Source organism: Aedes aegypti, chromosome 2, assembly GCF_002204515.2.
Source record: "Aedes aegypti strain LVP_AGWG chromosome 2, AaegL5.0 Primary Assembly, whole genome shotgun sequence".
NCBI lineage: Eukaryota > Metazoa > Arthropoda > Insecta > Diptera > Culicidae > Aedes > Aedes aegypti.
In genome coordinates, this window is record NC_035108.1 from 63493197 (window position 1) to 63628580 (window position 135384).

Consider the following 135384-nt stretch of genomic DNA (forward strand, 5'->3'; position numbering starts at 1 on the left):
AACTTCTCCACATCGCCAGCGTGTTGCAATGATACAACTTGTTCAACAGTTAGTGATTTCAGTATGCCGCCTGTCAGTGGTTTAGCAAAGTATTCTTCGTGCTCCATTTTTTCGACGAATTCTTTGATGCATTCGAAGACCGTTGTTTCCGATGCAACTATCTGCTCATGCTCGTCCGTTCTTACTATTACGGATAAAGGCTTGAGCATTTCCTCCGGTACATTGCCAGTAACTAGGAAAGGTTGCACTTGTTCAATGGATAGACACTTGAAAACATCAGCAGGAACCAGTTTGGCTGTGTGCCAATCGAGCTTGATCTTGCCTTCGTATTCTTTGAATCCTTCAAATGTAGTTATTTCTGTAACTGACGACGCAGACAACTCATCAGTTCTTACCATTGCTTTTGATGGTTTGGAATCATCATGTGTAACCTCAGCTGCATCTAGCAATGGTTGCACTTGTTCTACTGTTAGAGATCTCAGAATATCGGTTGGAACTAGTTTTGCCTTTTGTTGATCCGTTTCCGAGATTTGAACACTTTCCTTTGCTGTCTGCTCCGTTATAACTTCTGTAACTGTAACGCCTGACATAGACTCCACACTAGGCTCAGCTTTCTTCTGTTCCGGAAGCGAAACTTGTTCTTGTTGAGCGATGTTCTCATATGCCAATGTTTCAGTGACAATTGTCTGATTGAATGAATCTTTGCTTGCTATGGCTGAATGTTCTACATGCTCAAGCTGTGCAATCTTGGAGACATCTTCTGTAACTTCAATCTGTTCTACTATAACAGATTTAAGTGTCTTGGCTGGCGCTTCTTGAGCTACGTAATCTTTTGCAATTTCTTTGATGTCGAAGCCTTCTTTCTCACGTTGTTCGCTTACAACTTCCGTGACAATAATCTCAGCGTTAGGTTGAAGTAAAACGTCCGCCGTTTTAGAGTCCGGTTTGACAGTATCCTTAATACCACTGACAGCTTCATAGATCATAGTTTCCGTTTCAGTTGTCTCTTCAAACTTATCCTTCCTTATGGTAGCTGATTGCTCTTCTGTAACTTGTTCTATCTCCCCCAAACGATCAGTGGTCTGAACTTCTTCAACTATTAACGATCGCATCAACCCTTCGGTTACAGGTTTAGCAGCGTAGTCTTTGGCGATCTCATGTATGCTGAACCCTTCTTTTTCCTTCTGCTCAGTAACAACTTCAGTTACTATAAGCTCCGTATTTGGCTGCAAAGTCGTGTCAGCTGTTCTTTGTTCTGGTGTTATTTTCTCCAAATGTCTTCCCAACTCTTCATAGATCATAGTTTCCGATACTGTCGTCTCCTCAAACTCGTTCTTTCTAACTGTGGCTGTCGAAGAAAGGGTTTCCGGCTGCTGAATGATTCCAGTTGCATCGGCAAGTTGTACTTCTTCCACAGTAACTGACTTTAGCGTATCAGATGGAATCGGTTTAGCTGAATAGTTTCTAGAGATCTCTTCAATGCTGTATCCTTCAGTTTCTCTTTGTTCAGAAACTATTTCAGTAACTATTAGCTCCTCGTTAGGTTGTAATGATGGTACAGCAGACTTTTGTTCTGGTTGAACAGACTTTTCGATTTGTTCAAAGTTTTCCAGAATAACCTGTTGGGTGACTGTAGTTTGCTCATGTGCGTCTTCGCGTATCTGTGCAGTAGAGAAGCTTTTATCATCCGTTTGCACATCTCCGGTTGCGCTAGAAGTGATCACCTCTTCAACAACTATTGACTTCAAGGAATGTGCAGGAACTGGTTTTGCCACGTACTGGCTAGCAATATCTTCTACACTAAATCCTTCTTTTTCTTTCTGCTCGGTAACAATTTCGGTAACGATCAGCTCAGTATTTGGCTGGAAGCTGGCTTCAGCCGATTTCTGTTCTGGTTGTAACTGTTCAGAAATAGTATCAACGTTCTCTAAAACTACATTCTCGGTTATTATCTTCTGTTCGATTTCACTTTCGATTGGCTTAGCATGAGTAGTACGAGCATCTTCGTCTGGAATGTGACCAACGTCATCCGATGGCAGAACTTGTTCAACTTGTACCGATCGCAGTGTGTGTGATGGCATTTCTTTAGCCACGTATTTGCTTGCGATGTCTTGTACATCGTATCCTTCTTTCTCTTTTTGTTCTGCAATTACTTCAGTAATGACCAACTCATTCATGGCATCTACATTAGGTTCCGCTACTTTTTCAGAAGGTTTATGTTCGCTGTATTGCTGGAGTCCTTCGTAGATGTATGTTTCGGACGTGGTAGTTTGCTCAAGTTCCTCCTTTTTGATTGTGGCAGTTTTCGAATCTACCGAAATATCGAGTATTCTGTCAAGAACTTCTGCTGGTTGAACCTCCTGAACTGTTACCGACTTGAGTGCTTCCGATGGAACTACCTTTGCGGTGTGATCTTTAGCAATATCTGAAACGCTGTAACCCTCCTTTTCCTTTTGTTCTGCAATTATTTCGGTCACCACCAGTTCGTTGATTGGTGTAACGATAGCATCGGCAGTCTTGTGATCGGGTTTGGCTTGATCATCATACTTTGCAATGGATTCCAGCACGAGGGTTTCTCGAACACTTGTTTCTTCGAATGTATCTTCTTTGAACATTGCAGACGAGGTTGCGGTAAGTTCCTTTGCAAATGCATCGACGTTCTCAGATGACAAGGTTTCTTGCACCTGAACAGATTTCAGTGTGTGTGATGGTACTGTTTTTGCAACGTGATCCCTAGCAATCTCTTCGACATTGAATCCTTCTCGTTCTTTTTGTTCGGGAACGACCTCTGTAACAACGACTTCTGTATTCGGTTGATAAGCGGGTGATGCTGTCTTCATCGAAGGATGTTCATCTTCCGGAAGAAGCTGGGACCCTTCGTAGACCATAGTTTCCGAAATAGTCTTTTGTTCCAGTTCATCACTCTTTATAGCAGCCGTTGATGCAACAGTTTGAGGTTTCATCAGTTGATCTTCCTTTTCGGTAAGCAGTACCTCTTCAACGGTAACAGACTTAAGCGTATGGGATGGAACGGCTTTGGCGATGTTATCCTTTGCTAGTTCAACGACATCATATCCTTCTCTTTCCTTTTGCTCTGGGTGGACTTCGGTTACAACCAGTTCCGAAATGGGCATTATAACAGTTTCTGCAGATTTTTCTAATGGTTTAGAGCTCTCTATGTACCGATCAGTACCTTCGTAGATCATGGTCTCCTGTACGGTGGTTTGTTCATGCTGATCACTTCTCATAGACGCTGTAGTCGTAGCTGTCTCAACCTTTTCGAATCGTTCTGAATCTTCTGAGGTTAGAGTCTCCTCTATAGTGATTGATTTCAACGTATCGATTGGAACAGTTTTAGCAACGTGATCTTTCGCCAATTCCACGGCTGAAAATCCTTCGCGCTCTTTTTCCTCTGGTGAGATTTCTGTTACCAGAAGTTCATTGACCAGCTGGACAACCGTATCGGCCTGTCTCTGAGATGGCTTCTGTTCTTCGGGCACTTGTTCTACTCCTTCGTAAGCAACGATTTCTGATATGGTTTTTTGTTCTTGTTGGTCGCTTCTTACTGTGGCAAGGCTGCTTTGAGGGGTTTCTGAAATTACTTGATCTATGGTGTCCGAAGTGAGGACTTCTTGCACAAGAACTGTTTTTAATGCATGGCTGGGAACTATCGATGCTGTATAATCCTTAGAAATCTCTCGCACGTCATATCCTTCCTTTTCACGCTGCTCTGGAACAACCTCTGTGATGATCAATTCTGAGATTGGAAGCAGTGATGGCTCTGCTTGTCTGGTGTTAAACTCTTCTTCTTCGTGTCGTTTTGTTTCTTCGAATATCATTGTTTCACTGATGATTTTTCCTTCAAATTGATCGGTTTTCACTGTAGCGGATGATTTTTCCATTTGAAGCTTAGAAACATCGCCAACCGAATCGGTAGCCTCGGTTGTCTCCACAATAACTGACTTGAGCGTGTGTGCAGGAGTTTGCTTTGCCACGTAATCCTTTGCGATTTCTTGCACGTCAAAGCCTTCCCGTTCTTTCTGCTCAGCGATGACCTCGGTGATTGTCAACTCCCGTTTCGGGCTTAGAAGAGCTTCAGCTGTTTTCAACTCTGGAGTAGTATCATCGGGTAGTTTATCGAGTCCTTCTAGTATAAGAGCTTGCATAACTGTAGTTTGCTCGAGCTCATCTCTATTGATCGTGGCAGCTGAAGTTGGTACATCAGGCTTTGACAATTTACCGGTGATGTTTGAAACTTGCACTTCTTCAATCACAACGGATTTAAGTGCTTCAGTTGCTGATGTTTTTGCTACATAATCTTTTGCAACATCAGCTGCCTTAATGCCTTCTTGCTCTCTTACTTCGGTAACAACCTCGGTTACGAGTAAACCTTCTAACGGTTCTGTTTTGGTATCGACCGATTTCAAAGTTGGGGCCTCCGGGACAGCGTAATGTTCGGTGCCTTCGAGTATCATCGTTTCGGATACGATTGTTTCTTCTAACCGATCTTCTTTGACTGCTGCTGAAGAAGTTACGCATGGTGTCTCCTGAACGTGGTCTAAGCTATCGGATAGAAGTGTTTCTTCTACCAGCACAGTTTTCAGCGAATGTGTAGGAACCGATTTGGCTTGATAATCTTTAGCCAGTTCTTGGGCATCAAAGCCCTCGCGTTCTCTCTGTTCAGTGACAACTTCGGTCACCACAAGTTCGGTGTTTGGCTGAAGGATAGTTCCGGCAGTCTTGTGTTCCGGCAGTGAAGGCTTTTCGTAATCCTGGGTGCCCTCATAGATAGTGGTTTCTGCAATTATTTTCTCTTCCAGTTCGTCGGTACGAACTTGGGCAGCAGAAGTTTCGTGTGTAGGATGAGGCAAATCGGAGGTAGATAAGTTGGTAGTAGTTTCTTGTACCAATATAGATTTGAGCATATCAGTTGGGACGGATTTAGCGAGCTGATCGACTGGCATCCGTGGAGCACTAAATATTGATTCTCGTTCGTTGGTTTCGTGTGTGATAACTTCCAACTGATGTTGGACATCTAACTGCGTAGCTGCATATGCTGGCTTCTGGTCAATTTTGCCAATAAACTCAGATTCTTTTTCATTTGTTAGAACAGTAGATACGGCGTGTGACTGCTGGAGGTTAAATGCTGTGGTTGCCATCTCGGTTCTTTCCACAGCCTCCGGGGAGAAGCGTCCTGCCGTGTCACCAGTTTCGATTACCGTGACGGAGATGTTTTCTATTGGTTCTAGGATTGATTCGGCGATGGCTTCATAAGGACGCGGAGCTCCATGATGTAAAGTTTCCTTTTCATGCACGAATGGTTCGACGGATTCACCTATAGAGAGCGTTGAGAGAGATGTTGATGCTTTGGCAGATGGTGCTAATGTAAATGGTGCCAATTCTGACTCAGCTTCGTTGCTGACTACTTTGGAGATAGAGACTGTTGTCTGCTCGCGGAAGTCTATCGTAGCGGTTCGGCTTTCGAAGGCTTCCGCTTCGAAAGGTCTCGTTGAGAATGCTTCATTGACTGTTTCCGTGGTGAGACCTTCAAGGGTAGTAACAGAATCGACGGCCTGGTAGCTGGCTGGTTTAGGTTCGGCTGCAAGTTCTGATTCTTGCTCCTGGGCAGGTTGTTCGGCGATTTGAAGGGATTCAGTAGTTGACAAAAGAACATCGGCTTTCTGCTGAGGAGGCAGACGACCTGGGACGTAAATATCTTCTTTTTCTGGAGCATTGAGGACATGAGTTGTGTAGGATTTTTGCTCGATGTAAACTTTCCGAGCAGACTCAGTAGGGACGGCAAGCTCTGGATAGAACTTGCTTGGACTGTCTTCAGCGATCGTTTCACTAGTTTGAATGGATTCAGACGGTAGGAATTGATATTTGGGGGTGACTGTTGGCAATTTAATCTGAGAATCTAACTCTAGTTCTTTTTCGATTTTGTTAACTTCGGTCACTTCGATAGACTCTCTGGATAGAACGGTCGGATGAGCTTTGCTAGATATTGGGGTTTGAGGTAGTATAAGACTTTCCTCTGAGACATTACTGATAGTCTCTTGAACAATCTTGGCATCATGAGTGAAAAGTTCAACTTTGGCGCTTGACGGCTGTTCGGTGTGAGTATAGAGATCAGTAGTGGAGTCGTGAGTCATTGATTCGCTAATCTGAAGGGATTGAGTGGGTATCAGTTCAGTTTTGGCAGAATGTGTTGTGGGTTTGGTGTGACTAGTTTCTTCGGGAAGTTCTTCCGTGAGAACTTCGGAAACCTGCACAGATTCGTTAAGACCAATGAGATTGTATTTGGGCACGCTGGATAGTTTATGACTGTCTAGAACGATTGAATCAGATTCACGTTCCGAAACCAGAATTTCTTCAGTGATCATCGACCGTTGGGGAACGATGTCGATACTGGCACTGCTACTGGTTGTCTCACTCGGCTCCAGATTAGTGGTTTGAGCAAGAATGGATGGTAGGCTTGAAATAGATGCGATTCCTAACGGAAGCTCCCGAGTTTCGCGCGTAGGCGACTTTAGGAACTCGACGGCCATTTCGTCTAGCATTTCTTCCTCGTTTGGTAAGAGTGGCTTCAACGGGAGGATAAGTGTTTTCTGTCTCAATGTCGCAATGCTTTCATCTTCTTCGGTTTGTATCGTTTCGGTGATGATTTCTTTGTGTTTCTTTTCTGATTTGGTCTTTTTGTGTTTTTTCTTGCCAACGGTGGCTGTAGTGACTGTAGTGGTGGTGGTGATAGCGGTGTCTTCACGGATGTCGGGTGTTTCTGTGAAATTTATATTGCAATTGGTAACAAGGGTAATGTAAGAATCAGTGATTATCTGTAGGATAATGAAAAGGGGACTGTGGTTGGGTGTTTTCATATGAATGCGAATAGAATCGTTGTGGGATTGTGGAAGAAATTCGAAGGTACGAAGCCAACGATGTTTGCATAGTTGCCGTGCAGTGAAATTCCAAGACTTTATTTTGTCGTGCAAATTTTAGAACTAATATTTTCATTCATCCGACATACGCCAGGCTTTTGCAGCGGGCTCTCTAAGTGTGATAGAAACAGAATACTCGGGGATGCAACGTACTTTACAGTACATGACAGGAAAGGATAGTCGCATTTAGATGCGCTTAGGACAACTTTGACACTTACCATACCCTATGACATTCCGGTTGCAGCGGTCCAGACAGATTCACAAAAGCAGCATCCTTACAAAGCGCGAAGCTGTGGCACACGGAAAAAGCTGAAAGCTACTGCATTCATCATATAATAATGACAATCAAGCCTTGCGTAAATTACTAAAGCGATTTATTCAGATTTGGCTTAACCTAGCGATTCGATTATGCGTTCAACATATTTCATAGCATTTACAATTTTAAGCAAATAAGCGCTGAAAACAACTCGACTCAAGAACTCAACGGTTTCTAGCTCGTCAGTGGTGGTCAGTAAAAGTAGTAGGAACACAATCGATGAAGAAATATGTTCGATCAAAAAGAAAAGATACAACAGTGAGAGCGGTTTTGTTTAGGGAGTAGTAGTAGTATAGTAGGATATAAATAGAGAAGCAGGAAGCTCATACAAACGCGTTGCGGTAGGATAGTTAGGATTTCAAACCTTTGATGTCCAGCTCCGTCTTGGTCATCACGGTGGTTTCTGCCAGGCGTTTAGGAAAAGCGGCAAATGCACAGGATCAGAGGGATAAAGAAACGAGTAGAATACAGTTAAACGTTGTTCAAAGCTGGACGTTGCCAGCCAGTGAATATGCGAATATTTACCAGTTGTGTGGACTTCAGTCGACGAGACTAGTCGGGTTTCCTCGAATTTCTAAAAAGTGTACCAAAAGCGAGAGACACGTATTGCAAATGTGAAGAGAGAAAATTTTAGATTAGTAAAGCCCGCCATGAGCAGTTGTTAGTTGTTAGAAGCAATCAGTAGATTCAAACCTCGTCAGCTTGTTCCAGCTTCCATTCGTGCATGAAGAAGTCCTCCGGCGAGAAGTGGGTGATGATCTCCTCGACGCTGGCGTGGTTCAGCTCGATCATACGCATAAATGCACGGAATCCGGCAGTGGCGGCCAGCTGCGTTTCATCCATGTCGGTTTCGGTGAGAATTTCGGTTACGATACTGGCATAACCTTCGCGTTCCAGAAGCAGAACCAGAGCTGATTGCGATTCTGGTGTTTTCAAAGCTGGGAAGTGATCCGATTGGTAGAAGCTATTGATCTCATTAACAGCGACACCATGCTTAACCATGTAGGCAATTGTTGCCAGTTCTCGTAGAGGAGCTTCTCCTGGGCCAAAGTCCGCGGCCTTCAAATTTGTTAATATTTCGTTCACTTGTACCGAGTGCTTCACACTTTCCACATCGGAAACATCCAACTTCTCGGTAATCACCATTCGCTCAAACTCCTTAACAGTTTCGGTTGTTACAACTTCCTCAATCAGTGTCTCCCGATGTTCTTTGAATTTGACGGTAGCCTTATCCTTGGCAATCTTAACATCCTGTGTTAGCTCCGAGGTGGTACTCGTTGTCAACGTGGAAGACGACTCTTGTGAGAACTTGATCTTCTCCTGCAGTGAACTCTGTTGCATTTCCTTCTTCACAAGCTCTTCCACTATCTGTGTTTCCTTCTCTTTCCTCTTTGATTCGCGTAGACTCTTTCGCTCTGCCTTTTTGCGCAGCAGTTCTTCCGATTCTTCAATCACGACCTCGACCTTCTTTTCTATCTTTGAGCGTCCGTTTCCATTTCTGGCACGCTTCGATTCGAACAGAGCTTCTAGTTCTGTTTTTTCTTCTTCAGTTAGTGTCTCTGTCGTTGACTCGATCAGCTTGGCGTAAGATTCGCATGAACCAGCATCGCTCATAGCGCGACACTTGTAGAATCCAAAATCTTCGAACTCAACCGGGTAGATTATCAGCGTAGCCGAGTGCTCCTCGATGCAAATCTTGACTCGCTCATTGGCGATTATAATCTTACCGTTACGATACCACAGAATATCTAGAAGAAACAGTTAACCATCGATTATAAACTACTCTCTACTCCGCATTTTCAAACATGTCATCTCGTGAAGTCTGTGGATGTAGTTTTGATTGTGGGCCGTGCACGGTGTAACGTTGCATGATTTGGATTGTAGATCGTGTGTATCCTACTGAGTGATGGGAAAGACGATCGTATAGCTACCTGGCTTGGGGTTGCCTGCAAAGTGGCACTCGAAGAATCCTTTCTCGCCCAACATAGCACGGGAATCCTTGATCTCCATCGAGAACGACGGCGGTGCGTAAGCAGCTGTAAGGTTTCAAATTTTGTTTGACAAATTTAGTCGCACTCAAGCTATAGTCAGAGGAAATTAATTTGGCGTGACAGATTTGTGTAGGTTCGAAGATGAACAACACACACACGAAGATGATTCTTACCTTGGGTAGCTCGGGTCGCGTACTTTCAGTTCGCCATTTTCCCCGACTGGCATTGATCAAGTTTTCAATTTAGTGATGACAATAACACACGCACACTCACACGATATAAACAACTAGGATAAGGGGTTAAAGGCTTTTGCAGGTTACCTTTCCTGGTTGCATGCATAACCGCTACAGTATGCTTCCCATCGAACGAATTCAGCCAACTCTTCTTCACTGCTTTCTAAAACGGAATGTTGCACATGAAAGTTAAGTCAATCAAAATCACACCACACAGTAAAAGCAATATTAGCGCGCTATGCACATATTCTAGCAAACATTGCTCCGTCATACGGACATTCATCAACGAAGAGATAAAACATCGAACACTACAGTAAACAGTAAAGGCAGATGGCTTCATGGGTAAATACAAGGATGGAGGGATTTTTGGAGATCGACTGATCCATTACGATAGTCCGATGATCGGTGTGGGATGTGAAAACTCGTAGTTCTTCGAAACGTTGAAATTTACCTTGTAGTGCTTCTTTCATATCCTCCATGTATTGTACCCATTCCGGTTTCCTGTAGGCCTTGGTTCCGACGTGTTCTGCGTAGGGATGAGAAAACGCGCATTAGAGTCTGCACCGGAAACAAAAGTCTATCGTTGCTATGTTCTATGCCGTGTAGTTCGGTATTTCTTGCGTCTTAAGGTTGAGAGTATGCTTAGAGATAGAGTTTTCTTTTTTAAAAAGTGGTGAGTGTTGAAATGGTGTTACGAGTTTTGAATTTATATTCGGGAGGTTTGGGATAAAAGGGGAAGACGAAACAAACGGGATCTTAGCTGCAATCGCAAACAAAATCAGAATTATTAAAATATCAGTGTTGCCAAAACCTGCTAAAAGAAGAAAACCGTTCTACCGAAGCGGAAAAAAAGAAGATTAGTATAGCGATTCGAGTGCGCAATCAAAACCATTGCATTGTTGAACAAGCTAATCGATGCCAAACGAGTGGCGCCACTTTGTTACCTTCCACTACCAGCTCGGTGGTGGTCGTGGCAACTCCCAGGGCGTTGTGCGCTTCGAATGTGATCGTACCGGAGTCATCCGGATAGATGTCGTTGATAACTAAAATCGAAGTGCCGTCTTCGAAATTCTCGATTTGGAACTCTTCAGACGGGATGATTTCTTCGTTGGCCTTGAGCCAGCGAATCTGAGCCTTCGGTTGAGCTAATACTTTCACCTCGAGTTTCGTCAGTTGACGCTCTTCCGACATGATCACCTCAGGAAGCTGCTTCACAATCTGCGGAGCATACTCTATCGGTTCGGCGTATTCCTCCAATGTTGAGATAGACTGCAAAAATGATAGTACATATTTAAATTTTGACGCACTTCACGTCCACCTACTCTTACCTTGTCGGTCAACAAATCTTCCTCGGAGCTGCGGAATTGTTCCGAATCGGGAACATACTCGAAGGGTTCGACGTTTACTGTAGTTTTGCAAATCGCTTCGCCGAGCTTGTTGCTTGCAATGCACGCATACTCACCCGTGTCTTCTGGAAATACCTCTGAAACAGTCAATACGCAACGACCACTGCTGTCCTGTTGGAACTGCTTGTCTTTCGTTTCGACAATCAGCTGCTCGTTGTGATACCACTGGACCTTTGGCAGAGGCGCTGCATGAACCTGACACGCCAGTATCAACTTCTCTCCATCCATAACACGCGTTGGTTTTATCGGTTCGATAAAACGTGGTGATATATATTCGGTAACTTCTTCGGTTTCGATCGTTTCCAGCACCTGAACGGTTGCTGTCGATGTTACTGATCCAGCTACATTCTCTGCTCGGCACGTATACGCACCCACATCCCTCTTATTGAACGACTCAATAATCAAGATGGATTTGTTTTCATCGGTGACTATGCGTTGCTCGTTGGATGATTTTATGGCAGCACCTTCACGGAACCATTGGAACGTGGATGTGGGGTATGAATCAACCACCGCCTCCAGAATACAAACTTCGGCCTCTGCAACCAATTTGGGCGTCAATGGTTCTACAAACCTCGGTGCCTTGGCTTCGTCCATTTCTGAAGTGTCTGAAATGGTGACCGAAGCAGAAGACTTTGCATCGCCAGCTTCATTGTGGACGATGATCTCATACTTTCCTGAACGTTTCTTAGTCATTTTCGTGATGACAATCTTGCTGTAGTATTCCTCTGTCACTATGGTGACCTCTTCCTCCTCTACAACTTCTTTGCTATTTCTGAACCACTTCACAGTCGGCTTTGGTACCCCTGTGAACCTACATTCAAACACCAATGTTGAACCACTCTTGACCACCTGAGCTTGCAGCGGTTCCACAATCTTGGGAGCTATCATTTCAGGTTTCGGCTTTTCGATCGTTATCGACTGAATGAACAAGTTTGCCTTACCTACCGCTTTGCCAAACTTATTTTCAGCTTGAATAGTGTACAAGATTGGAACGTTTTGCTTAGGTTTCTTTACCGTGAGCTTAATGTGTCCGGTCTCTTCAATGTAAACCGTCTCGATTTCCTCAATTTCAATGATCTCTTCCTCATCTCGGAACCATCGAACCTTTGGCATAGGAATACCATGCACCTGACAAGTTACGGTTGCTACCGTCTTGTCTTCATTTACCGATATCTTCAAAGGAGTGATGAATGTTGGGGCTTCTCCAACTTCTGGCTTCGCCTGAACTACAATATTCGCCTTACTTAGGGCCACTCCAGCAACGTTCTTTGCCTCACATGTATACACTCCTACATGGTATGGCATCACTGTCGCAATCTCCAGTGTTGCAACGTCCTCGACAATATTCATTACATACTCAGGGTTAGCGAATAGCACTGTATCATTGAAGAACCACCGAACTTCCGGGAAAGGTATTCCTTCGATCTTGCACTGTAGCAGAACCGGTTGATTAGGTTCGCAAATTTGTGACTGCAGTTTTTCAATGAAACTCGGAGGTTGAACTTTCTGTTTTTTGACTTTGATCTTCTGCTCTTGAATCTTAGTCTCAGCGACAGTTTGCTGGGTGCTTTCCAAAATGTGCTGCTCTTCGCGGACACTTTCTTCTGCTACCTTGTCGGTAACCTCTTGGACTCGTTTTTGTGTAATTATCTCCAGTTCCGGTAGTGGCTGACTGTCGTCAACGAATACTCTTCGTTTCTCCTTTTTGACTATATTGGACTGTATCTTGACTGCCATTTCCTTACGGAATTCGGATTGTTCCTCCATTATTTCCTCAATTGGAATTGACTCAATTGGCAACGGCTTCACTTCAGTCACCTCCGTTGGTTTCAACTGGATAGTCTTCTGAGAAACTTCCTGTTGAACCTCTTCTTCCTCTTCCTCCTCCTCTTCTTCATCTTTCACAACCTCCGGCTGGATTTCGTACGTGCTCAGCTCCTCCTTAAACACAACGTGCTTATTTGTTCTTGATTTCCGTTTCTTCGGCTTCTCCAATGGAACCTCTTCCGGAATCAACTCCAATACTTCCTCTGGCACGATATCGGCAATCGTCTCGACCACATGCGGCAATTCTTCATTTTCGTCAAATGATTCAACTTCTTCCATAGGAGCAACGTGTTCGGTAGCGTATTGTTCCTCAGGGGTTTTTGGTCTCTTCACTCGCCTCTTGGTTTTTGTTACAATTGTTTCTTCTTCCTCCACGCGTACCTCCTTTTGAACTTTTCGATCCTCGACTGGTTTCAGCTCCATTGCCTTTGGTACATCCTCTACGATTGCTTCTTGCGCGGGAACCGGTTTCAAAACTACTTCCTCCCTTGCTTCTTCTTCGGCTTCAACACGCTTCGGGATCGGCTTCAACTTAACCTCTTCTAGAGGTTCCGGTTCCTGAGGCTTCGGCTTTGGCTTACCCCGACGCCACGGAGTGGGTTCTGGTTTTTCGAGAGGCTTCAAAGGTTCAGGTTCCTTGGGCTCTTCTTCTATCACTGGCTTGGGAATAGGCTTTAAGGTTATTTCTTCCTTTGGTTGCTCTTCAATCGGACGGCGTTTGCCCTTAGGCCATTCCTTAACCTCTTCGGGCTCTTCTACAGGTTTTTCCTTTTTACCCCGACGCCAACCCGTTGATTCCTCCTTTATTTCAGCCTGCTTTGGAAGCTCTTCTACTACTGGAGTTTTCTGCTCAGGAAGCTCCAGTTCTTGAGGTGTTTCCCATTTGGGAGTTGGTTTCAATGTAACCTTTTCCGTCGGCTGTGGTTCTACCTCTTTCTTTGGCTTGGGAATCGGTTTGAGAACAACTTCTTCCTTGGGCGCTTCATCCAGTGGACGGCGTTTGCCTTTAGGCCACTCTTTGGGCTCCTCCGGTTCTTCTACCGGTTTTTCCTTTTTGCCTCGTCGCCATGGTGTAGGCTCGGGCTTTTCTGGCTCCTCCGGAGTTGGAACTGGTTTGGGCTTAATTTTGGGTTCCTCTACTGGTTTTTGTTCTTCCTCTTTCTGTGGCTTGGGGATCGGTTTCAAGACAACTTCTTCTTTTGGTTCTTCTGGCAATGGACGACGCTTACCGGTTGGCCACTTTTTCTCTTCCGGTTCATCCACCACAGGCTTTGGTTTCTTTTCTCTTCGCCAAGATGGTTGCTCTGGTGCCGGTTCTTCCGGTTTTTCAACCACCTCCAGCACCTTCTCGATCTCTTCAAGTACAACTGGCTCTGGTTCTGGTATTTCTGGGAAAACTGGCTTTTCCAGTGGTTCAATTTCGCGCTTCGGTTTAGGTTCCTTTGGTTTCGTGATCTTAATTTCTTTAACCTCGGAAACTTCAGGCTCCAGAACTACTGCCTCGGCTACCTCCGGTTGCTTTGGAACTGGTTTTAAAGAAACTTCTTCGAGTGCTTCTTTCGGTATCTCTTTCTTGACCTTGGGAGTGGGTTTCAATTTGATCTGTTCCATGGCTTCTGGTTCGGCTGGTTTCGGGATTTCCCGTTTTTGGGCTGGCTTTTTGCCACGTCTCCACGGTGGCAAATGTGATTCATCTTCCTGCGCTGGTGGCTGAATGGTTATTTCTTCTTCCTTCGGTTCGTCTGGGATTTCCGGAAGAGGAGTAGGTTTGATTGTTGGTTCCTTGGTAGGTTTTGGCTCTTCTGCTTTTTCCTTTTTGGGTATGGGTTTCAAAGTAACTTCTTCTTTAGGTTCCTCCGGTAGAGGCCTTCGTTTGCCGGTGGGCCATTTCTTCTCTTCGGTTTCTTCTTCTACAGGCTTTGGTTTCTTAGTACGCCTCCAGGTAGGTTGTTCAACTTCAACTATAGGTTCAGCAGGCTTCTCTTCGATCAGAGCAGGTGGTTGAACTGGTTCTTGTACCTCTGGACGTTCAACTGGTTCCACACGAAGTGGTTCCATTTGTTCAAGCTCCTCTTTGGGGCTGATATCGCGGGGCTTTTTAACTTTGGTTCGTTTAAGGTCTTCCGCTTGCTCTTCTTCTGGAGTAATTTCCTTGACTTCTGCTTTCTTAGGTACAGGTTTGAGAGAAACTTCTTCTAGGGATTCTTTGGGAATCTCCTTTTTCTGACGGCTAGTGGGCTTCAAAGTAACCTTCTCGATCCCTTCTGGTTCAGGAGGTTTGGGAATTTCTCGTTTCGGCACAGGTTTCTTACCGCGTCTCCATGGAGGAAGATGGGACTCATCTTCCTCGATTGGCTGCGTAGCTGGTGCTTCTTCTGGAATAATTTCACTTGGTCGCTCCTCAAGGGGCTGAAAAGAGATATCAGTTTCTTTTTCTGGCTTGTCTGGCAGTTCGGGAAGAGGTTTTGGTTTGATAGTTAGCTCTTTTTCAGGAAGTGGTTCCACTTCCTTTTGTGGTTTTGGAATTGGCTTGAGCACTACTTCTTCCTTAGGTTCTGTAGGAAGCGGTCGTCTTTTGCCTGTTGGCCATTGTTTCTCTTCGGAAGTTTCTTCCTGTGGTTTTTCTTTCCGAGCACGACGCCAACTTGGTTGTTCTGGTTCCGGTTCTGGTTCTTTTGGCTTCGTTTCGGGAGTTTTTATCGGTTCTTCTGGTTTTGGTTCAACTGGTTTAACCTTGTCTTCAAATTGAATTTGTTCCATTTGTTCAAGCTCTTCACGTGGTGTTAATTCTTTCAGTTTCTTTGGCTTCATAGGCTTTATTTCCACAGGTTCAACATCTTCGGGTTTTATTTCTTCTACTACAGGCTTTTTGGGAATTGGTTTCAAGGATACTTCTTCCAAGGTTTCCTTTGGTATTTCTTTCTTTTGTCTAGAAGTAGGTTTTAGGGAAATTTGTTCAACCTTTTCCGGCTCTGGTGGTTTGGGAATTTCCCTTTTTGGTCCAGGTTTTCTTCCACGCATCCAAGGTGGCAGTTGTGGTTCCTCTGCTTTAGGCTCCTCTGGTACTGGCTCTTCGACTTTGGGTTCTTGTGGTTTCTTCGGTCCTCGTCTCCATGCGACCGGTTGCTCTTCAACTGGTTGAATGACTTCTTGCTGCTCCGTTTCAGCTAATTTCAGGTGAGTTACATCCTCAGTATCAACGACCTTTTCCGTAAGAGGCTTTTTGGATCCCCGTTTCCATGGTACGGGCTGCTCTTCCGGTTTGAGTTGTTCTTGCTGTTCTTCAATTTGATCCACTTTCAGTCGAGCTGAATCTTCAGTTTCCACAAATGGTTCTGCTTTCTTGCCCCGTCGCCAGGCCACACCTGCTTGTTGATCGACAGATAATTCAAGTTTCTGTTTTTCGATGGTTTCATCTTCGACGGATCTATCTACTTTTAGCAGTGTAGTTTCATCAGTTTCTACGAATTGCTGTTTACCCAATTGCTCTTGTTCGGTCTTTTTACCACGTTTCCATGGAACAGCTTTTTCCGTCTCTTTACGCATGAGCTCGTCTACTTGTTTGGTGATTTCCAGAATCGATATGTCCTCGTCGTGTCTTAGCTTTTGAACTCCATAGTCAACTGTTTCGTCTTCTTTGATGATAGCTTCAACCATCTCTTCCATCTTTTGCTCGGATATTTCCGCCGTCTGTACGTCCTTCTTGAATGCACGAAGCTCTACCTTCTCTAGTTGCTCCTTTTGTATCTGAGCCTTTTGGATCTGCGTTGGTTTGAGTTGAACAGTTTCTAGCTTTTCCTTCACTTCCTTCTTGGCTTCTTTGGTTGTTTTCTTGAGCTTGACAACCTGTTCTGTCCAGGGTTTGATTTCCTCGCGCTTGTCAATGGACAACGATCGATCACGGGAAGTGCGGCGATCCTGAGAAGCTCGACGATCTTGCGATACTCGTCGCCAGGGCGTGACTGGAGTCCGTGACTTGCTGCGGGATTGCCTCCAGGGTAAACTCTCGTCACCTTGCGGAACGAACTCGGTGTCATATTCTTCCTGGCTTCCACTATCGTATTGACCATTTTGGTAGAGTTGTGTTTGCTGCTGTTGTTGAGTAAGTTGTTGGAACTGCTGGCTCGCGTCCTGTTGGACCAGTGTTCCATCCAAAGCGTAGACCTGTTTGAGCTGCTTGCGACGTCCTGCGAGAGGAAGTAAGGGTCGTGAAAATAGAAGAAAACATAGATTGATTAGCTTCCAATGGCCGGTCAGAGGGGTGCGAGATGGAAAACAACATTGAGCTACTCGATCGATGTTCAATTTCCTCTGTTATGGTTAGTAGGGATAACTCGTAGAGAGATTGAGGAAAGCGAGTAGCGGTGAAGATGCGGAAAGGTGAGCAGTTTTGCTCCCGGATCGACACCAAAGCTGAAGCTGGCATAGGCAGAAGCGTGCGAAGGTGCGATTTATGGAATGGCAAATCGCACAGCTCGAAAATGCGCTTAAGCGTTTTAGACGGTGGTTCGCTGAGGAGACTGAACGGTGAGGCGCGAGGTGATGAAAACATACAAGATGTTGACCAGTTTTCAATCGTTTGCACCTGAGCAAACGGAAAGCGGGAACACATTTTGGCAAGGTAATAAATTAAAGTGTGGTCGTAGTTTTGTTGGCTACCATGCTGTAGAAGCACGGCGATGGTCTATTTTTAGGATCCTGTCATAATGTGCGCTAGTCGAATCATATAAGAATAATTGGGGAAACGTGTCTCTGGTGAATGTGAGTCAGCGTGTCTAATGATGAGATTTATCAGATGCCGTAGGAGGTGCAACATGACTTGATTGTTGAAAAGTGAATATCTTTATATTTACAATGTCGGAGAGCGTTTTGGTCGTCGTCCAAAGCAATCAAAATGACGAAGCTTCTAGAAAATGCCATTATTGCAAATGTGTTGACTTATTTAACAACAATAAATGTCTAGTTGCCGTTTAATAGGTTTACTGTTTGGAAAAGCAGACCACCAAAGATACAAATTATCATCGTTCCAGTCCCACTTTTCAGCCATGGCTGAAGCTGATGCGTTTCGCGCTACATTTCTAGTTACGCAAGGAAATCCAAGTTTGAGGATATTTAGATTCTCAATCTACAGCCATAACTCGCACGCTGAGAGCTGACGCACACTTGAGTACAAATCACACTGAAAACCAAAGCTAGACTAAAAGGAGGAGCAAACCAAACAAAAGAGAAGCAGCAAGCTACAGGAGTGTTCGAGTCGTCACGTTCACCGTCGACGTTCAGAGTCCAGGTCGGTCTCTCTAAGACATAGAACATTTAGATACTGAAGTGGCGCACCCAATGCACGTAGATCGGTCTTCAGGGACGTCAGCAAAGCACGCTTCTCTAACTGAACACCGACCGGATGTGCTTCAGGACGCACACACGGATGACCACGGAGATCTTGGTCCAATACCTGATTGCGTTAGTTCTTCCTCTTCAAACTCATAATCTTCATCTTCATCGTCAAAGGACAGCTCTTGCAGTAGCATCAGCTGGTGTTGCTCGTGCAACTGTTGCTGTTGCAGCTGCCACCACTGCAGCTGTTGCACCGGGATGCCTTGGTAGAAGGTCTTGGCCGGGCGCCGGATTTTCATGGCCGTCAGAAGCCTCTGCGTTTCTTTGGCCACCGTTTTGTGCTTCGGTGCCGGTTTGACTACATAACGCTTTTTCGGGAGCGATGGTGCCACGGGGGCAACGCAGCAGCGCAACACTGACAGAGATTGAACGCAACTTTTGAAGATACCGGGAGAACGTACGCGGACATGTTGCGCTGTTGGAAGTAAAACAGAGAGAACAGATAACACAGAGAGAACACACAGAACATCAAGACAAAACAGAAATAGTGAGAGATAGAGACAGGTAGAGATCAGCAGACAGATCCGGACGAAGCATCCGGGCCAAATATCTATTGCGAAGCAGATCTCTTGTGACGAATCAGACAACATCGGTCATTTACGAGCATGCATGGTAGTTCTTTTTGGTGCTACTAATTCTGATGTGTAGTGATGTGGTATGCATGGATTGGCTTGTTGAGGTATCTATGTGTGAGTAATGGGAAGTTTGGGGACAATTTATGTGGGGAATTTTGAAACGGTTTTGGTAGCCATGAGATGTTATAGAACTTTACTGTTTTACCGTTTGGTTTTTAGGTCTGAAAAAGTTTTTCTTATTTTGCTTCCAATATTATTTGTTTTACTTCTGTGGATATGGAAACGATACGGATAGGGAACTAATTTTCAACTACTTTTTGATAAATTGATTTAGATTTTAATTAATGCTTTGGATTAAGGCCTGGAATTGATACCTTTAAAATTGTTCTTCATCTGATTGATGAATAATTTTCTAGATTACGTCTTATCGTTTCTAACTGATAATATGAAAACTGATAGGTTTGGTTTATGTTTTTCTCTTTTCAGATGGATCGCACAGTGTGACACCATGAAAGTACGAAGAGTGTTTCGGATCAATAGCCAAATATAGTTTTCATTTTAGGTGTTTTAAATCCTACTTCTCGCTTCGTATGTCAAAGAGTTTATACAATGATCGAGTGGTTAGAGTCCGCGGATACAAAGCAAAGCCATGTTGAAGGTGTCTGGGTTCGATTCCCAATCGGTCCAGGATCTTTTTGTAATGGAAATTTTCTTGACTTTCCTGGCCGTAGAGTATCATCGTACCTGTTACCAGTGCTAGAAAGCGTCAATGTCATTAGAAAGTATCGTGCGACATTTACATCGTTTCATAGATGCTTTCCACTCTGTCATCGGATGGCGGGCAATGAAAGAGATTTTCTTCAAATTCTCTTTCATTTTTTCTGTTGCTGAAGCCTGTGACAGAATTCTAAACTTGACAATTTTCAGTTCATTACTTGCTATGGTTAATTAATACTTAGCTTTTTTAACACATTTATCTTCCGAAACTCCTCAAAATAGGATCACAATTTTAATAGCAAAACAATATTTAGTTGCTCTCGTGAGAGCTCCGTCATTGCTACATGACGAAGTGAATTTGTGAAATGTAGCTTCGTCCAGTGTGTTAGGGGGCCTTCCTTAGCCGAGTGGTTAGAGTCCGCGGCTACAAAGCAAAGCCATGCTGAAGGTGTCTGGGTTCGATTCTTGATCGGTCCAGGATCTTTTCGTAAAGGAAATTTCCTTGACTTCCCTGGGCATAGAGTATAATCGTACCTGCCACACGATATACACAGTTAATAACTGTGGAAGTGCTCATAAGAACACTAAACTGAGAAGCAGGCTCTGTCCCAGTGAGGACGTAATGCCAAGAAGAAGAAAAGGAAGAAGAAGCTTCGTCCAGTGACAGTTAAAAGACTTATTTTGTCAATGTCGCAAGCCGGTCATAATACTTAACTTAACATGATTCTGCCTGCCACACGATATACGAATACGAAAATGGCAATTTTGACAAAGAAAGCTCCTAGGTCTTAAATATGGAAGTGTTCCTTGAACACTAAGCTGAGAAGCAGGCTCTGTCTCAGTGAGGACGCAATGCAAAGAAGACGGAGAAGAAGATAATTTATTTTACTTATTGGAAGAAGTAGTCACCCTGTTCAGAAGATGTATTTAAATTTACACATTCTAACAAGCACTAGTTCAAACATTTTTTGAGCTAAAGTTTTCTTTGGCTTTTTATTTCTAGAATTATTTTGTCAACCAACTCGGATTACTAATGTTTTAAAAAAACTACACACTCAGGAAATTATTTGCCTTCAGATTATTTTAAAATACAACTATTTAGATGCTCATTTCTGTCGAGCTTGTTTACGACCGACGATAATCCTTTTCGGTCGCATCCAATCTTCGAGTCAATTAGTTTAAATTGAGACATGCAAATGCAACCGCACAGCAGCTGTCGCGTTGATTTTTTGGCCTGAGATTATCGCATGACAACCCGAACGGATCGGCGAACTAATACTGTGTGTCACGGTGGGTGCATGACCTGACTTTCCGATATAAGTGGGACCAAGGGCGTAGCCAGGATCTCAATTAAGGAGTCGGGGGCGTCTAGTGACCTCAAAAGTTCAGAAATGCTGATTACATCTGCACTTCATTTTTACATGAAAGATAAAGGACATCCACTATTTTTTTTTCACAGTAAGCAAAGTCGAGTCCGATTGGTTCAAATGGTTGGCTGGATAACGGTTCCATTAAGGTGATTATAGAACGAAGCCACACCTCAAATTTTCAAGAGCACAAGACTCGAGAACCAAACAGCGCTTCGCGTTGAAAATTTATCCCATTGGTCACCACCACCAAGCTAGTAATTTGATTGATTTTCAACGCGAACAGTTGTCAGATTCTCCAGTCTTGTGCACTTGATAATTTTAAGTTTGGCTTCGTTTATAATCACCTTAACGCTTGTGAAATACTTACAGAAAAATTCCAAAAATAGCTACTAAATTAGTCATTATGAGTTTAATGTTATCATTTGTTTCAGAGATGTCTCCGTGAACTTTTCCAAAGTTTTATATTAAATTATCATGAATACATGAATTTCTCCATAGATTGCTTTCGAAAATAGTAACATTATTTTTCGCAAGTGCGCTTCTTGGAATTCCTTTAACTATAACTTGAAACAATTCGTCCAAAATTACAACCAGAGATTCCAACACAGAATACTCCAAAAATACTTCGAAATTTCATCCAAGCGTTCCTTTTTTACAGAAATTCACTCAGGAATTTCTCCAAGGATTTGTTCAGGAACTTTTGAAATATCCGTTGTAGAAACTTGTTGAATCCATGTAGCATTTGTTGAGAAATTTCAATTGAATTCTGTAAATCATTTTCTTATGTTTCAGAGATATTCATAGTTAAAATTTTAATAAAACTAGAAGTAAACATTAGATGAAGTCCTGATATTATTCTTTGAAACAGGAATCTTGAGACAATTCCTGGAAAAATCAATGCTATATGTTTAAGATGTAACTCCTGTATGAATTCAAAATTTACCACTTGAGGTACTTCTGTCAAAATTCGTCAAATTTAGTCCAATGCTATATGTTTAAGATGTAACTCCTGTATGAATTCAAAATTTACCACTTGAGGTACTTCTGTCAAAATTCGTCAAATATTTTTCCGAGCCAATGCTTGAAGGTTTCCGAATTCTCTATTGAAAAAGGAACACTTTTCGAGAAGGCTAGACAGCACTTCAAAAAGAATTTCTAAATTAAATTCTTGGAATAAATTCCCTTGAAATTCTACGAAATTGCCTGAAGAAATTTTGGCAGGAATCGCCAAAGAATCTTTTTGTGTAACACTTAGAGTAATTTCTAGAATAATCAGGAAAGTAGTGCTCGATAATATATACAAAGAGAATTGTGAAATAAATTTCAATCATCATGGGTTTACTTAAAATTTCCTTGAAAAGGATTAAAAATTATCTCTTGGGACATTCCTAAGATAATTTCAAAAACTATCAAGGACAAATTACTTTGAAGAATCCCCGTTTCGCCGAGAACCTAACAGCTAAGAATTCGGTAATTTTCAATGCCGAATCTTGGTACTTATTATTTCGGCAATTCAATTTTTTTGCCGAGATCTCGGCGAACGTTACCGAGATTCGGTAATCTCTCGGTATCTCTCAAATCTGATAATTTTCGCATATGTTTTCTTCGGGAAGCTGTTCTACTCCCAAAGTTATGAAGAACATCAAACAAAGCCATTACGAAAACTATTCACTATCAGGAATAAAAAAGGGTCAAAAAACAGGGCTGAGGACCACTGGTGTAGGCAATGCTTGGATATGTTTCTTGTGAAATTCCAGATCAAACTCTTCATAAAATATCCAAATAATTCCTGTAAAATCCTTTGATAATCTTTTCTGTAAAACCGATGGGTTTGTTGTAAAATCTTCAAAAAATAGTGAAATTTCTGTGAGAATGTCTATGTCTGTGAGAATTCTTGGAGGAATTGTCAAAGATATCCCCAAAAATAGTTTATTAGTCTCCAGTTACATTTATCCAACACTGAGGAAACGGAACGTATGAGGTACACAAGATTTTCTTATGGAATAACGACATAAGAAGTATTTTGTTTTTCAATTCGATAATCTTATGAAATTCCACAACAGACTTTTGAATTATGATTTCATAAGAAATTCGTTTGGCAATCATACACATTGATCATTAGACATAAGATTACGGTTTTCGTAACAATTTCATACGAAAATCTATGAATTACGAAGAGCGATGTTAAACTTGTGAAAAAGAGTCGCCTTTCCATTATAAAACTGCCAAAAATTACAGGAAATTAAAAGAAAAAAATCCTAAAGTGGTTTCCAAAAATACATAACTCATAACGCGAAGTTACAGTGGTAGCTCCATGCAAAGTTCGAGAGAGAACGCATGAAAAAAAAACTTGAAAAATGGGTAGACTAAATCCCGAAATGGGGCTATTGGCTAGACTAATATTTGGAGGAAATTCTTTGAACTTCCCAGAAGGTCCTTTGGTTGAACTATTGACACAATTCCTTGTGTTTTTAAGAAATTTCTGGTGGGATGCGTTCTTAAAATAACTTGGAAACTCGTTGGGGAAATTCAAGGTACATTCCAACCTGTTTTTACGATCACTTTTTTTACTACCGAAATACAGGTCAACGTCCGTTTTCTATAAATGATCAATATCTTAAAAAGTAATCTAAATAGAGGGCCAAGATGTTCAGCAAAATTGCTCAGTAGACTAAGGGCTAACAAGCGGTGGTCATTAACATGCGGAATTCTGGCACCAAGTGGCGCTAGTGGGTATCGAAATTTTGTTTTACTGATATCTCGGGATCCTGTCTACTTAGAAAGATGGCTTTTTCAGTAAAGTTGTCGCTATCATTATAAATAACATGAGACTCAAAATTTAGCCACCAGGCGGCACTGGTGGGCATGAAATTTTTGGTTTGTGGTTATCTCAGGATCATGATTACTTGAAACATGGCGTCTTCGCAAAATTGATCAGTAGTTCAAGGACTGTCATTTTCTGAACAACTCTTCCCAAGACGCCAACCGTTCAACTCATCAGGATCTAGAGATATAATTTGTTCCAAAGGTTACATTCTAATCCATCAAGGTTCATATAGTGCAAGTTCGGAAAAGCGCTCCTTCCGGCCAAGTTCTCAACTAAAAGGATTATTCTCAACTCCTTAAAGTAGATCGTACTGAGTGAGTACTGAAACTTCTCCGAAAACAGTACTGTGATATTTATCTATGATGCATAGAAGATATTCAACAACACCCTAAAATTAATGGAATTCCATAAGCCCTGGGTCTCTTATAATGCTCCCTATTAGGGGATCTGACTATATTTAGATTATTCGAACCTTTTTAACAGTGTTGCTAGCGTAAAAAATGATTGTGTTTCGTTTTCCCGAACGCAATGTGTAATGCTCAAGATTCAACTTAAATAACGTGCAGAAATTTGATACATTGAGTTTCATCGATTTCATTTGAGCAGTGTTGCCAGATACGACAAAATTTTGAACCCTTCGTGAAAAACTAGATTACAGTTGACTACAAGACTATTCCTATGTTTTTCTATTCCGCTCTAGTTTTTTGAGTTTGATTTTATATAAACATTTGAACTTTGACCGACTGTATGGGTTGTAACACTTCCTTTAATTTTGGTGAACGTTCAGTATCGTTATATTTAAAATTAGTGGTCCCGGCAAACTTAGTCTTGCCATCAAGTCATCAGGTAGGCTGTTAAAAAATGTCATGGTATCTCCTATACAAAATGACATATTAGTACTCCCCCGTTTTATAAAAGTTTCCGATAACTTCCCTTAACTTTTTCGTCACACGAACACATCGGAGCCCTTCAAGAAGACAACAGTTAAAGAATTGTACAAATCGGATGTCCTGTTCTCAATTTATTTCGTGACATACAAACACCACTCCATTTTTATTTATATAGATTTATTGGTAACTGCATAAATCTATGACAAAAGCTCGAAAGACAAAAGGTCGAATGGACAGAAGGTCGAATGACAAAAGGTCGAAGAACAATAAATAAGGGACAAAAAGTCGAAAACCTAATTTCAAGAAAGGAAAAATTTCCCACCGAACAAATCATTTTCGACCTTTTGTCCTTTCGACCTTTTGTCTTTCAACCTTTTGTCCATAAACCTAGCTGCATATAACATCCCCATATCATTGGCTCTTTTGATAACAATCGAGCAGTGTTGCTATCTATGATCAGAATATGACATTTTGAATCGCTATTTTTGAAAGTTTTCAATCCATGCTTCAACTTTTCCGAATATCTCGGATCAGTATTTCCACATCTATGACGATAACAATTATAACTCTGATTTTTTACGACCGATTCTTTATGCGACCCTTTATTACGGACTAAAAATAGGTTGGAGTGTATTTCGAGGCAAAATTTCTGGAAATAAACCTTGGAGTCATTTTTAAAGAAATCCAAGACTAGACCAATTGTTTTCTAATGGTTTCGAGAAAAAGTATTCCAGACATTCGAAACTCCACTATTTTTACAGCAAACCAATACCATAATAATGAAAATGTGGCAAGCTCCAAGAATACGTTATGAATGGCTCTTAGATAGTTTGATTAATTTTCTGACATTTATGCTAGCCATAAGATACAGCGAAATAGGCGGTCAAAGTCACCTTTTAGGCAAAATGTCAGGCCCAATATATCAAAATATTCAGATTATTTCCTAGAATATATGAAACTTAGCTATTTGATGTACATCTGCATCAACATAGCTTCGATAAAATCAGAATTGAGGGAGTCCTTAAAGTATCTTTAGAAATCCAATATATCAAGAGTATTTCAAAATCAAACGGTGTTTTCGTTATTTTGACTTATTCCTCAGATATATACTTGAAGAAATTTTTAGATCGGTAGGATATGTGGACAATTTGGTGCACTTATTTTGGTGCCTGCTTTTTTCATAAAATTCACATTATTCTGATTATAAACCATTCTTTGATATCGTGACCGTATTAGCATTGTACCATTCAACGATTGGGAAAATCTATTTTAAAGACACTTTGATTTGTAAACTTGTCCATTTATACACGGCACCCTGTACATTATTCGAACAACAAAACATGGGTAAGATTATCTCTGATTGAAAACAATAAAAAATTGATGTCCATATACCCATTTTAATACGTATTTACCGTAACAAAAAAGTTCAATAGTTTTAAAATGAATGCTCCATACTGAGGTAAGCACATTATATTTATTCGGGGTCGTAATTCCCGAGGGTCGCTTACCATCATTGAGATATTTTCTGCATAAATTCTTAAAGAGATGAAACCAAATGTTTTGTTAGTATATGAGGTGATCTACAGAAGCCTGTTTTCAAGATAGTCGGGAAGCACATTTCGTTTCCGTTATAAAGCTCTACAAATAGCATTCAATAAGACCGCTCAATACAAATACAATACAATTTGGAATCAAAATGTGTAAAATTCACTAGTAAATAGGTTGAAACATCTAATAATTGGTTAATTTGTTCAACTTGGCTACATAAAGGCATTCCTGTGAAGTGTTCGGATAATATTCGGACACCCTGTAGTTACTCTAGGGATAATGATAATAATGTTTTTCTTCGATAATACAAGCTTGTCATATTGCCATCCACTTTCGAGTGAATTTATCTGCAAAAACCTATTTGAAATCATCCAGTACATCTATCTTACGTTTTATAAGGTTAAATTATTGATTCAAAATTTGAATTATTAGTACCGTAAAATGGGGTGTTAAGGTATGAAAAAAAAATTCCACTTAAAATTCGAGCAACTTCTAGTATGCCAATAATTGAACAAAATACAGTCCTACCATTCTCCCGGCGTGTATATCAAAAGCCTATTACAATGAAGTCGATCCTATGACAGATTTCTGAGATAATCATAAAAATGTGTGATTTTGCAAAAATGGGGTGTTAAGAAATTTGAGCTTTGTATATAAAACTATATTTTGCCAACAGCAAAAAAAAAAAAACATTTTGGTCAACATCGTTGATGTGTCCCTTCAACTCTAAAGGTCTTGTTCAATGTAAAGATGATATTACTTCAATATAATTCAAGTTGGAACTCCTGAAAACGCTATTCCTAACTGCTAAATCTCTCATACCTATTGATTCTATTTTCAAGCAAGCTATCAGTACATCGCACAATAGCCTTGAAAAAAATTTATACTTATATGCAGTATTCGTATCCTAGAACAGTGCAGAGCAATCTTGTCATGACTTGTCAAAAGATGGATAATTTCAACAAGCTTTAAGTGTGAATAGGGTAAGTGTCCAATTTGCCTTTTAAATAAAGCACCACACCAAATTCAGAGTTCCTTAATATAAAAAGTATCAGCTGATGGCTGATGCTCTAAAACTATCAATATCACTTGCGAGCTATCAATATCACTTTGATTTGACATCCAACAGCATTGATGCGACATAACAATCTAGATCATAATCACTGCAGAATGAGTGATCACGTGGTAATTATCCATGCTTTTAAGATTTTTCAGTGACCAACACGTAATTTCAATCTGTTTGCAGCACTGTCAAAAAAAAAAATCATACCAATAAATTGCCATTTTATTTGCCTAATTTTAGGCTAAACTCAACCCATCAGTGATATCCATAGTCTATCGCCATCAATGCACTGGAGATGGAGTAGACAGCATGATGTTGATGTGATATAGAATGATCCGAATTGTATCGCAGTCGGCCTGTACAAATCAGCAAAATTTAAGCGTTGATAGTGACAGCGAGCAGCTCTGTACCCAATAACGAAAATTTTCCAATATAGAGCGGAAATTGCTCACACTATACCGCACACTATATATTTTCCAAAAAGAGCTCTGAAACAACCTTATATTATAATTGTTTATCTAGGTAACCTAGGTAATGCTTAAAAGAAATAATAGCTCCAAACCCATCTCAAAAAAGATAATCATTCTTATATGCAAACTTTTCACTAATGTGAACAACTTTTGAAAATATCATCATGAAAAACCCATATTCACATTAATCAGTTTTTATCTATATTTTCCTACCAATTTTACCAAGTTTTGAAATAAGTCATTTTTGGTGATATTTAGTGACTTACTAAATAGATCCCTTAACTTTACGTTGCAGTTCAACTTCACGGAACAACTCAAAACTATATTGAAATATATATGATCTCAATCAAATTTCCTTATCTTTTATCATACTCGCAAATTTTTTCTCAAATATATTTCATGGTTTTGTAGATAATAGACCATAAAATTTGAACAAAAATGTTTTGAAAGGTTTTCAATTTCTAGAAACCACAATACTTCTCATTAATAGACAGCTCCTATTACATAATTCAGTTCACAATCCTCTGAACAAATCGAGCATTTCAGATGACATACACATCGACTTTCTAGGTTTCTGTGATTTGTCGAACTTGATTGAGAAGTTCAATCCCTTAAAACCCCACGAGTCCTTAACACCCCATTTTACGGTATGTTTGTGATCATTTCCGTCGAATACTTTGGGTTTTCAACGTAATTGTGCTGAATTCTTTCAGGTCTATGGATTCCAATCCTCGATAAATTTTGAACATGAGAATCTTAATGAAATTTTTACCACCGGAGAAACAATTCTGCGGATTCAAAAGGCTTTAATAAGGCGCTAAAATAATTAATAAGAAACGGTGAAATACTAAATGGAACAGACTTTATTGATACAACCTTCGAATGATTCCTGGTACGAGATTTAGCATAACATTAGACTTCGGTGAAATAAAAAAACTTTAGGAAACCCACCAGGATGCAATCACGCTGTAAGTATTTTGAATCTGAAGACAATTTTTGATAAATTCAAACACAAGATTGCTTAAAAATAATCAATAAAGTAAATTTGAGTAGTTTACCTCTTAATTGCGCCTTAATTTCTTATCGTTAGGCTATGAGCAAGTTTCAAAGAAATTCATTTGAAGACGATTAAAATTCACGGATTGAATCCTGAGAAAATTGAGAGAATCTTTCACGTATCGCTCTCTGTTACTATCATAATATGCAGCACATTATGAGAGGCTATTTTCCGTATACTGCTTCAACTTTGATCAGATCGGGGGGATAGCAGTGCATACACCCCTCTAAAAAAGCTCCAAACCTGGGGGACACTATTGCTGTCAGAAGTGCGGAGATTGTTTATCATGACAGTAAAGTAAAACACCTACCCCCAACGGTAAACAAGCGAGAAAAAAAAGGATTTTATCATCGCTCTTTCTTTGGGGCTCTCGTCAATGCTCCTATTCATCAGTCTTGTTACAACTTGCGATACATTGCCGATCATGGGCTGCTACAGATGGGATGTTTTTCTTCACTTGTTTTGATCGTGCTTCATAATCAAAAGAGATTGAATTCTGCAATGCCTGTCAAAATCCATACATTTTGCCTTATGGAAGATGGAACGATTATTGCAATACGAATGTAATGCAATTTATTGTTTAAGCATGGTTCTTGGTTCGATTCCAGGTTGCCGTGAAGGCTTTTTTGTTCTCAAATATTGGTTCCATTAGGCAAATGTATGAATTTTCAACCGAATTTTTGTAGCGAATTTTTATAAGGGGTTTTCACAGGTCCGTCTCACTCGGGCTCAGATTGGGTACCACTTCTAGTACTACGGTAGTGCAAAAGGTACCCAAGTTTGACAGATCGCAGTACACTTTTCACGGCATTCTAGATTACCTTATGAGCCATAAAATTGTGGGCAACTGCAAGGGACATGAAGGTCTTTAATTTGTCTTGTGTTTCCATGTATTTCGATAGTCCATTCGCCTGAGTGTACATCCTGTTTGTCTGTGTATCAACCATCGTAACAAACTAGTTGTTTTTGGTCAGCCATATGAGGGGGATGAGTTCAATGGCTCCCTGGTTACGCCCTGGGAGGAAGGCATAGATACTACACACGAAATATGATACAAAGTTTTTCTAAACTGCAAGATAACTCCGGTTTGTCAACGACAATCAAGGCAGACTTGATGAAAATCGCTAATTTTCTTTTCTTGTGTACCTTCGATCTGTCAGGACAAACATGGAAAAAGGGGCCACAGTTTTCTGTGCAGTTGGAAGATGCGCATTTGAATATTTTATATTCAATCGGAATAAAAGGTGTTCTCGTGGCATTACTTTTGAGTAGGCATTAAGCGATTCTTATTCGATTTTTTATCACCTTCGATGAAATGCAAATATATGTTTTGATCAATTACGCGCTTTTATCATGTTTGTCCATTGTTTAAGAGCCCGGCTCTTAGTGACAATTCGTGACAGCAGAATCTCGGCTCACCTTGACGTCCATTGGTTTTTCCATCCCAGGTTACACCCATGGATATAAGTCCATCCTCTTTTGCAGTTCCGCCCCAATCGACATCGTCGTCCTGAACGAGCGGTCAAAATCTGAGCGGGGATGAATTTCGTGATAGGAAGAACAAAGCCCCGCGCAAGTATTTGCGTAATGGCGCTCAAATGGCGGACGTAATTTATCTTTTTAACGCTTCGCTATCAGCGCAAGGGGCATCGCGATGTCGGATGATTGGCACTGCTGATGAGTGTAAATGTAAACTGTGGTTTCGGTCGTAAAATCTTTTCGGTGACAAGCTGTCATCGCCGGTGGGGGACCTTATTGTGAAAGCTGAAGCTGCGAAGTGGGTCTTCTTGCTCTTAGAGTGTATTTTTTTTTGTTTGGGAAGTGAAAAACAAACGGAGAGGATTCTGGCTGCCATTGACGGAATGGGGTCGTAAATTTGAAAAGAACGGCTGTATTCTTGTTTCTATTTTTCTGTCGGAAGCTAAGTAGTTGATGAGGGTGGTAACGATAAGAGCGCCTTGTGTGCGACAATGGCGCTCATGTAACCCAATGTAGGTCGATGGCGCACAGTTGTTTCATTTTATTTAAGAAAAGGTCATAAATAATCTTATACAACAAATGATGGATAAACTGATTTCCAATTGAATTATTCAGTCCTACATTGAAACTGTGCGTCAAAATTTTTGTTTCCTAATTGAGTAAAATGTGTTTAATTTCTTTTTGCAGATGCTGCCAAATAATTTACATAGCAGAATCGCGACTGCATTGAAATAACCTCTTCCTCACGTTTTTAAGACGGATCAAGAGTTCAAGATCATCGTCTATAACTACGGATTTGAGTTTTATTTCACAAGAAAAACAAGTAGGGCTATCAGGGTATTGAATTGCTTTGCGCATTTTTCCATGAGTGATGTTTTACATTAAAGTCGTAAATGACAACAAAATTTGACTCATTGCGAGTTGATTTTCACTAGTCAATTTGAAGCAAATTATTTCGCTGCTCAGTACATTGAAAAGACATATAAGTAGCTATGAAATTGGGGGTTGCGACTGGAAGTTGAAAACGTAAATTCTTGGTTGTCGGCTATCTCAGTCTTAATCAGCGAACGTTTTAATTTATTTTGCCCGACGTTTCGGCCATTTGTTGTGGCCTTTTTCAAGGGAAAAATGGTCTATCGTTTTGTCCTTATTGATTTAGCTGTTCTGCGTTCATAATATTGCATATTTGTACTAATTTTGGAAAAAGGTAATATTGGTCACTTGGTCACAGTTATAATTACAATCACAAACGGTTGGTTGAACCAACCGTTTGAGAAAGAAAAAGAAGCATATTTATTTATGTTTTGTTTTTTGACTTCTGGGCGGTACCACTGTGCGGCGTCGTTGTGCGACGTGGGGTATCGGGTTACCGGGATTAGCCCCGGCGCGTAAGGCCCTTGTCGTCACGGTTGACATGGGGAAAATTTCTCTGGCACGGGGACAAGTTTTCTTCACGCCATCCACTGCCGACGATGACGATTTCCTCGTTCGAGAAGAGGTCACTTTGTGCGACGGACACAGTAGTTCAGTCGGTCGGTTGGAACCGTTTCGGACGATTTTCCTGCAATGCGGCGCTGGGAGTTTAAAAATAGTTGCGTCACTGCCAACGGGCACTGCCTGTGGACATTAGGGCGGTTTAAATTTCAAAACAGTCTGAATGTAGAATTTCCTATATCAGTTCTACAATAAATTCTTATGGTATAGGGTTTCAACGTGCGATAATTCATAGTTCATCAACATGTACATGATAGTTAAAAGTAAACTTTAACTTCTTTGGTTCACCATTATACCCTCACTAAAATGACAGAAAATTCAATTTCATCATAAAGATGGTAGAGAGATATGAGAAAAATATTTTTCAATTTTTTTTGATATTTGAACCATTCTAGTGGACGCGAGAGGGAAATGCGTATGTGATCTTGCGCTTGCGAGGCTGCCTGCCTGATGCTCGATCGCGTTATGGGTGTGTGACACGGACTTTAGTGCAATCAGTCGGCCAGCCAACGTTGCGTTGGGTTAGGGTGGATAGATGATATGTTTATAATTAATGATTTTCGGTATTCTAAAATTATGCGCTTGTAGCTGAAATCCGTTTACGCTTTGGCACACATACACACGGGTAGGTGTGATGCTTTGAATGGTTTTGACTCTGTTTTTGAGTTTTTCACACTGGCGGTTGGAAGACTTGAGCTTTGCATCTAATTCAAGCGGTGGTTTTACGATTATGGCCCGTTTAATGAGATTTTAGGTGCAATTTTTATTATGGGAATCCAACAATGAAAACAAGTCGTAAAATTAATGTTCCTGGCATTCGATTTACGGTTATTCAGGTAATACTTGAGGCACACAATACAACATGTTTACAAAGAGTAATCAACAAATTTGCCCGTCTTTACGTAACTTGATAATTTTACCAATACCAAAGGTAATGAACTGTGTTACGTCACTCAAACTCTCTGATACACAGAAATGTAACATTTTGTACCTCTCTATGAAAAAAAATTTTGCACGAAATATTTCAAAAACTGCTGTTGAAGTATTGCTATTTTGAAGGCTTGTATCAATAAGCATTTTCCATAGACATCCTGCTCTTCTATGTTCTGGCGTTACGTCTCAACTGGGACAGAACCTGCTTCTCAGCTTAGTGTTCTTGTGAGCACTTCCACAGTTATTAACTGAGAGCTTTATTTGTCAATTGATCAAATACAATGATATTCTATGAATTCAATTAATAATTTGATTTTTCTAACAAATGAGGAATTTTCATCACCATAGGATGAAAAACGCCAAAAGAATTGAACGAAAATATAAACCCGGGCAGACAGAAAAATCAAAATCACATCTCGAAACGAACAAAATCTGATCGCATATCTCAATTTGATATTGAAAAGATGTTCGAAAATTTCATAAACCTCAGCGCCATAGCTCAAGATCTGAAAATATGTAAACAAGATCAAAATTAGTTCTAAGACATGAAACAAAACACATTCAACATCAAAATGGCGAGACTGACGTCAGAGCAACCTCTGAGAGCAAAAAGTAATCTCAGAAAGCGAAGAAAGTGATGTTCTTATTACTTTGATCTTTCATCTGATTGGCATAGCCGGTTGGTTAGCATCTCTGTTCATAGATTTGAAGGTCGAGGGTTCGATTCTGGTTGCTGACTTTTTATATGTTGGTCATTCAAGAGTTTGCCAGATATAGTTTTTATCTTATAATATCTTAATGAGATTTTGTTTAATACTTCTCCATATTAATTTTTGATATTATTTGTGATCTTTTATCTCTTATCTCCAACAAACCAATAGCTGATTATGATCGTCAGTAATTATTTTAGAACAACAGAATATGATCTTGGTCCGTTTTATCCACCTGCTTGGGAATACTCTGGATATTTCATTTTTTTTGCATTTTATTCCAAGTTTTCCTTTTGATTAATTCATTTATTTACCTCTTGTACCAGCTGCTTGGCCTCGTATGCGAAAGCCAAAGACAAAATAAAGACATAGTAGTCGGGTTCAGAATTTCTAGTACAGTTGACTCTCCACATCTCGATGTTCTACATCTCGATATCTCTCCCTATGTCGATGATTTTGTCGGTCCCTTCAATCTGCATACTTTCACTCTCCATATCTTCATATACATTTTCACTCGTAAACTCGATATCTCCCTACCTCGATGTATTTTTCATTCCTGATTTTCTCTTCATGTGTCGATATCCCCATTATCAAAAGTTACCGGACTAGATTTTAGGGATTCAATTCGCGAAGACGAAAAGACGTCTGTTTATTTTTGATTTTCCAGGGAACGGAGTGAATTTCAAACTAGTATTCATTAAAAAAAATATTCTATGTCTCGATGGTCCCTTCGATATCAAGATGTGGAGAGTCGACTAGGGAAAGTGTACCACTTATGGCCATAGTGGTTCCCTATTTGGCCATACTTGAAATTTTGATAGCTTTTACATTTTAAATCCTTTTGAATGTTTTAACATCAAGATATATCTTAAATATAACTACTACAAAGCACAATTTTTTTCAAAATTTGAAGACATTAAAGTTATGGCGAAATAGGGAACCACTATGTCCATAACTGGTACACCTACCCTATACTTTATTTTGTCCCTTGGTGCTGCAAAAGGTACCCAACTTTGACAGATCGCAATAGGCCTTTTCATGTGACAGGTCCGTGTATACATCTGTTCACATCGCCGGATGACCGATGCACAGAGGCGAGGTTTCATACAAAGGTCGGACAAAACCTCAAATATGTCCTGATTAAGTTTTTTCATCAAATTTAATAAAAAAAATTATTACATAAAAATTGTCCCACTGAAATTTGTACATAAACCTTTACTTGAGATACAAATTCAACTTCCTTTTAGTTATTTAAGCTAAATTTCAAACGAGTTGTGAAACAGGATGCAGATTTGAATGACTAAATAAATGAACTAATATGAAAAATGAATATGACAGTTTCACCTATTGAGGCAAAAAGGGGCAAGAAAAACTATTCTACGTCTGAAGATATAGAAGATTTGATGCTCGAAACAGTCCACATAAAACGAACGAAGTTTAGAAAATTAACCAAAATGTTGAGGAAAGATTATTTTTTCTGTTACGAATAACAGCTTAATACGTCAAAAATTATGTAATTTAAACCAAATTGAAGGTTTAAGTTCAGACAAACAGACGTAACACTCTGATTATTTTCATCGCACAGCAGAATTTAAGACTCTTATGTTCTCAAATGAAGACTATTGAGCCCTAATCGGTTATGATTTCGTTGAGATACAGCTGTTTGAAGTTTGTAAGGTGAACTGTAGTTGGTGATAGGATAGGATATAGGAGTCTAATTTTGCTGACTTTTACATATTTTCGATGCTGCCAAAATCGACAACAAAACAATCTCAAATTTTGGGGAATTATTACTCAATGGCGTAGAAGTCTGTACAAAATATTAACAAGTGATTTCAAGGTTTTGTCCAGCCCACTGTGCGGTGCATGTACGGGGCTGTCATTTCCATTGTCAAAGTGCTTCCAAATTAGCTGATTTGAAAAGTTTCATGAAAAGACTTACATACTTTTCACGACATCCTAGATCTTGCTCTATTATCTTATGTGCCATAAAATTTTGGACAACTGCAAGGAACATGGCGTCTTTATGACAGCTCTCCGGCTGCGAACGCGAAATCATAAAAAATTTGCCCGAAAATCGGACGAAAATAACTGACGTTTTTCACATAGTCTAATATTGGCATTACACTGCGGAACACGTTTTTGTCTCCAGCACCAAAATACCGCTATTCACTTAATTAAGGGTTGCTGAATCCATTAACGTTTTCAGAAATATCATAGCACGTCTAGTTTTCGACTGTTGAAAATGCAAAAAATGACTATTTCAGCCAACTTGCATGCAAGTTTGCCAGCTTGTAAGGTAATATATTGGCTTAATTTGCCACAGAATTCAATCTTTATGTGTATAACTTTACTTATCATCAAAGTTTGTATTACTTTCGATACGGAAAAGTTATTTTTTGATGGTTTAGAGAATTGTTGTATTTTGTCATATAGAAGAAACGAAGAATTTTGTATGGAGACTGCAAGCATGTTGAAAAAATCGGTTTAATCGAAATTTAATCGCGCAATATCAATCAAATTATGTCTGAAATGAAAGTTCAAGTTCTATTTTGCATGTTTGGTGGATTTGATTACAAAAAAGTATGATAAATTGTACTTTAAATTTCATGTAAACATTAATAAAACCAGTGTTTTATATTACTTTGGCGACCTGTAGCTAAAAATTGTGACGTGCTGGAACATTTCTGAGAATGGCCTTAGATTCAGCAACCCCAAATCTACTAGAGACACATAATTTGATCCTTGAGACACGCAAAAATGTCATTTTTGTTACGCTGTGTTAGTGGTGCAGAAAAGCACGGTTAAACCTAGGCATTCATAATGGCCCACTATTTCGCCTTTTCTAGCATTTTCTAGCATTGTAGGAGTCACGGTATACACAACAAGGTAGGCTATTCCCACGTGTAAACAACGCTTTCCCATCATAACATGTGTCGTCATTCCTATCATCAGGCATGAGGCCTTGAGGAAAGTAAAGGAGAGCAGGCCTTGCTTTCTTTTGCACTCCTTCGAGTTTGTGTTCGCTGCCAAATGTCATTTTTCGGAGTATAATACCTTGTGTCTTTTTAACGTGGTAGGAGTCATAGATTGGTATAGAAATCAGAGTAGGTCATTTAAGGTATAATGAAAACTGATATTTTTTTTTTCTAGCTGTCAACGATAATGGAAGCCTTTCCACAGGCTGCTACAATGGCTACGAAGTGAAGCCGGATTTGAAGAATAGTTCAAATAATAACGCGCATCCTAGTTCGCATACAAGAACAAGTATTAAAACAACTCAAAGCTCTAAGCTAAAAATTAAGAGAAATTATTGATAACATAGCTGGAAGCTTAAATCTGGATTGGCATTTGAAGTTTTGATACGATGTTCGGATGTTTATGGTAATTAATGATCCCAGTCCATTTATTTGACTGAACAATATAGAATGGGAATGCGAAAGCGAAATACAAATTTTTGCTCTTTATATAAATCAGTTATAATAATTGATGATGAATAAGAGAAAGGAAAATAATGGCCCCTTGTACGATACCGAAAAATGTTATCGAAGATGAATAAAGCAATAAAGCAATGTGTCCAAAATACGACTCAAAACGGTACTTAGTGTTTTTATGAATTTGTGTTACATTTAGTTTAGTTTTGAGTGTTTTTTTTATCTAAGTCTGCTATAAATTTGTATATTCTATGGCAAGTACAACCTCGATCAGCATTAAGGATAAGTGTTAAGGAACTTATTTCGCCTACAAATTCGCATATACAAATGATGAATTGTGGAAAATACATAATGAGATGCCTGTAGTTAAAAAATCATCCATCTACGATGATACTTTGTTACTTAAATCAATCATTCTTCTGATCGATCTTCAGCACATTGGAAACATTGGTTCAAAATCCATATCTATGAAGACAAAAATGTTTGTGCCTAAACCATCAGTTTTAGATATATGGTGTCTTCGGCAAAGTTTCTTCATATTTTTCAGATATATTTTTTTTCAGGAAATTTTTTTACGAAAAAATATTACATAATAAGTTATTGAGAAAAAACTGATTATCTGTTAAAAATCATTCATCACTTGCGAACGATAAGAGATATTAGTTTGGGTTTTTAGGTTTAGGCACAAACATTTTTGTCTTCTTAGATATAGCTTTGGGAGCAATATGCATTGTGAGCAGTGAGGGAGGAGAAACTGCAAATGAAGGGAGATGTGAGGTGTCATGATTGAGATGTTTTCTTTTTGAAAACGTTGGAATAAATTGTTTCATTCGAAGGTGAATTGTAATGAGTTATAGAGGTTTTTTTGACATTTCATTCTAATGATCAAAGTTTCTCTTTTAGACTTTTACTTTAAAAATTATAGAAATCGATTGTGATTTGGAAATATTATGATATTTATTTTTTTTTATTTATAACTATTTCTTGAACTTGATCACATGAACGTATTGGCCTACACGATTTAAGTAGGCGAAATTGAAACTAACGTAAAAATGGTTGTGAAGTGAAGTTTGGCAAACGTAGCTGACATATGAATAGGTATTTATTTTCCATTTCTTTAACGTTTTGTTAACGAAAACATAGAGATTACAAAAATGGTCTTAATTTGTAAACATGTTTATTGATCTGAGATTTGAGACAATCTCGGTTCTCAATAATTTAAAACTAAAAGTAACGAATCTTGTAAATATAATCAAATATCTAGTTATTGTTGAATTGTTTTTTTAACAGTTTTTTTGGCCTTGTTTGCAATGAAAGTGGCTCTGACATAGACTATGATCAAGCTGGTTTCCTATAAATACCAACAAAAAATAGCATTAGCACTTTTGAAAACAGTTACACGTAGAATGCTTATATATAATCGAGTGGGTGTCCAAATTTTCATCGCTAGAAAGTTGGGAATTTTTTTTATGATTTAAGCTTTGAATAATGACCATAATAGGTAGCACCGATGACATTTTTGATAGAATACTCATTGCATGGCTGATAGCAACAAATTTATTTCTTCTTTTTATTCTTTTGATTTTGTTATACCAATCATTTTGTTAAATATCCTACTTGATACAAACTATGTGAACAATAGTAATTGTGCTCAAAAATTTAACTCACTGGTATTTTGAATTAAAAAAAAACTATGTTTTTTGCGGGGCATATTAGGAGGGTTTTTTTTATAAACTGAATTTTCAAGACCAATAATCTTGAGAATCAGACATTCGTTTGTGCTGAAATTTTGATCCATCGGACACTCGTTGGTGGCGCCAATCGATCATGTTTTCAGCATTCTGCGTTAATTAATTAATTATCTAGATCTAGAAAATATGTTTTGTAGCTTTGTTTTATATTCACCTTCAATAATCAAAACTTAATATCAAACGTATTGCTAGTGTAATTCGGAACCTATAAAAAATGAGAAAATTTCTTGAGGACATCAAAATGTTATTAAGTATTTAAACATTTACCGAGAGCAGAAACCCACTTGGATTTAAGAGCCCATTATCCCAATTCCCCGAAATGAATGAAAAAAAAAATATTTCTAGGTTTTTGGTTGAGAAAAGAAACATGGGATTGTGCCAAAAGTTTCCAAGACTTCAACGAAATATCACGGTTTTGGTGAAATCTAGCTGACATTACTAAAACTCTGATAGACACTCTAAAATTGTGAATGGGCCCTTATATAGGATTCAGAATAGACGCTAGATCAAGAAATGAACTTGAAATAATCTGTCGATGGCATAACTTTCAGTTTGCGGCTTCAGAATTGTAAGTCACTGAAGGTTTGCTCTGAAATTAGAATAACATCTATCTGTCAAACATGTCTGAGTCACTTAACATTCATTTGTGACATCTACTTCAAAGAATAATCCCTTATTTACAAAACAATATGACAAACACCTGTCCAAACATTTGCTCCCACCATTACTCATTATTGTTTTCCAAATTGAAGGTTTCCCAAAAATAGATTTGACCATAAAAATAAATGATTCACGGCTGCCCATCTACATCTCGACCTTTCCCATTCGTCACCACAGTCACTTTTGCACGATTGCAAAAAGCCAGTGCAGTGCCGAATCTTCCACCCGGCACTGTACACAGGGGAACCGCGCCGATCTGTGAATCGTCACGCACGCACACGACGGCCAATGAAACGGCCGCCGCTGCCGCCGTCTTTCTGGTCGTGCGCAGAGCGAGATGGCACCTCCGGATGATCCCCACCCATCTCTTTTGGTGGCCCGCTCCACGAGAAGCGTAGGAGCGAGAACTCTGCAGCGCCGCTTTCAGTCGTGTACCTGTGTTTCGAGTGTTCGGACTCGTGCGCGCATCATCGCCTTCGTTCTCCACCCCGACCGATCGATGGGGAGGCAGAGACCGAGCCCCCCTCCCGGGCAGTGGATTTTCTCCGATGTGAATTGCGGATCAGTTTTTTTGCCGTTTGAGTTGTGATAAATCAAAAAGTGATGGAAAGTGTTTGTCGGCTGTCGTGTCATCGGCTTAGAACAATAGTTGGAGCGACACGCACAGGCGTGTGATGGTGTGCGTGGGAACACCGCTGCGCTCAGGTGACAACAAGATGGCGGCACGCTCAGGCTTTCAAGCCTACTTTGTTTTGTGATATTGGTGTTTTTATTTAGCGTTAAGAAAACCGGAGGATTAGGAACCGATTGGAGAAGATTTTTGTTTGTTGGACCAAAAGCGCGGGAATGGTTTCCGATTAGTTAGTAAACAATAAGGTTGTGATATAAAAGCGGGATGATTTGGGATGCAGAAAACTAAGAAAAACAGTTTGCAATGTTTTTGTTCGTTATTTTTCGTCAAGTTTTTTGGTTGATTTCTGTATCACTTTTTAATAAGTTCGTTTTCGGTTTGCTTAAATGTTAAACAAAATATACAAAAGTATTCGTAAGTCATGTTGTGTTCCGTATGTGTTCTTTTTTTGTATAAGTTTGTAAATATAAATTCGGTTCACACAAACTATGAAAACAAACATAATCGATTGCTAGTTTACTACAAGCTAAATCACTTAAACAATAATCAATAAGTTAAAGAGTCTCACTGGGACAAGTGTAAACACATTAACACTAAGTTTAAATAAGCGGAAATCAGCTATTTGCTTTTGCTCTGAGCAATATCTGGAAGCGGCAAGCAGTTATTTCGATAATGATAGTAACAAGCAGTTGCAGTTAGTGCACGACGACGGCGGAAGGCGTTCCGAGCAACCTCGAGGACACTTCAAAGTGACCTAAGCAGATTGGACGTGTTTGCGTCCGAGTTGAAAGCCATTAAAAGATAAGTATTATTCGGTTTGCGAATGCTTGCAGCCCGAAATCGGCTGACGTTTGTTTGCTCTTGATGGTGCGAAAGTTGATAATTTATCGATGGTTTCCATCTGTGCATTTGCATCCAATGTTGTTTGAGTGTACCGATACAGTTTGCAAACAAACGTAGATTTCGAGGTGCAAGCAATTTGTTAGCGCATTTTATGATATCTGACGCTGTTCTTTATTTTCTTGGTTTTATTTGAACAGGACACACTTGGCGCCGTTCCGGGAACAACCGGCCAGGAGGAAGCTTCAAGCATTTGGGTTTCAAAAATCGGCTCCGGTGCGAGAGTGCATATAGATTAGCTTACATAGTAATCCCTATCTAGCATTCTAAACTGAGTAGGCTTGGATGCAGACGAGAGGAGGCTGATGAAGGTTGCGCATCGTTTAAAAATGGAAGAGCTACTCATCCGTAGCCTACTGGGTGGCAGTGACGTGGACAACAAAAGAGATCAACAAGGTGTATATAACATGAAGGTGTGACGCATTTGATTTTGTTGTTTGGCCCGACGACAGGTGAGTCAAACAAATGGTAGACGCGTGGGCCTCGCGTGACATTACTCAAAGTGCCGCTGCAGTGACCGTGAGATCATCACCTTGAGGTAAGAATCAGGCCAGGAGAGGGGTCATCGAAAGATCTAGAAAATTTTCGCTGGTGCAAAAAGGTTTCCAAACGTTGCACAACATTGTAGAATTGTTCGTGCTCACCTAAGCAGTTTGGATAACGATCAGCCGAAACCAGATGGCTAGAAGCGTATGTATTTATCCGAGGGCGCCACTAGCATCTGCTGTAACTCGTTTGTTGCTAAGATCAAGGTTTAGCCGGTTTATGCAGTAAATCTATGCCAAGATCCAAGAAGACAGATTTCTGATCGATTGCAGCCTCTACATCATCCACCTCTCGTCTCCACGTCATCTGAACTCACCGACAAGTCGAGCGAAAAGTAAAAAGATCCTAATTTTATGCTATTTTCAGAAACTTTATTACCGTTATTCTGTGCTTTATTACGGGTTTTTCCTCTCTTAAGTTACAAAATCTTCATCTTTGCCTCAAGCGCCAATTACCTGGCTACCTCTTTTTCTACTATTCTACATATAATGGGTGTATTTTTTGCTGTTTTAATTTTCGCTCTCATAACGCAGCACTTTTCCGTCACCAGCCGTTTGCGTTTTTTAATTCTCGAGAGTGTCGCTAGCCAAGGGGTCGACCCATAGCCAAGGGGTAAGTAACCGCCTCATTAAAATAAACCACAATTTTCAACGAAAATTGTTTTTGCGATTCGCATGAAGAGAAAAAATCAAAATAAATAAAGACAAAACACAAAGAAAAGTCTGTTATTTTTTCGATATCCGAAATCTCACGAATGGTTTTTCCCCTAGCTGGAAGTGCTAAAACTCTCGAAGTGGAAAACTGTTGTAACCTGTCATAGATCTCCGCAATTTACAGCTCATTTTCAGAATGAGGAAACTTGAAAACTAGTTCATTCCCGCGGGAAGGGAGAAAGTTCCCTCGGAAAAGCGACCAGCAGGAAAAGAAGACCGTTTGAAGATCGTTATTTAAACCGAGGGAGCAGGCACTAGAAGAAATATGAAAACACGCTTCACGCGAAAATCGAGGTAGGCGAGCGCTAAAAATAAGTTCTTGCCCGAAAATGTGGAAAGCATTATGCTGGTACGCGGATGCGCATAGATTTAACGGCATGAAAACGGGAAATTGGGGAGCAGAGGCAGCCTCTCTCCATTTTTCACACGTTCGATTACGATCGGTTTCCTCCGGAGTGCGACTGTGACTCATGTTTGGAATATTTTCCACACATCGCAATGTGCGATCTACCTTGCGAGGCACACGTTTGCGGTTTTGCACACGGTACACGGCTTAGAAAAATAACTGCTCGAATTTGAGTGAATTTTGCACGCCACACCTTTGGTTGTTTTTATGGCAACCACCAATACAGAAAAAAAGTGCATTCAATTAATTTTAAAGCGAACGTTTCATGACATGTTTCTGCTCTGATTTTCATTTGGGACGACGCTCTGGCTGGCGAGACAAGGAGAAAAGAACTGCTCGAAAGAGCGTAGTATCGGTTGGTCGGTCTCGTGTACGAAGTGGCAATCACTGATGCGATTTCGGTCAACGGGGGACTAGAACAGCACGAAGGGAAATATTTTAAGAAATGCATTTTGAAAATCACAAAGACAAATCGATCAAAGTGAGCGAAGAAGGAAATCTGCCCCCTTGCCATTCCACTTGAAATCAGTTGTTTTTATTCAATTTGAAAATCCAAATTCGCAACCTGACATTTCGAAGCCCTGCCGACGAGGGGTGTGCCAAATGTCGTAGCGCACACTGCCCGGGTGGAGAGCAGAATTGTTTACGTTGATTTTGTATCAAATTTATATATTAAAAGTGTATGTTTTGGGACCGTCGTTCGGGATAACCGCTTTCGCACGACGGGAAAGCAGTCGAAGACAAGCCAATTCGTGTTCTGACGTTTTCGATTTTGTTATTTTTTTTGGTATTCTTTGACGTATTCAGTTTCGGTGGATGGAGGACCGAAACCGATCAATGATTGCCATTTTATTTTCGAAATTATTGAACATACGTAAAAATCAGATGTTTTGTTTGGTAAAAAATTGCTTGCAAATTTATTTCTTAAGCTGCAGGGATTTATCACTAGCGTTTTTTGTTTGTTTTTCTTTAAATTGCTATAAAGTTTGTGTTAAATAAGCTAAAATATATAATAGTTGTATAAACTTCATTGTATGAATAGTTAAAGTAGTTTAATAAATAAGGGGCGCAATAAATAAATAATTAACGTTCTTCTTCTTCGTGAAACGATTGGTGTTCAAGGGTATTTGACGACTAGTAAGGAAGTGGCCTGTTACGATGTAGTTTTTTTTCCATATCTATATGCACTCACGCTGGTAGCTTTGCAATCTTACAGACTACTTTGATTAATGGTGTTGGTTTCCAGAAAAGACAATTGTAAACATACAACAGAAATGTGACAGTCGTTGGAAGAAAACACGGAAACAAAATAACTGCTCAGTTTTTGGATCGCGCGTTTGTTCGGCACGGTTTTGCACTAACTGCAACAACTCGCTTGACTTTGTTTTTGAATTGTTAAGACAAACAACACTCATGGGACAATTATTGTATCTTTTGCTTTTTGGAAACGCGCTTGCTTTCACACAATTTAGACTATTAAAGCTGATGCCGCGGGGAACAAACTTATCTAGAACTATATCTTCATCTATTGTCGTTGTTTCGAGAAATCTGCCGTTTCTGGGTTTGAAATCATTTTCATGTTTTTGTTTTCTGCTGTTGTATGTTTCCATCCATTCCGTTTGACATATTCGGTTATTCTACCAATCACACGCAAGATTCGGTTTCGCAACATTACGTGATGTGTTAGCTTTGTTTTTGGTTTTCATTTCTTTTTGTCAGTTACTCAAACAATAGCAAAAACAAGAACCAAAAACTGTAGAAAATGACATTGCTTTGCTTGTTGTAACGAAGAAAGTACACGAGTAATAAAAAAAGAGGAAACGAAAAACCAACAACTCAAATAGAGACAGAGAGCTTCCAAGAGAGCGATTGGTTACGGGTTGTGGTGTTATTTACTGGGCATTCTTACTTTTGACTATCAGTTTGGCGGACGTTTCGACCTGGCCGGCCGATGTCGTTATTCGGCAGGTGAACAGGCCCGAGTCCTCCTCGTACGTCGTTCCGATCAGCAGCACAGCGTTGGAGCCCTCGGTGATCATCTGGAATTGGTAGATAAGGGGGTTAGAACTATGCTTGTTGCATGAACTGAGGTAATACTGGAGGGATGTTCGAAAGGGTTCTGAAGTCCTATCATGATTTTTGCATCAAACGCTAAAGCTTGCTCTAGAAATTCATATTTACTCAATTTCGGAATGTTTGGCACCCCATTTTCTCTATTTTTTTCGAATTTGTATGACACCCCTAGATTTAAACTCAAATTTAGGAGATAATTATGTTTTCCGTGTACATTATTAAAATGTCAGATTGAAACATTTTGTGTAAAAGCTAAAGCCTTTGAAAAGTGCCAGTAGGTTGAAATTTTGGTCCAATTTTCAAAATCAAAATGTAATTGTGATCTACAGTCAACTTTCCATTACTCGATATTAGAGGGGACTCATGTTATAGAACATAACATAGCCTGTAGTTTTGATTAGAGCGAACAGATTTTCTCGAGTAGTAGCAAGCACACGCTCTGTTCTGTTTTTTTTTTGTTTGAAACAAGATTTTCAAATTTGTTTGGATCCTATAGGGCAGTGACAAATCTCGAAAAGATCCTCTTTTTTGCGTATCGTACCCTATGAGCAGAATCTCAATAGAGAGAATCTAGAAGTCGATTGAGTATTATCCTTCGACAGATACGCGTATTTCAACTGCTACTTGTAGTCTTTTTCAGTGTCAGTTGTTCGCATTGTTGACAATATAAAAAACGAAATAATTGTTTGAAAAAAATGATCAACAGTACTATTTTGGTATAAAGTGCTTGCAGAATTGAAGTGTGACATTATCGATAGAACAGTAACCCTACTCACTGATTATCCAACATGATCCATATTCAACCATGAATTAAATCTTTCAATATCTTTCGAATCGTTTAGTTTCAAGTCGAATCCTTCAGTTTCAAGGTATTCTAGTTTAATCTAAATTGTGTGGCATCGGATAGAGTAAACGTATCCAAGTTCGACCCATCAGAGGAAGTGCTGTCATCAACCTCCATAGCTATTTGACCTAGTTATGTACAACGTCTTAGCTTAAAAAAAAGAGTAAAAGGTTCACAAGTTAAAATGTACATACACATCATCCACCGACCAGTTATTTTCGGAAATTGACAAATTTGAGCACATCAATTCCGAGCGATAATTGACGTCTAACGAGATCGCAATAAGCACCTTCCCGAGCAGTGACACGCTTTCTAATGTCTGGCCAAAAGCCTTTCCAAGTAGCCATGGAATCGAATCGAAAATTTTGACCCATTGCCAGAATGCGGCGCGGAATCCATGAAATTGGATGACTTTTTGCACCACGAGTCGGGTTTTGTTCTTGAACTACTACTATTAGGACACGAGACAAGTGTAAACGTCTTGTTGTGTCCTCCCCTCGGATCGACATGTCCCGAACTGAGAGAGACTCGCGAAGAGGAAAAATATCAACGTCATATGCAGCCCAGATTCCCCTCTCACGAAACGTCAAATGCAGCCCACCGTTTTTATGGCTGAAAAAGTGAAAAGTATTGTGTTCAAAGTAAACTGTTATTAAAAACCTCAATCGGCGGAGCAGTTTTTTCCAAAGTTGCTGATAAATCTAAGCAGAAGATTAATTATTTCTAATGTCTGCTACGTTTGCTGGCATGAAATTTCACTCAAACGGCTATTTATGATTCGATGTGATGCAAACTCAATCATTTTTTGCTGCGAGCTTCATGTGAGGGTTTGAACGGCTTGCGCATAATTGGTATAAACACAAAGTGGAATAAGAAAAAAACTCAGCAATCACAGAAAAAGAAGACCGTCTTCGCGAGTCTCGTCTCAGGTCCCGAATACTTAGATGTGCACCTGGTTCCGATGCTTGGCTTTTTCTCGCAGGTGAAAATCGTTCTGCAACGTTGAAACCATTAGAAAAATCTATTTTAGAGATCGGAGATGCACGGCTGAGGACACCCACGCTTCCGAGACCTGAGCGATGAAGATCAGAAGCGTCTCATTTCTTACCAATTAACATTCTCGATTAGATTCCCCTGTCTAGAAACGGAATTTGGAGAAACAAGCACTGGGACTGTGCATGCGTCATGGTTTGGAACGTTTGTAGTGCACTTTTGATCTCTTCTTTTCCTGACACGTAAATCACTTTTGCGAAGAGTTTGATTTATTGTGACACGGGGAGCAGATGAAAGTGAATGTGGCGGAGCGTGGGCTGAATCTTAAATAATCTTGATGGAGATTTTGGATGTCTCTGGCTGTTAACCTTTTAATTGTCTTGTTTTTATTTTGGATATACATGCTTTTTTTTCATAATCTTAGACCGTTCTTAGTAATTATGAGTTCTTATTTTCTTGATTTTTCTAATTTTTATTTTTAAATGTCCATTTTTATTTTGTTTTGAAATTTTCTCTTGTTGCCAATTTTAAGAGATAAATGGTCGGCGTTAAGTCAGAGTGGACCAAGTGACATTTTTCATATTTAGACTAGACTTTAATAGCGCTCAGAACTCTTTTAAATTTTGGTTCAATATTTCTACAAATCTTTGTATTACTTTCAAACAATATAATGTGAAGTAATAATCATGAAAAATGATAATCAAAACCTCTGATAGAACGATTTTTTGATGGACTATGTGTACTTGGTCCACTCTGACTGAACCAAAGACCACCGTTCAGTGAGTTGGTTCACTCTGACTTGCATGGTTAAACTGGGTGCATATCTCTAAGATAAGCAGATTTTCAAGACTTTTCGACACCAGTATCGTAAATTCTCCAATAATCTATTCGTCGATACCGAAATCAATGGCATTACGATAGTTTGAAAATTGAGGATTTGCAGGGTCAGGGCATTGAAGACCAGAAATATTCAAATATGTGTTCAGTCAGAGTGGACCAAGTGAAAATCTTGAGTACCGACCAACACATACTGATCCAATGTGCGGGTTCTAGCACATTCCATACATACACCATAGAACTACCATAAAATTCTATCGGACTCTGAAATTGACTAAAAAATGCAAAAATTAATCAGTTTATTGCTTTTCAAAATTTGGTCCGCTCTGTCTGCACATAAATTGTTGCAATTTCTGATCACCCATCCAAATATGGTAAATGGTCAAAAATCAAAATCAAATGCATCGAATTAAGCAATATTCATAAATTCCTATTGATGGATAAGTTAAAGAATCATTCGATATCGGAAAATCTGACAAATCTCTTGAAATGTTTTTCATTTCCTCGCATTCTTCAGCGCACTGATCATTTTCGCTATTATGGTAATAAGGACTTGGTCCACTCTGACTGCACACTTTTATCGATTTTTATTGATCATCCAAAGTAAATTTGTTACATATCTGTCGTAGTTTACAGCATGAAATTGAGTGAAGTGAAATTGAGTTAAGGTAATTCCGCATCTAATGGGAGAAAAGACCCATTTTCTCAAGTTTTGCACTTGGTCCACTCTGACTTAACGCCGACCAAATAATACTAATTATTGTTATTTTCAAAACAATTTTATATTCTGAGTAAACGGAAAAGCAGATTAATAAAAAAACTTTTACCATTAGGTTTTACTTTGTGAAATTTACGAATTTTTATTGTGTAGTAATGTATATTAAATGTAAAAAAAAAAATAGATTGGGCTTCACATATTCCTCAAAAAAGGGTACCCGTGCCAATGGCTGTGGATTAGGATGGCCCATAATGATCAAACTTCATTAATTTGTAGCAACATTTGAACTCCCAGAAGCTGGTGTGAAAATTTGAGCGAAAATCGTCAACTTATAGGGAGGGGTGTATGCTATACGAACTTGAAGTTTGTTTGTAGAAAATCGACTAACTATATGGAAGAAACGGTTCCAATTACATTTTCGACCACAGATGGCGTTGTAGTCGATGAATTCCTTTCTTTATTGATTCGAAGGTCTTCGAATCTATAAAAATTAGACTGCAACAAACCGGAAGTATTTCTATTTAGGAACAAAAAAGTTATACATAGGGAAACTAAAATTCGGGTTTCCCCCTAGGTGGAAGCTTCTTTTAAAAATGTTTTTTTTTCAGTAGTGCTCCGATTTCGTAGAAATTTTGTGAAACGAATCTTCTTCATTCTGGCGTTACGTCCCCACTGGGACAGAGCCTGCTTCTCAGCTTAGTGTTCTTATGAGCACTTCCACAGTTATTAACTGATAGCTTACTATGCCAATGACCATTTTTGCATGCATATATCGTGTGGCAGGTACGAAGATACTCTATGCCCTGGGAAATCGAGAAAATTTCCAACCCGAAAAGATCCTCGACCGGTGGGATTCGAACCCACGACCCTCAGCTTGGTCTTGCTGAATAGCTGCGCGTTTACCGCTACGAAATCAGTAATCAAAAATATTGGACGTGTTCTTCTTTCGTTTAGAGCGGTCCAAAAACAGTTTTTTTTTTCTGCCCGTGTAGCTCCAGGGGATAATCGAGTCTTTATAGAGTTTATCACAGGGAACATTTAAAGATAAAAGCAACAAAATCAAATTCACACGACAATACATGAGGATAACTAAGGGATCACACATGGTTTGAAATTCAGAACGAACAGAAACCGAGGAACTTAACAGCGATCGATATATAGAATTATCGAATCATGGAACAGAAATGTCTTGCAAAGCTGTTTTAAGGGACTATAATAGAAGTCGTGATGTTTCATTTTTAGTATGTGTTCATGAGGTATTAGTATTAAAATCATCTCATTTAATCTTTTTTGCGATAATTTTTCATATGTATCATGATTCCTATCGTTATATTTTCAATCTCTGGTTCATATATTTAGCTCTCAGAAATATATTTGTCGATTAAACATAAAAAATCCATTAATCATGATGATACGTAGATTTGATATCAGTTAAGAAGTTGCGAAATTAAAAACGAAAAATATTTATTTGAAAACTATTTTATTTTAAACAGATATGATGTAATATAATATTGATGTATGTCAATGTCGCCTTATAATCAAATCTTGTTTCAAACAAAGTAATGCGTAACCTCAAAAATTTCCGTGCAAAACAATTATTTTCACAATTTTTCCTTTGTGTGTCGCGAGAAATGCGCCCGACGGCTAGGTCGATCGCGCATCTGAAAAGTTTGGGAACTTATGCTCTAGTGTGTCTTATAGGAGTACGCGTAATAGGATTGCGCGTAATAAGAATGCTTGTTATAGGAATGCGTTTAATAGGAGACCCAAAGGTAACTGGAATATGTAGGAATATGAAGAATAATCAAGAGATTCCTAACGCATACGCGTATTAAACAAAGCTCGCTTGTTATACACAGCACGGGCGTAGTGCTGCTGACAATGGCCGATTATGCACTTGAATTCTCAAGGCATTCATGGCAGAATCCGATGACGATATGTTGAGAAATTTCAATAGAATTCCCGAAACACACTCTCTAGACGTTGTTGACTAAACATTTCTGCACAATATTCCTTGATTCCTCAAAATTAAGTATATTTTGGAGAATTTCTGAAAGAGTTCGTATAAGAAACATTGAAAGTGCTTGCAGAATTCTTCAAAAAATTTCAGCAAAATATTTAAAGCAAGCTGCTGGTTGCACCCATTGGCGTAGACAAAGGGGGGCACGGGGAGACACATGCCTCCCCCAAACTCCAAATCAAAAAACCGTTTATACTCAGTTTTGATCACTTCACTGCACAGAAGTTACACTTTTGGCGCCAAAAGAATCATAAAAAATCATAAATAAGTCCGTTTTGGTGCCAGAAGTTACACTATAAAAAAATCATAAAAATCATAGATGAGTCCATTATGGTGCCAGAAGTTACACTATTGGCGCCATAAAATTCATAAAAATCTTAGATGAGTCCATTTTGGTGCCAGAAGTTACACTATTGGCGCCAAAGTGCTCTAGAATCAAATACACATTTTTTTAAAAACCAACCAGGTTACCATTTAACAAGAATCTTCAGCTTCTTGAGTAATTTTACAAGTTTCTAGTTTCATTCTGAGAGAAATTCATGGAGAGGAAAAATATCAACGTCATATGCAGCCCAGATTCCGCTGTCACAAACGTAAATGGCTGGGCATGGCGTACCATTGGTACCTCGCGTACCTGCAGGAATAAAATAGACCCCTTTGTGCGGTCCTTAGCCTCTTGCCCAGCAACTCCTATCCCTACCTCCTCGTGGTACTGGCCGGGGTACGAGTAACCTTGGGGAAGATCGGGTAACCAACCCCCGGTGGGAACTTTGGTCGTATGCTGACAGGGAAGGGGGGGTTTGCTTTTGCAAATCTGGAGCGTCTGTACTCCACGTTAGGAGCGGCTCACAACAGCGTCTGTTCCCCATGTCAGGGGCGGCTGATCATCGTCCGAGTGCCAGAGAAGGACTCTAAGCTAAACTGCGCACTATGGCCCTCCGAACATTTAGGGGGAATGGTCCTCCGGAAATCTAGGGGGTTGGTGTCAGGCCCTGCAAGCCAACCGTAAAAACACATCAGCACAGGAACGTCAACGAGAGAATACGGACCGGAACAATCGGCAAAGACCACAGCGACGAAAATGGACTAGCGATTGGAAACTCGGTACGTGGAACTGCAAATCTCTCAACTTCATTGGAAGTACTCGCATACTCTCCGATGTACTGAAAACCCGCGGTTTCGACATCGTAGCGCTGCAGGAGGTGTGCTGGACAGGAGCATTGGTGCGAACGTTTAGAGGTAATCATACCATCTACCAGAGCTGCGGCAACACACGCGAGCTGGGAACAGCTTTCATAGTGATGGGTGATATGCAACGGCGATCAATGAACGAATGTGCAAGTTAAGAATCAAAGGCCGATTCTTTTACTTCAGCATAATCAACGTGCATAGCCCACACTCCGGAAGCACTGATGATGACAAGGACGCATTTTACGCTCAGCTCGAACGCGAGTACGACCGCTGCTCAAGCCACGACGTCAAGATCATCGTAGGAGATTTGAACGCTCAGGTTGGCCAGGAGGAGGAGTTCAGACCGACGATTGGAAAGTTCAGCGCCCACCGGCTGACGAACGAGAACGGCCTACGACTGATAGATTTTGCCGCCTCCAAGAACATGGCCATTCGTAGCACCTATTTCCAGCACAGCCTCCCGTATCGATACACCTGGAGATCACCTCAGCAGACAGAATCGCAAATCGACCACGTTTTGATCGATGGACGGCACTTCTCCGACATAACCGACGTCAGAACCTATCGTGGCGCCAACATTGACTCCGACCACTACCTGGTGATGGTGAAACTGCGCCCAAAACTATCCGTCATCAACAATGTACGGTACCGACGCCCGCCCCGGTACAATCTCGAGCGGCTGAATCAACCGGATGTCGCCAATGCGTACGCGCAGCATCTTGAGGCAGCGTTGCCGGATGAGGGCGAGCTCGATAGGGCCCCTCTTGAGGACTGCTAAAGGACAGTCAAAGCAGCCATTAACGACGCTGCCGAAAGCGTTGTCGGATATGTGGAACGGAGCTCAAGAAACGATTGGTTCGACGAGGAGTGCCAGGAGGTTTTAGAGGAGAAGAATGCAGCGTGGGCTGCAATGCTGCAGCATGGTACGCGGCAAAATGTGGAACGATACAGACTGAAGCGGAAACAGCAAACCCGCCTATTCCGGGACAGAAAGCGCCGCCTGGAAGAGGTGGAATGCCAAGAGATGGAGTTGCTGTACCGTTCTCAAGAAACGCGAAAGTTCTATCAGAAGCTCAACACATCCCGCAAAGGCTTCGTGCCGCGAGCTGAGATGTGCCGGGATAAGGATGGGAGCATCTTGACGGACGGACGCGAGGTGATCGAAAGGTGGAAGCAGCACTACGATGAACACCTGAATGGCGCAGAGAACACAGGCACAGAAGGTCAGGACAGCGAAGGCGATGGCTACGTCAGCACAGCGGACAGCGGAAATCAATCAGCTCCCACGATGGGGGAAGTTAAGGATGCCATTCAACAGCTCAAGATCAACAAAGCCGCTGGCAAGGATGGTATCGGAGCCGAACTCATTAAGATGGGCCCGGACAGGTTTGCCGCTTATCTGCATCGGCTGATAGTCAGAATCTGGGAAACGGAACAGCTACCGGAGGAGTGGAAGCAAGGCGTTATATGCCCTATCTACAAAAAGGGCAACAAACTGGAGTGTGAAAATTATCGTGCAATCACCATCCTAAACGCCGCCTATAAAGTGCTATCCCAGATTCTCTTCCGTCGTCTATCACCTATAGCAAACGAGTTCGTGGGAAGTTATCAAGCAGGTTTCATCGACGGCCGCTCGACAACGGACCAGATCTTTTCCATGCGGCAAATCCTCCAGAAATGCCGTGAGTACCAGGTCCCTACGCACCATTTGTTTATCGATTTCAAGGCGGCATACGATAGTATCGACCGCATAGAGCTATGGAAAATCATGGACGAGAACAGCTTTCCCGGGAAGCTCACAAGATTGATCAGAGCAACGATGGATGGTGTGCAAAACTGCGTGAAGATCTCGGGCAAACACTCCAGTTCGTTCGAGTCTCGGCGGGGACTACGACAGGGCGACGGACTTTCGTGCCTGTTGTTCAATATTGCGCTTGAAGGTGTCATGCGGAGAGCCGGACTTAACAGTCGAGGCACGATTTTCACGAGATCCGGACAATTTGTTTGCTTCGCGGACGACATGGATATTATTGGGAGAAAATTTGAAACGGTGAGAGATTTGTTCACCCGCCTGAAACGCGAAGCAACAAGAGTCGGGCTACCCAAGCAACCAAAAGTTCGGATAAAAGGGTATGATTTGGCTTAATCAGCTTACGTTTTAAGTAATTAACCGGACTTTACAGTTTATATAAAGTTCGTTTAAGTTTGATGTTTACCTTCAAGTACAAAATAAGTTCAATTCGAACTTGTTCTGAACTTTCATGTTGTTGATTAGTTCATGAGTTACTCTTTTGAGAATCAAGTTCATTTGATATCCGCAGTGATCTCTTAATCAGCAAGAAAGTTTCACTGGAACAAGATTTATACCAAAAGTAAACTACGGAGTTCACTGCTTAAGTACAATCCGAACTATTGGTTGCTTGAGTAATGGTGAATGCATCGAAAACAAAGTACATGCTGGTTGGCGGTACTGAGCGCGACAGGGCCCGCCTAGGAAGCAGTGTTACGATAGACGGGGATACCTTCGAGGTGGTGGACGAGTTCGTCTACCTCGGATCCTTGTTGACGGCTGACAACAATGTTAGTCGGGAAATACGAAGGCGCATCATCAGCGGAAGTCGTGCCTACTATGGGCTCCAGAAGAAACTGCGGTCAATAAAGATTCACCCCCGCACCAAATGCACGATGTACAAAACGCTCATAAGACTGGTAGTCCTCTATGGGCATGAGGCGTGGACTATGCTCGAGGAGGACTTGCAAGCTCTTGGGGTTTTCGAACGCCGAGTGCTAAGGACGATCTTCGGCGGCGTGCAGGAGAACGGCGTGTGGCGGCGAAGGATGAACCACGAGCTCGCTCAACTCTACGGCGAACCCAGTATCGTGAAGGTAGCTAAAGCTGGAAAGATACGCTGGGCAGGGCATGTTGCAAGAATGCCGGACAACAACCCTGTAAAGATGGTGTTCGCCACGAATCCGGTCGGAACAAGAAGGCGTGGGGCGCAGCGAGCTAGGTGGATTGACCAGGTACACCAGGAGAGCGTTGGTCACAGTCGAGGATGGAGAGAAGCGGCCATGAACCGAGGGAATTGGCGAAATCTTGTTGGCGAGGCTTTATCAAGATAATTGATGTAAAGCCAAATAAGTAAGTAAGTAAGTAAAACGTCAAATGCAGCCAGTCCTTTTTATGGCTGGAAAAGTGAATACAATATCTAAATTAGTTGTTATTCAAACCTCAGTCAGTGGAGAAGTTTTTTTTTTCAAAGGTACCGTAATCTTTTTTTTTGTATATTTCTTAAAAATATCATTTGAAAATTAATATGTTGCAAGTTTTATATTTATTTTATACTGACACCCATAGCTATATATAGACATGATATTTTTTTTTTGTTTTTTGAAAGTTTAAAAAAAATGATTAAAGTGATTTTTTTATTTAGCCGATATGGGATAACATTGATCATCCATGAAAACAACGTTCGGGTACATTGAAAATATCATTACTCACTAAAATGATGCTCCCTGAAGCCGAATATGGTAGCCAAATCTTACAAGTCATTTACCTTTTGAGTTATTTCAAAATTCAAAGCCCCTGGAATTGTGGAATACACCTAAAGGTAGGCAATTTCCTTAGGAAATTGTGCATTCTTTATAGAAATTTGCCAATTATGGCTTTAGGACATTTCGTCGAATGACATTTGAACGAAGCGTTTGGTCGAATGATATTTGGTCAAAAGTACATTTGGTCGAAAAAACATACGGTCGAATTGCTGTGGTAATTTATTTTGGTCGAATTATGTTTAGTTGAACGTAAATTTGGTTGAAAGATCATCCTGTAAAATTGGTTATTTTTTTCTATGTTTTGCAAAGTTGACAAGATGACGTATTCTTTTGAATAATCTGAATCATCAACTTTTGTTGAATAAAAAACGTGACATTTTATGTACTCTTATTTTTAAATTTCATACATCCTTTTATTTTTAATTTGAAGTTACCGGGTACCCCCGTTGGTTTGACCACAATTAATCTGAACACTTTTTGATCTGTATCCCGCTAATTTGCACATCGTTCAGATTGAAAATGGTTCAAACGTCAAAGTGAGATGGAACGCTGTGGAACGAGGCTTTAGGACATTTCGTCGAATGACGTTTAGTCGAATGGCGTTTGGTCGAATTACATTTGGTCTAAAGTACATTTGGTCATGGCTTTAGAATCATCTGATAAAAGTATTCGGAGAGAGTGCTCGGGTTCTTTCTATTAGTTCCGGGTCTTGCAGCTTACGGACGTGGGTATGATATTTTAATGCAGAATTCAGAATAGTCAGAAAAGCAGGAAAAATTTGGTTTAAGGAAAAACTTTATTGCGAAGTAAATGTTAAGTGTCGGTAACAGGATGAGTTATTCTACTTATGGCCAATTGGCTTTTTGTGACTTCCAACTTAATCACATTTTTAAGCAAATATATGGCTTTGCTGGTGTTGATGATCTCGGAAGAATAACAGAATTTTTGGTAGAATCTTTAAATAGTTACGATGAGAACACTAAGAAATAGTTTGATCGCAACTGATTTTATTAGAAAATTGTGCTTATTCTATGCATCGGGTATGGGAATTAGTGACTAAGGCGATAAAAGCTTGTTTGCTCTCATTTTAGATTAGTTTATCTCAACTCGCACAACAAGACTGAATGCAAAAGCAGCATGGAACGTAAAAACGTAAGAATTTGATCAATATGTTAGGAAAGTAGGGTCCATCAAATAAACAACACAATTTTACTAACCGCATACAAATTGTTAGTGAAACGGCTGATACTTTTTTTTAAATATTCAATCACTCTGTGTATAACCGACGAAACTCTATTCTCGTCACTTTTCCACGATTTTCGCTTTCTATTGCTATTAATCCTTTTCGACCAAATGTCCATTCGACGAAATGTCCGTTCGACCAAATGTCATTCGACTAAATGTCATTCGACCAAATGTCATTCGACCAAATGTCATAGATTCGTGGAACGGAACGCAGAATCATAACAAAACAGTGAAAGAGGTAACCAGAAACACGTTTCTAAGGTGACTAGATGTTCAAATTAAAAATTAACCACGATGGTTTGCATGAGGTACCGTTCAAATTAGCGGGGGTGCACTGTATACCAAAATCTAGGATTTCAATGATTATTCAAATGAATTTTTTAAAAGTAGTTTTTTGTGTACATTGACTAAAATATTTAGGTCTAGTGAATTTATTATTCTTTCGAAATATCATTCTTAAAAAAAAACTGCTCAACAATTGCTAATCTACGATGCGAACATAATGTTTTTATTATTTAATATTCTTTTGAAATGTCATTGTTCTTCGTAATGAACTGCTGATCTTCATCTGATGGAAGCATGAGGAGAGAGTGCTCGGGATCTTTCTTTGAATTCCGGGTATTACAGCTTACGGACGTGGTTAAGATATTTGAATGCGGAAAGCATAATTATAACGGCAGGCAAAGTTTGCTTTTAAAAAAATCTTTTTGGCGAAGTGAATGTTAGGTGTCGGTAACTTTACTTATGGTCAATTGGCTTATTGTGAGTCGATTTGTGACTTGTATGACTATATGTGTAAGGAACGACGAGTAGACTGAGGCAACAAAAGTTGGCTTGCTTCCATTTATGATCATCTTATCTCGAATCGCAGAACATGCCTGAACTCATTTTATGCTAGCATGAAACGTCAAAAACGCAAGAGGTTGATCAATATATTGGGAGAGCGTCCATCAAATTGAATAACAACATTTTTTTGATCGCATAATAGATTGTTGGTAGACTGAACGTAAAACTATGTTTCCATACTATTTACATACCCCTGCCGCGAAATGTCGGTTCAACCAAATACAGTGTGCTTTTTATTGCAACTAAACATTTTCGACCAAATGTCCATTCGACTAAATGTCCGTTCGACCAAATGTACTTTCGACCTAACGTCATTCGACTAAATGTCATTCGACCAAATGTCATAAATTCGTGAAATATGCTTAACTGGACATGTTTATGAAAGTTTTGACAACGGAATCGTTTTTGGTAATGTTATTTTTAGTAACAACTGCATTTCTCTTGCTCCTATCGTTTTCAGCACAGCACTTAGAGAAGATTTTTGATCGTTTCATTCATAATCATGAAAATAATTGTTTCCAAAAGCTCCATGAACGCAATCCAATTTTCGTTAAAATGTTAATGTTTATAGGGCAAACGCTCCCTTAGTGGAGGTAGCTCCAATAGTGGAGGTTGTGTGTTTTGACATGTTTCGCACTTTTTTATGGCTATGTGATATTTTTCTATGATGTACGATGTGAAAATGATACAAGTTATCGAAAAATATTCATGAAATTTAACCATAAACCTATTTTAAACAATTATTTTGCTAAAATTTTTGGCTCCTTTGCACCTATAGTGGTGCATCAGTACCCATAGTGGAGGGTCCCATAAGAAATCAATGGTTTGCGCCACTAAAGGAACCATTCTTTAAACATACCTCCACTAAAGGAACAGTGTTCCTATTGTTGGTGCAAGGCTTGTTGCAGGGAAATTTCAAATGAATCGTGATTTTTATACATTTGAATGATAAAAGGATTTGTGATCTAGCGATTGATACGCTAAAATCATATAATTCATGATTTTATCACCATGTTTTAGCAGTTTTCGCTTAAGTGCACCACTAATGGTACATTTGCCCTAAGCTCATGAATAGACGGAAGAGAATCACCATTCATGGATTGAAAATGTTTCATCGATAAATGTTTGGACGAGTTTCTTACGAGGAGGGTCATTGCGATCAATGTTACCCCGGATTAGTGATAAATATTAACACAAGGCAGGTTTCTGATGTCTGCTAGGTTTGCTGACATTAAATTGCACTCATAAGGGTATTTATGCGCAATATTTTTGTTTGCAGAGCTGTTCATGTGAGGGTTTGAACGATTGCGCACGATTGATGTAAACACAGAGTGAAACACGGTGTACTATATTGAGAAAGTGATATATTCCGAAAACTTACAGTTACTTAACGACGTCATTCCTATCCACCTCGAACAAATTTGCGAAATAATTATAAGTGGAGTGGAAAAAGAAAAAAGCTCAGTTATCACAGGAAAAGAAGACCGTCTTCGCGAGTTTCGTCTCAGGTTTCGATTTTATCCAGTTAGCACCACTACTTTGAATCGCAAGTTTAATTGAGTTGACAACAGTTTTCATCATATCTTCCAATGATATTTCAGTTGCAGCAAGTTGAGTGTTTTTGTTCAATTCAGCAAAAACGCTCAAAAAATTCTCAGTACACTTTTTCAAAACATACTTTTAACATATGGGACCGACTTGCGATTCACTACAATTCAGAAATTATTAGTTCTTATTAATCTGAATTCTGTGAAAAAATACCAAGAAAAAAAATAGACAAATACACAAAACTTTTAGTTTTTAAAATAAAATTATGGAAACAAATCATGGGATGTTAAGTTCAGCAGTTTGTTATAGGGTTTCAATGCAAGTAATGGAACCCTTAGTAGCTGAAATTCTTCCTCATTGCTTTTGCAAAATGATATCTCAGATGGATATACGTTTTGTGCAGTCCAACAACAAGTTTCATGTCTTTATGTAATAGTATGCATTTAAAATATGCAAAATCTGCCGATTTTTACGTCGAAATATGCATTGGGAAAACTGTTGTCCTGTGTCCATAATAGAAAAGTTTACAAATCGGACGTTTCCTATTATGGGCCCTCCATTTGATTCCCATGTTATCTGGCTAGCTGCTGACGTGCATATCATGGACCCACATGGAATTGCTGATTGTGGACCCTTTCTCAATAACAAAGCAATCGTCATTCAAAGGAAGTTATTATCGAGAATTGCTTATATTTGATTCCAGCATGCGTCTCCTAAGTAATTGGAAAATTCTATAAATTCATTGTCAAAAATAGTGCTATTCACTTGTTGCTTTCAGAAATAATACCTACTACTGTATTATGTTTGAACCTCTATATTCGAAAAAAAGTGCTTCAATGCAATTTCATAGTATTTTAGGATGTTTTCACTAAAACTAAAGAAAAAAATGATAGGAAACATATAAAAAATATATTGGACAAGGAGAAGACCCTGTGCCGCCGAAACACTGAGAAATTATGGTTCAATCAAGATGTTGTATTAGAAGAAAGGGAAGCCATTGTAGAGAGTAATGATTGCGTGGAACAACACATCCTTGACATATGCACTCGTTTTTGAAAACACAGAGTTTTGAAAATCGATAGAATGTTGAAATTACAGTTAACTCTCCCTTACTCGATATTCCGTATCTCGATATCGAGTTAAACAACCATGGACCAATGCACGAGTTCACTCGTTGACGTTTGAGCGGTGCCGTGTTATTTATGTGACCATGGAGACCAGTGAATTCGGCACCGCTCAAACGTCAAATTAGTGAACTCGTGCATCGGTTCATAGTAGAAATTGGTTTCATGGCTAACTCGATGGTCCCCTGAATCGCAGTTGCATTGGTTTTATGTTAAGTAACTCGATACCTCCCTAACTCGATGGTCCCTTCAATTTCGATTTAGGGAGAGTTGACTGTAATTAATAAAGATTTAGTACGTATTTCACTCGTACAACAAAACTATGGTATTTTATGATTCACATCCCACGATCAAATAAAAATGTTCGATTCCCCCATTTTCACTCACCTGAAAATCGGGCGACTCCGGAATCAGCAGACCCTCGCGCAGCCACTGCACCGTCATCTTGGTCGTCGGTTTGCCAACGATCTGCGTTTTGAACTGCGCCGGGGCTCCCTCCTCCACGACACAATCCTTCATTTCGGTCAGCTTCGGCACGGTGTCCTGCATGCCTGGCGTCACCACCTTGAGGCTGGCCGTCGTATGCACTTCGCCGCCCGCATTGGACACTATGCAAAGGTATTCACCTTCGTCCTCCGGGAACGCTTCCGTAATGATCAGTGTGAAGTAATCACGGTCTTTGGTCATCTGGAAGTACTTGGACGGTTTGATTTGCTTGTCACCCTTGTACCACTGAGCGGTGGGACTTGGCTTGCCGGTCACCCGTGTGCGGAACTCAACCGATTGACCTTCCGGGACGGATTTGTCCTTGAGTGGTTCCACTAGATTTGGTGGACGCTCGGTTCCGGGAGTGGCCGGTTTTTCAATGATCGGTGTGTGGGGAGTTTCCACATTGCATGAGGCGTCACAGCGGGCCTCTCCGGCACTATTGATGGCAACACATTCGTACTTTCCGGCGTCCTCAGCGTACGCTTCAATGATCAACAACGTGTAGGTGTTGTCCTCTTCCAAAACCTTGTACTTGATGTTTGGTGAAATCTTCTGTCCATTCTTCAACCAGTACACATCCAGTGGTTTAGTTCCGGAGATCTTGGCATCGAATCGGGCGAGTTGACCGGCGGTGACGCTAGTGTCCGAAATAGTGTTTACGAAGCTAGGCGGGGTAACGCCTCCTCGGCCTTGCTGCCGACGCTGTTCTACAACCAGATTAGCACTGCACTTGGCGGTTCCTCCACGGTTCTCGGCAATCACGGCGAATACAGCCGAATCTTCCATGAATACCTGACGAATAATCAAAACGGACTTGGTTCCAAAAGTATGAATCTGGAAGTCCGATGAGTTATGGATTTGGAAGTTCTCACGGAACCACTTGATAGCGGGCATTGGATCGCCGTCGAACTCGACTTCGAAGCGGGCTTGCTCATTTTCAAACACACGGCACGGTTGAATCTTCTTGGTGAACACCGGTGGGGTAGCCGGTTTAACCGGTCCCTCTACAATACGCTCCTGGGTTGTACCCTTGTGTTCAACTTCGGTAGTTTCCGTTGCCGTAATCTTGCGGATGATCTCTTTGTCATCGTAGACCTCCTTCTGGGTCTGTTTCTGCTGAGATACGTGAACTTCTTTGCCCTGAACGGAAGTCTCCAGTGGTTCCGGAATAATCTTCTTGCGTGGAACGGTCGTCGTCTCCAGGGATTCGGTTTCCTTTGTTTCATCTCTGAAAACGTAAGCAAAGTGGGTTAGGTTGGAAATAAGAACAAGTAGAAAAGCGTAACTTACATAGTTTCCTCATATGCAGATGCCATTCCCTTGGCGAGCGACTGGCCGACCACCTTGTCCCCAGGGATAGCGAACTGGTGCTTTTCTTCGCGGAGTCGCTGCTCCTTGACCAACTGTTCGTTCTCTACCTGGGCCAGTTTGTTATAGTACTCTTCGTTTTTCTTCTTCTTGACAGTCTTCTGCCATTCGGTCTCGCTTTCCTTCTTCTCCTTCGGCTTCAGATGCTGAGCCTTGAGACCCTTCTTCTTCTTCTTGGTTTCCTCCTGCAGCGTGACTTCCAGGTCGGTATCGAGACGATTCTTCTGGTAGGAGACCAGGTCGTAATCGTACCAGGCTGGAGACAAAGTGCAAAGTGATAAACATTTTGTGGCCTACGTTCTATGGTTAGTGCGAAGTTATCTCCGCCCGAAAGTAGAGAGCAACAGAACATTTGAAGTTTCGTTAGAGAAATGTTATGTTACGTAGTTAACAGAGAGTTCAGACTCCGTGAATACCTGGATAGACCCGCTGAAAAGTATGCATGCTTTGCAAGAGCATTACAGATTACGGATTATTTACAGTGGCGAAATCAAACAACATGTACAAGAAAAAAAACAGCTGGTAGAGCTTAGCCATCGCATCAAGAATACTCACCATGCGAGGATGGCTAAGCAGAATCACATACCACATCGCTATAGAGTTTTAGGAATATTATTTACAGAAAGCTTTAGAAAACTACTAAGATGGTAGCAACCGATATCTAATAGACATGACGCAGAGGAATACGAAGAAGATCCGGGAAAGTCGTTATCACGGCCATTAGGGTACAGCTACGTTTGACAAGAATCCAATGAGCCCATACTTATTCTGAAGTACGATGGTGTAATCCATGTTGTTCACTACGTTGTCCTGCGTCTTCCAAGTGCGGTGTTGAAGCAGCTCCCAATTTTCTCCCGGCGAAGAGTTTCAAGCAGTTGTATTGGGGATTGGGACGGTTTAAGGGACTTGGGGATAAGGGATTCGGTGTGTGGATGTACTATTTTACAGCGGTGTATTTCCCAAGTGATTTGGGACGGTACTGATCGGTGTGGATATGGATTGAAGTGATTCAGTGCTATTGCTTAAATATGTTTAGTATTCTCCCAAAGTGAAGCGTGTAGTGTTAGTGTGTATTAAATCAAACTCCTCATAGAGAGATAACTCCGGAAGTAAAGCTCAATTGTTTGCGATATTGTCTGATATCGTTGATTCTCATTTTTATTGCAGTGGTGTGAGTGAGATAGTAGAGAAGTTTTTCGATAATCTAGATGTAGGTGTGTTTTCGTATCAGCAGGTACTTACGTCTTGGAGAGTTCTTCAACACTCCGCGGTAATCGTCACGACGTGGGGTAATCTTCAATTCACACCTAGCGACAGCTTCGCCAACGGAGCTGCGAGCGATGACTTCGATTTTGCCGGTATCGTACTGGCGAGTCTTCGGAATATCGAAGTGATACATTCCGTCGTACGTGAGTTTGTAGCGTTGACCCTGAAATAACACAAGTATTAGGTATCTTTAATCTAGAACGAACTATCCTTTGTCTTACATTGACAACAGTGTGTCCATTGATGAGCCACATAACTCTCGGCTTCGGATGACCGGTGACACGGCAGCAGAAGCGTGCCCATTCACCTTCCTCGACTTCGATAGATTCCGGACGGCTCACGAATGCTGGTTCCTTCTTCGGTTTCTGCGACTCGTCGATAACTTCTGGAATACTGTTAACGATAATCAAACGATTAGGACAGGATTTTCCCAAATCTTACAAGTCAACATACTTCAGGTTCCACAACGCTTCCATTTCGCGAATCTTCTGGATACTCTTCATGCCCTTTGGCAGCTGGGAATCGTAGATGATACCTGGCTTGCCCGTTGTCTTGATGATGGCTCTGGTTTCATCCATACCGTACAGATTGGTAGCACGGCACAGATACTCACCACTGTCCTCCGGGTAGATCCATCCGAAGTTCATCGCAACGTAGCCAAAGTCGTAGATCGGTGTGAAGCGGTTCTCTGTAATATACAACAAAAGTTATTACCAATTTTCTCTCTAGTTTCAGATTAGGTCACTTACTGTACGGCAATGGTTTGCCATTGTAGAACCACTCAACCTTCATATTCGGATCACCGACCGGGGCCAGCTGGCATTCGAACTTGGTTGCCTGCATCTCAGTCAAGCTAGTTTGATCCTTGATCTGCGTCACGAAACGAGGTGGCTGCTTACGGTCCGGATCGAACAGATCATCCTCGGTAAGGAAGATCTCTTCGGTGTACTTCTTGATCGTGGCTTCCATCTGCATTAACGTTTCCGACTTTTGCATACCCTTTGGAATTTGGTTCTGCAGCACAATCGACGGAAGCTTCTTACAGGTCACATGAGCCTTGGTAACGTCTTCGCCATGCTCGTTAAATGCACGGCACACGTAATCTCCGGCATCTTCAATGTACACCGACAGAATGTCCAGAGATACGAAGCCCATGTCGTAGATAGTTCTGTAACGATGGCCACTTGGCAGTGGCTTTCCATTGCGGAACCATTCAACACGCAGCTTGGGATCTTCCTTGGGTTCAACGCGACACTCGAAGCGAACTGTCTCTCCTTCATCGATTGTGGTGGACTGAATCTGCGAAACGAACTTCGGTGGACCGAAGGTGCGCTCTTCCTGGGTAGCCAGGGTAACCTTTGCGCGTTCCAGTTCCTTCAGTTTGGAGGCAGTCATTCCCTCAGGCAGCTGCGAATCCAAAATGATTCCACCTCGAGATACAACGGTGACCTTTGCAGTAGTCGAAGCCGTACCCCATTTGTTCGTAGCACGACATTCGTACACTCCAGAGTCCCTCACGTAAGCGTAATCCATATCCAGGGCGATGAAACCAAAGTCGTTCAACATGTGCACACGCGATCCGGTGGCAAATGGTCTGCCGTTGTGGAACCAATCGATTCTCATCGAAGAATCACCCACTGGTTCAACGCGACAGTCAAAGTGGACCGGTCCACCTTCCGCAACATCAGTGTTATCCTTGATCTCAACAATGAACTTCGGTGGACGAGCCTCATCTTCTTCGGCCATCATTTCTTCGCGTTTGTGCAGCTGTTCTTCCAGCTTCTGAATGCTTTCCGTTCCAGTGCGGAAGTTCGATGGCAACTGTGGTTCCATGATGATACCTTGACGGCCGCGGACGGTCAGTTTACAGGAAACAGTAGCTTCTCCATGACTATTGGTAGCCTTGCATGTGTATAATCCCGAGTCACGCTGGTAGCATCCAGCAATTTCCAGAATGACGAAACCAAAATCGTTGATCGTCTTGATGCGAGATCCAGCCCACAAGGCCTTACCATTGTGATACCATTCAACACGCATGCTTGGGTCGTTAACTGGAGTCAGGCGACATTCGAAGTGAGCCAAAGAGTTTTCGGTCAGAGTCTGATCCGAAGGCGTGGTGATGAACTCTGGGGGCTTGCCAGAATCGTCATCGGGAGTAAGTCCTCCATGAGGAATTCCAAGTCCTTCAAGCTCTGCAATGCGTTCGATGGTGCCTTCCATACCCTTTGGCAGTTGTGACTCCAAAATGATACTACGCTTTCCTTGAACCTTCATTGTTGCAGTAGTGACAGCTTCACCGTATTCGTTGGAAGCACGGCAAGAGTACTCTCCAGAATCCTCTGGATAAACAGGTGATATTTCCAAAATGACGAATCCAAAGTCACAGAACGTACGGAATCGTGATCCAGTCTTCAGCGGCTTACCATTCCAGAACCATTCGACCTTAAGTCTCGGATCATCGGTTGGGGTAAGTTTACCTTCGAAGTGAGCGCTTTCACCTTCGCGCAAGCTATCAATGTTCGACAGTGGTACGGTGAACACTGGAGCACGACCGCCTTCTACTCGTTCACGTTCATCGCGAGTGCGGACCAATGAATCTTCCAAAGTTTGGATCTTCTCCAATCCACCTTCCATTCCATGTGGCAATTGGGAATCCAAGATCAGATTTGCCTTCGAGACGCACTTCAGCGTTGCCTTGGTGCTGTCCGATCCGTACTTGTTCGTGGCACGGCACTCAAATTCTCCAGAGTTCTCTTCGTAGCAGTACAAAATATCCAAGATTACGATACCGAAGTCGTGGAAAGTGCGATAACGATGACCATGGGGCAGCTTTTGTCCATTCCAGTACCATTCGACGACAAGGTCTGGATCCGTAAGTGGAGTGAGTCTGGCTTCAAAGTGAGCACTTTGTCCCTCAACTAGCTTAGTAATGTCAGAAATCTTGGTAACGAATCGCGGTGCTTCACCAACAGGCGATCCGGCAGCAGTTGGCTTCATACCCGCCTGGCTTTCGAGTTCACGGATTCTAGCCAACGAATCGGGTTGCAGTGATTCCAGATATACGCCTCCCTTTCCGAAACATTTGAGTGTAGCACGGGTCGTATCTTCGCCATACTTGTTCGACGCCTTGCAGATGTACTCTCCAGAATCGTGGCTTTGGACATACGCGATATCCAGAAGCACATATCCGAAATCGGAAACAGGCTTGATTCGGTTGGAATGGCGCAGCGGCTTGCCATTATGGAACCATTCGACCTTCAGATCCGGATCGTTGACCGGAACCAAAGTGCACTCGAAGTGAGCCGATTGGCCGTCCTTCAGGCCCTCCAAGTTCTGAATCTGCGTAGTGAAACGTGGCTTCTGTCCTGCGGACTTATCAACGCATTCCAGATGAACACTGATTTCAGCTGTTCCCCACTTGTTGGTGGCGCGACAACTATAAGTTCCAGAGTCTTCGATCTTTGTACCCAGAATTTCGAGTACAACCATTCCAAAGGCATAAACGGTACGGACACGATGGCTTGCTTCCAAGGTCTTGCCATTGTAGAACCATTCAATGACCATGGTCTGATCGCCAGTTGGAATCAACGTTGCATCAAAGTGAGCAATTTCTCCTTCAACGTTAGCAACGGCAACAAATTCGGAAGTGAATCTCGGAGCATGTCCTCCTTCTGCTTCGGTTTGTGCGGCTTCTTGTCTGCGCAGCGACTCTTCCAGATCCTGAATCTTTTCCAATCCCTCAGTGCCCTTCGGGTGCTGGGTACGCTCAATGAGGCTTTCTTTGGTAACGCAGTACACGGTGGTCGAGGTAAACGCTTCTCCAGAATAGTTGTAGGCCTTGCATGTGTAGGTACCTTGGTCACGTTCATACACTTCGGTCAAATCAAGAGTAACGAATCCAAAGTCGTTCGTCATCTTGAAGCGTGATCCATGTTGAAGAACCTTTCCGTTGAAGTACCATTCGATCTTGAGGTCTGGATCGTCCTTTGGTTCAACTTGTCCCTCCAAGTGTAGCGACTCAGCCTCGTTGAGTCTGAACTCGGACTGCAGCTCGACGGTCCATTTCGGTGCAGGGAAGGCACCTTCTGGCTTCGATTCTTGACGCTTGTAGCGATTTGCCAGAGCAGCTTCCGTATCTTGAACGGCTTCCAGTCCAGCCTTGCCCATCGGATGCTGAGTATCCAAATACATGGTTGTAGTGCTAGTGCACCTCAGCGATCCAGAAGTCGACGCTGAGCCCTTGTTGTTGGTAGCCTTGCATGTGTAGATTCCAGAATCTTCAGCGTATGCTCCAGTGATGTCTAACGAAACAAATCCAAAGTCATATGTGGTCTTGAAACGCGAACCAGTTGGCAGTGGTTTGCCATTGACGAACCACTCGATCTGCATAGTTGGGTCCTTCGATGGTTCAACATTACATTCAAAGTGAACGTTAGCGCCTTCCTTGCATTCAACATTGTTCAAATGAGTAACGAACACTGGAGATTCAAACTGTGGCTCTGGTGTGCCCTTGTAAGCTGCACGAGGTGCCTCCAAATCGCTAATCTTCTGAACGGAAGCTGGGTGCATAGTATCTCCCAACAGCCAATGGCTGCCTTCAATCTTCAGTGTTGCCGTTGAAACGGCTTCGCCATGATTATTGGTAGCCTTGCAAGTATAGATAGCTGAATCATCGGCACGGAGTCCATTGATCGACAAGGTCACTAGACCAAAATCGAAAGTGCTACGGATTCTGGCTCCAGTTGTGATCGCCATGCCATTCTTGAACCATTCAATTCGAAGGTTAGGATCGGCACGTGGCTCGACCTGGGCTTCCAAGTAAACATGCTGACCTTCCTGGAGTTTATCGTGGCTTTCCAAATGCGTAGTAAATACTGGGGCCTGCTGTGGAGTTGTGTCGACAAACATATCTGGGACACGGTTCATTGCAGCTTCCTTGAGCTGAATCTTTTCCCAGGCTTCTGGCAGAAGTGGCTCGCCGGCAATCGACGACTTCGACTTGACCTTCATCGTGGTCGAAGATACGGCTTCTCCAGCCTTGTTGATTGCCTTGCACATGTAAACTCCAGAGTCCTCCGACACAACTGAATTGATGTCCAAAGTAACAAATCCGAAGTCATTGGTTGTGCGGAATCGTGATCCTAACTTGAGCTCAACTCCATTGACGTACCATTCGTACTTCATGCTAGCGTCACCAACTGGAACTACTCGAGCCTCGAAATGAGCATGCTGACCTTCCCACAACTCGGAGGGTCCAGTCAACAGCTGCGTGAAGATTGGCTTTTCGAATCCAGCTTCTTGTTCCTCGGGACGGGGAGCATGTGGTTGTTCGAGCTGAATGATCTTCCTCATGCCTTCTGGATGCTGTGAGTCCATTTGGATGCTTGCCTTCGTGCGGATTCTCATCGATGCAGTGGTGACGGCCTCTCCTAGTGGATTGATAGCACGACACATGTAAACACCTTCGTCTTCTTCGCGAACGTGGGTGAGATCCATCGATACATATCCAAAGTCGTGTTGTTTGGTTATACGAGAACTGTCTTCCAATGGTTTTTCGTTTCTGTACCATTCGACCTTCAGATTTGGATCTCCAACTGGAATCAAGCGGCACTCGAAGTGAGCAGTTTGTCCTTCAGCGACAAAGTCAATATTCTGCAGTGGCTGAGTGAATACTGGGCGCTGCTTAGTAACGGCATCCTGAATCTCTGGGCGTTTGAAAGGAGCAGCCCCTTCAAGTTGCTTAATTTTATCCAGACCTTCTGGATGCTGAGTATCCGATATGATCGATCCCTTGGCAGTAACTCGCATGTTAATAGACGACTTGCACTGTCCCTTTGCATTAATGGCCTTAACCGTGTACTCTCCAGCATCTTCGGCAACGACGTGTTGAATATCAAGGGCAACATATCCGAAATCGAAGGTAATGTGGAATCTCGCTGCAGACTGAAGTGGCTTTCCATTGTGATAGAACTCGATACGTAGATTTGGATCATGAATCGGTTCGACTTGAGCTTCAAAGTGAGCAGTCTGGCCCTCGTGAATTTCGGTTGTTCCTCTAAGCTCGGTAACGAAACGTGGAGCGGTTACATCAGGTTCTTCAAGCTCCAGACGCGATGGACGTGCTTGGGCTTCCAATTTCTGGATCTTCTCCAAACCATCCGGATGCTGAGAATCGAAGATAATGCTGCGCTTGTTAACCACACGGATGTTGCAAGTACTGACGGCTTCTCCAACCAAATTGGTTGCCTTGCACATGTAGGTACCGCTGTCCTCACCGTAGACGTACAGAATATCCAACGCAACGTAACCAAAGTCATGAGTCGTGCGGAAGCGATGTCCTGCCCGGATAGCTTTGCCATTGATGAACCATTCAATCTTCAGGTTCGGATCGTTGATCGGCTCAACGCGGCATTCCAGATGGGCATAGTCGCCTTCCTTCAGGTTCTCCAAATTGGTCAGCGGGGTCAAGAACACAGGTTTCTGCTTAGCTGGTTCAACTTCTGGTGTCTTTGGCTTCTGGTAGCTCTCCAGTTCCTTAATCTTCTGCAGACGCTGTTCATCCAAAGTCTCCAAATATAATCCAGCATTTGCTAAAAGTAGAAAAAGAACAATATTAATATCGATTTGATTTTCCAAAGTTTATTATAGAGATCTCACCTGTGACTTTAACAGCGCAGGTCGTGACAGCCTCCCCAACCGCATTCTTCGCCTTACACATGTAGGTGCCTGTGTCCTCAGCGTGTGCGTACAGAATATCGAGAGCGACGAAACCAAAGTCGTACGTAGTCTTGAAGCGATGACCCTGCTGAATTGGACGACCATTGCAGTACCATTCGACTTTCATTGTTGGATCGTTGACCGGTGTGAGCGTAGCTTCCAGATGCACCGGTAGACCTTCGGAAACGCTGGCATTCTTGAGCGGACGGCCAAACTGTGGCTTCTCGGCGACAAAGTGTTCTTCGTCTGACTTGCGACCGTAGCGTGCGTCACATTCCAAATATTGGATCTTTTCCAGAGCTCCTTCGTGTTGGGTATCGCGAACGATACCGGACTTGGAAGTAACGTTCAGAGTAATAGACGACGTTTCTGAACCAAGGTGGTTGCTAGCACGGCAAGTGTATTCTCCGGAATCCTCGGCATAGACTGTCAGCACATCAAGTGCAGCAAATCCGAAATCGTATGTCGTTCTGAAGCGATGACCAGTAGTCAATGGTTGACCGTTGTGGAACCACTCAACCTTCAAGTTTGGATCCGGGTAAGGTTCAATGCGGCATTCGTAGTGAGCACTCTGTTGCTCAACCAAATTGGTTGGACCGTGAAGCTTTGTAGTGAACTTGGGCTTCTGAATGACAATGTATTCTTCTTCCTCTTTGCGGGAATAACGAACGGCATCTTCAAGCTGATGAATCTTCTCCAGAGCATTCTCGTTTTGAGTTTCCAGATCAAGAGCAGCCTTAGACTGCACCATTAATTTGGCTGAGGTGACAGCCTGTCCCAAGTCATTGGTTGCACGGCAAGTGTAAGTTCCGGAGTCTTCAGGGTTGACGTATTTCATGTTCAGGGCAACATATCCGAAGTCGTGCATTGTGGTGATACGATTGGAAGCCTCGATCGGAACTCCGTTTCTCAACCATTCAACTCGCATCTTTGGATCTCCAACCGGAACAAGTCGAGCCTCAAAATGAACGGCTTGATTTTCAGCGACCTTGACATCCTTCACAGGAAGAGTGAACACTGGAGCCTGAGTGATAACTTCATCGACTTCAGTCTCACGTTGGTAGCGAGACATGTCCTCCAGGTAGCGCAAGCTAGACAAAGCATGCTCGTGCTGTGATTCGGAGTAAATGCTCTTACGCGTGTGAACAATGCAAGTAGCTGAAGTGACAGCCTCACCCAGAGCGTTGACAGCACGGCAAGTGTAAGTACCAGAATCTTCTGCCAAGCATCCCATAATGTCCAAGGCAACAAATCCAAAGTTGTTTGTTTCAGTGAAGCGAGATCCAGACTTGACTGGAGCATCATTATGATACCACTCAACGCGGAGAGTAGCATCGGAGACCGGAATCAAACGACATTCGAAGTGAGCTCGTTGACCCTCCTTGATCTCGATGTGCTTCAACGAAGTAGTGAATGTAGGGGCCTGAGATGGCATATCATCACCGTGATCTGCGCGATGATGTTTGGACTTTTCTTCCAGGTATTGAATCTGCTCGAGACCCTGCTCGTTCTGGGTTGTCGTCAGAATTTGCTGTGAACCACGACAGGCGAGCTGTACGGCAACCTCATCGACGCCTACCAAATTGACGGCACGGCACATGTAAGTTCCACTATCCTCAGCGATTAGATCAATAATATCCAAGGCAACGTAACCAAAGTCATGAATTGGACGGAATCGGTGACCAATGGTGATCGGATGGCCATTCTTGTACCATTCAACCTTCAAGTTTGAATCGGTTACTGGCTCCAACTTGCACTCAAAGTGCGCATGGCCACCTTCTTGGGCACGATCAATATTCTTTGGACGGGTAACGAATCGTGGTTTCACGTTGACAATCTCGTCAACGAACTCTGTCTTGCGGTATCGCGAAATATCTTCCAAGAACTGCAACTTCTCGAGTCCCGCTGGGTACTGGGTTTCCATGATCAAGTCCTTCTTGGCAACGATGCGGACCGAGCATGAAGTTACAGCCTCGCCCAAAGAGTTACGAGCCTGACAAGTGTACACTCCGGAATCAACAGGGTAAACTCCGAGCAGATCCAAAGCTACGTAGTCGAACTCGTAAGCTGGACGGAAGCGATGGCCGATTTTGACGGGTTGTCCGTTAACGAACCAATCGACGCGCATCGATGGATCACCAACCGGCTGCAGACGGCACTCCAAGTGGATGTTGGTTCCTTCGAATGTTTCAATGTTGTGCAGAGGACGGACGAACTGTGGCGGCGACATGACGGTGATATCTTCCAAAACGTCACGACGCATTCGGGATGAATCGTCCAGATACTGCAGCTGCTCTTGGGTCAGCTCACTTTGGGACTCGGTGATAATGTCCGAACGGGTGATAACACGAACGCAAGCTGAAGTATGTGAAGATCCAAGTTGATTGGTAGCACGCACAGTGTACTCTCCTGAGTCGTTTGCAGTGCAATGAAGAATATCCAAAGCTACGAAACCGAAGTCGTAATAGGTCTTGAAGCGGGATCCAACAGTGATTGGACGACCGTTCTGGAACCATTCGACGCGCATCGTCGGATCACCCAGCGGTTCAAGCTTGCACTCCAGATGAATGTTGCGACCTTCTCCAACTGGCTGTGGATCCGACAGAGACTGAGTGAAAATCGGCTTGGATTTGCACAGCTCTTCGATTTGATACGACGGTTCGATGAATTGAGTTTCCTGCTTCATCTGGGTGCGTTCAACAACGTGGTGCATGCTGGTGGTATCCACTGATGAACGAGCTGCAAGAAACAAAGATTCATACAGAGATTTTATGTGTTGCCCTAGGGTTTGAAAGAGGAAGCGTATGACGTGCCTTCAATGAGTTGAAAGGGGTGGTTTTGTCTATTGTAGTGATGTAAAGAAAGCTTAGAACTAAATATCTATTGTCAAACTACGTATGTCTACTACAATTGTGGCTATGGGTCTATGTGTTGGACTTTTAGTTGACTTAACACAGTACAATGAGACAAGAATAAAAGAAGCGTCATTCATGAGTCTAGTGGCAGAGGAATTAATAAACTTACTTTCAACGATCATCTGGGTGTCCAGTTGAGCCTGACCAGCTGCATTCGTAGCAACCAGCGTGTAGGTTCCTGAATCTTCACCGCGAACGTCCAAGATGTCCATTGCGACATAACCGAAATCGTGATATGTCTGGATACGGTTGGCTGTCATCACTGGACGTCCATTATGGTACCACTCAACACGCATCGTCAAATCGGACTGTGGTTCAAGGCGAGCTTCAAAGTGAGCACGCTGTCCTTCGACGATCTTGTTGGTAGCTTTCAACGGACCTAGGAAACGTGGAGCAGTCTGTACGACTTGCTGCTCTTCTTGGGTTGTGCGGGTGTATCTTGACGAATCTTCCAGATATTGAAGTTTCTCCATTCCCATGTGACTCGTCTGGGAGTCGACAATGATGTCCTGGCGGGACACCACAGTCAGTTTACCAGTGATGTGGGCTTCTCCCAGAGAGTTGTAGGCACGGCAGGTGTAGTGACCGACATCATGGATCGTTACTTGTTTGATTGTCAGTGCGACGTATCCAAAGTTACAGAAAGTTGTAATACGCGAGCTAGCCTCGATCGGGTGACCATCCTTCAACCATTCTACACGAAGGGTTGGATCGCTAACAGGTTCTAGGCGACCTTCAAAGTGAGCGAAGCCTCCTTCACGGATATTCAACTGGTCAGAGATGGGAGTCTTGAACTCCGGACGTTGTGTACTTTCCGGAGTTTCCTCGTAAAACTTCATGTTCTGATATTTTTGATACTGTTCCAGCTGTTCAACGCTTTGAATGTAGTTCTGTTGCTCAGCAATACCCAACTCTCCAGTAACTGCAGCCTTGCTGATGATCGTAATCTGAGAAGTACTGATAGCTTCGCCGATGCGATTGACGGCACGCACAGTGTAGGTACCGGCATCTTCAGCGCGTAGGTGCATAATGTTCAGGGAGACGTATCCGAAGTTGAAGATGGCGGTGATCCTAGAGCTGGCCGTAATCGGACGGCCGTCCTTGTACCACTCCACTCTCATTGTTGGATCGCTCACTGGGGTAATCTGAGCCTCAAAATGAGCGTTTCTTCCCTCTTCCAGCTGGCCCAAGTCCTGCAGTGGGCGAGTGAAAGCCGGTCTCTGGTTGACCACTTCCTCAATACTCTCAGTACGAACGTATTTGGAGTAATCCTCCAGGTTCTGAATCTGGTGCAGGGCTGCCGAGTGCTGCGACTGTTGCTCGATCGGAGGCTTTGGCTGGACGCTCAGCATGGCATGCGATTCGGCAACGCCAGTTGAGCTGGACACACGGCACGTGTACTCACCGCTGTCCTCCATGACGATGCTCAGTAAGTCCAGGGCGACGAAGCCAAACTGGAACGTCGTGTTGGCACGGGAACCTATAAGGGAAAGATAGGTGAGAATCCAGGTTGGGGGAATTCTCCGGTAACACACTTACTTGCTTGAATCAAGTTTCCATTCAGGAACCACTGGACACGCATCGTCGGATCGGAGACGGGTTCGATGCGACCCTCGAAGTGTACCTTACCACCCTCAACTTGAGCGACGTCGTTCAGCGGGATGGTGAACTTCGGTGGTGGGTAGATGCGGTCTTCCTCCTTTGGTGGCATATGTGGAGCAGCTCGCTCGACATGACGCAGGAAGATAACTTCCGGTTCTGGTGCGGGTCTACAAATATAGAAACTTCAGTCAACTTGGGAATATCTAAAGATTGTAGACTATGACTCACTCTGGTTGAATGACTTTGGTCGGTCGTGGTAGTTGAAGACGGCGCTGTTCCGGGGCTGGTCCCTTCGGAGTTTCCACGAAGAGACGAGCCCGGGTAGCAGTAGTACCGGCAACGTTTTGTGCGGTACACTGATACCAAGCAGCATCCGACGTCTTAGCTCGTGGGATGTCAACGGTGGTGGAACCATTGTCGTCCCACAGGATCTGTACGTCCGGTCCCGGCTGCAGAGGGATGCCATCCTTCTGCCAGGTGATGCGTGGGATCGGAGTACCGATGGCACGTGCAAACAGACGGACGGGTTCACCTTCCTTTACGTTGACAGTGGTAAAACGTTCAATGAACTTCGGTGCAACGACCTGTTCGCGTTCACATACGACTAGTTTGGCTTGAGCAGCAATCTCTCCGGTTTTGTTACGGGCGATGCAGGTGACGATACCGTGATCGTAACGGTTGGTGCTGGTGATCATCAGCGAATGATTTCCAGCCTCGTTGACGAGGATTTTGTGCGTGGCATCGTCAGTAACAAGTTTGCCATTGATATACCAAGCCACTTCCGGATATGGACGGCCAGTGACGCGGCAATCGAAACGAGCCATTTTACCTTCGGTTGTTTCCTGATCTTGAATCAGTGTGACAAACGCTGGTGATAGAGCTTTGGTAGCTTCCGCCGATTCGATGACGTCATGGCTGGTTGCAACGGTGACTTGTTCCTGTGCTGGTTCAACAGCCAGGATTGCGGACGAGACCTGACATCCCTGGGGATTTTCGGCCAGTAGAGTGTAATGACCGGAGTCCTTAGAGGTGACATTTTTGACGCGTAGTGTAGCTTGCTGGTTTGAGTATGTGATTTCATGCTTGTCAACGGACGGGATAATGCGTTGACCATCTTTGAACCAGCTCAGTCTTGGTCTCGGATTGGCGCTAACTCTGGTGCTGAACATAGCTTCGGATCCTTCGACTAGCTTCGAGTTTCTCGGTTTCTGACTAATTTGCGGAGGTGCAGGTGGACCAAGAGCGCGATCTACAGTAGTGAGTAGTTGAGCATCTGTTTCGCCACCGTAGCGACGAGTGATTGATTCGCGGAAGGATACTTCCCGCAGCAGTCGATACTCGAAGGTATCGACCTTGAATTCCTCTTCGATGTGCGAATAGCCATTGGTGTACTGCTGTTGCTGTTGGCTGATAACCTGCTTCTGCTGCATAACCTGCTGCTGCATTTGCTGCTGTTCCCGTTTGACCTGTTGGAACTGTGGAGCAGGCATGCCTTCTGGCTGGATGAACACGGAGCAGATGGCTTCGCCAACGGCATTCCTGGCTTTGCATGTGTATTCGCCCTCATCGCCGGGCCCAATTTGGTTGATCAGCAACGACACCACGCCGGTAGTGGGATTGTAGCTAAGCTTGTGCTTCGAGGAATCGAAAAGTGGTGCGCCTTTTCGAGTCCAGGAAACCTCAGGCTTCGGTGTACCCTTGAGTTTGCCCTCGAACAGCGCATTGCCACCCTGTGCAAAGCGAGAGTTCTTGAAGATCTGCTCAAACACAGGGGGTGAAGCGTCGGATGGGATACTGGGCGACTGTACCAAGTAGCTAGGTGCTTGCTGCTGGTACAGCTGAGCCGATGGCGTCTGTGGTGCCGAAGTGATGGCCGGTGTTGACGTCTGCTGAATGTAGCCGCCAGTTTGTTGCACTATGGGAAAGAAGAGACAAGCAGAAGGAAAACCTCGATTAGTCGAAGTGGCCTATATTTAGAATCTCGCAGCTGAGCTAGCGCGAGGGTGGTGCGAGTTTGTAGGTGATTTTGATAGCAGAGTGCGTGCACTATTTTCTACGGTACATGAGATTTGTACATACAGGTATGTCGGTAGCAGATCACCTCAACACTTGAGACATTTGTATTTTGTGGGTATTCAACCGATTTAAAATAACAAAAGTTTACGATCATGTGCCAACAGAAACGTGACTCCGAAAGCGTCAACCCCTTAGCGCTAGGATTTCCCCAAGTTCAATGGTACCTGTAGCCAGCCGGCTGTTCACCTTCGTCCAACGGGAGCTTCGTTATTGTTTATATTTAGATCTATTTATAGACCAAACCATTCGTAAATTATGGGTCAAGGTCATCCGGATTTCCGACATTAATCCAAACCCACTTGTAAGCTGCGATTTTCGTTATTTCAAATTCGAATCTTAGGATTACAATACTTTTTTTGCATTCTTGAAGTTACGCACCGTAATCCCATATTCAAATGGGGTTCTGTCGTAATCGTGCACTTTAGCTGGGATCTATTTTCGGCAGCTCAGAGGCACACATTTTCAATACTTGAGATAGGATTTCGTTCACAGCGGGCAGCTGTTTGCAGTATTTTTGGCTAACGGTTGTGCAAGCATATCAACCGTGCTGCGATGGCGGGTTTGAATTATCTAACGTAAAATTTGTGTCGGCTCGGAAAATGAGGAATTCTGTTCGAAAATAGTCTCCGTTAGAGTGAGATAATTACATTGTGTTCATGTGCGAGAATGTTGGGAAGGAGCAAATCGGTGGTGCCCTGACCTGCCGATTGGTATGAACGCTAGAAGAGTATTTGCTGACGTGAATGGAAGCAGAATATTGTGTAATACGTTCGTTTAGTATTTGCATGGCTAGGATTTGTGTTACGGGTGGAATATAAGGTATGTTGGTATGTTGAAATGTTTCTTCGAGTTGATTGAATTGTTATAAATGAGAACAAAAACGTTAGTTATTGCCCAAGAGTATTTTTAGAATTTCAACCAAATGTAATGTGTACATAGAATTTCAAAGAGTTTTAGATGAATATTGATATTTGGGATTACAAGCACCATATGACAGTTGACAATTCACGTCTTGCTATTTAAATATGTTCAATAAGGTGGTTCAAAAAATCGTTTTAATCCACGCCGCTCATTCGGTCCTAGAGCAAACTCTGAGTGTCCTCCCAAAATTTGAGCTCATTGGGTCGAAAACTAAGACTGCATAATCCCTTCAAATTTTGTATGGGAATTACTATGGGAAAAGCAAACAATTCATTCAATAGGTAGTAGTTTTTCCCCATGTGCTCTTAGAGATTAGAGTTACATTGAAACTGTAATGAGGTTGTAGCTGTACATTCATCCGCTACAACTTTGCCGAAGATCGTTTCCAAATCAAACGTTTCAGTAATTAGTTATTGATTTTCGAAAAAATGAGTTTTTAAACTTTGGCTATAATAATTGATCTGCTTTGCAGGCATCTCTGGATACATGCTGTAGTAAAACATAGTAGCCATGATTTGTGTGTAACTTTCACGCCAGATGTAGCAATGTTGCCTGCTCAGAGGATAAATGAGCACTGTTGAAGAATTTGCGATTGGACATAAATCAATAACTAATTACTGAGATGTCCGATTTAAGTTTTCATCCGAATAAGCTCAAATTTTGGGAGGACACACTGAATTCGATCTTGAATCGAATAAGCGGTGTGGAGCAAAAACGATCTTTTGAACCACTCTAATTTACAAAGTCGAAATAATATTGCACCTATGAGAGATAATTCATATAGGGAAAGTGTACCAGTTATGGCCATAGTGGTTCCCTATTTGGCCATATGTGAAATTTTGATAACATTTACATTTTAAATCTTTTTGAATGTTTCAAGGTGAAGAGGAATAGAAGCCAAAGTTCAAATTTTGAAGAGCACGGATCTGGGAAACCGAACATCCGTTTGAGCTGAAAACCACCAGCTAGTGACCAATCGATTATGTTTTCAGCTTAAACGGATGTTTGGTTCTCCAGATCCGTGCTCTTGAAAATTTGAACATTGGCTTCAATTCATCTTTACCTTAACATCAAGATATATCTTAAATTTAACTACTACAATACACAAAAGTTTTCAAAATTTGAAGACATTAAAGTAATCACACATGGCGAAATAGGGAACCATTTTGTCCATAACTGGTACACCTACCCTAGTAAATATTTAAGAAAAATGGTTTTCACTGTTATAGAGCATTTAACAGTTTTCTTGAGCAAAATCTACAAATTAATGCATAAAAAAGATAATAGTGCAAAAGCATTAACCAAGGATTCCTTTTCTTTCGAATGTATCTACCCACGGTAAATCCTTTGCCGATATCGTAGCAGGAAATTCGAACTCCTCCCCTGTTCGATCCATGGGTACCCATTCTACTTGTTTCAAATCAAATGGAAAAAACCCTACCGCCAAAGGTAACTACGCTTCTTCGTCTACCGGAAATTCCAATGGGAAATCACATGACATGTCTGCCTCTGATTTTAATTTTCTAACTGAACAATTGAATCTAATGATTTTTTTTTTTTTTTTTTTTTTTTTTTTTTTTTTTTTTTTTTTTTTTTTTTTTTTAAATTTCTTTATTAGTATCATTCCAAACATTACATTCATTTCTTATATCTAGGTGTTCTGTGTTATTTGACAACACTATCATCCTAATTTGGTAAAACAAATTTAAGATTTAATTAACATTTTGTTAACAACATATTACATTTCATTTGCCGTAGCAGTTCAGTTTTTTTTTTACAGGTGAGTTGATTTCACCTGCTTATAAGAGAAAAAAAAAAGTTTTTAATATACTTAGCCTAACTTAACCTAAACATATAACGCATTAATCGTAGCAATAGAAGATTGTAACGATTTTTGCCTGAAATTATTAATGATTGTATTTGACATTTGTTCCAATGTTTCAACATTGGATATTCTATGTAACTCATTGGTACTATACCAGGGAGGAAGCCTCAGAATCATTTTCAAAATTTTATTTTGAATTCTCTGCAGAGCTTTCTTCCTGGTATTACAACAGCTAGTCCATATTGGTACAGCATACAACATGGCTGGCCTGAAAATTTGTTTGAATATCAACAGCTTGTTCTTAAGACAAAGTTTTGATTTTCTATTAATAAGGGGATAGAGACATTTTACATATTTATTACATTTGGCTTGAATGCCCTCAATGTGATTTTTGAAAGTTAAATTCTTATCTAGCATGAGCCCTAGATACTTAACTTCATCTGACCAATTTATTGGAACCCCTCTCATCGTGACAACATGTCTACTTGAAGGTTTCAAATAAAGAGCTTTTGGTTTATGTGGGAATATTATTAGTTGAGTTTTGGAAGCATTAGGAGAAATCTTCCATTTTTGCAAGTATGAAGAAAAAATATCCAAACTTTTTTGCAATCGACTACAGATGACACGCAGGCTTCGTCCTTTGGCGGAGAGGCCTGTGTCACCGCAAACAAAGATTTTTGACATCCCTGAGGTAGCTCAGGTAAGTCAGATGTGAAAATATTGTATAATATTGGTCCCAAAATGCTGCCTTGGGGAACACCAGCTCTTACAGGAAGTCTTTCAGATTTGGAGTTCTGATAATTAACCTGAAGTGTACGATTTGACAGATAACTTTGAATTATTCTAACAATGTATGTTGGAAAATTAAAGTTTTTCAATTTTACAATCAAACCTTCATGCCAAACACTGTCGAATGCTTTTTCTATGTCTAGAAGAGCAAGACCAGTAGAATAGCCTTCAGATTTGTTGGAACGGATCAAATTTGTTACACGTAAAAGTTGATGAGTGGTCGAATGTCCATGGCGGAATCCGAACTGTTCATTGGCAAAAATTGAATTTTCGTTGATGTGGGCCATCATTCTGTTCAAAATAACCTTTTCAAAAAGTTTACTGATGGAGGAAAGCAAACTGATTGGACGATAGCTAGAAGCTTCTGCAGGATTTTTGTCTGGTTTTAAAATTGGAACAACCTTAGCATTTTTCCATTTGTCAGGAAAATATGCTAATTGAAAACATTTGTTAAATATATCAACTAAAAATGATAAGCTACTTTCTGGAAGTTTCTTGATGAGGATGTAGAAAATTCCATCATCGCCAGGAGCTTTCATGTTTTTGAATTTTTTAATAATAGTTCTCACTTCTTCCAAATCAGTCTCCCAGGCATTTTCGAAAACGTTCTCTTGATTGAGAATATTTTCGAACTCCTGAGTAACTTCATTTTCAATTGGACTAGTAAGTCCTAAATTAAAATTGTGCGCACTTTCAAACTGCATAGCAAGTTTTTGAGCTTTTTCGCAATTAGTTAGTAATAATTTGTTTTCCTCTTTCAATGCCGGTATTGGCTTCTGAGGTTTTTTCAAGATTTTCGATAATTTCCAAAAGGGCTTAGAGCCAGGGTCCAATTGAGAAATTTTATTTTCAAAATTTTTGTTTCTTAATTGAGCAAAACGTTTCTTGATTTCTTTCTGCAAATCCTGCCATATAACTTTCATAGCAGGATCGCGAGTGCGTTGAAATTGCCTTCTCCTCACGTTTTTAAGACGGATCAAGAGTTTAAGATCATCGTCTATAATCACGGATTCAAATTTTACTTCACATTTTGGAATTGCAATGCTCCGGGCTTCAACAATGGAATTTGTTAAAGTTTCAAGAGCATTGTCAATATCAAGTTTAGTTTCTAAAGAAATGTTAACATCAAGATTGGAGTCAACATACGTTTTATATATATTCCAGTCGGCTCGTAAATAATTGAAAGTGGAGCTGATAGGATTGAGAATCGCTTCTTGGGATATTTGAAATGTAACAGGGACATGATCAGAATCAAAATCAGCATGAGTAATCAGTTGGCTACAAAGATGACTAGAGTCGGTTAAGACCAAATCAATCGTAGATGGATTTCTAGAAGAGGAAAAACATGTGGGGCTATCAGGGTATTGAATTGAGAAATATCCTGAAGAGCACTCATCAAATAAAATTCTGCCGTTGGAATTACTTTGAGAATTATTCCATGACCGATGTTTGGCATTAAAGTCACCAATGACAAAAAATTTTGACTTATTGCGAGTCAATTTACGCAAGTCAGTTTGGAGCAAATTAACTTGCTGCCCAGAGCATTGAAAAGGCAAATAGGCAGCTATGAAAATATATTTACCAAACTGTGTTTCAACAGAAACACCTAAAGTTTCAAAAACTTTAGTTTCAAATGATGAAAACAGTTGATGTTTTATACGCCTATGAATGATGATTGCAACTCCCCCACATGCCCCATCAAGTCGATCATTACGATAAACAAAACAGTTAGGATCTCTTTTGAGTTTAGATCCAGGTTTTAAATACGTTTCGGTAATAACTGCTATATGCACGTTATTAACCGTAAGAAAATTAAACAGCTCGTCCTCTTTACCATTCAGAGAACGAGCATTCCAATTTAAAATGTTTAAATTATTATTTGGATCCATTAGAAAAACGTAATCCAATAACAATTTGATTTGTAAATTTTACACCTACTTGGACTGCTTCAGTCATAGTGGTGGCTTTGAACATTGCATCAATCATTAGATTCAATTGTTCAGTTAGAAAATTAAAATCAGAGGCAGACATGTCATGTGATTTCCCATTGGAATTTTCGGTAGACGAAGAAGCGGAGTTACCTGTGGCGGTAGGGTTTTTTCCATTTGATTTGAAACTAGTAGAATGGGTACCCATGGATCGAGCAGGGGAGGAGTTCGAATTTCCTGCTACGATATCGGCAAAGGATTTACCGTGGGTAGATACATTCGAAATAGAAAGATTCGAACGGCTACCCGACGGATTAAAATTAGTTTGTGACTGAGCATGATTATGATCTTCCTGATGGGTATGATTCCTAATCAAGCGATCGTTAACTGAAAAATGAGCATTGTTCGATACTCTACCAGGCAAATTCCGGAAACGACCGTTATCGTAACGGATATTATCTTTCATCTGCCTGGCACGAGCCTCAATGACCTTTTTTCGTGAAGGACAATTCCAAAAATTGGACTTATGGTTAGCCCCGCAATTACAACATATGAATTTGGTGGTATCTTCCTTCACTGGACAGACGTCTTTGGCGTGAGAAGAACCTCCGCAAATCATGCATTTAGCATCCATGCGACAATTTTTTGTACCATGACCCCACTTTTGGCACCGACGGCACTGAGTGGGGTTCTGGTAATTTCCTCCAGGTTTCTGGAAATGTTCCCATGTCACACGGACATCAAACAAAAGTTTTGCTTTTTCTAAAGCTTTAATATTATTTAGTTCTTTTTTGTTAAAGTGAACTAAATAAAATTCTTGAGAAAGCCCTTTTCGAACAATGCCAGATTGGGTTCTCTTTTTCATAATGATTACTTGGACTGGGGAAAATCCAAGTAAATCATTTATTCCATTTTTGATCTCTTCAGGTGATTTATAGTCATTTGAGAGACCTTTCAAGACAACTTTGAACAAACGTTCAGTTTTGTCGTCATAAGTAAAAAATTTGTGCTTCTTCTCTTCAAGATGTTTGAGAAGAAGCTCACGATCTTTAAGAGTTTCCGGCAAAACGCGACAGTCTCCTTTCTTTGCGATTTGGAAGGAAACCTTGATTCCCCTAATGGAGTTCAAGATCTCCTGCCTAAATCCCCCAAATTCGGAACAACTGACCACGATAGGCGGCACTCTTTGCTTCCTCACTTGAATCAAAGAGCCTGGGCTAGAGGCTGCTTCGATTTGGTGTTCGGAAAATTTGTCTAGAGCATCGAACTGATTGCTCATTTCGATACAATTATTCATTTCACCCTTGGAAGAAACTTCGCATTCCGGGGAAGCGTCCTTTCTTCCATTCTTGCCACGTGTAGTGACAGTTTTAAAACCCACTTTTTTGGAAGGAAGTAGTGAATTCAGAGATTCACCCTTCCTTTTGTTTGTTGTTGATACCATGTTTAATTAATAAACGAAAGAAGACGTGACCTTCGAAAGGTTTTTTCCCAAGACGGATTACCACCGCTAGCTTTCGCCAACGGGTCCAACGAAAAATCGAAGGCACGGGTCCAAACAAGGATCGTAAAGGGATCAATAGTAGAAAAAATAGTACTGAAAAGTACTGTTTTAGTAGCACTGAAAAGTACCGTTTTTAATTTTAGCACTGAAAAGTACTGTTTTTGTAGCACTGAAAAGTACTGTTTTATTGCTTTAGGTAGTTTTTAAGAAAACTTCCAAGAGCAGAGATAATTCGTGTACGCACAGCACGAAGGTACGATGCGCACTGAATCTAATGATTGATGCAATGTTCAAAGCCACCACTATGACTGAAGCAGTCCAAGTTGGTGTAAAATTTACAAATCAAATTGTTATTGGATTACGTTTTTCTAATGGATCCAAATAATAATTTAAATATTTTAAATTGGAATGCTCGTTCTCTGAATGGTAAAGAGGACGAGCTGTTTAATTTTCTTACGGTTAATAACGTGCATATAGCAGTTATTACCGAAACGTATTTAAAACCTGGATCTAAACTAAAAAGAGATCCTAACTTTTTCGTTTATCGTAACGATCGACTTGATGGTGCATGTGGGGGAGTTGCAATCATCATTCATAGGCGTATAAAACATCAAATGTTTTCATCATTTGAAACTAAAGTTTTTGAAACTTTAGGTGTTTCTGTTGAAACACAGTTTGGTAAATATACTTTCATTGCTGCCTATTTGCCTTTTCAATGCTCTGGGCAGCAAGTTAATTTGCTCCAAACTGACTTGCGTAAATTGACTCGCAATAAGTCAAAATTTTTTGTCATTGGTGACTTTAATGCCAAACATCGGTCATGGAATAATTCTCAAAGTAATTCCAACGGCAGAATTTTATTTGATGAGTGCTCTTCAGGATATTTCTCAATTCAATACCCTGATAGCCCCACATGTTTTTCCTCTTCTAGAAATCCATCTACGATTGATTTGGTCTTAACCGACTCTAGCCATCTTTGTAGCCAACTGATTACTCATGCTGATTTTGATTCTGATCATGTCCCTGTTACATTTCAAATATCCCAAGAAGCGATTCTCAATCCTATCAGCTCCACTTTCAATTATTTACGAGCCGACTGGAATATATATAAAACGTATGTTGACTCTAATCTTGATGTTAACATTTCTTTAGAAACTAAACTTGATATTGACAATGCTCTTGAAACTTTAACAAATTCCATTGTTGAAGCCCGGAGCATTGCAATTCCAAAATGTGAAGTAAAATTTGAATCCGTGATTATAGACGATGATCTTAAACTCTTGATCCGTCTTAAAAACGTGAGGAGAAGGCAATTTCAACGCACTCGCGATCCTGCTATGAAAATTATATGGCAGGATTTGCAGAAAGAAATCAAGAAACGTTTTGCTCAATTAAGAAACAAAAATTTTGAAAATAAAATTTCTCAATTGGACCCTGGCTCTAAGCCCTTTTGGAAATTATCTAAAATCTTGAAAAAACCTCAGAAGCCAATACCAGCATTGAAAGAGGAAAACAAATTATTACTAACTAATTGCGAAAAAGCTCAAAAACTTGCTATGCAGTTTGAAAGTGCGCACAATTTTAATTTAGGACTTACTAGTCCAATTGAAAATGAAGTTACTCAGGAGTTCGAAAATATTCTCAATCAAGAGAACGTTTTCGAAAATGCCCGGGAGACTGATTTGGAAGAAGTGAGAACTATTATTAAAAAATTCAAAAACATGAAAGCTCCTGGCGATGATGGAATTTTCTACATCCTCATCAAGAAACTTCCAGAAAGTAGCTTATCATTTTTAGTTGATATATTTAACAAATGTTTTCAATTAGCATATTTTCCTGACAAATGGAAAAATGCTAAGGTTGTTCCAATTTTAAAACCAGACAAAAATCCTGCAGAAGCTTCTAGCTATCGTCCAATCAGTTTGCTTTCCTCCATCAGTAAACTTTTTGAAAAGGTTATTTTGAACAGAATGATGGCCCACATCAACGAAAATTCAATTTTTGCCGATGAACAGTTCGGATTCCGCCATGGACATTCGACCACTCATCAACTTTTACGTGTAACAAATTTGATCCGTTCCAACAAATCTGAAGGCTATTCTACTGGTCTTGCTCTTCTAGACATAGAAAAAGCATTCGACAGTGTTTGGCATGAAGGTTTGATTGTAAAATTAAAAAACTTTAAGATTTCTCCTAATGCTTCCAAAACTCAACTAATAATATTTCCACATAAACCAAAAGCTCTTTATTTGAAACCATCAAGTAGACATGTTGTCACGATGAGAGGGGTTCCAATAAATTGGTCAGATGAAGTTAAGTATCTAGGGCTCATGCTAGATAAGAATTTAACTTTCAAAAATCACATTGAGGGCATTCAAGCCAAATGTAATAAATATGTAAAATGTCTCTATCCCCTTATTAATAGAAAATCAAAACTTTGTCTTAAGAACAAGCTTTTGATATTCAAACAAATTTTCAGGCCAGCCATGTTGTATGCTGTACCAATATGGACTAGCTGTTGTAATACCAGGAAGAAAGCTCTACAGAGAATTCAAAATAAAATTTTGAAAATGATTCTGAGGCTTCCTCCCTGGTATAGTACCAATGAGTTACATAGAATAGCCAATGTTGAAACATTGGAACAAATGTCAAATACAATCATCAATAATTTCAGGCAAAAATCGTTAAAATCTTCTATTGCCACGATTAATGTGTTATATGTTTAGGTTAAGTTAGGTTAAGTATATTAAAAACGTTTTTTTTTCTCTTATAAGCAGGTGAAATCAACTCACCTGTAAAAAAACTGAACTGCTACGGCAAATGAAATGTAATATGTTGTTAACAAAATGTTAATTAAATCTTAAATTTGTTTTACCAAATTAGGATGATAGTGTTGTCAAATAACACAGAACACCTAGATATAAGAAATGAATGTAATGTTTGGAATGATACTAATAAAGAAATTCAAAAAAAAAAAAAAAGGATTCCTTTTCGTGGATTTTAAGGAATCTACTTGTATCGAGTCGAACACAGTTTTATTTTGTCTGAAGACAATGTTATAGTACCTTTATGCCGAAATGCTTTTTTTTAGGATACGATCTTCAATTGGATTTTTTATAAGACTATTTAATGATTTTTTGAAAAACTACTGGTGAAAATTCATCACATTCCTTTAATGAATACCCTGCATAATGTTTAGTTTCACCAATGAAGAAATCTGTGGTAGAATTTCTGACAGAATTGGGGTAGAATTTTCTAAGGAGTTTGGGAAAATTGTTGATAGAATGTATGAAATAAACTTTAGAGTAATTTTTTAAAGGATTCCTTGTGTTATTTTCAAAATTGTTGATGGGAAGTTTTTATGTATAATATGAAATTATTGTGTGATTTTCATGAAACGCTTTTTATAATTATAGATAGAAGGAATATAGGCGTTCACGCCAAAATTTACAAAAGATTTCGAAATGGATCAAAAGATTCTACATATCCCAATTTGTTGCACAAGTTCCAATTTATTTCTGATTTCCAATGTAATAGGGTCCTAAAGCCCTATAAAATTTAGCACAAAATGCTTAAGTTCAGGTCAGTAGCACATGTTTACTCAATTTTCAAGTGTTTTTTGCTGGTTTAAGTTATTTTTTTGTTTTTGAGATTTTGTTAATCCGGTTGGGTTTGAACTCAAATGTTGGGTATTTTGTGTTCCATGCCCCTCCCGAAATGTCAGATAGGAACAACCCAAGTGTTAGCACACAGTGCTCCCCTGACCGTTATTATCAGAAAAAAAATCTCCATCTAATCTGTGCTCACCAGTCGTTTTCTATAGCTAAGCTGCATGTCTGGGCAAAATTCTAAAAAAATCGTAGAGCCCGTTTTGAAGTTACGCCCTTTTGCATGTGTAAGTCCACTAATTCAAAGGAAATCTGAGATATTTGAACGGGCTTTCATTAGCCGTGATTATCAGAAGAAATACCATCAAAATTGGATTCGAAGTTGGTTTGTTTGATTATTTGGAACCTCTTGGTGAAGTTTTGAATGAGAAGATAGATGAAATTTGGAGTTACGCCCCCTTTTTGAGGTGTAACCATTGAAAACACTAATTTTAAATAGTCTAATTAGGCATTCTAATACCGTTAAGCATATTCAAATGTTTTCAATGTTACATTGCACTTACACGTCACTAAAGTCTCTCACAACTCATTATTTTTTTAAAGGCTCAAGTGTTGTAAGACATTACTGCCAATATTTTTGTGATCATTTGTAGCATACACTACTACAGATTTTGGACAATCTACAATTTTACCTTTGAGTTTTCCGGCCTTTTTGATTACACAAACATGCAAGAGCCCTGGGTGAATGCAATAGTATAAGAATTGTATAACTCAATCAACCTATTCTCAAGCTTACTCGTGAAGAGAAAGCCTCAGTACTTGAAATACGCTTTAGGAAAGGAAGAAACATGCGTTACTATTTGGTTTCATTGAATTTGAAATCATAGCACTTGCCGAGCTTAATGTTACATGTCTTCCTTAAAAATCAAAGCTCTCTTGAGAAGATTCTATACCTTAACCCCGAATTTCATTAACCCGAGTGTCATCACCCTGATTGCACTATATTACACTGAATGCTATTGTCCCGAAAATATAATTATCTTGAATGACATTGTCCCGTGATAATGGCATTCGAAGTAATTCCATTCTAGGAACTTAAACTCGCGATGATGGTCTCCAGGTATTTGGAGCAATGAAATTTAATGTCAAGGGTTATAATTTTAATTTCTGATAATAATTCTGACACAATATTTTATGAAAACAGAGTTGTTTACGGATTCTTCTTAAATTCCAGTTTTGGACAAAAACGGTAATTGTTCTGTGGCCTTCTTGATTACCTGCTGCTCTAACTACCATAATATGGTTTAAATCCTACACAAACTGAAGATTTCTGCGTAAGCTTATTTTCGATCGCAAACTGAGCTTGCGAAGTAAAGACTCACCAGCTGCCATTACCCTTCACAAATGAAAAAATAATACTTTGGGAACTTAACAAAGTTTTCCAAACTTTCAAAAGCAAACATTTGAAATTAAACTCTATAAATGCTACGATTTTGTAATTCATTGAACAGATTATTAACGGTTGTTCTAAACTTTGCATTATTTTCTTTCATTTTGTATCATTGCTTTCTACGTCGTTAATTTTATTTTGTCCCATACACTACTACCATACTATAACCGAAAACTCAACTAATAAAGTATTCCTTGGCGTATACTTTGCTTCAATTTACAATAGATAGCAATCAGTTCCATGTAAAATAATCTGAATACAGAATATTGTGCTCCAAACACTAATTTGGTTATATGATGAAATTAGCTCCGTAATGCCTTGAAGCACTTGAGCCTACGAAAAATCAGTAGATTGTTAAGACTTTTGCAGCATGTAAGTGGAAAATGTGGTTGAAAATATTTGTACATGCTCAACGGTATTATTGTATTTAAAATTAGTGTTTTGATGGTTGCACTTGCAAAAGGGTGTAAACCCATTTTTATTAACTTATTCCAAACTTCTTCCAGTAGTTACAAATAACTATATAAAACAACTTTGATTCAAATTTTAATATTACATTTCTTCTGATAACCACGGTCAATGATAACTCGTGTAAAAATCCAGATTCAGACCATTTTTAATTTAATTTTAAAATTTAATGTGAAAAAGTCATAATTTAAGCGGGAAAATTTACCAAAGTAGTAGCAAGGACAAGCTCTGTCGAGTTATTTAATAAAACGAAGATTTTTTTTTCAAAAAATTCAGAGCACAATTGATAGTTTTATTTCAATTTTGCTGGTTTTTCTTAGTGGAAATTTGAGGCATAACAATGAAAAACAAGTTTTTTTTAGTAGTACTTTTATAGAATTTTCTAAAACAAAGTTTTCATTGATTTCTTGAGAAATAGATCAGTAATTTATTCTTTGCTGTATCCCAAATATCTCGCAAAAATATAACGAATTTACTAACGAAATCTTTTACTTATATATGTTGAAATTTATGAAAAACTTTCTATTACAGGGTTTTCCAACCTTTTCACATGGTGACATGTTTTGAAAAATTGAAAAAAAAAAACGATTATTCTCCGAGCAATCCTCACTGAAACCACCATCGGCGCACATCGTGAGAATTACAATTTCATGTATATGCTAGTATATGCTTAAACTAGAGGGTGGTCAAATTGATGGACCCCTTGTATGCCAGATAGCAAAACAGTTTGCAAAAAAGCGTTTTTTTCTTATAAATTTTAGATATTTTTTCACGTGATATGTTTCACATTTCCCTTGGAACACATAATAAACTTAGTGGCATCGTACTGGTGATCTTCTGTTTTCAGGCAACAATGGCGCCTGTCACTTCAGAATGCCGACTAATCAGGAGAAATTGATGATGCATTTGAAACTGGCTTACAGTATAGACTGTATATCCCTGCATCTATGCCAAGTAATACGGGAAGGTGTATGGCAGAGAGGCTTGCTTTTTGTTTAGCAGTCTGCCTATGTATCAGGCGTAAAGAAAGGCGTGCTATAATAATGGAAGAATGGAAGCGTAGAGAAACAGTTTTTTGTCCATCTCTGGTTCTAGCAAATGCTAAGAATGAATAGAAGAGTGAAAGATACAACTACAAAGCAAGAAGCCCGTCTTTACTGGCATAGAGATTTATCACATTAGAAGAATAGGTTATTGAATAGGAGTTTTTATAATGCATATTTGGTACCCGAATGATTCTTCGGCATATCTTTGAGTTCAGGAATCATTTTTGGTTTTAGACCGATTAAAATTATTGATCAATATTCTAAACCATTTACTACAGAACAACTCAAGTAACCAAATAGCACTTTAATTCGCTCTGCGTACTATTATACATCTGACATTCCCAATTATAGCCGTAGAATAGCCTTATAGGTTAAAAATGTGAATTAGCGGGCTAGTGGTTATTTAGAAAGTTCCATCAAAATCCATCGCCTGTTTTGTTCAACAAGACTTGCAGATGGCGGTAGTGTGAAATGTCAAATATGAAGAAAAACGATGCGTGCGCATAGATGTGTGAGGTTTGAAACAGCAAAATTGAAATGATCGTTAAATAAGCCTTCGACGGAAATTTCTTCAGTGTTACGTCTGCATTGTCATTTAATAACGTTTCTAGATTGTGCATTCTGACATTAGCTAGTCTTGTGATAATATCTGTGGCTTTGATATGAATTAAAGCCACGAAAAGAGTATTGATTGATAGAGGAAATCTAATTTTTTGAGCTAAAAATTTACTTGATTTTCTGATTCTAATAATTAATATAACTAACATGTGAAAAGCAGCGAAATTAAGCAGCTAAGAAGCAGACTTTGCTCCAATGTGAAAGTAATGACAAAGTTGGACTGGTGGTGAATGTGACCAAGACAAAGTAAGGGTGAATCAAGTACGCGTCAATTTGGCGAACGTGGGGCAGAACCGAAGATGGAGAGATGCGGCCACGAATCGAGTATTATGAAGTGAAATTGTTGATTCAGTGTTATCTGTTTAGATGTTAACTAAAAACATAAATGACCGAATGATTATAAACCCCAAAACACTCATTTTTCGATGAACAATAATTTGTTCGTTATAAGCAAAGTAAATCTATTTCAATCACCCGCTTGACAACCGCAACCGGCCAATCAAATGCCTCAAAAGGCCGTTCACACCGTAAAACCCTTCCAACGATCCAGTCAATGGCCATTTTCAGGGAGCATCAATCAATCGGTGGAATGTTCAATTAATCGCTCCTCTCACTACTGTATCGCGATCATCACTTCCAAATGGTATCGCCATCAATATGTGGGCTGCTTAGCTTAACTTAAATGTATCAATTAGTTGTGCAATTTGGACAACTATGGTAAAACATTTCATTATGTTGCGCTTGACTGTCTCAAGCTGTGAAACACCACCCCCAGAAAAGGGCTTGAATGCGCATCTGGCTGATCGTGCGCAAGTCACGTTAATTACTTCTTTATGGCCCCGTTAATCATATGGGGTTTGGACATTAGCACTTGCGAGGGTCGTTCATTATCTTCATCGATCGCCGAGCATTCCTTGTACGGAGAGCATGATTAATCGGATCAGAATCGGAAACGAAACATTGTCAACCAGCTGTACTGGAATCAACTGGTTTTTAGCCCGAAGCTTGAACTTGAATCCACCAGAAACCGACTTTGACCCACTATCGCCGGTTTCTCCGGTTCGGCGAACGGTATAACGATCAGGTTCAGGTCTAATAAAAAGGTGCGAGATGTGTGAGTGCAGCGACTGTCAAAGTGAAAGAAAGTCGCATAAAATCGCAATCAGTGCAGCCACTAGCTGACTCGATCGAAAGTTGTCGAAAAAGTAAAACAAACATCGGGAGATGTTAACATATTTTATTATCACTGCCTTTTTAGAGTACACTGAAACCTCGAATTTTGCACCGGAAAGGGGGTACGCAAATGGTATTTTTGATCTCGTAAATAGCTTTCGCTTCTGCATTATAAGCAGAAGGTCACAGGTTCAATCCCAGATCCGTCTTTGATCATCGTACTTGGACGATTCCCATTCAGTTATGAAAGAAACTGGCTGACTCCATGGTCTGCAGTGAGCAAGATTTAATGCAACATCAATTCCTTCCCCTTCCTCTTACTGGTCTGTATTCTGACGTGGCATGCACCATTATTGCCTAAAATAGATTACAAGCACCTATACATTGAGGATGACTGTTAGTCTCAAGCAGGCATCAGATTGGTAACCTGTGTAAGTACAGCAATACAAGCAACTCAAGCTCAAATAACTGGAATTCTCCATTTCGCAATTCAATTTGTAAGGAATTTCGTAGAATAATATCATATAGACTACAAAAAAGAAATATTTGACATAACTTGTGTAAAGATATTTCAGTTATATGCTAATTTGTCTTGGTGTTCTAGGTCAGCCACGAATTTCGTGGGGATCAGGCCTTCACATCTACATACAAGCATAACCAGTGATCTCTTGAAGGATTATGAACAATATTTATACCCATAATTGGCCATGGAGATGTGTTATGTGTTTCGAGTTACACTATCGTTTCAGACTTTATAAAAACTTTATTGAGTACAGCCCATTAGATATACAATCGTATCAACAATCTTTTAACGGATTTGTGAACACGGTTGGTACCTAAACAGGCTCATTAAATCATATATTACTAAGATACCAAGTGTAAGACCTTTCAGAACCAGAGAACTTGGATAATACTCATATAGGCTTAACAAGTTATGATCAACCGAGATTTCAGTTTAACAAATATTGAAGATTATCCAAAACTCCTTTGGGTACTGTTCTTCAAATCTACAAACGTTACCAGTGATCTCTCGAAGTCGTATGATTGATATTCATAGGCCAATTGAAAATATATTTGAGTTCAACGACCGTTCAAAGTTACACAAGAACGTTTTTGAGTAACATTTAGGCCTATAAGCGTAACCAGTGATCATTCGGAGGATTATGAACAAGATTGTAACACACACAATGAAAATCTACCAAGATTTGAGTTCTACGAATGCTCAAGGTTATCCAAGAAATACTTTGAACCTTGAGAACTAGGATAATACTCAAGCAGGCTCAAATAGTCAGGTTTTACCCAGATTTGAGTTCAACAATTACTGCCACCAATGCAAATATAGAGTCATGGAAACTGGGCGATGAATGCTGGTCCATTGTTTAGTGTGTAGTGCTTCCTCTAGAGGGAAAAATGCCCACTGCATTAGCGTATCAAGATATCTTTTAAAAGGTTTTGGAAAGCTGTTTGAGGTACCTGGAAAATTTCATTTTTAATACGGTTCCATCACAGCAATTTATTGATCTTATAAAAAAGGTTTTGATTTCGTTTGACTTGAATTTGCAGCTTATAGAATTCCAATTTAATTTGACCAAATATGTAACATAATACTATCATTCTATTACGATTTATTCTTTACTTTGCTGAGTTCATCTGATGAAGATATAACGTCATACAGATTAAGATTATAAATCGCAGAACGCATTTTAACCAGACACCGGAAAGTGGTATTCATAAACAAACTGACATAGGTTCTATAAGATTAAAAACCATCATATTTTCACATAAACACATTGATTTCAATTTGCACGATGTGTCAAATAAAAAGCTGACTGAACGGCAAAAGGGTAGCGTATTTGAATAGTGATCTTTCGGTCAGAGATTTAAGATATGGTTTACGTTATTTTTTAGTTTTTTGTTATATTGTATGTCTGTAAAAATTGAATCATATAAACTGCAACATACTGCCTTATACGAAGTACAAGTTGTAATTATAGTTCGGGTTATAGTTATAGTTATAGTTTTAGTACTAGTTCTATTTCTAGTTGTAGTTCTAGTTCTTGTACTAGTTCTAGTTCTAGTTCTTGTACTAGTTCTAGTTTTAGTTCTAGTCCTAGTTCTAGTTCTAGTGCTAGTTCTAATTTTAGTTCTAGTTCTAGTTCTAGTTATAGTTATAGTTATAGTTAACGCAAAATCCATTTGTCGACAGTTGTATTGATCATGATGAATTGTCTTAAAATGAATGGCCTTCAGACTTGCACGAATAGAGGAAATCTTCTTCTTCTTCTTCTTTCTGGCGTTACGTCCCAACTGGGACAAAGCCTGCTTCTCAGATTAGTGTTCTTATGAGCACTTCCACAGTTATTAACTGAGAGCTTTCTTTGCCGATTGGCCATTTTTGCATGCGTATATCGTGTGGCAGGTACGAAGATACTCTATGCCCTGGGAATCGAGAAAATTTCCATTACGAAAAGTTCCTCGACCAGCGGGATTCGAACCCACGAACCCTCAGCATGGTCATGCTGAATAGCTGTGCGTTTACCGCTACGGCTATCTCGGCTATCTGGGAGGAAATCTATACATTTTGTATTTTTTTTACCAAATAAGCGTTCACTTTATTAAATTGTAGTCTCAGTTATGTGAACAAATTAGTTGGCTGGGATGAGTCATGTATCGAGTCATAAAAGTTTCACTGTATGAAAGGAGAAGCGCAACCAGTGCTCTCTCGAAGGCTAATAAACATCCAGGTAACCAGTAAGCACTGAAAAAGCAGGCAATAAGAAGTCGCATAAGAGTTAACGAAAGAACTCGTTTTTTAGTACAAATAATACCGCATAAAACGCTATCTTCTGAGTTGATTTGTGCATTTTGTTTCGTTCTGTATACACGTACAAAGTAAATCGAATCAATCCGCAGCAACTGTCAAATTAACTTTGTTATCATAAATTAAGTCACATAAGATTACAGAATAGTTCGCAATAAAATCTATATACTTGCAATACATGCCAACTTTCATCATATAAAATATGCACGTATGTCGCCTCCACTTTTGTATGTACGTGTAAGGCCTTGGGACGACATCCTTTGCGGAAGCATCGCATAACGCAAAATGTGATTTCGTTTTATATACATTCTGGTTGTCTGGGAAGCCGTATATGCACATTGAATGGTACCAAAATGGATGTTTTGGCCCAATATACGGATGCTTAAATGCTAGGCCTTAACAAATTATACATCCAGCGCTTAAAATTTTTTTTTTCAAAAAAAAAAAAAAAAGACACCGACACGTTAATGCTTCCAGTGGACGATTAGCTCTTTCAAGGAAGCACCACACTAGACAACGGATAGCATGCAACGTCCAGTGGCACAGTCGAAATACGTTCCTGACGAAAAGTTTTCCGGACTGAAGCGGGAATCGAACCCACGCTCCTTAGAACGATGCGGCTAAATGCTTGGTAACACGCTCGGCCACGAAGCCCACTAAACTTGATAGCATCTAGAACGTAACGTCTCACGTGGAGAAATATAAACGTCATCACATCGCGGCTGTTCCTACAAAGCTTAGTGACATTTGAACACACGAACACTCGCATGCGCTCATCATATATAGCATGTTTTTGTTTTCCTCAACGAAACTTGCGCAAGCAAGACTCATCAAAATTCATATGGAAATATTACTCAATTTGATTTTTGACCCACATTCTTGGTGATTTTTGAGACAGAGTGCATACTATTTCCCTCTGAGTTTCACAACCACATCTACACTAGAGCACTCACATGAAGAATGTAAAATTCTTGTAAAAGAGTTACGATTTTTTTAACGAATATACACAAAATTATTCAGTGCTTCTACAGGATTACATTACTGCTTCACAAACATTTGCGGTTTGAGCGATTGAATGAAATAAGTATTGAAAAAAGTATTCACTTGAGAAAGATCATTTTCTTAATGTTTTGATGTAATGCAGGTGAATAGTAACAGAAGAGAGAAGGAATTGCATTGGAAATACCCTTTTCTATTATTTAATACAATCGTACAAATTGTTCGTCGATAAAGTTAGGTTTTTTCCTTGCCATTGTTTATACTTTAAATAAGCTACAGAACTAAGAAACAAGAGAAAAGTAATTTGAATATATAACACTGATTCATAACTTTCCAAATTTAACCTTACATGAATCAATCATGGTGATGGATAAATTCCGACGGCCGTCCTGGTATGACCTAGAGCGGCTTAAGCAACCGGATGCCGCCAATGCGTACGCGCAGCACCTCGAGGCTGCATTACCTGAAGAGGGTGAGCTGAATGAAGCCCCTCTTGAGGACTGCTGGAGAACAGTAAAAGCAGCCATCAACAATGCAGCTGTCGGGTATGTGGGACGGAGTCGACGGAACGATTGGTTCGGCGAGGAATGTAGGCAGATTCTGGAGGAGAAGAATGCAGCGCGGGCGGTCATGCTGCAGCAAGGGACCCGGCAGAACGTGGAACGTTATAGACGGAAACGGCAACAGCAGACCCGCCTCTTTCGGGAGAAAAAAAATGCCGCATGAAGGAGAAGGAGTGTGAGGAGAACGAAAAGCTGTGCCGGTTTCAAGAAACGCGTAAGTTCTATCAGAAGCTCAACGCATCCCACAACGGCATCGTGCCGCGAGCTGAGATGTGCAGGGAGCATTTTGACGGACGAGCGTGAGATGATCGAAAGGTGGAAGCAGCACTTCGACGAACAGCTGAATGGTGCTGAGAGCACAGGCAATGAAAGACGGAACAGCGGTGGAAATGCCTTCGTCAGTACTGCGGACGATGGAAACCAACCAGCCCCCAATTTGAGGGAGATTAAAGCTGCTGGTAAGGATGGTATCGGAGCTGAACCCATAAAGATGGGCCCGGAGAGGCTGGCCATTTGTCTGCATCGGCTGATAGGCACAATCAGGGAAACAGGACAGCTACCGGAGGAGTGGAAGGAAGGGGTAATATGCCCCATCTACAAGAAAGGCAACAAGTTAGATTGTGAGAACTTCCGAGTGATCACCATTGTAAATGGGGTCTACAAAGTATTATACCAGATCATCTTCCGTCGTCTGTCACCTGTAATAAACGAGTTCATGTTATCAAGTCGACTTCGTTGACGGCCGACGGACCAGATCTTTACTGTACGGCAAATCCTCCAAAAATGTCGTGAATACCAGGTCCCAACGCATCACCTTTTCATCGATTTCAAGGCGGTATACGACAGTATCGATCGCGTAGAGCTATGGAAAATCATGGACGAGAACAGCTTTCCCGCGAAGCTCACGAGACTGATAATACGTTAGTGTTACGATAGACGGGGATACGTTCGATGTGGTCGACGAGTTCACCAGTGGAAGTCGGGTCTACTATGGCCTCCACAAGAAGCTGCAGTCAAAAAAGATTCACACTCGCACCAAATGTATCATGTACAAAACGCTCATAAGGCCAGTAGTCCTCTACGGGCATAAAACGATGCTCGAAGAGGACCTGAAAGTACTTGGTGTCTTCGAACGTCGGGTGCTTAGGACGATCTTTGGCGGTGTGCAGGAAAACGGAAGGATGAACCAAGAGCTCACCCAACTCTACGGCGAACCCAGTATCCAGAAGGTGGCCAAATTGGAAGGATACGATGGGCAGGGTATGCTGCAAAAATGCCGGACAGCAACTCTGCAAAGATGGTGTTCGTTTCGGATCCGGTTGGTACAAGAAGGCGTGGAGCGCTGCAAGCTAAGTGGGCGGATCAAGTGCGCATCGATTTAGCGAGCGTGGGGCACAACCGATGAAGGAGAGATGTGGCCACGAATTAAGTATTGTGGCGTGAATTTGTTGATTCAGTGTTATCTGTTAAGATATTAACTAAATAAATAAAATAAACTTGCTTGATCTGGTATGATCATGAATTGCAATGATAAAGCTTCCGATGAACACTAATTACTTTAATAAATATAAATACCAAGGAGCTCTGGCTGCATTACCTCAAATGCGTACAGCTACTATTTACGTAATGCAAGGGAAATGTAATTCACCTGAATAAAATAAGGTGAATTAGTTAAATGGAGATTTCAGTGTAGTTCCACATATTATTTCCGTCAACGTCAGTGCCAACTGCCGATTTCCAACGACGTGGATATTATTTCTGTCTCGCTGGTTTATATCAATTGAAACCATCGCAAGGGGGGCTTTTGCAGTCGTAAGCGCTCGCTAAGAGCAAATTGCGATTTAATTAAATTATTAACACATTAAGGCAGGCCTTGCGGGGAATGTTCGGACGACGAAGGAAAGCACTGCTCTTGAATGATACTTTGTTGAAACAAAGGGTGGGACGGAGGAGACGGGGAAGTCAGTGTAGGGGGGGCTTCGATTACGATTCGTTGGAAAGTCTAACAAGATATCGCTGCTGTAGCCGCAAACCACCACCGGAGAGTTTTATTCGGAAATGATATCCACGATTAATTTCATGCTTCTCGCTTCAGGAAACCCACAGTCGGAGATTGGATCTCGGAAGGGGGTCGTTCCTAGTAGTGCAGTAGAGTGTGGTCTTAAGAGACAGCGGCAGGAGTATGCAGATGCAATATAGTTGTGGCCGAAGAGTAGGGTGGAATTGCTGGTTTCAACATAAACCACATCATTTTATGCATAACAACGCATATATTATCTTGACTAGATAATGATCAATTACTTTTCTAAAGTATCCAATCCAAATACGAATAACACCTCAATGGACCCGGTTCTAAATTGCTGTAGCAATATCATACCGCGGATGGCAGGTTCGAATCCCAATTCAATTGAGAATCTTTGTGGACTCAAGATTTTTTAAACTTCAAGGGCTAACAAAGTATCATTGTGATATCACATACAAAAATGATCAATTGACAAACAAAGCTCTCAATATACAATTGTATAAGTAAGTGCACGTTGAGCACAAAGCTAGGAAGCAGGTTTTGCCCTGTTGAAACGTAATGCCTTAAAAATAAATATACTTTAACTAATTTCTTGCTTCAGTCTTTCAATGCTTGCAGTTCCACTCAATCGATGTAAGAATTCGTCAAGTATCTCACTTTGCTCCAAAGGGAAAGGATTTTAGCTCAAGGACTTAGATCCTGCAGGGTTGAATTCCGAGAAATTTTTCTCAAAGATCTATTCAAAAATTTACTAAGGCCCTAGCCTGCAACATAAACGCGAAAAGTAAAAAATACTGTAATTTGCGATCGCCATACAATACTTACTAATGTATGTCGGTGTCTAATGTAGAACTAAGCAACTACCAAAGAACACTCATAGTTGAAAATTGTTAAAATACTCATAGAACACTCAGGTTAGCAGTTGACTCTGATCTCATAGGGTTTTTAGCTCCAGAAAACATAAGAAGATCTGTATCATGCTTGTAATTAAATGCATCGTTTACCAAGACAATTCCTCCAAAAACGTAGCAAAACAACGTTTTGTATCTGGCACTGAAATACGGCAATCTACCTACTTTTGGAGTGCTGAATCTATTGTCGTTTTCGGAAATATCATACCACATCAAGTTTTTTGATATATTGACTATTGAAAATGTAGAATTTGACGATTTCAGCCAACTTTCTTGCAAGTTTATCAGCTTACATGGCGATTTATTTTCTTAATTTGCCTTACAATCCAAACTTTATGTGTTAAACAATTCTTAGCAACAAATTTCACAAAAAATACGTTGCTTTAAATGTATGTTTTGATTATTTTGAAAAGAATCGTATTTTGCCATATGAGGGTAAAAAAGCAAATTATATTGTAAATGAATTTAATGTCCTGTTTTCGTGCTTGACGGATAAGATCAGTATGATTTAGATAAATCACACTTGAAATACCAGGTAAATATTAATAAAACCATTGTCTTATACAAACTTGGCGATCTGTAGTTCAAAATTGTAACGTTATGGAACATTTATGAGAATGCCAATCCTGAATTTACTAGAAGTACATAATTTTATCCTTGAGACACGCAAAACTGTTATTTTTTATACGCTGGGAAATCTTTCCAAAATCCCAAAATCTTTGATATACAAGGATTTCAAAAAATACATAATCGTATATGAGTTAGCGGTGGAAAAGTTGGATATACGTACATGAGGCAATTAGATTGTACGCTAAATGAACAAATTTTGCTTCTAAGATTGTACTTATAAGATGACGCGAAACGGCCTTCTACGTACAAAAGTGGAGGTGATATACGTGCATATATTATGTGATGATGCGACTCAACTTATGATAACAAATATTGATTTGACAGCTGCTACGGATTGATTCGACTAACTTTATACGAGTGTACGGGACGAAAAAAAATGTATAAATGAACTCAGCAAAAATATGTTTTATTTATGCGAGGAAACTCTCCAATCTGACGATTTTGTCCACCGTGTTTTGCGGGTTTGATGTGATTTGTATGGCTTAACGAGTTATTATGTGCACTTTTATGCAACTGATGATTGTCTGGGTAATCTGTGGGTCGAGGATTCAAATTACACCGTTCGAGAATCTTTTCGGGTTGAATATTTTTTGATATACTATTACCAAAAAAAGATGATATCAATTATGGGTTTGATAATAGAAAGATTAAAACGATGGGGATACAAAAATAATGAGAACAAATCTAAAACAGTGGTAACTCAGTATTCAACTGAAATGAAAAAGTGAGAATATTCGAAATATTGGAAAGAACCATTCGATCTCGACCAAACTAAGAGAATCTACGGTCTTAGATTTTAGTTTATGACGAGTTCTTTCTCTTGAAGCTTTGCCGTTTGTAAAATTGATAATATTTGCTTACCTTCCTTTGTTTTAAACAATATTTACTGTGTACAAATTGCAACCAAGAAAACATATTGTTTAGTCCTTCTGGTACATATTGTATATATGAATGATTAGTTGTACTCCAGTATTCATCAATCAACGCTGAGGAGTTGTATAGAGTAGATCCTGAATTATATGCAAAACACTCAAAGTGGCAATCAAACTTCTAGTAGCGATCAAATCAAACCTTATTTCGTTCCACCGGGTGTCAAGTTACCTTATATGGACTATTTATTGAAACACTCGTACAGCATCAGGGCTGCTGATCAGCACCGAAGGTGATAGATTTGCTATAATGCCCACCTACCGTTGCGTTTGCCGACGTTATCCCAAATAGGTATAAGCACACGAGTTTGAGGTGAGACGATCGGCAGCGTGTAGTTTACGTCGAAGAAACATGTATTAATTTAGGAATTATGAATTCAACGGCCAACGATCATTTGACAAATAGTCGCACACAGATCGAACAGACCTTGCACCGAATCAAACTGTGACATTCACAACGTACTCAGGTGCCATGGGAAAACGGCGGCGATTGAAGGGTGCATTATGTCCCAAAAAGGAAACATATCTACGATTGCCAAGGGTTGCTGCTATCGGACGTCAAGTTCACCCTTAGCCAAGATGTCCGTGAATATTTGCAATTGGTTCTTTCCTGAGTTAGGTTTCCTCGTTTCAAAACTATAATTTCGTGATCGCGTGTTTCCAACTGCAACCGGAAATTCCACGTAACTACCAATAATCGACAGTTCTTCGACCCGCTGCCGATGTAATAAATTATCGAATCCATAACGATTATTACAAAATCAGCGCAAGGCTTTGATTTCGATTTCTTTACCAGCCGTAAAATAGCTCTAACCATATAGCCCTCATTGCAATGAGTGTGATTATCGATCGTTAGGGCTCTTCACGCACCTACAAACACTCCTCTGAGAGCCGACGCGCACTTGCGCCCAATTATTAGTTTCGGAAAATTAGTTTTCCTACGTCCGTTGTTTTTCCCATCCGGCGAACGCACGGGGGAAAGGATTCATCCGAAACGGGGTTCGCGCAGCTCTAGTCAAGCACCAACTTATTAGTCGGTTACTCACATATCAACCCGTCAGGGCACAGTGGTATAGATTTGAAATATCATGAAAAAAAAAAAATTGGCATTCCTAATATTTCACTATTTTAGCCATGAAATGGGCTTTGGAAGGTGATTTTGAATTAAAGATCCTATTTTTAGCATATTCACCATATTTTGCTGTTTTCATACATTTTGAGCAACTCAAGTTTTTCCGAAAAAACTAATGTTTAGGCTCATGATTCTGCATAGATGTACCATCCAGAGTGACAACATTGTGCGGTGCGTTATGTATCAAACTAACAGGTGTTCAGTAAAAAATGAGATGATTTCAATATTTTTCCGTAATCACGCCAGCTTCACGCAGCGCATGTGTTAAAACTAGTGATCCTTTATAGAGAGATAAGCGGAAATAAAATGGAATGATTTAGCAACAGACCAGTAGTGCTGATTTGGCTCGGCGTCGAGAATAATATTGTAACACGGACACGACTTCCTCATTGCTAAAAAGTGTATATTGTTTCGTTATAGATCTTTAAGCTACATATCCAAACTAATAAACAGCCGAAAAAATCAACAACTAAAAATCGCATTGACAAAAATTCAAAAAAGAAAAATATTTCATTTTTTTTGTTTCATGAAATATTACTTTTACCGAAATAATGTCAAGAGGATTACATTACTCTTCAAGAAAAGTTCAAAATAAACATAACACATGTTCGTTTGGCTCACACTTTGACAGATCTCGCTGCTCAATTGGCTCACACTTTGACAGAAATGTCAGCTTCTGCGAATATCTCTTATAAAGGATTACTAGTTAAAACTACACAGAATGAGGCAACCAATGCAGGACTGGCTGGCTGAGTGAAAATTCTGTGTAAGTCGCACTCATGCTGTGTGTAGCCGTTAAAGTATTAAAGTAAAGAGCGCAATATTTTTCTCTTCAAGAGAATTGCTCTCTACACTCCTCAAAAAATGGCTGCTATGTTTTGTTTTGCTCAGGTGCTGTCTGTTTAATCGAAGATAGCGTCGAAACAACAAGCGTGTTGTACGGTTTTACGAAATGCATGGTCATCGTGGAAAAAAGTTTACGGTAGACCACGACCGGTAGACGAAAACATGCCCGTGAGTACAGTTTATGAGACCCTGGCATCCCTGAGGATTCCCTGAGCATGCAGCAGGAAGCTGGTAGCGGCCGGCCGGCCAAGATAATGACGAAGGAGAAGAAAGAATTGTTGAAAAAGCTGTTTGTCGAAAATGTCACCTTAATTCACCGAACCCTCAAGATGGAGAGCACCATCTGTCGGAAGAACACTCGGTCCCCTGAGCACACGGACGTGCAGATAGCGCCCGTGATCGCAGTGCTGGTGGACGCAAAGAAGACGTTAGAGTCTGAGACGAGACTCGCGAAGACGGTCTTCTTTTTCAGTGATTGCTGAGTTTTTTCTTATTCCACTTTGTGTTTATGTCAACCATGCGCAAGCCGTTCAAACGCTCACATGAACCTCTCAACAAAAAATGATTGCGTTTGCATCACATCGAATCATTAATTGTCTTTTGAGTGAAATTTCATGCCAGCAAACGTAGCAGACAATAGAAATAACTAATCTTGTGTTAAGATTTATCAGCAACTTTGTGAAAAACTGCTCCGTCGACTGAGTTTTTCTATAACAGTTTATTGTGAATGCAATACTTTTCACTTTTGCAGCCATAAAAGCTGCGGGCTGCATTTGACGTTTCGTGACAGCGGAATCTGGGCTGCATATGACGTTGAAATGTTTCCTTTTCGCGAGTCTCTCTCAGGTTAGAGTATCTTGAGCAGAAAAAGATTCCTTACGTGCCGGAAGAAAGGAACTTGCCAAACGTCACATTGAGGATTTTTTCGGCTCCCGCAGTGTCCTAGCGTACAAAAATAATTGGAAGGCCAAGGATACGAAACAGTTGACCCTGAGGTTTTAGAATTATATCCGGAAGATGAACATCAGTGCAGTCCACCGCTCTTGTGAGAACATTGTGACTAAGTTACATCGTACAGCTGGTCACGGCCCCTTCTCTAATATTCATTTTTTTTAAGAATAAACATTATGTTTTTAATAAAAAAGTACTGAATTCGTTGAAAATAAAACTTTGTTTCACTACATGCCTTGATAGATTCTCATTTTTCATTGAACACCCGTTACCAACTCATTCGTATCGTTTACCAACTTTTCAATACGACAAAGTGGTTGTGTGGTAGAGTACGTGGCTCTCAATATAAAGATTTTTGGTTCAAATCCTGTTCAAGCATTTGTATTTTATTTTACCGATCATAAATGGATGCGCGAGTCATTCTTTTTTATTCGTGATTCCGAGCAATATAAATATAGCGTGTGTGAAGAGTTCACACAATCTAAATCATGATATCATGATTCCAAATCATGGTGTGTTTTCACAACATGAAAACGCCCAGGAATCATGGGTCATAATCATGATCTTGGGTTTCTTATTTCTACCTATATGAAATAGCCGATTTTTGAAGCAAAAATTAGTTTTTTTAAACATGATGAACAACATTTCACCTTCTAAATTTCCTTTGTGTTCTGAGGTGTCTGAAGAAGGACGAGATCCCGGTCGAGCTTCTCAAGCACGGAAGTGAGCAACTTTACCAGTCGATCCAACGTGCACTTCTGAAGGTATGGGAGGACGAAGAATTGCCCACTGGCTGGTTGGATGGCCTCATACGCCCAATCTACAAAAAAGGGCACAGACTGGAGTGTGCCAATTACAGAAGAATTACCCTGATGAATTCGGCGTACAAAATTCTGTCGCGCATCCTGTTTAACAGACTGAGACCGCTCGAGGAGTCCTTCGTCGGCGAATACTAAGCTGGTTTTCGTGAGGGCCGTTCGACAACGGACCAGATGTTTAGCTTGCGAATGATCCTAGATAAATTCCGGGAGTGTAACTTGCAGACTCATCATCTGTTTATTGATTTCAAAGCGGCGTACGACTCAGTGAAAAGAAATGAGGTGTGGCAGAATAAAACATGGTTTGCCGGCGTAACTATTTAGGCTGATACGTGCTACGCTGGATGGTTCGAAATCAAGTGTTCGGATCGCAGACGAGGTGTCAACCTCGTTCGTGACGTTAGACGGGTTGAATCAGGGAGACGCACTTTCGAATTTACTGTTCAACATTGCACTCGAGGGTGCTATTGTCACTATTATCACAAGGTCGTTCCTTGGCTTTGCGGACGATATAGACCTAACTGGAATCGATCGCATGTCAGTGGAAGAGGCATTCGTGCTTCTGAAGAGGGAGACAGCGAGGATAGGCCTGACCATTAATTCTACCAAAGCGAAGTACATGGTTGCAGGTAGATATAGAGTCAGGCTTGGTGGTGTAGGTGCTGAGGTAGTGTTTGATGGAGATGTGTTTGAAGTTGTTGAATAATTTGTTTACCTTGGAACACTTGTGACATGTGACAACGACGTTTCCCGCGAAGTGAAAAGACGTGTTGCGGCTGCGAATAGGACCTTTTACGGACTACGTAACCAGCTTAGGTCCCGCAGCTTGCAAACGGAAACGAAATTCGCCCTGTATAAAACATTGATTCTTCCGGTGGCTCTCTACGGGCACGAAGCTTGGAATCACGAGTTGTATCAAGTGTACAAAGATGCGAATATTATCAAGCGTGTGAAATACGGCAGACTTCAGTGGGCTGGTCACTTAGTGCGAATGTCGGAAGAAAGAATTGCGAAAATAATATTCAGCAGGGAACCAGGTAGAGGTCGGTGGCTTCGTGGAAGACCACGAATACGCTGGCTGTACGCAGTGGAAGAGGACCTGGCGACCCTAAACGTTCGGGGCAACTGGAGAAGTTTCGCCCAAGACCGACGAAGATGGAGCTTTACAATACGCTCGGCAATGGCGTGACGCTGGTTCTGAGAGAAATGTCCTGAATTTTATTGAAACAATCCCAAGATATTGAGACAATCTTGTGCAAAAATCTGTTAAAAATGTACATATGATTCCATCTAAACCTTTAGGAAACCATCTAAATCTCCGAGATTTATTTTAAACCCGTTGTATAAAATAAGTACAAAATCCATAAAAATAATCGAAATGCTATTAAAAACTCATTTAACACCGTTTCTAAACCCTTCCCAGGAAAACCATACCCCCCATCCCAGGAAAACTTTTTCCCAGATTCGGAGAAAGTGTTGGCTAGGATTCTTTGGGAATTCAGTGTAACTCCTAGAACTAACAATACTTTGAAAATTCTGCTTAAAGTTCTGTGATAATCTCTCCTATTCGTTGCAATTACATATATAACGGATTTTATGAAAATTCTCTCCAATATTTTGCTACAAATCTTTGTAATATATGTGAAAACCTTGCCCAGGATTCTGCGTAAATTCCTACCAGGGTTGTATTTTCAGGATTGTATAAAACACAAGCTCGAGATTCGGTGAGAACTCAGCCTAGCACAAGAGCTTAAGTTCAAATTGGACAGAATTTCATCGTTGTCTATCGAATAATTAAGAAGGTCATGATATCTCGCGTGTAACCTTTCAAACGGGCCTATCTAACATTGAGAGGCTCTCTTTGTTATTTTCCTCTTTAATCAGTAACTACATAGGTCCTTTTGAAAAAAATCGCGAGATATATTCTAACTTCAAGATTAAAAAACAGTCAATTGCCCATTGCACGGTGACGTTATCAGAGAATTGCTATTTTTCTCTCGTTTGGGTAACAAAAAAAGAGATAAATTTTACTGTGAAAATAACTGTGGACTCGATATGAGAAGTGTCTTCAACGTTGAAATATATTAAAAAGTTTCTGATCATTAGGCTGAATACGTTATTAGGCCGAAGTTCGTTTGGTCTGATGAATCATTAGGCATTACTGGGATAGGCAAAATGATTAAGATTGAGGCAAAATTTTGCCCAAGTTCAAAAGTTTATAACCTAAAATTGATGAAATTGGATGCATCTGCAAGTGATTCTGAAAATGCTTCCATCACTTTTGAAAATTTTAAAGTTCGATGCCCATATTGATACGGTTCCGAACGTGAATGGAATTGGCCATTTCTGTCGGAACTCTTCGAACCTACTATAGAGTAGCCATCGCATCCGGTGGTTCTGAAAAAGCTTGCGGAAGTCACAGCTTCAAAAATCTTGAAAAAATTTGCTACCCATATTGGACATGTTTTGAATTGGCCATATCCCCCCAAATACTTGAAGCCTTCTGTAGAGTGGTCATAACAGCCAGTGATTCTGGAAATGCTTTCGAAAGCATCACCTTCAAAAATCTTAAAATTTGATACCCATATTGATATAGTATCGCACATGTTCCTTATTGGCCACTTCCCCCCGGGTACTCGGAACCTATATATTCCGGAATTAGTTTTACGGAAATGGCCATATCTCGGAAGAATTCCAACGAATTTTACGGCGTCCACCTGCATTCAATCTTCAACTAGTTTGAGTTTCTTGGAAAAATGTCAACATCTATAAAGCTTCGAACCGCACAAAATTACAAGCGACAGTAAAAACGTGATTTGGACATGACCTCGAAAAGTCCGAAATATCTCCTGTGTCCGGTGACCAATATGCATGGCCAGGAAAATTATTGAAATTAAACCAAATTTGCCATCGAATGCTTCCAAAAGCATCCAATTTCATCTATTTTCGATAAAAAAAATGAGCAATTGAATTTAGGCAAAATTGTATCTATCTCAATAATTTTGCCTATCCCCTGTACGGGAGACCGAATACGTTACTAGGCCGAAGTTCATTAGGCCAAATAGGTCATTAGGCCGAAACTTTCAGAACTAAATAAGAACCAGAATTTTTTCATTTATTTATTATAGGCTATCTTTCTTCGATTTTAACTCATTCGGCTTAATGGCTGATGACCCATTCGACCTAACAAACTTAGGCCAAACAGCTGATAGAAGCTTATTGAAAAATCGGACCCCTGTGTAGCGATGTCCAGCCAACCGACCGCGGCATAAGCGTACATACGTGTACTCGTGCAAGTCAGGTCATCAGTCGGAACCGCTTGGAGGGCTCCTTTCACTGCTCCATATGCATCAGCCACCCTCTCTCTCTCTCTCTGTGTCGGCACACGGATGGATGAGCAGCGGTATAAACACTCGGCACTCGGCAGGTCCATCTCAGTGATGACCATTTTCACGCATTAATTTTCCACTTCCGTAGTTCTGGACGGTTACGCGCTATGCTACTGGGCTTCCACAAGTGGCAAGAGAAGCCATCGCAGTTCAAGCTGTTGGCTAATTTCTCCTCTGGCAGCTTGATGCTTGCACTTTACGGCCAGATTCGTGTGAAGAGAAATGTGAAGCTCATTGCGACTGAAGCAAATAGATTTGAAGGGATGCATTACTTACATTAGGGATGGTACACAAATTATGTCACGCTAAATTTCAACTTTTTCGACCCCCTCCCCCCCTTTGTCACACTTTTTGTATGAGTCCTCCGAAAATTTTGTAAGGCTTGTCACGCTTGGCTCGACCCCCTCCCCCCTCCCCTTGGAGCGTGACGTAATTTGTGCATGACCCCTTACTCACATTTCCAGTGATGCATTTGAACGCGTTCCAGTTCATTTTTTGGAACGCAGTGATTGTTCATTGTTCATTTCAAAAATTTGAACTCTAATGAGCAAAAATTTGATCGCAGAGTGTACTGACTGATTTCACGACATCTTACCGTGACAAAATTGTTTATGAGGTGAACAAACCAAGATATAATATATTTATTTATGATTGAATTGATTTTATTATTGATTCAAGACATGTTTTCCAAGTGGATACCTAAATCTATGCTTTAATTACCATTGTAATGTAATGTAATGTAATGTCTCGCGAGTTCACTGTCTACTGCGTTCTCGTGCACAATGACATTTCTAAAGATTATTCGATAATTTATCTCCAAATGTTTGTAATATCCGATCAAAACATGTCAGAGAAAATGAAACTTATAGTAGATTTGAACAAATAATCAGTTTGACTTGCAATTGCTGCACGTGGATAAATATTTAAACATCAACGTAACTCCAGTGATGGGCACCAAGCGTCTTTCACCCGTAAATCAACGGATTTGTCTTATCGGGTTGGAATATCTAACAGGCTCATAATTAGTCGAACCACCAGCATCGTTACCATCCTCATCATCTCCGGCGGTAAGCACGCTAATAAAGTGCCTTTTACCAGTTCCATCACGTCCACCCCATTATCATGTGTAATCTTCGTATCGCATGCAGAATACATTATGAAACATCGTAATGCACGCGGTTCCGCCCCAGGAGTTTTCCTCGAAAACCTCACTTGTTGGGGTTGCCCTGGAACATCTGCAGTTCTAGATTTCTTCGGAAATCCACTTTCGCAGTTGACGACGACGCACAAAAATGCCACCAGTTCCACGCCTTCCTCAATCTGTCAGATATTCACACTTTCCTGCTGCGTTTGATCCCTGCCTGAAGCTTAGCATTGTGCATCGTTGCACTGAGCCCCGATTATGCACGGAGATGAAGCATGAATGTGCTTGATTGTGAGCAGAGAGGGGAGAGGGTGCGGGGAGGCATCAGCGCGCTTATGGGCTGCAATTGGCCCATTAAGTCTCTCACGCGCGCGCGTTCATCCATCGGTAACACACCACGTGCATGGTTTGTTCTTCGGCTGCACTCCAGCAGCTCGTATACAAATTCGCTCAATTTTCCAGACGTTGGGTGCATCACACTGTGTGTGTGCCAAAGGTTTTTTTTTCTATTTGCCCACCTACCTTTTCCCAAGAAATGGATCTTCGAGAACGAGACGCTAGGTAAGTAAATAATTACTGTGACTTGAGCGTTTCTATCAGTGAGGGAGAGGATGGAGACGAAGGTCTTCCATTCTCGTTGCGTTTTCAGTTTCTTAATTTGATTTTAGTTTTTTTTCTGTTTTTTTTGGTTGGTCGGTAAATTATGCTGCACTTGATCATGCGGTGCACAGTTGGGTTGTTTGTACCTACCGCCAGCAGCTGTGGTGCAAACATTTACCTACTACTTAGGCGTGTAAATCGTAGAGATTGTAAAACAGGAAGTGACACAGCACTGAATTTTTGTTTCTGATTGAATTGAAATTTCGGTTATTCTTTGTGAGATATTTCGGAATAAACATTGATTAACAACATGAGAAGAGTTTGAATATTAAAAAAAAAAAACAACTTCATGTTAAGGTGAAACATCTCGGAATCAAAAGATGGCCGGCACAATGGCCGACTTGTGCCCCTACTAACGTTTTCAAAGGCACTAATCTGGAGAAATAGTTGTTAAACGTTTCTGATTTTCTTATTTTAAACTTTCTGCTAGTGCACAAAGCCAAAATAAAAAGTGTACAGCTGTTCGATGCTTTCTTCGCGAGATTTGTGCCTTTGAAGTTTTAGTGCAATCTCAGAAGTTGATTCCAAACTGTTTCACCTTAACCAAACGGGTACTCAAACTTTAATATAATCTCCCATATCATTAACATCCTAACGATACAAATAGTATTCTGTAATTTTTTTAGCTTTTTCGTGATAATTTAAAGGTGGCTCAAAGACGGTGTGGTTTATATGGAACTTACTGTGGAGTTGTTTTGAAAGTTGCTCCAAACACGTTAGTACTGTAATGTAAGTAAAGAACTTATCATCTCAATAATTCTTCAACCCCTAAGGAAGAAAGTTACTGAGAAACAAATCCGGTTTGAGCTAATCTTATTAGGGATTCATCTCAACTACTTACATTACAATACTAAAGTACCGTCAAGCTACCATTCACCGTGCATTTAAGAAAAAAATGTTCTTCAAAAAATTAAATAACTTTTCCAAATAATTTGGAGCGTACTAGAATACCACTACGTAGCGTGCAATTATATCATAATTCAGGGAAAAATCTAAAACTAGTGATGCATAACAAAAAATTACTCAAAAATTATGTTTGAAAATGTCATGTTAAGGTCGCCTCGTACAGTAGAAGCATTAACCTAAGAATGCTAATGTCGCTGCTGTTCGTGTTACCAACATCTAGTTTGCCACGAATTGACAGCCTGAGTACCGGGCATCAAAGTGTCAAATCAATTATAAATACATAAACAACAACAAGGCATTGAACAAACAATGAAAAACCATAATTGAAGGTATAAATAATTAAAATCAGTTTTGTGACATCAGCGCTACTAGCGTTCTACTACTAATATTTCTATTCCTCGTACCGTTCTATGTCACCATTTACCGTGCACACTAGTGCACCATTCACCGTGCGTATAATTTTCGTCGTGATTTTATTTCGTATCTTGAAAAAACGTTGTTGATGGAGCAACTATGTTGCTAGTAGTGTGCGCACTCATTTTTAAGAGTATTCAAATCTATATTTACAATAAAAACCTTCATTTATTTAGTTAACATCTACACAGATAACACTGAATCAACAATTTCACGCCACAATACTCGGTTCGTGGCCGCATCTCTCCATCCTCGGTTCTGCCCCACGCTCGCCAAATCGATACGCACTTGATCCGCCCACCTAGCTCGCTGCGCTCCACGCCTTCTTGTACCAACCGGATCCGAAGCGAACACCATCTTTGCAGGGTTGCTGTTCGGCATTCTTGCAACATGCCCTGCCCATCGTATCCTTCCAGCTTTGGCCACCTTCTGGATACTGGGTTCGCCGTAGAGTTGGGCGAGCTCGTGGTTCATCCTTCGCTGCCACACACCGTTCTCCTGCACACCGCCGAAGATCGTCCTAAGCACCCGACGTTCGAAGACTCCAAGTGCTTGCAGGTCCTCCTCGAGCATCGTCCACGTTTCATGCCCGTAGAGGACTACCGGCCTTATGAGCGTTTTGTACATGGTACATTTGGTGCGGGCGTGAATCTTTTTTGACCGCAGCTTCTTCTGGAGGCCATAATAGGCCCGACTTCCACTGATGATGCGCCTCCGTATTTCACGGCTAACGTTATTGTCAGCCGTCAGCAAGGATCCAAGGTAGACGAACTCGTCGACCACCTCGAACGTATCCCCGTCTATCGTAACACTGCTACCTAGGCGAGCCCTGTCGCGCTCGGCCCCACCAGCTAGCATGTACTTTGTCTTGGCCGCATTCACCACCAGTCCAACTTTTGCTGCCTCGCGTTTCAGGCGGGTGTACAGGTCTGCCACCTTTTCAAATGTTCGGCCGACGATGTCCATATCATCCGCGAAGCAAACAAATTGACTGGATCTCGTAAAAATCGTACCCCGGCTGTTAAGCCCGGCTCTCCGCATAACACCTTCTAGCGCAATATTGAACAACAGGCACGAAAGTCCATCACCTTGTCGTAGTCCCCGGTGGGATCCAAACGTACTGGAGTGTTCGCCTGAAACCTTCACACAATTTTGCACACCTTCCATCGTCGGTCTTATCAGTCTCGTGAGCTTCCCGGGAAAGCTGTTCTCGTCCATGATTTTCCATAGCTCTACGCGGTCGATACTGTCGTATGCCGCCTTGAAATCGATGAAAAGGTGATGCGTTGGGACCTGGTATTCACGACATTTTTGGAGGATTTGCCGTACAGTAAAGATCTGGTCCGTTGTCGATCGGCCGTCAACGAAGCCGGCTTGATAACTTCCCACGAACTCGTTTACTACGGGTGACAAACGACGGAAGATGATCTGGGATAGTACTTTGTAGGCCGCATTTAGAATGGTGATCGCTCGAAAGTTCTCACAGTCTAACTTGTCGCCTTTCTTGTAGATGGGGCAGATTACCCCTTCCTTCCACTCCTCCGGTAGCTGTTCTGTTTCCCAGATTGTGCCTATCAGCCGGTGCAGACAAATGGCCAGCCTTTCCGGACCCATCTTTATGAGTTCAGCTCCGATACCATCCTTACCAGCAGCTTTATTGTTCTTGAGCTGGTGAATGGCATCCTTAACTTCCCTCAAAGTGGGGGCTGGTTGGTTTCCATCTTCCGCAGTACTGACGAAGGCATTTCCTCCGTTGTCCCGTTCTTCATTGCCTGTGCTCTCAGCACCATTCAGGTGCTCGTCGAAGTGCTGCTTCCACCTTTCGATCACCTCACGCTCGTCCGTCAGAATGCTCCCATCCTTACCCCTGCACATCTCGGCTCGCGGCACGAAGCCGTTGCGGGATGCGTTGAGCTTCTGATAGAACCTACGCGTTTCCTGAGACCGGCGCAGCTGTTCCATCTCCTCGCACTCCGTCTCCTCCAGGCGGCGTTTTTTCTCCCGAAAGAGGCGGGTCTGCTGTTGCCGTTTCCGTTTATAGCGTTCCACGTTCTGCCGGGTCCCTTGCTGCAGCATGACCGCCCGCGCTGCATTCTTCTCCTCCAAAACCTCCTGGCACTCCTCGTCGAACCAATCGTTCCGTCGACTCCGTCCCACGTACCCGACGTTGCTCTCAGCTGCATCGTTGATGGCTGCTTTTACTGTTCTCCAGCAGTCCTCAAGAGGGGCTTCGTCCAGCTCACCCTCTTCCGGTAATGCAGCCTCGAGTTGCTGCGCGTATGCCGCTGCGACATCCGGTTGCTTGAGCCGCTCTAGGTCATACCGGGGCGGCCGTCGGTACCGTACGTTGTTAACGACGGAGAGTTTTGGGCGCAGTTTGACCATCACCAGATAGTGGCAGAGTCGATGTTAGCGCCACGATAGGTCCTGACGTCGATAATGTCGGAGAAGTGCCGACCATCAATCAGAACGTGGTCGATTTGCGATTCTGTCTGCTGTGGTGATCTCCAGGTGTATCGGTACGGAAGGCTGTGCTGGAAGTAGGTGCTACGAATGGCCATATTCTTGGAGGCGGCAAAATCAATAAGTCGTAGGCCGTTTTCGTTCGTCAGCCGGTGGGCGCTGAACTTTCCAATCGTCGGTCTGAATTCCTCCTCCTGGCCAACCTGAGCGTTTAGATCTCCTATGATGATTTTGACGTCGTTGCTTGGGCAACTGTCGTACTCGCGTTCAAGCTGCGCGTAAAAAGCGTCTTTATCTTTATAAAAACCTCAAAAAGGTAAAAAAAGGATTAAATAATTATTTTTTCACTAAAATCGTTATAGGAGGTTTGACTGTATTGTAGACATTACATATTCACTAAAAAAACAAATATGAAGTAGTTTAATCACGATATAAAAATAAATCTAGTATTACCGAATTATTTCATGCCTTTTACACTAATGCACGGTAATAGGAACCATATATATTGAAGAGGGTCCATTCACCGTGCATTTGTGTTTCGACTGAGACACAATAAAAAATTCTAATTTGCAAAAAATCTCATTGCTCATACGATGGAATACATCTTACTAATAGTATCTACAGCAAAAACTAGTTTAAATTTGGAAAAATTTCGTACTCTAACGTTAAAATGAAAAATGTAAATTTTTGGCGTTTCTACTAAGAGTGTTGGAAAATTTCATTATCAAACAGAATTCACATGATTTTGACTACATAAACTAGTTTTTTCAAAATGCTTTGTGACAAAAACTACTTCATTTCATCAGTTTTATCTTATTTTGCTGACAAAAGAATAATTTGTGAAAATTGTATGAATATTCTGTAGGAATTTGTATATGTGCACGGTGAATGGAGGCCGCATGGTGACTGGTGACTTAACGGTATTTGATTTATTTTTCAATATTTCACCATAGTAATTTCCATATAAACCTGACGATGTATCGTCTTTTGGTCAGCTTTAAATCACCAACGGAAAAGCAGAAAATTTCACAGAACCAAAATGGTATCCTCAGGAACGTTAGTATGATATAGGAGATTGCATTTTCGAAGTGGTTTGTATTTTGAACCACCCTAATAAACCAAACTACTAAACTATCAATCTAATAAGAGCATGAATCTGAAACAAGAGGCGGTGGCCCTGCGGGGAAAATTTGACCACCACCATCCAGTAACAAAAGTATCAAATTAAACGCAAACAGTTGACTGGTTCTTTAGATTATTGCTCTTGAAAACTTAGGGTGTGACATTGATTCAAATTCATCTTAAACCAGGCCGGCCCAACCCTTACAAGCCGCAGACCAAATTGGTGGGAAAATATTGAACGGCGGGCCAAAATTCATTGTTTTTCTTGGTGTAATTGAGATGAGTTTGCTACTACTTAGAATTATGTAAAATTCGGTCATGGATTCTGAGTTAAGCTTGCCTAGGAATTCATGAGAATCCAAAAAAAAAACAGATTTGGGCGCTGTGAGAAAAAGCTCATAATTTTGTTAGTATCCTACTTAGAATTCGGTCAGAAATCTGCATTCATTTTCTGTTCGAATTACATATGGTGTGATATGAAAATATTGCCTAGGGTTCTGTGAGAATACTGCTCTTCATTTTGGGAAAACTCTTCATGAACACTTCAGTCGTCGCGCTGTTGTATTTAGAACAACACTGCTGAAAAAAAATGGTGGTGGTTCTGACGGTGGCAAACCGCGCGACGGCTGGAAGGTTAAAACAAAAATAAACAGAACTCAGTGAGAAATCCAACTAGAATTACGTGACTGGAATCCTGACTAACGTTCTGTGCAATCTTGCAAACAATTGCATGGAAATACTGTCAAAGTTATCCGAGAAAAAATTGTCAACGATTATTTGAGAGTTCCATTGAACATTTTGCGTGAAACCTTTTTATATGTGAACATTCTCTTCCAGAGTTGTTAGAAATTCATGCACAAAATTATAAGAAAATCCAAACTTTTATTCAGCCAGATTCAGTAGTGGGTCTTTTTGAAGAAACTTTTGTTCAAGCTGGTTTGAAATTCAGTTTTGTTTTTCAAAAAGTGGATAAAATAAAGAGATCGTGATAAAATTCAACTTTTAACTCAGACAGTATAAATCGAGCGTGTGTAAAACAGTTCTCACGGTTTATCAAACTCCAAAATAAAAACTGCTAGGGTCAAGCTGCTCAACATTAATGTATTTTCACAATACCAAATTAACTAACTCTAAGTAAAAAGCATTTTTGAAAATTGTGAAAAAATAAAAAAAAAATGTCAAATAGAGATAAAATTTTAAAAACAATTCAAGAATAAAATAACTTCTCTAAGCTAAAGTTGGTAATTCATCCATACATATGAAATAGATCCGTAAGGCGTGGGCCGTACATTGGGCTGGCCTGCCTTGAACCATTACCTAGACAACCAGAATGTACATATAACAAAATAACCTTTTGCGTTATGCGATGCTTATATGTACAAAGATTCCGTAAAAGATATCGTCAAAAGGCCTTATGCGTACAAAAGTGGAGGCGATATATGTGCATAATATATATATGATGAAAATTGACAAACAATACGAGTGCCGAGATTTTATTACGAATTAATATGTAAAGTTATACGACTTAGTTTATGATAACAAAGTTGATTTGACAACTGCTACGGATTGATTCGACTTCCTTTGTACGTTTGTACGGAATGAAAAAAAAAATGCACTGATGAACTCAAAAATAGCGTTCTATGCGAGGAAATTCATCAATAAAACGATTTCATTCACCATGTTGTACGGGTGCGATGTAATTTGCTCAAATAAACGACTTCTTACGTAAATTGTTATGCGACTTCTGTTTGTCTGGGTACTGTTGTAATGGCAGCTTACTCAATAAAAAAAAATATGAAAAACAAAATTTCCGCATTGCGGAAGAATGATTGTTTTGGCGTGATCTGACATTGTATCGTTTCCTCGTTTCGCATGTTATCATCATTCTATTTGTTTCTTCATGAAATTCTTCGACAATTATCCCAGAAATGCTTCCAAGAATAATGCTTTTAAGTGGCGAACTATCCAAAGGCGAAATCGGAATTCTTTCATAAATGTCTCATAAATGTTCATAAACTATTTAATTTGAGTATTGTTTTAGGAACTCCTGGTTGAGTTATTGGAGGAATCGTGGAAAAAGCGAAAGATTTCTTGGGGAAATCACTGGAACAGCTCCTACAGAAATCAATGCAACAAAATTTGAACAAACATTTTTATAACGGCTCATAGCCATTACTTCAGGCAAAAATCTTGGATACCATTTTAGAAAACAGCTGGAGAATATTCAGAATTCCTGTTTGTATTGTAGACAGAATTTCTGGAAATAAAACCTCTGGTGAAATCACTGAAATTTGCCAGGAAAATGTGTACTGAAATGATGTAGGTTTTTTTTTTTCGAGCCAATGCAATAATTTAAAAAGGATTTCTTTAACTATATCTGAGGTATTCCGCAACTTTCTAGACCAATAACAGAATAATAAAGCAAGTGTCACTGTATGGAAAGAAAATTCCAAACGTATATAAGGCTTCTACTTTGGTAGGTAAATAAGCCATTTAAGCATCTAATACGAGTGAATTGATACATATAAAATAATGTGCAACAGATCTACATAAACCTTAATGTTAATAAAGAATTTTGTAGGATTTGCACTCGAATTACTGAAATAATTGTTGAGTAAGAGGGAACCAATAAAATTTATGAATAATTTCTTAAGAAATCCGTGATGATACTTAGTGATTATCTTAGTGAAGTCAATGGAAAAATCTTCCATTTGTTCTGGTAGTAATCCTTCGATCTTTTTCAAAATTGGTGCAAGGGAAAATTGTAAATGGATTTCTGGAATATCTATATGATTTTATTGCAGGATGCCTAGACAAAGTCAACTTTTATCGACATTATCGAAATTTACGTCTAAAACTCATTGCCAAGTTTGGGCTATTCAACCAAATCATGACTATTTATAATGAACATGGCGATTTAATTGACTTTCCTTGATCCAAGGTGAAGCTAAAATAATACTTTCACACATTACTTAAGAATGAAAACCAAATAATTCTCGATTACTTTTTCAAATCGATTCAAGTAACTTTCATACGGGATTGAGCAAATTTATTAAGAAGAATCACAACCTGTCTCTTAAACTCTTTTAAAATGAACCACATTTTAAATATATTTTCGCCTTGTACATCTCTTAAGTTTTGCATACAATCAGACCACGTTCAAAAGCAAGGTAGTTTCTATTATTTCCCACAAAAAAATTGTGACAAAACGATAAGTCGCTTCGTTTAGTTACTTACGACGTTTTTGTACCAGTTTAAGGTAGCGGTTAGGTTGCAAAACTTGAAAATATTACTAATGATTTCTCACATGGGAAAATATTACTGGTGAGAAAAAAATCTTGAAAATTGTTTCGCGCGTTCAATGAGTAAATAATTGCAATATGGGAGGGGTCAGATTTCTTTTCGTTTCAGAGAGCAAGTAAAGGCGCTTAAGCCTAGGCTCTATAGCCAGGACACGCGGAGGAAACAACTGTGCCCCATCCCACGAAGTGGACCACCAACAACAATAGAGTGCGCATCAACATTCTAAGCTTCGCCACTCCCAACGCTTTTGCCTATCTATCAATATGGAACGGTTGGAACGGTTGTCCCCGTTTCTTCCTCCACAGAATTTGAATATTTTTCGTTTATCATGTTAATCATTCGTGAATAACCTGATCGCCGTTAATTTTCAAATTACATTCAAACCCCAAGCCTGCACAGTGGGCCTGATCATTTTAATACTTGTTTCAAATCATTGGTATGCTACAAATATTAATGCTGACAAGAAAATACTGAAATTTTTTTTGGTATTTCCAGGATGCTTTTCAATATTGGCTGTGCAAGCACTTAGATTAGAATGGAAAACTTGAAAATCTTACTTACGCCGTTTTGTAAATCCGGAAATTAAACGTTCTAAAAGTAAAAAATCGAGTTGGTTTAGAGCGGAACGTTTCGTCTGCGAAACACGATAAATCTATGAAGTAAGTTTGTTTACTTTAATGGCTTGAGACAGTTTGAATAAGTTTTCGAGAATTGAATGTATTGTTTTTTTAAATAGTGCATATTTACTCTTTCCAACTAAACAATCTAAAATCATCATGAACGACAATAAATAAAAATGAAAAGAAATTGTTCCAGGAATTGTATAGGAATTCATGCCAGTTTTTATTTTTATTTCCAGAACAACTTTTACAGTTGAAAAGAAATAAATACCACACAGGGAACCTTCAACATACTGGCTACGATTTTGCTGAATATACTTGATAAATTGATTGTCTCAAATTTCCGGTGGGGCAAGAGTTCGAACCTAGTGTGGGGCATAAGTTCGCTGGCTAATACATAAAATATTGATACTTTTATGACAGGCATACTCTATACCAGCTGTAAACTTTCCATCAAAAAATTACCTATAACAGGGTTGAAGCCGGGAAATTGAAATATAAAAAAATAGCAGTTAAGCAAAAACGTGAAATTTTGGTAATTTTTGTTCGCACGATTAGGCATTTTTTGCTTAAATTAAAGGTAATATGAGGATTTTGGGCAATTTGCAAGTTTTTCCGGGAAATAATGGGCGGTATGAAAATTTACCAATAACTGTTCAGTTTGCGTAGAATTTTAACTAGTTTATGGTAGACCTGCACTAACTATGCCACATAACAATTCACGATTTACCGAAGACCAAGACTAAAAGTTGCACAAAGTTCATAAACCATAAACCAGCAGTGGATACGAGTAACTGACACTGAAGAAGACTGCAAGTGGTAGTCGAAATACGCGTATCTGTCAAAGATAAGCATTTAGGACTGGAATTAAAAGGTATACGGTACTCCATCTACTTTTAAGTTTCTCTATTTGAGATTCTGCTCAGAGGATTCGAACATTCATTAAAGAAGTTTTGAAGGTTAGTTTCTTTTGATAATCACGGTAAATGAAAATGTTTCACTGATTTTTTTTTTATTTTGTGGATTTACACCTTCAAAGGGCGTAGCTTTAAAACGGGCCCTACGATTTTTATCAAAATTGTGTCCAGACATGCAGCTTAGCGCCATAGAAAAACAACTGGTGAAGATTTGATGGAACTTTTTTTCCGATAACAACAGTCTGGGGAGCACCGTGTGTTGAGTAACGTCCGATTGCAGAAATATAAAACTGTTCTTTTCAGACCCATTTTTTTTTCGAAATTTTGGTTAAAAGAATCAAATATTAACAATATTTCCTTCGAACAAAGTACTCCGCATATTACACTGATTTCAAGATTACGAAGTATATTTTGCGAAGATTTTTATTTCACTAACACAGGGATCTTCAGCGTGGGACGAAACATTGAATTTTTTGATTTATCTCGTTAAAAACAAGAATGTCTAGCAATGATAATTTTCCAGTGACAGTTCATCTTTCATGAGTTTTCAAGTATCATTTGATCTTACTAACGCATCGAACATTAAAAAAACAATGCCAGCCCTTGGGAAATTCAAGTTCAACTAAACCCATATGATTGCTCCCACGATCGTTTCTGTCATATGTATTAGTAATCTCACCCGGAAAATTGCCGGGCGAAGTTTCCCGAACATTCCCGAATATTTCTGTAATGTGTGCGTGCACTCGAGAGCGCATTTTCGCCCGCTCTTTCCAAAAATTTGGGAAATGCGCGCTGAGTAAGAAATTCTTGTCTCAATCTCTCCACGATCTCGCTCCGGTGCGGACGCTTCCCGCGAGGGAGACGCCCGGTCGATTGTAGAAAAAATCACAATGAAACCGAACTTTATTTTTTGGGGGGAAAAGGATTTTTATCTGTTTGCGCCACAACGGCAGCACAGTGGCAGCAGCGTTGGCGCGAGATGTGAAATCACAGCCACTAAAAATAGCGCACCCGCGCGCGCTCTCTGTCCAAGATGAAACAGAACATATTTTTAGTAGACTGCGAATGGCTGCGCGCGAAGACTTTGGCAGTTGAAGCTCTCGCGTGACTCCATGGGGCTTGCTAGCGCAAAACCCTTCGATGCAAAAATGTGCAAATTCTAATTTTAACTGTCGCCGCCCAATTGCTCCAGTGTGTGGATTGCATTCCATTGCAATGAGTCACCGCAGGAGATTTTTCTTCTAGAAGGTGAAACAATGTGTGAAAAGCTGGGAGGGGATGAAGATCGAGATTGCGCTCGCGCGATCTTTTCTATCAGCCCACGCACATTTTCCTCATTTTCGAGCGAGTGGCGGTTATATAAGAAGGAAAATTTTCCCATTTCAACGCCCATATTTTCGAAGGAGGAAAATGTGTGAATGGACGAGGAAGGTTTCGACTAATTTTATCTTTTGACTCATTTTTGAACAATTTTCTTTGAACAAGATCTTTGATTTTTTTTCAAGTCTTTGACTAAACTTCGGCAGACTGACCTCTTTGTTGAGTGACTTGACGGCTGACCGAGGAATGCTCGGTCACCTGACGGCTCATCATTTGCTGCTGCGAGGAAAACTGCTGCTGCTGGGAAAATTGCTGGCTCATAAACTGCTGAGACTGCTGCTGAACCGACGAAGAGGTCGACGATTGCTGTTGCATTACCATCGACGATTGTTGCTTCTGCTGCTGCTGAAATTGCTGCAGCTGCTGCTGATTAGGATTAGGTCGTTGCATCCTTGCGGCTACTCGATTTTCTTCTTGCTTCTTAATCCAGATTGAAGCTGCTTGCAATATCCTGGCTTTTGCGAACTATCACTTGCGCTATGATTTAATTTTTTTCTTTGGTGGTCGTTTTCGTGACTCTTGGGATTAAAATCCACTTTGCACACGGACTTTCTTCTCTAATAGCAGAATACACTCACTTATTTCGTATAAATGAAAACTTTCATGCGCAAAAAACTGAACACTATAAATTATAAAACTTAACAAAAACTTCCTTAAACTAAATCCTCTTCGTTTGTTTTCGGGAGCGTTGATATCGATCTGCTTCCTTTCTTGATACTATCTGCTGCTTGACGATAGTTAAGAGTCCGCTGAATTTCACTGACTGAAACTGATAAAGTGGAAAATTTAATTTCCAATTTCACTAAGTCGATGAAAAGCTTCGGGAAAATTCACTCGATCCTGGATCGCACTCAGAAAAATCGATCCCAACACATGTTCTTCCTTCAGGATAATTCGTCAATTTTTCCACTCCGAGAATCTCCACATCCAGGATTCCAGAATTTTCCTCAAAAATTTTCACCAAGTCCGGAGCCGTCCGCACGAAAAAAAATCACAAGTCCCAGCCAAAATCGCACGAAAAATCACAAGTCCCGAACAGCTCGGAAAATTTTCACAAGTCCCCCACAATCGACGAAAAATCACAAGTCCCTTCGCGAAAATCCAACTTTAACTTTTTCACGCGCGCCGAGCCGACCCGAAAACCGACAAAGTCCCGTTTTAGCGAGGTACTTGGAAAATTTTCACCACACCGAACGAAACGCACCTCCAATAGGCAAATTTTCCAACTGTTTCTTTCTGGTTCAACAGAGAGAAGTTTCAAGTCATCCCCGAGACAAATAACTTAAGACGTCGGTCGTGTTTGAAGAGCGAGCGAAGAGTGACACCCAAGTGGCACCCGGGCTGGCGATCGAGCCTGTAGATTTTCCACTGACCGGACTTCGCCCTAGTTAGTGTGCGTGCACCGAGATCGGATTTTCCCGCGATCGCGTCGGCGCACTCGCTATGACATCGGTGGACCCCTCGTTCAAGAAGATCAAGAACTGTTCTCTGAGCGGCTCCTTTCGATGATGTTATTGTTATTGTCGGAAGCTGCTGCTACTGCTCCGCCTTCTCACCTTCTTCTTCCGATCGACTCTCTCTCGAGCTCTCCTTAGAGGATATTGTGTGCGAGAAAAAAACACGCGACGGAACGCGAGCTAGCGATGTTGATCGCTTGACGGCGACTCTGAAAATGGGAAGACCGTCTCGAGCGGCGACTAGCCTGATGCTTGCTAACTTGCTTGCGGTCGATCTTTTGGTTCAGCAATTTTCCTCGCGCTGCACAGTGGGAGATTTTGTTTTTTCTTCTCTTATTTTTTATACCATTACTCATATAATTTCAAACATGACATCCATTTCGTATAAATTGGTTTTCTGTTTTTGACAACACTTTCATGCTTATTTGACAAAATTTAGTTAGATTAGATTAGATTATTTGATAAAACTTAGTAAGTTTAATATAAACATTTCGTTGGAAACATATTGAGTTTTGTTTACCGTAAAAGTTCAGATTTTCTACAGATGAATTGGTCGGCGTTAAGTCAGAGTGGACCAAGTGACATTTTTCATATTCTGAGAAAAGTGGGCTTAAAGTCCAACACTTTCCAATTTCAAAATTCGTGAAAATTTTGGGTCAATATTTCAACCCATCTTTGTGTTAATTTCAAACAATATAATGCGAAGTGTCAATCATGCAAAAACGGTAATTCCTCCAATAGAACGTTTTTTAATTCGACTAAGTGCACTTGTTCAACTCCGACTGAACTAAAGAACGACGTTCAGTGACTTAGTTCACCCTGGCTGAACAATTTAGTAGAATATACACGCAAAATAAAAATCTCTTACAAAAATTGCAAGGTCCCACCTAATACAATCTCTGCATAAGAACAAAACAATAATTGTATTGTGCCTACCGGCAGCTCATTGTATTGTAACGTTTTACTTAATTTTATCCAACACATGCAAACATCCCTCTTTAAACTTGAACGCACGCAGCCATGTCTAAAAATAACTTCGATTCTCTTTTGGACAAAGTGGGATAGCAGTATGTGATACATCAGCTCCACAGTATGCTATCCTTCTTTCGTGTCCAGTTGACATTCGAATACAGTCGGGTCTCCAATTAGGCGCACTACTACTAAGCGAATATTAGAACTTATGAGAATTCATTTTTGGAGGTATTATTGAATATCTCGTATGTGCTAAGAGATAGCTCAATGCTGTTTTCGACGGAGTTTCAGTACTCTTTAGATCTACCTTAAAGAGTTAATAATATCCTTTTAATTGAGAACTTGGCCAGTGTTTTTTCCTCGACTTCCCGAATGCGAAAAGGGCAACTTTGGCGAAAATGCTCTCACTTAATAACTGTGAAAGTGCTCATACGAACGCTAAGCTGAGAAGTTGGCTATGTTACAATGGGGACGTAATGTCAGCAAAGAAAGAAAGAAAGGAACATGTACACGCAAGTGGGTAATGGAAAATGTATAGTTGAGGTTCTTCAAATTCTAAAGACTTTAAATTGAAATAAATGAGGTCGTGTATATTTTTTAACTTGACTACCGCCAAATATGAGTGGTATGCTCAATTGATTTTTATGTAAAAATGAAAAAAATTCAGCCAAAGTTTTGAAAAATGTATCTCTCCCTTTCACTTGCCTCACAGATGAAGCAATTTAAAAGTTAACCGTTTTGATCAATAAATTAAAATACTAACAATTATGTTAACGATTTCCATCAACTTTAACATTTGTTAGGGAGTCCCAAATGAACAATAACATTGATAATATGTAAATAAAAATGTTATGAAATGTTATTCTGGTCAGTTATGTTTTCTTATGTTTAATTATGTTCGTTTAAATGGTTCTACAACAATATAACTACAACAATTTCAATGTTAAATCTTACATCATGAGACAGCAATTGCCTTCCTGCTCTGTAGATTTATTATTTATCAATTATTTGTTTTTACGAAAGTTGAAGATAACGTCGGATAACTTTTTGGAAGAAATCGTTTCTTCGTTTCTTGGAACGGAATCATTAAATAAAGTACTTAGAACCTTTTTATGTTGATAGACCTATACCCCATTTTTATGTTTTGAAATGGCTTTACGGGATTGTGTTGTTTTATATTGGATCATTTAATCAACGTCTTCCTTTCATTTAGCTGTCCGAAGTAGACACATTATTATTGTAATGTTTGGCAACCTCTTTTAGAGAAATTCCATGATTTCTTAAAGCTTTTAAGGCGTTGTGTAAAGTGTTTCTTTAATCAGCACGTCCATTTTTTCTATGACAATTGCAAACTTTGTTTACTTTTAGCTACTTAAAGAGCAAACACAAATTCAATCTCTAATAATAAACTTTTCACTTGCCCCACGTGATAAGAAAATTGACAGTGTGTCAATCTACCGTTTTGATTCATATTACGGACACTTAAGGCCTCAGTGAAGTATAACCCAGCTTGGACCATACAAAATAAATCATTCTGTATGATTTTTTAGCGTTATCGAGCGTCGGAAGCCCTTATCTTTCGGATGGTGGGTAAAGAATACGCGTCCGCAACTTGAATAATTTTAAATAAATCATAACGTGTGGCCTTTTCATGATTCTTATTCCGGACGCTCCCTCACTTTTGCCTCATATTCCGGACGCTTTGATTCGAATTACGGACAGCTCATTATAATCATTAATGGAACAGTCAAATCATCAATTGAAATCGTTCAACCACTTAAGAGACGTCTAAGGTAGTTGGGCATTATAAATTTGCAATGATATTTATGGAAAAAACCTAATAAAACGAGCCTCGAAAATGAGAACTTTTGGACGGCGAAAATTGAAACATTTCGTGTGAAATGTTTCCCATACAAACGAGAGTGTCCGGAATTTGAAGCTGTCCGTAATATGAATCAAAACGGTAGTTGTTTTTAGTTCAACGTCAAATTAATTCTAAAACTTTTTTTTTATTTCAGTTTTAAACTTTCAGAGAGGACAACTTAAAATGGTACAAAAAATATTTCCTGCAACTTTTTCCACTGAAAATATAGAAATAAGATTGTACGATGCCAACTTGTTACGGAATAATTGTTGACAGCTTGACAATCTTTCGGTCTATTATGCAATAACGGTTGAACAATCTCAGGAATCACTTACCCATCGTAATGATATGAATGGCCTCAAAGGTCTACTCATGATTTTAAAACGTTAATTCACATATTCATTAAAATATTCATATTATTTCCATTTATCCCACTTATCCCACGATTCCTCACAAAAGATGCAAGGTAATACCTACTTTAATCCCTGCATAAGAACTGTACAAGAATTATATTGGGTCCGCCGGTAGCTCGTATTTAAACGTTTTATACCAATTATTTTTTCACTACTTGCAACCATTCCCTTACAGCGTGTTAAGCACGAATCCATATCTAAAAATAAATTAGCTCCTCTTTCCGAATCAGTTGCGTCTCCTATTGAACGCATTCTTAAAACGCGAAATTTAAAACCAGTTTCGGAGGTTTTCAGAGCTTTCATTTTCCAACTCGTATGTGATAAAATATAACACAGTTTCAATAAGCAGAACGTTCGAACTTTAAGATTGAAGATCATTCTTGAAGTTGAGAACTTGGCCTTATATATGATTTTATATAAACCTTTTGGGACATGTATGTAACATATAATATCTATACTCACTAATGGCTATGGAATTCTGTCCCCTCGGCAATTTTTCAAACTGAATTTCAGCAATAAATTACGTTTGTCAGCTGGCTTTCAGTAAAATATTTTCTGTACATCAGCAAACAAACACCACGCATTCTGAGATCTCGTCGAATTGAGTTTCAATCCTGTGTTCGATGTTTTTCAGAGGAACACGCTGTATTCTAGTCTGAGCATCCAATGTGGTTAGAACTCATAATACACTTTTCAGTAATCCCTCTACCCCCTTAGAGAGGCATGTAAGATTCTAGTGGAGTCAGAATTGATTACTCACTTTTCTGTAACCCTTCTACACCCCCATGATGTTCTGCCTTGTAGGGGTTCCTGTATATTTGAAATTTTTGCCATTTTTTTTACTACCTATTATGGTATTTTTGGCCTAGGTAATTTCCGCATCTTGGTATTTTCGCCTTTTGATTTCTTATTATATTTGAAATTCGGAAATGTATTACATAATTAATGGACAACCCCAAAGGAAATCATATGTTACATATTTGTGGGAGCCCAGAAGCAGCACTCTTACTGGCCAAGTTCTCAGCTAAAAGGATAATCCTCAACTCTTCAAGGTAGGTCGTATCGTGTACTAAAATATCGCCAAAGACAGTACTGAACTATCTTCTAATACATATCAGATACTCTGGGAATATTGTCGAAGATGAAATCCCATATATAACGCTGATATTTATTACGCTCCTCAACCGTGTGTCTATTTTGAGACCTGACTGTAGTTATTTCCACTCTTCGGCTTCGCCAACAGCAGCCGAGTGTTGTTTATAATTGTCTTCAAGCATGCCCTCGTTAAGAGACTGATATAGCCGTGATGGATGGCGCGTCATTTGATGGATGATTAGAACAAGATTCCTGGTTCAAATCCCGACCGCGACGGCAAAATCTTTTTGTAATAATTTATACTCATTACGCCTCATGGCTGCATGATGACGCAGCCAACCTGTTTCTCATGCATCTCGAACTCGGCGCGAACACAAGCGTATTTTTTCCGATTTCTTTCGCTTCTTTCCATGTTCTTTGTTATACAATGCCTTGTATTGTCGACCATTACAATTTCTGTATATGCAACGATCTAATACAGCTTCTGTATTAAAATCATGCAGAATTGTAATGAAATCTTACAGGCTCGGGTTGCGTGTAACAATCATTTAATGTTTGCATGGTTGACTGGGTTCATATCTTTAGGATAAATGAGTGTCGTAAATTCTCCAAGTATCCATATCTTCTATTCCGAAATCAGTGAAATTACGGTAGCTTGAAAGGTACTTCGACATTACCCGGAATGCAATTTACCTGAACACTATTTACCAGAATGGATCATTTACCGGAAATAACTCGGTAACCGAAAACAAGGAAAGTTCTTTCTTCAAAATACATGAGCATCGAAGAGGACTATACTTAACCTTACTTAACCTAAACATATAACGCATTAATCGTGGCAATAGAAGATTGTAACGATTTTTGCTTGAAATTATTAATTATTTTATTTGACATTTGTTCTAATGTTTCAACATTGGATATTCTATGTAACTCATTGGTATTATACCAGGGAGGAAGCCTCAGAATCATTTTCAAAATTTTATTTTGAATTCTCTGCAGAACTTTCTTTCTGATATTACAAAAGGCTAGGCATATTGGTACAGCATACAACATGGCTGGCCTGAAAATTTGTTTGAATATCAAAAGCTTGCTCTTAAGACAATGTTTTGATTTTCTATTAATAAGGGGATAGAGACATTTTACATATTTGTTACATTTGGCTTGAATGCCCTCAATGTGATTTTTGAAAGTTAAATTCTTATCTAGCATGAGCCCTAGATACTTAACTTCATCTGACCAATTTATTGGAACCCCTCTTATCGTGACAATATTTCTACTTGAAGGTTTCAAATAAAGAGCTTTTGGTTTATAAGGGAATATTATTAGTTGAGTTTGGGAAGTACAGCATATACATTTTCTCTCCATATCTCGATATCCTCCTTATCTCGATATCTCCATATCTCGATGTGGTGTTGTTGATTTTTCGTTCCCGATTTTCTCTCCGTATGTCGATAAGCACTTTATCAAAGGATACTAGACCAGATTTTCGTGAATTAAAACAAATCCAGGAGCATAAAATGACGTCTGTTTGTTTATTATTATTCCTATTTTCCCAAGGGGGTGGTCACTCTACGCACTGTGCCTCGCGCAGGTATGGCACATTTCGGCGCACTGACTGGCACACCTTACCAAAGTGGGTTGCTATAAAAATTACAGTGACCTGAAATTTTCGTCCTAGCAACCATTGAGTTTTCTGAGTTGTTTGTTATTTGTCAAACACGAATTTCATAAAACTTTCGCGTTGGCTTCGGGTTCACTTCCAAAGACGAAGAAATGGGTAAAACATGTTGGAGATCTTCGGGGTTATTATCGTCATTGTGTGTTCTGAGGATTACAGTAATCCACGCATGACATACGTCTTACTGCATCGAGATGATTTCACCGTAATTGTTGGGAGATTAACTGTTCGCACCCCTCTTCCTTGCGCTACGATTCCGCACATAACCGTTGATGCTCCGTGCAACAGTTTCCATGTTGTCTTGGAATTCATATGGGTCTTTTTCTTCACCTCCCCATTTAAGTCTTACGTACTTGTCTTGGCTTTCTAGTTTAGGGAACGTCTATACTGCCCATAACTGCATATTTGTAACATTCGACGAAAGTAGGCATTGAGTAAATTGAATACCAAGTGTGCATTTTATGGCAGTATGGGAGGAAACTAAAATTACAAAATATTACCAGAAACTCAAAAGTTATTATTTGAGGCTGATATTTTGTACAACTCATATCGCATACTAGGTGAATAGTCAGAAAATAATTCTGATATAAATTCCATTGCTATTACATTACGAGGCTCATTTATAATCTCAATGTGACTGATATGCGGTTATAATTACCAATGTGACAAAACAACTTGGTATTTTTTTCGAATTTTCTAGAACAATCTCATAGATTTTAGTTAGTAGATCGAAAGTATTTATCATTTGATGACTCTCCATGGTATTAACTCCAATTTGACAAAAATGTCGAATGTGACTGTTATGCAGTTATGGGCAGTATAATTGACGTAGCATTTTTTTTGGCAGATTTTTGACACCCCTTTCCTCATTGTAGTCCGTATTTCCTATACTTAATACATGGTTCGTCACAAAATCGTAGACTTCCCCCTCCCCCCTAAACTGCTATGTCAGTTATGGACGGTTCCAGGCAAAATGTATCCCGGAAAACTACCGCCCATGAAAAACAATGACGGGGAAGTAATGTGAAATTCGAAAGGCAAACCAGAAGAAAATTAAACATGTCAATGCTTGCTGAGACCGTTTTTCCATAATTTCAGTTTATTTTTTTTTTTTTCATATCATGTAGTATGAGCCTATGCATTAGACCTATTAAAATGTCTGGAAGTTCCTCAGTCAACCAATATTTTGATTTTTCATATCGAAATGAACTTCTGGTCAAAATTTCAGTCAATTTGGAGAAAATTTAGATGTGCTTCAAATCAATTATGTGTTTTTGGACTATTTTCAAGCTTTGAAAATTCATAACTACTGAACGGAACATTAAAACTTATCGAAAATACCTCTACATAGTAGTTCATTCAATTCTACGAACTTTTGTCGAACACGGTTTTATGATTGGAGCAAGTTTAAACATAGTTTGGTTGAGATTTGTGCTTCAAGGTTCTTGAAAATCACTATTTTTATGGAGTGTTCGTCCTGAAAAACATACCTGTATGAAACTTTCGGATTTTTAATTTCCATAACATGATGACTATATATTTCTAAAATTCAAACCCATTTAAAGATACCTTTTATCTTACGACAATAAATTGTAAAAAATAGGCAATTAGGAAGCATATTCGTAAATCCGCTGTGGGTGAGCCAAGAACACCATCGTGAGCTTCAAGGAATGTAAAAAACGAACACGTTAGCATTGCTTTTTCACAGTCGATGATAATGATTGTTTTCAAACCGTTCTGAATAGTCAGTGAAATATGATCAAAACAATCATTACTCGGAAAGAAAAAGCAATGCCAACTTGTTCAATTCATTCATTCGACGGTACATGTGTCATGCACGAATTAAATATCATCAGATTGGGATGGGTTGTTCGATCTTTGGGCATTTTTTGTAATTTATATCCTAAAGCAACATGTAAGCTGTTAATGGTTAATGATTTCATAGATTTATTCTGTTTGTTTCGCGTTGACTAGGGCCTGGAAAAATAATGCCAATGTGTGTTTTCTATAGCATACATATTATGAAAACCGTGATTTCTGGGTACTGTGGAGAACAAATCTCGATCAAACGATGTTCAAACTTAATTTAATCTTATTGGCGTGTTCGACAAACTTTAACAGAATAGAACTAGCTTTCAATAGGTGGTAAAAGCAAGTGATTTTGATTTATTAGTATTGAGTTATGATTTTTCAAACCTTATAATAAGCCTAAAAACACATTTTTAACTTGAAGCATAGTGAAATCTCTATCAAATGAGATGAAAATTTGACCAGACATTGTTCTTAGCATGAGAATTCGGAATACTGCTTGACCGGAAGATTTCCAGACATTTTATCAAATATGAACAGGTCTACTATGCATGCTATAAAACGTTTGACTTTTACTGTGCACCCTGTTTTCAAATGGCTCGTGAGAGAGAGCGAGACAACACCAACACACGGCGCACAGTAAAAGTCATGAGAACAAAAGAATTTACCGCACGTACAGAGGCTCACTATAGCAAGCATGGCACGCTTGGCACACCTTGGCGCTCTGAAGGCACAACTGTGCCAAATGAAGTGCGTAGAGTGACCACCCCCTTATATTTTCCTAACAACGGATCGGTTTTCAATCTAGTATGCATTAAAAACATGTTCTATGGCTTGATCTCTCCCTATCTCGATGGTCCCTTCGATATCCAGATGTAGAGAGGCGACTGTATTAGGAGAAATCTTCCATTTTTGCAAGTATGAAGAAATAATATCCAAACTTTTTTGCAATCGACTACAGATGACACGCAGGCTTCGTCCTTTGGCGGAGAGGCCTGTGTCATCCGCAAACAAATAATTTTGACATCCCTGAGATAACTCAGGTAAGTCAGATGTGAAAATATCGTATAATATTGGTCGCAAAATGCTGCCTTGAGGAACACCTGCTCTTACAGGAAGTCTTCCCGATTTGGAGTTCTGATAATTAACCTGAAGTGTACGATTTGACAGATAACTTTGAATTATTCTAACAATGTATGTTGGAAAATTAAAGTTTTTTAATTTTACGATCAAACCTTCATGCCTAACACTGTCGAATGCTTTTTCTATGTCTAGAAGAGCAAGACCAGTAGAATAGCCTTCAGATTTGTTGGAACGGATCAAATTTGTTACACGTAAAAGTTGATGAGTGGTCGAATGTCCATGGCGGAATCCGAACTGTTCATTGGCAAAAATTGAATTTTCGTTGATGTGGACCATCATTCTGCTCGAAATGACCTTTTCAAAAAGTTTACTGATGGAGGAAAGCAAACTGATTGGACGATAGCTAGAAGCTTCTGCAGGATTTTTGTCTGGTTTTAAAATTGGAACAACCTTAGCATTTTTCCACTTGTCAGGAAAATATGCTAATTGAAAACATTTGTTAAATATATCAACCAAAAATGGTGAGCTACTTTCTGGAAGTTTCTTGATGAGGATGTAGAAAATTCCATCATCGTCAGGAGCAGGGCCGGATTTACAAGTGTGGGGGCCCCGGGGCCAAAACCTTGTGGGGCCTTTTCTCCAGAAAACTTTTTTGAGCTGAATTTTGGAATGGATTACGAGATAATTTCATTAATAAATTTTATTTTTAATGCTAGGCAAGGTTCACTTTAACTAAAAGTTCAATATTCTATGACACTCTAAATTTTTTTCAAGATTTTCCTAATGATCTAACTTAAATTGACTACTTGTCTCAGAAATATACTTTTTTAATGGAAGCTTTCGACCTCTAAAAAGAGTGTTCCAATAAAATTCTACATCAATATTTCAAATAAGAGAGTCACTCACGAATCATTCAAAAGAGTTGACTCTCGAAAATGAGTGAACGAATTCCGTTTTTTTTTCAAAAGAGTCATGATTCACTAGCACTACAGTTTATGGAAAGTCAGCTCAAAAATACCATGGAAAGTTTTTATTTTTATTACACTTAACATAGTCAAGTACACCAGACATGTATAAGTAATTGAAGTATTTAGTTATATGAAGTGTCCCAGTAAACACAAACTCGTATACGATAGCACATAAGAGTACATAAGTGGAGATGATATATGTACATGCGCCATAAGGCTGCATGCAAAATGTACGTATATCGCCTCCACCTTTGTACTTTTATATCTCATCATATACGATCATGTGTTTACTGGGGTGTTCTCATTTGAATATCCATATTCTAGGTACAATAACCGGAATGCATGATTTTTTTTCAATGAATCAATCAAAAAAGTCGATTCACTTTTGTGAGTGAGTCACCTACGATTCGCTCCCAAATTTCGACCATTCTACTCATCTCTATTTCAAATATTTGCTTAGATATCTAAAATTATGTTACCCTAACATCAACCCTTAGACCATCCATCGTCACCCCATCGATGGAACTATTGAATAAAATGACTTTTTAAAAATTAGAAACGAACATCCTTTTGTAGATTTGCTAGGTCCTATACATTAACTTTTTTGCCTTTTCATCATCGGTAATGTTGATTCCATATTTTTGTCTGCTGTTCTTTCTATTTGTTTGGATTTAAAATTACGAATGGTTTGCTTATGACCGCTAAAGCGATATTTAAATAAATTAACTTGGGGACGGACCTGGTGTAGTGGTTAGAACACTCGCCGCTCACGCCGAGGACCTGGGATCAAATCCCATCCCCGACACAGTCACTTATGACGTAAAAAGTTATAGTGACGACTTCCTTCGGAAGGGAAGTAAAGCCGTTGGTCCCGAGATGAACTAGCTTAGGGCTAAAAATCTCGTTAATAAAGTCAAACCAACCAACCATAAATTAACTAAATTGTGTCCTAAAGTATTCAAGCCTCTTAAGCATACTTAAGTAAATCTTTGTTACACTTAGGGCCGATTTCTTCACCTTCTCTTAAGCCGTAAACCACGTTTACCCATACGTTTAAACCAGGTTTAAGGCCTAAGCAATGGTGAAGAAACCGCTTATTAGAGAAGTATTGAAATGTTCTGTTCACAGTCGTTATTCGAAATTACATAACTATTAACTATTCGATTAATAAATTCTTTTCAATTCAGGGAAAAGGTTCAACAATAATGGTAGAGATTCAATGAATATGCTTAAACATTTTTTGATTTCAAACAAAAAGTTGACACTCTAATTATATGACTCACATTGTTTTTGAGTCTTTCTAAATCTTTAACAATCTTGTAAAGGCAGCTCAAACTCATTCATGAAAATTTAAGTATTTAGCTTTAGTATTTTGATTTAAGACTAACTCGCCTTGTAACTTCTTTCAAATCGTTCGATGTGTTCATCGGCTTCTAATTATGATTTGTGGGGGCCCCTAAAATGTGGAGGCCCGGGGGCCATGGCCCCCTTGGACCCCCCGTAAATGCGGCCCTGGTCAGGAGCTTTCATATTTTTGAATTTTTTATTAATAGTTCCAGGAATTTTTGAAAACGTTCTCTTGATTGAGAAAATTTTCGAAGATCTGTGTAACTTGATTTTCAATTGGAATAGTAAGTCCTAAATTGAAATTGTGCGCGCATTCAAACTGCATAGCAAGATTTTGAGCTTTTTCGCCATTAGTTAGTAATAATTTGTTTTTCTCTTTCAATGCCGGAATTTTAGATAATTTCCAAATGACTTAGAGCCAAGATCCAATTGAGAAATTTTATTTTCAAAATGTTTGTTTCTTTATTGTGAAGATCGATTTTTAATTTCGGGAGTGCGTTGAAATTGCCTTCTACACGCGTTTTTAAGTCGGATCAAGAGTTCAAGATCATCGTCTATAATCACGGATCCAAATTTTGGTATTGCAATGTCCCTGGCATCAACAATTGAATTTGTTAAAGTTTCAAGGGCATTGTCAACATCAAGTTTTGTTTGTAAAGAAATGTTAACATGAAGATTACTATCGATATATATTCCAGTCGGCTCGAAAATAATTGAAAATGGAGCTGATAGCATTGAGAATCGCTTCATGGAATATTTGAAATGTAACAGGGACATGATCCGAATTAAAATCAGCATGAGTAACGAAGATGAATAGAGACGGTTAAGACCAAATCAATCGTAGAAAGGTTTCTAGAAGAGGAAAAACATGTAGGGCTATCAGGGTATTGAATTGAGAAATATCCTGAAGAGCACTCATCAAACAAAATTCTGCCGTTGAAATTACTTTGTGAATTATTCCATGACCGATGTTTGTTTGGAGCAAATTAACATGCTGTCCAGTGTATTGAAAAGGCAAATAGGCAGCTATGAAAGTATATTTACCAAGCTGTGTTTCAACTGAAACACCTACAGTTTCAAAAACTTTAGTTTCAAATGACGAAAACAGTTGATGTTTTATACGCCTATGAATGATGCCCCACATACCCGATCAAGTCGATCATTACGATAAACAAAAAAGTTAGGATCGCTTCCAAGTTTAGATCCAGGTTTCAAATAGGTTTCAGTAATAACTGCTATATGCACGTTATTAGTTGTAAACAAATTAAACAGCTTGTCCTTATTTCCATTTAAAGAACGAGCATTCAAATTCAAAATATTTAAATTATTATTTATGGATCTATTTGAAAAACGTAATCCAATAACAATTTGTTTTTACAAATTTTACAGCAACTTGGGCTGCTTTACTCATATTGGTGGCTTTGAACATTGCATCAATCATTTGATTCAATTGTTCAGTTAGAAAAATAAAATCAGAGGGAGACATATCATTATCTGATGATTTTCCGTTAGGATTTTCGGTAGACGAAGAGGCGGGGTAGAAATTTTCTGGGGCGGCAGGATTTTTTTCATTTGATTTGAAACAATTAGAAAAGCTCGTAGTATGAGAAGGGGGAGTTCAAATTACATGCTACGATATCTGCAAAGGATTTGCCTTGGGTAGATACATTCGAAACTAAAAGATTCTAACGGCTACCCGGTGGAACAAAATTAGTTTGTGAATGAGCATTATTATAATCTTCCTGATGGGTATGATTCTTAATCAAGCGATCGTTAACTGAAAAAAGTGCATTGTTCGATACTCTACCAGGGAAATTCCGGAAACGACCGTTATTGTAACGGACATTACCGTTCATCTGCCTGGCACGAGCCTCAACGACTCGCCTACGCAAAAGGGCAAGCCCAAAAATTTGACTTATGATTGCCCCCGCAATTCGCGCATATGAACTTATCTTCCTTCACTGGGCAGACGTCCTTGACGTGAGAAGAACCTCCGCAAGTCATGCATTTAGCATCCATGCGACAATTTTTTGTACCATGACCCCACTTTTGGCACCGACGGCACTGAGTGGGGTTCTGGTAATTTCCTCCAGGTTTCTGGAAATGTTCCCACGCACACGGACATCGAACCTAAATCTAGGTTTTTGTGAAGCTTTAATAATATTTAGATTTTTTTGTTAAAGTGATATACTTGAGAAAGCCTTTTCCAAACAATGCCAGATTGGGTTCTCTTTTTCATAATGATTACTTGGACTGGGGAAAATCCAAGTAAATCATTTATTCAATTTTTGATCTCTTCAGGTGATTTATAGTCACATGAGAGACCTTTAAAGACGACTTTGAACAAACGTTCAGATTTGTCGTCTTCTTCTTCTTCTTCTTGACATTAACGTCCCCACCGGGACAGAGCCTGCTTCTCAGCGTAGTGTTCTTAAGAGCACTTCCACTGTTATTAACTTCGTTATAAATTTTCGCATTCGTATATCGTGTGGCAGGTACGATTATACTCTATGCCCAGGGAAGTCATGGAAATTTCCATTACGAAAAGATCCTGGACCGTCCGGGAATCGAACCCAGACACCTTCAGCATGGCTTTGCTTTGTAGCCGCGGACTCTAACCACTCGACTAAGGAAGGCCCCTAAGATTTGTCGTCACAAATAGAATATTGTGCTTCTCTCTTCAAGATGTTTGAGAAGAAGTTCGCGATCTTTAAGGGTTTCCGG

The 135384-nt window shown here is 40.2% G+C and overlaps 1 protein-coding gene across 2 annotated transcripts; it reads right to left on the bottom strand.

Moving 5' to 3' along the window:
• Positions 1-7287: 7287 nt before the first annotated feature.
• On the bottom strand, positions 7288-121312 carry LOC5566332 (titin). Of its 2 annotated transcripts, XM_021841030.1 has the most exons (21): positions 121179-121312; positions 120127-120743; positions 73856-75542; positions 73565-73794; positions 72135-73505; positions 69051-71849; positions 63143-68983; positions 62847-63081; positions 62615-62786; positions 62370-62556; positions 61050-61383; positions 59658-60987; positions 44186-44315; positions 18161-18517; positions 10804-16895; positions 10420-10744; positions 9927-10001; positions 9183-9287; positions 7945-8999; positions 7777-7825; positions 7288-7654 (listed from the first exon to the last, which is right to left on the bottom strand). In XM_021841030.1, the coding sequence occupies exons 2-21, from the start codon at positions 120362-120364 to the stop codon at positions 7602-7604; spliced, it is 22665 nt and encodes a 7554-aa protein (XP_021696722.1). In that variant the 5' UTR covers positions 120365-120743; positions 121179-121312; the 3' UTR covers positions 7288-7601. The 2 variants fall into 2 exon arrangements, with proteins under 2 accessions (XP_021696722.1, XP_021696723.1); XM_021841031.1 differs by lacking the exons at positions 7288-7654; positions 7777-7825; positions 7945-8999; ... (3 more) ...; positions 10804-16895; positions 18161-18517 and having other exon boundaries at positions 41507-44315; positions 121179-121309.
• Positions 121313-135384: the final 14072 nt, after the last annotated feature.

Excerpts from the sequence above, each read along its gene's own strand:
- LOC5566332 (XM_021841030.1), bottom strand. The coding sequence starts at position 120,364 with ATGCAACGACCTAATCCTAATCAGCAGCAGCTGCAGCAATTTCAGCAG. Across the intron at positions 44,316-59,657 it reads CGGAGTCGCCCGATTTTCAG|ATGATCACCGAGGGCTCCAA; the intron begins GTGAGTGAAAAT and ends TACCAATTCCAG. Across the intron at positions 10,745-10,803 it reads AAGATTTGTTGACCGACAAG|TCTATCTCAACATTGGAGGA; the intron begins GTAAGAGTAGGT and ends TCATTTTTGCAG.